The following is a 144,179-nucleotide window of genomic DNA, read 5'->3' as shown; positions in this document are numbered from 1 at the left end:
GTAATTTTAATGTAATTTTTGTTGTCATTGCTCAATCGTGCATGTAGAATATATTTTTTGGGAAGCCGTTTTGTTTGTTTTTTCGGTTTCTGGTAGAGGAAGCAGTTTTGTTATGATCAGTATAATTAGAAGAATATGTCCCTTAGAAATAGTCAGGGTTGTTAGGGAATGATAGGGTAAGAGTAGTACCTAGTCTATAAATATTATGAATAGAGATTGGGGTTAGATTAGCTAGATTGTTGGGTAATTAATGTTTTGCTTTTGATTTTATAGGTTCTCTTTCTGGTTTGATGTTGATTTGCACCGTAAATTCGTGGTTCTAAACCTAATAGGAACCGAATGAAACTGATACCTCCAACTCAAATACTAGCCTATGCATCAATTGGATTAATTAATAACATAATAATTAATTTAATATACAATAATTGCAACATACTTGAAACATAAAATAAGTAAAATGTCTTGGGTTAACTATATATTATATTTGTTCAAGTACAAATTGAAAATGATGGATGATGATAAAATAGATTAACAAAACCCTACTTGCTAATTAAAGAAAGGGAAGCAGTTTTCAATACGGGAGTGTGGCCTACGCCAGCGCTCCCATGTGTCTATCTCTCTCCTCCTTCAAACAAGGGGGCAGAGGTGTCTTTTCACATGGGGAAGAGAGAGATAGACTCATGGGAGTGCTTGCATAGGCCACACTTCCGAACAGAGATCTTTTTCCTTAAAAGAAATAGTTTGTTTATCATGTAAGTGAAGAAGAAAAAAAAAATTAGAAAAAAAAAGAATAGGAAAGGAAAAGAAAGTTGGGTGAAGATGGGAATTTTTATTTTTTTTTTCAATAATATAAGCATGGGAAAATATGATGATTGAGGAAGACCGGGAGAGAATGGGGAAACACAGGAATATAAACGTTTTGAAAATCAAGGTTGTTTTCTTTACTGTTTCCCAAAACTGACACTACACAAACCACATGTAAACTGGTTGTGAGTCGGATAACGAAAACCAAATAGAAACCAGTAAAGCCGGACCGTATGCAAAACAATTTTGCTTTTAGTTGATTCCTATCTAGTTCGATTTTGATTTCACCTTATCAAAATGTAAACCACAATGCAACCGAACTGAATAACCAAAACCGCACCGATTGACACCTTTACTCCCATATGTCTATATCTCTATTCCTTAATACAATGGGGGCAGAGGTGTCTTTTTCATATGTGGGGGAGAGAAATAGACTCATGGGAGTGCTGGCGTAGACCACACTCCTGGACAAAATTCTTTTTCCCATATTCTTTTTAAGGAAGACTGTTCTTTGTGGGGCAGCGTGGCCCCATACAACCTACGCATGCGAGGACCAATGAGAGGAAGCGTAGAAGCTTCATGAGGGAATTTTTGCCTTTCACAGCAGTGGGACAGTCATTTTGCACCCCCCCACTATGTCTGGGTGTGGACAATACACTCCCCCAGAGAACTTTTATCGTTTATTTTTTTGTTTGTTTTAATGTTTCGAAACTACTGCTATGTGCATGTAAAAGTTAAAATGGACATTACTGAAACGATAATGCTAATTGAGCTCACTAAAATAATATTTAACGCCTACAGCTTCAGGTCTGCTATTCAGCTAGAGAATGAATCAATCATGTGCAGGTAAATGTACATCTGAGAGGCAACTACATGTCCCTTTTGTTTCCATAAATACCCCTCCTCCTCATGTAAATGGAAAAAATTAGACATGTGATTACCTCTCACATGTACGTGCATATGCACGTAGGTACAGAGGAACTATTGGAAAGATTGCTCCGGATCTCCTATTCTTGGATGGAGATATCGTCAAATATATTGTAGAATTATTGTTTCCTTCTTTTGTGTGCTCCTTGTTTGGCAACTATTCCACCTTCTCATCTACTTATTTGTATGGTTTTTCCCAACGAAGAAATATGATAAGATTTGGGAGTTCTGATCCGAGGACGAAGGCATCCATGGCCGAACCTCGTTAAATCCTAGTGTGTTTTCTTGTGGTTTGATTCTCTGAAATTTGAACATGGTATTAGAGCGGGTGTAATCTCGTCTGGTTCTCCTGCTGTCTCGCTCAATTCGAAGGTGTTGCTGGATTGGTTGGGGAGACTGTTATTGGTTTCTTTTTCTTGGCTTGCTGAGCGTTTACTTCACCAGATAAGCTTCTTCTTACATCTGTCTTTGATCTCTTATTATTCTATTTTGTCATCATGTCTGATGTCGAAAATGAGAAAGAAAATAATCGTGGAAAAGATGCCAGGAATGGCTCTGGTTCCACCAAGGTTGTGGCGCAAGAAACAAACAGCCAGCGTCTTACTTCCATGGTATTGAATGGAAGAAACTTTCTTCCCTGGTCTAGAGCCGTGACCATTGCCCTTGGAGGGAGATTAAAACTCGGCCATATTAATGGCCAAACTAAGGCCCCGGCTGAGGATGATCCCAAATTTTCTGATTGGCAAGCCAGTGACCATTCGGTCATGACTTGGATTTTTAATTCAATGGAGTCACAAGTTTATGAGATATTTGCATATTCAGATACTGCCCAGAATTGATGGGAATCATTGAATGAAATGTATGGTCAAGCGAACAATGCATCTCGCATCTTTGAGTTGCAGCAAGAACTTGCTCGATCCAAGCAAAGTCCCAATCAATCTTTCACTGAACACCTTGGGAACCTAAAGAAAAAGTGGGACGAACTTCGTCAATATAGACCTGCTACTCAGGTTATTGCTGATTATGTTAAGCATGAAGAACATGACAGAATTTTTCAGTTGTTAGCCAATGTTAAACCTGAGTACCAGGACCTTAAACGTCAAGTTCTCATGAGCACTACTTTGCCATCCTTTGCCTCTGTGTGTTCCATAATCCAGAGAGAAGAAACCAGGCGTCGTGTTATGAAATCTGAGTCCATTGCTGAAAAAGATCCTTCTGAAAACTCGGCTCATAGTGTTACAACTAATAAATAGCAAAGTGACAAAAATGCTAGATTTGGCAAAGGAAAAGGTAAAGGGCAAAACCGATTCCATTGTGATCATTGTGATCGTGATGGCCACACCAAGGACAGGTGTTGGTCACTCTATCCCCATCTTCGCCAAAGCAAAGATAAGAACCAAGAGTCTAAAGTGGCAGCCCAGGCGAATTCCACCGAATTTCAATCAAAGCTCGAAACTTGAGCTCATCAATTCCAACAATTGCTTCAAGCACATGGGACGACTTCTTCTGGCACTGTCAATTCTGCAACCGAATAAGGAAATATGGTCAAGACATCTGGTAATATTCATGCCTTATCTGCACTTTCTAAAAGTGGTTTCATTGCTGATTCTGGTGCTACTGATCACATGTGTGGTTCCTCACACCTATTGCTTAACATTAATACTAGTATTGCATATCCTCCAATTACTGTTGCTAACGGGGTGCAGGTTCCTACTCATGGTGTTAGGCAGCTTAAATTTTTTTCAAAAAATTCTGATGCATTACTTGTTCCTGATTTATCTTCAAATTTTCTATCTGTTAGCAAGTGTACTAAAGAGTGGAATTGCAATGTCATTTTTTCTCCTCAAAAGGTGTTATTTCAGGATCGCGTCACCAAGAAGATGATTGGTGAAGGTCAACTTCAAAATGGTCTCTATACTATAAATCTCCATGAAGATGCTTTTGTTGCAAAGAAAAATATAGCGGAAGCTTCTCAGTTGTGGCATTTGAGCTTGGGTCACCCTTCTGACCAGATTTTACATACTCTTGATATGTCTTTGAATCATGATTCTAGCTCTTGTGATCCTTGTCATTTTGCTAAACAACATAGACTTTCTTTTTCTCACAGTAATCGGTTATCAACTGAGTTGTTTGGTTTAGTTCATTCTGACATTTGGGGAAGTGCTCCTGTTGATGCCAGAAATGGTTACAAATATTTTATCACTTTTATTAAGGACAAATCTCGTTCTACTTGGATCTATTTGCTTAAGTCTAAGAGTGAGGTTCTTCATGTGTTTCAAGTTTTTTGCACCATGATTCGTAACCAATTTAATACTTGCATCAAGATTTTATGGACTGATAATGGGACTGAATACACCAACCGCCCTTTTCAGTCCTTTCTACACAGCTTGGGTATTGTTCATCAGACATCTTGTGTAGGCACCCCGCAACAGAATGGAGTTGCCGAACGTAAAAATCGGCACCTCCTTGAAGTAACCTGGGCTTTGATGTTCTCTAGTCATGTGCCCAAGTCCTATTGGGCTGATGCAGTTCTTACAAGCTGCTACCTTATTAATCGCCTTCCAAGTAAGGTGCTTGGTTATAAGACTCCTATGGAGGTCCTTCATGGTCGAAAGTTTAATATTTCTCACTTGAGGGTATTTGGCTGCATTTGTTATGTCCATTCTCAAACCAGTATTAAGCTCGAGCCCCGTACCCGCAAGTGTGTGTTTGTGGGTTACTCTTCTGTTAAAAAGGGCTACAAATGTTATGAACCCACTACCAGACGCCTTTATATCTCTCGTGATGTTATTTCCAATGAAGCTCATATGTTTTTTCCTGACAGGACTCCAATTCAGGGGGAGTACTACAGTGATTTCTCGGTTGAATTGGCTCCTGTGCTGTTATCGTCAGCTGAAAGTCAGGGTGACAGTTTGGAAAATGACGGTGATAATAATGTTGAGGTTGAGGTTGATGGTAAGGGTGGTGAACCTACCACTGGAAACGAAGACATGGCTGAACCCACACCTGTGATAGAGGCAGAGACTGTGCCTGTGCCCGAAGTTCCCAAAATTTCTGTCCCATCAGAAGTTCCTGTTCCCGCAGGTTCCACCACTGTTCCTGTTAACAAGTCAAACCGGGTTCCTAAGCCTTCAACTCGGCTTCGTGATTTTGCCACTTATCATACGGTTCAACATGCCATCCAAGATTATGTTGGATATGATAGTATCTCTCCAATTTTTTTGAGTTTTTTGTCTGCCATTGTGAGTCATAAAGAGCCCAACGGTTTTGCAGAAGCAAACAGTCATCATGTGTGGGTGAATTCCATGAAGGACGAACTCCAAGCCCTTGATCGGAATCACACTTGGGAAGTGGTCCGTTTACCTGCCGGCAAACGTACGGTTGGTTGTCGTTGGATCTATAAGATCAAATATAACAATGATGGGTCAATCGAGAGGTACAAAGCTCGTCTCATTGCCAAAGGATACACGCAAACCTATGGTGTCGATTATAAGGAAACGTTTGCCCCTGTTGTGAAAATGAACACTGTGCGGGTGCTCATGTCTGTGGCAGTTAATTGCAGATGGTCTCTACTCCAAATGGATGTAAAAAATGTGTTTCTACATGGAGATCTTGAAATAGAGGTTTATATGGATCTCCCCCCTGGCCATACTTTACAAAATGAGGATGGGATGGTTTGCAAGCTCAAAAAGGCTATATATGGACTTAAATAGTCCCCACGTGCTTGGTATGGTAAGCTCAGTACTGCTCTCGTCCGATTTGGTTTTTTAAGAGGTAAATTTGATTCCTCGATGTTCATTAAGAACACTGACAATGACATTCTTGTCATTCTGGTTTATGTGGATGACCTTGTCATCACTGGTAGTAATCATTTTGAAATTGAAGCACTCAAACGACACTTGAGTCAAGAGTTTGATATCAAAGATCTCGGTAAACTGAGATACTTCTTGGGCATTGAAGTGGCTAGCTCACACAAAGGCCTATTCCTGTCACAATGAAAATATGTTCTAGATCTACTGAAAGAAACTGGAAAAATTGGGGCTAAACCTGCGAGTGTTCCTATGAACTACAACGGCAAGTTTAACACTAATAATACTCTTTTGAGTGATCTTGGGCGGTATCAACGATTGGTAGGGCAGCTGATTTACTTGACCATCACCAGACCTAACATCACCTATGCCGTTAGTTATGTGAGCCAGTTTATGCAGGCTCCCACTCAGGGTCACATGGAACTTGTTGATCATTTACTTCGCTATATAAAAACCTCTCCAGGAAGAGGGATCTTGATGAAGAATAATGGGCACACCCAGATCGTTGGGTACTCTGATGCAGATTGAGCTGGGAGCCCTGAGGACAGAAAGTCTACCATCGGATTCTGTACCTTTGTTGGTGGAAATATTGTTACTTGGAAGAGTAAAAAACAAACTGTGGTGGCTCGCTCAAGTGCAGAGGCTAAATACTGGGCCATGACTTCTGCCACTAGTGAAATTGTGTGGCTTCGATTGCTTTTACAGGAATTGGGGTGTGAGGCTATGTCCAAACCTACAAAGCTGTTTTGAGACAATCAAGCTACCACTCATATTGCCTCAAACCCCGTATTTCATGAAAGAACTAAGCACATAGAAGTGGATTGCCACTTTGTGCGTGAAAAGGTCCAAGATAAAACAATTGAGACACCATATGTTCGTAGTGAAGATCAGTTAGCAGATATCTTTACTAAGGCTCTGCCAAAAGGATCATTCCAAGACATGGTGAAAAAGTTGACCTCCGACGATGTCTTCGCCCCAACTTGAGGGGGAGTATTGGAAAGATTGCTCCAGATCTCCTATTCTTGGAAGGAGATATCATCAAATATATTGTAGAATTATTGTTTCCTTCTTTTGTGTGCTCCTTGTTTGGCAACTATTCCACCTTCTCATCTACTTATTTGTATGGTTTTTCCCAACTAAGAAATATGATAAGATTTGGGAGTTCTGATCCAAGGACGTAGGCATCCATGGCCGAACCTCGTTAAATCCTTGTGTGTTTTCTTGTGGTTTGATTCTCTGAAATTTGAACAGGAACTGAACTCATTCAGCTATTGGCAGGAAAAATAACGTTTATTTCCCTCCACGGCTCCACCTCCCTCCCCTTCTAATGTGATTCACAATGCCACAATGACCCACTTGGGAAGGGATTCCTATGCTACCCAATACCAACGTTGTTGTCCCACCATGGATAGATAAAATGGTAATTCTGACAATTGGATAGAGAAGACATGGTTTTGATTAGTCATATTTCAAAATTTTGGAGTAGGATTCAATCAAATACCCTCTTGTTTACTTAGCATGCATCCTCGTGTATGTCCACGCACTTACCATTCACAATCCTGATTTTTGACAGCCCTATCTTGCCACTAGAGAAATTTAATATGTGACAATGAGACATTGGGTTTAATTACCTCTCCACAAACTTTGTATGACTTTGGGTTTACCTTGCCAGATATTTGGGTCACCTACAAAGGTCTTATTAGTTGCATGGATCGTTCAGGAAACAACCTCTAAAAACTTAAGGGCTGTTTTGGTTTGATTTCTATTTAAATTTTATGGGGTTATTTTGATTTCGGATTTTGGTTTGATTTTTACACCTTAATTATTTCAGTGAAATAGAAATCAAATGAAAGAGAAATTCTGAAATAGGTTAGAGGTCCTTTCAATTTTGAAATTGAAATTGCAATGATTATATTTTTGCGCACTCTTTAATGAACACATGTTGTAATGTCCTGATTCTAGGGTTAAGAGTGTAAATCACAAGCTGTTATAACAAATAATCTTTAAGTCTCCGTTAGTTGCACTCTACATCCACCTAATTATGGGTTTTCATAGCATGTCTTGAAGACTTGGACTAAACCAAGGGCCAATTAGAGACGTGTAAATAGGATTTCTGAAGATTTGAGATTGGTGCTACTAAAAAGGAAAAAAAAATAAAAATAAAATAAAACACAAAAGGAACAATATGAATGCAACAAAATTCCAGCAGAGCTATGTGATGTTCAAGAAAAGAAGACAAGAAAGGGTACTAATGCTGTGTGATGGATGGATCTTAAAAAGTAGAAGAAGAAAAAAGAAAGAGAATCCCAACATGATCCCATGGAACAAGGAGTGAGTGTTTGTTTCGTGTTAGAAAATAAAATGGAAATATTTCCCAGTTGCAATTGCCCTTGAGGGTTAGGGCAACCTGCCGCCACCTCTGTTCGCTTTCTCCGCCCTTGTGGTGTGGTTGTATCTCCGTCTGTGTGACGTGTTATCTCTTTGCCTGTGTGGCGTGATCTTTTTTTTGCTGTAACTTCCTTCAGCCATATGACTCTTGGAGGCTCATCGGACGCCGATGCCGATGCTGATGCCAACGACGATGATGATGACCCGTGTGTGCAACTCCGCCCCCCTGTGCCCTTAGTCACCATCACCGCCCTCACCCCTGCTCACCACTATCTCCCTCACCCTCACCGGCATCACCGCCCTCACCATCACTGCCTCCCCTTCCTCACCGGCGTCACTGCCCTCACCATCACCACCTCCCATTCCTCATTGGCGTCACCGCCCTCACCGCCACCCCCTCGATCATCAGTGTCATCTCCCTCACCCTCACCACCACCTCCTGCCCCTCCCCCTCCTTGTTTCCACCTTCTCTTTTCCCCCTCCTCTTTTCCTGTACCATGTCTCTCCCCTTTTCCCCTTCTCCTTTTCCCGCATATTGTCCCCTCCCCTTTAACCTTCCACCTGCCTTCCCTGCCCCCTTTTTCCACATGGTGTGCCTCCCCCCTCCCTTATTTTTTGCAACCCTGCCCCCCCCCCTCCCCTTTTCCCGGCCATGTTATATTTCTTTTTTCCTGTTCTTTTTGTTTTTTAGGTTCTGGTTTTGCAGGTTACGCCAGTTTTGGCGTTGGTGTTGCCATGGAAATCGACAGCTCCGTTACCCCTCTTGCCATATAGATCTTATGGCCCTGTCACCGTTCATCGAAGCTCCTCTTGGCACGACAGCATGCCGACTTGCGTGGGCATGATGGCACAAATCTTTTCAGCACTTATGGGGTCCTTTCTATTGGCACGAAAGTGCATGTGCTTATCAATTGTTGTGTCGACAACACTTTATCTGGGGCAATGGCTTTCACCCATCCCCTTCTCCGGATGACTCAGTCTATGGCATGCGAGACCAGGTTGCTTTTTGCTCCATTGGTCTGGATTCTATATACCCAAACCTTCTGCTGGTCATGCTACCTATCTTTTTTTCAGTATCTTTTTATGTATCCTGTTTTTCTGTTGCCGTTGGGCGCACGTGAATGAATTGCCCTGTTATCTGCCAAAAATTTTAAAAAAAGATGGATCTTACAACATCTTAATTATGAGAACAATTACTTCTTGCCATATTGGGGGGGGGGGGAACACCTAACCTATTATCAAAATATTGGTTTTTAAATTGCCACCTAGATTGGGGTCTGGGACCCACAATAATATGGTTGACCCTTTTTGGAAACTGGTCTGATCGAGAGATTGGTTCAAGTCAGGTTATGGACTTCAAAAGAGTTATGCATGCGGTCCATCCAGTTATTAAATTGATATTCCTATATTTAATTGGTTTTTCATTTAAATAATTACTTTATAAGCTAAAATATGAAAAATTTAAGCTATTATTAAAAAGAAAATAAACTAATGTAAGAAAAAGAATAGACCCTACTTATAGATTTTATATATTTTTTGACAAGAATGGCCTTTCGGCCAAAATCATTAACTAAAGAAGAAAGAACAAGAGAAGTTCTGTTTGAGAGAATAGCAGGGTTTACAACAAAAGAAGGTGGATGCATCCTTCACACAGAAGAAAGACAAAGAAGGGGAGCCCCTTCAGCAAGGATATGAGCATCCCTATTCAGCACTCTAGGAACATACAAAAATATGATAACTAAAAAATAACACTTAAAAGTTAAAATTTTCTCAACTATGGAATTAATAGCTCAATCAACAGAAACAAAAAGAAGAGTTTATTTACTAAAGGCACTAGAGGCTTGTAATCCGAAAAAATAGTAACATGTTTGATCTGAATGCTCCGAGCTAATAATAATCCATCCCTCATAGCTTCTGCCTCCATCACAGTTGCTGAAAGGCTCCAACTATGCTTGCACATCGCTGCAACAAAGGATCCTTTGAAATTTCAAATAATAACTCCCCTGCCACCATGAGAAGAATTAGAAATCTAAGCACCATCACAAAAATATTAAAATGGTCAACAAATTGAGAGGGAAGAGAGGAGCTCAAAGCAACAAGAGCAAAGACAACATTAGTCTTATTCCCATAAAAAAACCCCACTTACCCTCCTCACCTCCTCAACCAAGTGATGAAGAGCCGTATAGTACCAAGAAAGATAGATTTAGTATGATGTTAGGTTCTTGATCGATACGCCAAAAGCTCCGAAGTTGATGGAATGCGTTAAATCAAGCCCTTAGCTTTAACCTATCCCATACTAGGCTGACCCAATCTAGCACCCATACACTAGAGTGTACCCCATTAGGCACATAATAGACCACCACGCTTCCACAGCCGTCGTCCTCGGCGGCGCTCACTCTAGGCAGCTTTCACTCTGGAGGTAGGTAGCCCTTTCCAACCAGCTTCACTCTGCGCTTGGGTTTTTAGCCTGGCAACAGGTAGCCCTCTCTTGATGGTTTTCAGTCTGCTCCAAGTAGCCCTTCTCTTAGGTAGCCCTTTCTGTGACTCGAATCCGTGACGTGATGCCCAGCTCTGATACCAAATATTAGGTTCTTGACCGATACGTTAAAAGCTCTGAAGTTGATGGAACGCGTTAAATCAAGCCCTTTAACATATCCCATACTAGGATGGCCTAATCTAGCACCCATACACTAGAGTGAGCCCCATTAGGCACATAACATATGATTAAACACAAAGGAATTCCTTGTTTTCCAAATTTGCCAAACTAAACATATCCATGGAACAATGGCCTCATCTTTATTAGGAAGGCTGGAAATTTGAGAAAGAAATTGAAAAAATGCTTCATTAAATGTAAGATCTTGAAGGTTTTGGGTGCAGAGCCTAAAAGGTGAAGCCATCCAACAACACGAAGCAAAATGACAATGGAAAAGTGCATGGATAATGGGTTCCCCCTTCTCTGAACATATAGGACACTTAGAATCATTAGACATATGTCATCTCATGAGGAAAGATTTAACAGCTAAAAAATTTGAACTACATCTCCACGTAAAATGTTTGATCTTTGGAAGAACATTTAGAGCCCAAATTTTACTCCAGTATACATCATCCAAAGAATTGGAACTGCTTGGGGGAAGGGGAACAAATTCATTCATCATAAGATGATATGCAGATTTAACGGAAAATCCACCATATATTTATTCATTCCAAATCCACGAATCACCATGTGAGACAATGTTAATGGGAATTCTTAAAATAGCAAGAGCCTCAGCATGCAAAAATGATACGTGCGCAGATAATCTAAAATCAAAAAAGGAAAAAGAGAGAGATAATAGGGAGAGAAAGAGAGAAAATAATTTAAAAAAAAAAATAGAAATTAAGGGTGGGAGAGAAGATATAGGAGAGAAAATAAAGAAGCTTTACGGACGAAGCTGGGTGTCTGACTTGTTGGGAGGTAGCCGGCCTCTCTCAAAATTAACTCAAGAATAGTTTCAATTTTCCAAAGTCTGTTTTCTATTGCACCATTCAAAAATAAACACACATATAATAAGTGGTTATCACAACTACCCAATTCCCACTCCTACAATTTCTCTTTAATTCATTCCATTGCTAATAACTAATTATATACTTTCTACTGCTAATTAATAATTTAATATTAAATAAGATAAACATGAAGTACGTAACAAAAAAAGGATTGAAAAATCAATTGATCATTCCAAATCAATGAGGATGATGAAGAATCAAATCAGAAACTTTATTAATATTAGCAGCCCTAAGACTAGTAACAAGACTATTAGGGACATTAAGAATCCAAGCATCATTGTAAACATCAATCAACAAACCATCACCCACCTTTTTCCTAAGCCCTTTAAGAAGAAGGTTCCTTCCCCTAAGAAGGCTCTGCCAGCCCCAGGATCGATCCATCATTCTTAGAGGGAACATGAAGAAAATCAGTTGAAGGGAAATATTTGCCTTTTAAAACCTTAAACTGAAGAGCGTCACGATTGTTTAATTTAAGATCCTCCAACCTTGCTTTGAAGCACTTAAAATCCCAAACCTCCTCTTCGATCTTTTACACCTTTATTATCATTATCCTTCCAGCAAAATCTATTAACAACTTTACTTAAATCATCACAAATAGAGTTCAGCAAAAGAAACATCGACATTACATAGGAAGGAAGACTAGTAGCCACTGCCTTGATTACAACCTCTTTTCCTGCTATAGACAATAGATTACTTTTCCAACCATCAAGCTTAGACTGAACCTTCTCCACAAAATCAAAAAATGCTAATCTTTTGGATTTTCCAAAGAAAGTTGGAATCCCTAGATAATGATGGTGATGATACAATAAAATGAAAATTAGAGTGATTTCTATCCTGCAAAACATGCATAATTTTTTTTTTTTTTGAGATTAGAAAAGAAAAGAATTTAATTCTAAAATCTATTAATTTCTAAGAATACCACCAATGCATAAAATAACCCCAAATAGTATAAAAGAAAAATAAAATGATATGAACTATTATGAAACTGACTTACTTTTTATAAATAGCTATTCAAATATGAAATATAAATATCAAAATTTGGATTGGAAATGCAAGAACATTATGATAATATAAAATAATTAGGAAATTCTTAACTTAATCCAACAATAATTCAACAAAAAAATTCTCTCCAGCATATTTTATTATCAACAATCAAAAGTATTTCTATACCTTTGATTAATTGTGTCACCGGATATGTGTGCCGTGGATAATGACATTATTTGTCTGGATTTAAATTTTGTACATACACCATCAAAAATCCATTGTTGACCGTTCGAGATCTCATGATAAGGAGAATATATTATTACTTGATTGACTAACTAACTAACTAACTAACTATCTATCTATCTATCTATATATTTATAGGCCAATGAGAGTGTTCAGAGAGGCATCAATACAGATATAATTTTTTATTTTAGAAGGGATGGACAATAATTTTGCTGGCTCGTGTGTCTAGGTGAATGAGCCATCAGCCGCAACCAAACAATGTTTTATTTTTATTTTTTTCCATATATATAGTTCGACACACTTGTTCAACCCAACTCTATGCCAAATGAGTCATATGATATAAATGATTGGTGTGACTAATAAGATGGATAGAGATTGCATTAAATTTGGAATATTTAATACAATTCTAATAATTAATTAAGAGATTGAGTTCCCTCTCCACCTTTGTAGCATAGGCTAACGTCTCCGGTGTCTCTCTCTCTCTTCCTACAAGCTTTAAGGAATTTGGAATGGCAAAAACTCACACTTTTCCAGCACCTTCCTCTAACAATCCAAGTCTTCCGATTGGATATTTCACCATAGCGTTAAGGGGCATTTATGTCATTTCATAGGACAAAAAAGAGATATAGACACAGGTAGACACTAGCATACGCTATGCAGCCTGATAGCGTTATTTTTTCCCCTATTAATTAAGTAGAAATGATACTCATAAGGAAGGTCAAAAACAAGAGTGTCGTGCATGCATGTATACTACATTACTAATTAGTTAAGCAGTAGTATTCCATTAATTGACTAATTAATATCATTTAATATGAGCTGAATAAGGGATTTGAAGGAATAATTAGGATTGGGAGTAGGTAAATGTTTGGAGTGTATTCGTTTGGGTCAAAGGGAATTAATGATCAGATAGTGACTACTTGTGATTGAAAACCCCTGAAGTCTGCCACCAACAAAAAAAACCCTGAAGTCTATCCGTAACGTTGGTATTCTGTTGGTATATATTACCATATATATGTTCATTTCATTTTCTAAGGAAAAAAGAATTAATTTTATTAAATAAGTTCCAATCTCATTTATTAAATAGGCTCCTTTTCTTTTAAAACACTGAACTTTGATTTTTTTGTTTTTTTTTGGTTTTTTGGTAAGAACTTTGATTATTGCCTGATGCTAATAAAGTTTGCATTTCTTAAGATGTTATTAATTAAGGGGGAAGTTTTCCTTCACACCACCAGGTTGTGAAGAAACCGTAGTACCGTACAACACTGACACCATCAATGTCTGCATTTCTTTGCCTTCATATTTACGAATGGTCGAACATACTCTTTGATTGTTATGTGATGCCTTATAGGCATCGAAGGTCTCTCGGGTCAAGGGATTCTTCTTTGACAATGGTTGAAGAAAAACTCGGTTCAATTGTTATTAACAAAAATACCAAATTGTCATACGTGACTACGTAAGATATGTAATCCCAAAGAGAAAAAAGAGTGAACGACCGTCTAGCCTTCCCCCATATGGGGTGGGAGTGTGGGACATCAGAGTCTCTTTTTATATATTTGTCCATCCTCTCCCTTAATTCCTCAGAGAGCAACTATAATATTTAGAGTGATAGAAATCTTTGTTTAATAGAAGGGTCTTAAACATGGTACGTTTGGAATTTTTTTTCCTTTGTTCTTCTACTTCTTGGTTAAGTAAACTTTGCTTTATCCAAACTACATAGTAATTTCTTAAGGTGATGATTTGAATTTAATGTATTAATAATATGGGAGAGGGTTCCCTGAAAGGCAGCGTGACCCCTGTGTCAGTGCAAGGGCCAATGGGAGCGTGCGTAAAAGCATCAACAAGGGTAAAATTTTCGTCTTTCATGTGGACGAGGTGGTCATTTCACATCCCCAATGTCTAGGCGCATGGGCCACAATGCCTTTAAGAATTTTTTCCCCTAATAATATATAGCTAGTTAGTTATTTATGGTTGGTCTTAATTACAATGGAATTAATGGATCTACCACTTATATAAAAACGGTAGAAGTTTTAGTAGTCTCCTAGGTTTTACTAGAGGGTATCTCAAATATAGAGTTTTGCCAACTGGAAAAAGAAAGAATTGAATACGGGAAAAAGCATTTTACAATGCCAACACAAAAATGAAATTGCATCCCTCTCACATATTCTTTTTTTTGGTACAAATCCCCCTCACATATCACTGTTCATGTGAGGGGTAATATGTCATAAATGCCCCTCCCTTTTGTCAGATTCCAAATAGAGTTCCCATATTTATCTGAAACTACACATGAGCAGTGTAGGGAACCCTCTCCCATTGAATAATTAAAAGCTAGTTACTAAAAACAATTTGTAGAGGATACATATGGAAGTGTATGCATTTACATGGGGAAGGTATATGATTAAATGTGCGTGTAAAGTTTGACATTCATGTAGTAAATTCATCAGACTATTACCTAGATATATCCTTATAATTATTATCGAAATTGTTGTATCACCTTCCACTTGATAAACCTCAAGACCCGTTGGTGGTCTAGAAAGCCTCTACAACTCAATTTGAAAGGATATGATATGACATGGGTTGAGGGCGGGTCTTGGTGCAACGGTGAAGATTGCTCCATTGTGACCAAGTGGTCATGGGTTCAAGTCTGAAAACAGCCTCTGTGTGAACAGGGGTAAGGATGTGTACATTAGGGGTGTCAACTGATCAGGTTTGGTCAGATTCGGTTGGGCCTAACTGGGCTTCACGGTGCTTAAAGCCTGCACCATGATCACCCTTTCAAGTATTCAGGCCTGGCTGGTTGGGTTAGATCGGGTTGCGAACTATAATCGAGCCTTAATCGATGCAAAACCGGGCTATGGGCCTTGTTTAAGTATAAACGGGCTTTAAACAGTACAACCCATTAAAATTGAATATTTTAATTTTACAACCACCGAGTCAAACTTATCTAATCTTCCTTCATTATTGATGGAAATACAATTCAAAATCTGACTTTTTTTTATTAATTAATTGTTCAATTTTAAAAATTTTAAAGTTAGATTTCTGAGTTCAGCATAAGAGGAAAGCAGCATTCCTTGAGACATCTATATTTTTTAATAACAGTTTTTAAGTTTCTGTCGCCCATACATTTACCAAAAAATGATTGATCTTTAAGACAATGATTAAGATACCATATTGATAAGAATGAAGGGAGAAAGATGGATTATACATCTTTTGTTCTAATACACACTATCTTTTATGTCCTTCTATGTCTCCCTTCCCCATGTAGATCCTCATACATACAAACCATGTGAAGCACTCCCTCTCATATCACTATTAAATTGGTATGGGAAATTCCAATACCTACCAATAATCAAGCAAGGTTCAAGCCCATAGCAAATTTTACAACCTAAAGGGTCAGGCTAGGTCGGGTTGGGCTCGATCGAGCTAGGTCGGGCCTAGATTCGGTCGGTCCGATCGAGCACCCAACGGGCTAGAACCCCCACGCTAGGACCGCCTGATTACTAAACATGCCAGTCCAATCCGGGCTTTAGTCGGGTGGGCTCGGTCGGATTTTCCAGGTAAACATTATGACCCTCCCTAGATCCCGCAGTAGTGGGAGCCTCCTGCACTAAGAACGCCCTTTTATGATATTATATGGGTTGTTTCTATCACAATGCTGCGGTGGAGTACTGTGATCCATTACAGTACTCTTGTATTTGTGTTGTGCTTGTGCTCCATTATTAATAATATTGTCTCTTGATGATAATGGCCTATACATGTCATCTGGTCCTAAACAACAATCCTAGCAGCTCTCATTGTGGTATGCGATCTAGTTTCTTCATAATATAATAAGAAATGTACTGTTAATGTTGGAGACTTGGGTAAAACTCATTCTTAAAAGATAGGTATTAAGGAGAAGGTGTTCAAGTACCTAGGTTTTCACATCGGTCTACTTACATTTGACATAAGATTATTATTATTATTATTATTTTCTTTTGATTGAATAAAACATTATATTCAACGCATGGAGAAACGTTCCTCCAAAATAATAAAGGGAAAAGAACAAAGAAAAAGAATACGAGGAGGCTCCACAAAAGAACATCGGACACGTAGTCGCTCTCACACAGTGGTCTCTCTCTCTCTCAGGTAGATGATTATTACAAATCTTAAATTAATTCATTTTATTAACGAGAATCATCTCTCGTGATAATGTTCAGATGAGGAAAGTCTCTTACAAATAAGAACAAAGAAAACGATCCATCTCAGGGGGATTGTAGCAGGACTAAGGTGGGTTACGAGCAGAATTCTACCATGTTGGATTCTGGGGGCACTAGCGGCAATCGTTTTATAGCTTTGCAAGGTTTGGATAATGATGAGCCAGGGGAGGAGCGAGATATTTCCAACGGTCCTGTCCGTGAGAGGGAACGAGGTCAGGGTAAGGGCGGCCCTGTGCAACGTCCCACTTCTTCAACCTCCCAATGCTGAAGTTTGGCGCTTGGAATGTCAGGGGTATGAATGACCTGTTAGGGTTAGGGTTTTAAGCACAAGGTTGCTTAAAGCATTACACCCTGAGTATCTAGTTTGGAATACCCAGACTGCTGCCTCCAGCTAGTATATATAGGAAAACTAGGGTTTAGGTCAGATGGGCTAATTACTAGATTGCCCCTCACAGCCTGGGCATTAATACAAGTAGGATTATATTAGAACATATAAAGGGATATTACATAAATACCCTTACAATCTCCTCCTATGTTCTACATATATCCATTACACATGTATAGGAACCATTGTTCAATCGATTGAATCAATATAAATTGAATATCAATAATCCAATAAATCAAATAAGAAATAAGTAAACTTCAAGAAATAAAACTAGGGTTTTAGATCAAAACTAAACCCAACAATAAATCCGAAGTTCCACATGCAAGTGGCTAAACCAAAAGAAATAATCAAAAGAAAAAGTCCTTGCAATCCATGTGACTTTACTCATCAAGTAAGTCATCCTCATCGAGATCCGATTCAACCGTTCTCCTCCATCTTCGCCATTCTCTCGTAATTTGTCAAATATGAATTTCATAAGATATTATGAATTCAATCATTTGCACAATAGTATCTAGTTCAACAATAAGAACTTAGTACATTTCATATATGGCTGAAGGTAAATCAAAAAACAATAAGCATCATCATCAAGTTTCTTTACAAGAACTCGATCCTCTATAGTCTCTATTATAAGGACCATACCATGTTTCCATTTGGAATATCGTATTCGTCATATCAGTCATAGATTTATGTTGTATCATCAAATTTGGAATGGTACACCATACTATGAAAGACATGTCATCAAATTTGGAATGACATAAAGACTAGCACAATATCATTGAAACATATCGACATTTTTCATATTCCTTTGTGGAGTAACAAAGTAAGGAGACTTCACATGAAAATTTGCTACACCATCAAGTTTGGAATGGTTTCACAAACCCCCATACTTAGTAACCTAACTAAGTTATCGAAACATGTAAATCGTCCCGAATGCTTACCAAGGCTAGATGAGATTCGAATAATTCAAAATAATATTGGGTTAGGTTAAGACGACTAAATGGTCTTTAACCCCATCTCCCGTAGTTTTGAATGTTCGATCTTTGTTCAATCCCTTTGTAAGGACATCTCCGTATTATCCTTCGATCTCACATCAATCAAAGTGATAATCCCTTGTTCTGTTCTATAATTCAGCATAGCCTGTTTCAGCTGATGTGTCTCCTCTTACCATTAAAGAGTGAGTTATTCACAATCGTCTTGGTTGCTTGATTATCACAGAATATAGATATAGAGTTTAACTTAAAACTCCTCAATGGAATATCCATGATCGATCCTTTATCCACTGCTTCATCTCCCGAAGCTAGAGCATAAAGTTCCGATTCCATAGATGACGGAGCAATACTAGTCTGTCTTTTGGATTTCCATGCTACGCTGCTCCTCCTAGTGTAAATACATAACCACCGGTGGATCTGCTTGTCTCCCAAATCGAGCACCAAGATGCATCGAATATCCTTCCAAAGTTGGAGGATGTCCATTATAACATAAAGCATAACCTTGAGTACCCTTAAGGTATCTCATCAGCCTCGATAGGGCATCCCAATGCTCTTTTCCAGGATTACTAGTGAAACGACTCAGATGCCTACCGTAAAGGCTATGTCGGCCTAGTGCAACTCATTGCATACATGAGACTACCAATCAGTTTAGCATAATCTAACCGATTCATGGTGTCACCTGTGTTAGGTTTCAACCGTTTGTTATAGTCATAGGGTGTCTCAATCGGTTTACAATCACTGTATCCCCAACTAGAAAGTAGCTTCTCAATGTAATGAGTCCGACTAAGGGTGATCCCTTGCTCACTGAAGCTTACTCTCATCCCAAGAATGGTGTCTACCACACCAAGATCTTTCATGTTGAATTCTTTGGACAAGGTTTCTTTAATGTCACTCACTACAGAGAGATCAGAACCTAGAATTAACATGTCGTCTACATACAAGCAAATAATCGCAACCTTGTTTGACTCAGACAAAAAATAAAGGCACTTATCCGAGTTGCTGGTTTGAAAACCAAAGCTCTTTACTGTCTTGTCAAACTTCTCATGCCACAATTTAGGTGCTTGTTTAAGACCAAACTAGATACTCAGGGTGTAATGCTTTAAGATTGTTAGGGTTAGGGTTTTAAGCACAAGGTTGCTTAAAGCATTACACCCTGAGTATCTAGTTTGGAATACCCAGACTGCTGCCTCCAGCTAGTATATATAGGAAAACTAGGGTTTAGGTCAGATGGGCTAATTACTAGATTGCCCCTCACAGCCTGGGCATTAATACAAGTAGGATTATATTAGAACATATAAAGGGATATTACATAAATACCCTTACATGACCCTGGCAAGCGTAGGGCAGTTCTTGACTGGGCTGGCAAAAATCGCTTAATGTTTTTTGGTCTGATTGAGACTCGTGTGAAGAAGTGTAATTTTGATGTGTCTAATTTTCGAGAAGTTAATGGGTGTGCTGACTATTTGGCAGCCATGGTGGATACCACCATGGAAATTTCTATTTGTATTGACTCTTTTCCTTCGGCTCTTTCTGCTTTAGTACAGGATGATGCTAGGGGAAAGAGATATCTCAGAATGTAATCTCTTTACCACAATAATATAACATAAGCTCCTATTTTAACCCGAAAAAAAAACGATCCATCTCTTCCCGAAATGCTACCAATGTTTCCTTTGGTCTTAGATTAATCACTCATATGTCCCAATTACCACAGAAAACTATATATTAATTAAGACCAAATTAACATACTTAAACAACATGGAGAGAGAGATATGAATTAATCATTAGCCATAAAAGTCAGACAGAGAGAGAGAGATGAACTAATCATTAGACATAAAGTCAGAGCCCCTCTCCCTAGAAAGGAAGACACAAATCTGCAACTACCAACTCCCAAATTCGTTGTCATTTGAAACAAAGTTACTTGTACATAGGGCTGCAACAGGGTCGGGTTGGGCCGGGCTTTATAGAATCCTAGCCCAATCCTAAGTCCCCTTCGTTGTGCCCAGTCCCGACCCGACCCTGACTCAGGGCCAAAAAAATCCAACCCTAACCCGGCCTCAGGGTCGGGTCGGGCCGACCCTGATTGGCCCTGATCATGGGGAGGGGGAAAGAAATGCATGGGCTAGAATGGACTATGAAGAATATTATTAATTTTACATAAAATAAAAATATAATAAATTATATTATAACACTTATTGTCTTCATATATAATATATTATATAAAAAAATGTGGGTGAAATTTAAAGTTTATAATGTATAAATTATATCAATACATGTTTTATAGTATAATCGAAATCAGGGTCGGGCCGGGCCGGGCCGGGCCAAGCTTAGCTCGAGGCCTCAACCCTAACCCAACCCGACCCTAACTCAGGGTCAGAAATTTCCAGCCTTGACCCGCCCTCAGGGCCAAATATCTCAGCCCAAACCCTGTTCGGGTTCAGGGCGGGCCAGGGCAGGTTCGGGTCAACAGGGCCAAACTTGCACCCCTACTTGTACATAGGGGTGCAACACGGTCGGGTTGGGCCAGGTTTTATAAAATTCTAGTCCAACCCTGAGTCTCCTTAGCTGGGCCCAGGTCCGACCCGACCCTGACTTAAGGCTTGAAAAATCTAACTCTGACCCGCCCTCAAGGTCGGGCCAGACTGACCCTGATTGGCCATGATCATGGGAAGGGGAAGGGAGATGCATGGGCTGGACTGGGCCGAGGAGAAAATTATCAATTTTACTTAAAATAACACTATAATAAAATGTTTATATATATCACTTATTATCTTCATATATAATATATCATATAACAAAATGTGGGTAACATTTAAAGTTTATAATATATATACTATATCAATATATATTTTATAATATAACTTAAAACAGGGTCAAGCTGGGCCGAGCTAGGCTTAGGCTAAGGCCTCAACCATGACCCGACTCGACCCTGACTCAGGGTTAGAAATTTCCAGCCCTAACCCGCCCTCAGGGCCAAGATATCTCAGCCCAGGCCCTGTTCGGGCTCAGGGCAGGTTCGACCGACAGGGCCAAATTTGCACCCCTACTTGTATAACTCCAACCCCTTCTCCACTGACAGTATTTATACGGGACCAAATTAGATGCTGAAGTCAAAACTCAGTCTAATCCCAATTAAATGGGACCGGCTACATGAATCCCCAAGGGAATGGGAAATAAGATAAATGAAGATTAAAAATAAAGAAATGAGATAAGAAAAGTGAGAAATAGAAGATGAAAATTGAAAAATGAATGTAAAAGGAAAGAGGCTAGTCTAGGAAAACAGGAAAATCTTAGCTAAATGGTGCCAATAACGTGGATCTTTGCCCTCCAATAGGCTCTATCTGAGGTCATATATGTTTGTTCCTCACTTTAACCTTCCTAGTTTTGGCACATATCCATCTTAGCATCCTCATCTCTTCCGCACATAGCTTCGCTATATGACACTTCTTAACTATCCAACATTCCGCCCCATACATAATAGTTGGTTGGACAACAGTCTTGTAGAACTTTCCTTGAAGTATTAAAGGAATGTGGCGGTCACATAATACTCTGGTCGCCTCTCTCCACTTCATCCATCCCACTTTAATTCTTTGTGAAACATCATCATTTATGTCATCTTCTTTGTTTACAGTAAACCCCAGAAATCTAAAATAGTCACTTGGCGGTATCTTCTCTCCTCAATTTTCACCTTGTCATTATCTATCATAGTGTGACTAAAGTTACAAATCATATACTCCGTTGTTGATCAACTAATCTTAAAGCCTCTTGTTTCCAAGATGCTGAAGTGTACTACTTGTAATTGTAAACCCTTGAAGTCTAGGCAGGGAAGGAACTAAACTATCAATGGCTGTATTTTTTCGCCTCCTTATTTACAAATGGTCGATCATACCATCCTTTGATTATTACATGATATCTTATGGACATCGATCGAAAGTCTCGAATCAAGGGATTCTTCTTTGACCGTGGTTGAAGGAAAACTTGATTCAATTATTATTATAAAAAATAATTATAGTTATCGCAGAGCAGAGGAGATGTTCCTCTTTTTTTTTTTCCTTTCTAATCGATTTGAGGAACCATTGATGGGTCGTTTCAGGACACGATTAGGAGAAGATGACTTGCAGGTCTTCCGTAGAGGAGAAGATTTGGGATTTTTTCCTAATTTCAAACCCTAAACAGTAGAATGCTTTTCAAACCTAAGGTAAGAGCATTTTTGTCACTTTACCCATTGAATTTAATGTTGTTAGTCTTACACTACCAGAATGGGGGAGTGTGTTAACTTTGGAAAATTATCGCCCCCAGTACTACTGGGGGTGCTGTGTGTCGTGCAGTGCAGCACCGCCCATGTGTGCACAATGGGCCCCACCGTGCACACATGGGCGGTGCTGCACCGCATGATGCACACAGCACCCCCAATAGTTCTGGGGGCGATAAAGGTCCGTTAACTTTCTAGAAAAATAGGGAGATGCAAAATTTTCCAAAATTGACAGATGTTTTTGTAATTACATGATACCTCAGGGGAGGTGAGTGAAAATTTTCCAATTATTAATGACAATAAGACCTATTAGTTCATCGTACATGATCCGATAGATAATCGCTCTCACACAGTACCCTCTCGCTCTCTCTCTCTCTCTCTCTCTCTCTCTAGGGTACAAGATGATTACAAATCCGAATTTCATTTTATTTAACGAGAATCACCTGTCGTTATAATGTTGTGACAAGGGATGTCTTTTACAAATAAGAGTAAAGAAAACGATCCATATGTTCCCTAAGGGCTACTCATACTTCCATTCGCCTAGATTCACTGCATATGTCCCAACTACTAGAGAGAGAGAGAGGGAGATATTAATCATTGGTCTTAATAAAAGATTAAAAAAAAAAAAAAAAAAAAAAAAAAAAAAAAAAGGGAAGATTTAATAAATCAGCAGCAACTACCAACTCCCAAATTCGTTGTCATTAAAAAAAGGGACCAAATTCGTTTTCTTGTACGCTTGTATAACTCCAATCTCTTCTTCCTTGACACTATTTAAACAGGACCAACCCATGCACATTTCACAGACAACCCCTCATCTCTCCTACCGACTTCTATCGAGCAATAATCCTTAATGGCTCTTCTTTCTCCTATACTACTCTGTTCCTTCTTCTTCTTTCTTATCAATACTCTCAATTCATCTTCATTCACATCCGCAGCTCCACTAGGCAAATGGAACGTCCTCCTTAAAAGCATTGGGATTTCAGCAATGCACATGCAGCTACTCAACAATGATCGCGTTATCATCTTCGATCGCACCGACTTCGGCCGTTCCAATCTCTCCTTACCCAATGGCAAATGCCGTGATGACCCAAATGACCAAGCCCTCAAGCATGACTGCACCGCTCACTCTGCTGAGTACAACCTACTCACTAATTCCATACGTCCCCTTATGGTCCAAACCGATACTTGGTGCTCTTCCGGTGCCGTCTCCGCCGACGGCAACCTCATCCAAACAGGTGGATTCAACGACGGCGAACGTGTCGTCAGAATTTTCCAACCTTGCTCTACTTGTGACTGGCAAGAAGTTTCTAATGGACTCAGCGCTAGACGTTGGTACGCCACCAATAACATATTACCTGATGGACGGATCATTGTGATCGGTGGTCGCCAGCAATTCAATTACGAGTTCTACCCCAAATCTACTACTTCCACTAATCAGCTCTTCTCCTTACCGTTTCTATCACAAACCAATGACCGTTACGAAGACAATCTCTACCCTTTTGTTTACCTCAATGTGGATGGAAACTTATTCATCTTCGCCAACAACCAATCAATCTTGTTCAACTACACTACTAATTCCATCGTGAAAACTTTCCCAGAAATTCCAGATGGAAATCCCCGGAATTACCCAAGCACGGGCTCTTCGGTTCTGCTTCCACTAAAGCTTAACAACAACTTATTAGTGGAAGCTGAGGTTCTCATCTGTGGTGGAGCTCCAAGAGGGTCAGTCCAGCAAGCCAATTCAGGGAAGTTTATTGGAGCAATCCAGACATGTGGAAGGATCCGAATTACTGACCCGAATCCGACATGGACCATGGAGACAATGCCCTTAGCTAGAGTGATGGGTGACATGACTTTACTCCCTAACGGCCAAGTCTTGATCATTAACGGTGCTGCAAGGGGGATTGCCGGTTGGGAAATGGGTAGAGATCCGGTTTTCTACCCGGTGGTTTACCTACCCGATAACCCGGTCGACACGTCTCGGTTCCAAGTACTAAACCCATCTTCCATTCCACGTATGTACCATTCCACTGCAATCTTACTACGTGATGGAAGAGTTCTAGTGGGAGGAAGTAATCCTCATCAGTATTACAGATTCTCCGGCGTTCTTTATCCGACAGAATTAAACTTAGAGGCATTCTCACCTCCTTATTTGGATTTGGAATATTCGGGATTACGCCCGACGATCACCACTCCGGTGTCATATACTAAGGTAAGGTATGGGCAACGATTGGCAGTGCGGTTCTCGGTTTCAAATTCTACTACTAAGGTGGATAAGAAGAAGGTACAGGTGACCATGGTGTCTCCATCTTTCACCACACACTCCTATTCCATGAACCAGAGGGTGTTGATGCTGAATACCGGGCATGTATTGGCTGTGACAACATCTTCGTATGCCATGGCCGTGTGGGCTCCAAATTCAGCTTTCCTAGCACCTCCTGGGTATTATCTTCTATACGTGGTTCATCAAGATATACCTAGTGAAGGGGTTTGGGTTCAAATCCACTAATATACGTATACCCAACATGTACGTACGTACGTACGGGCAAAGGAATTGGCTGGCCAGATTTGAACTCTGAACTTCGATCGGTGGTTGTCAAGTTGTTTTGTTCCTTTATTGGTGGAATTAATTAACTTTGTAAACACTCACTCACTCTCTCTCTCTCTCTCTCTCTCTCTCCAAAATGTGTTTCTAGCTAGAAAAGTCAACTCTGACCTTTTTCTTTTCAACTTTCAGATTTCTGATGTAAAAAATGCCCTCTTCTTAAATCAATAAATAAATAAGGTTTATTGTTTTTACTTACTGTGGTTTGTTTTTTTGGTAATAACACTTGATTTAGTAACGTGGAAACTCATGGCTAAAGATTATGTAACTCCAGGTTCAATGGATCGAAACTAAGTCATATTATCGTAAATGTCATTGATAGAGCTTTCTTTGTTAGGGAATCGACCAAATCTCCCTTGGAACAAAAAGAAAACAACATGTTTCCAAACAAGAGGAAAGATAAGTAATATCTTACAAAATAAGATGGAGGTTAAGTGATGAAGAAGATAAACTTCCCTGTAGATAAATGATGATGCTCTTATTATCACGCTCCAATTGCACACTATCGAAACCCTCCAAAAGTCCCCAATAGGGATGATCTTATTGCCAAAGCCTCTCCAATTATAGAATTGTTGAAAATCATGGGAATAGACACAACAGAAAGAGGTTTCCCATGACAATCATGACATATAATGCCAAGTCCACCGCCTAATTTGTCTGATGGTATAAACTAGCATCACATTCAATCTTCATCACACCTAATGGAGGAGCAGTCTAGGATGGCACAATTGATCTTCATTTGTATAAGGCAAACGGTTTCAAACATGATCATAAAAGCACTGACCTTAAGTGAAATCTTTTGTCGTTCGATCGGGATCCTCTGTTGCCGCTATCCGTACAGCCGTAGTGCAGCATCACCCCAGGCAGGGCGTGATACCCACTGGTTGAGGTGGGGTCCACACCTTGCTTGTGTGAGGTTGCACACCGCATAGGCAGGCGGCAAAAGATGATCCAAAGGCTTTGTGGTAACGTAAGTTTTGGTTACATAGATTTATTTTCGGTGTTAGATAAAGATGTGGAGATTGGAGAGTACGGATCATGCATGCAAAATAATTTTTTTAAGGGACAATTACTATCACTCCCCTACACACTTAGCCTATATTTACTAAAACTCTCCTACCTAAAACTTCTTTTCTGATATTCCCCTATTTATCCATTCTTAGTGAGTGGCTCACAAGTTGCTTTTACCGAACCAAGAAAGAACCAACCGATTAACAAATTTTTAACCGGTGCAGAATCTGGGTTAGCTGCTCAAATTGAAACCAACTCTTCATTTACTACTAGTAGAATAGGCTGTAGCCCAAAATCAATGAATATCGGATATTCCTGCTCACTTGATCTGTATCTTGGTTCTTCTCCTCAAACCCTCTTCACATCTATCAAAATCAAAGCCAGTTTGAATAAACAAAACCTTAATATCACCTAAGTAATTCCATGTTTTTGCTTTATCATCGGTCAGGAATCAGGATAAGTGGGCTAGAATGAAAGCTCCCGATTTCACACTAATTTATCATCATTGCATTGGATGATCTTGATTGGTTGCCTGGATAGAACCACAAAATATTTCTTCAGTTCTTCGTGGAACTGAGAATTGCTTCCCGGAAAAGAGTGGTACTTGGATTAAAAGCAAAACGCTTAAACACAGCCGGAAGGATAGAGCGGAAGTTCAGCTTTCAAGAGATGGCCGGGGTGCGCATATCTCGTCGTGAATAGCCAGCCGCCCTTTCGGGTCGAACTCGTTAATTTCTTGATGAAAGCCCTCAAATTCTTCAGCACCGTCCATCGACCTCTGTAAGAAATTGGTGCTCATCTTCTTTTATCCAGATGTCTCTGTCCGAATTGGTAAATTGACCCTTTTCTCATATCTTTACCTACTTAAAGATTTGACATTGGACTCTGCAAAGATTTCAAGAGTAGAGTAGAAGGAAAGAAAACAAAGTATACTTATCTTTTTTTATGCATGAATTGAAAATCAGAAGTACCCAAGAGGCCAAATTGCTATTGCAAAAGGTTTAAAAGGCCAGAAAGAATGTTGCACCACTAAATTTACAAGAAAACAGAACTGTCTGTCTGACCATGAATTTGAAAATCATGGGTGTGGTTCTTTCTTGGTTCGGTAAAAACACAACTAGTGACCCATCCACTATGAATGGATAAATAGATTAGCAAGGTACCAGGTGAAAAGGAAGGGCAATCTAGGTATTTAAAAACATGAGGAAAGAAGAAGGTGTAAAAGTTTAAAAGTAGGGGAGTATCAGAAAAGAAGTTTAAGGTAGGGGAGTTTTAATAAATATAGGCTAAGTGTAGGGGAGTGATAATAATAGCCCCTTTTTGTGTAAATGTTTCTTAACTACACCAACGTTAATGTATAAATTAAAATTGGCATTACTGAAACGAAAATGCTAATTAAACTCCCTAAAATAATATAAACAGCTAAAGCTTCAGATACGCCATTCAGCTATTGAAAAAATAACTTTTATTTCCCTTGACGGCTCCTCCTTCCCTCGCTTAATAGGATTCACAATGTCATAGATGACTTACTTGGGAGGGGTTCGTATACTACCCAATATCCACCTCAATTAAATACCCTCATGTGTATTAGCATGCATCCTCATGTATCTCCATAAACGTTCCATCCACAATCCTAATTTTCCAAGCCTTATGGTGCCACTTGAAAATGTCGTTTGAACATTGGGTTTATCTCTTCACAAAATTTGGGCGACCTTGGGTTTTACCTAACCAGATATATGGGTCACCTAGGAAGGCCTTATTGCGTGGTTCGTGCAAAAAACAACCTCCTAAACTTAAGTTTAGATAGAGAAGTCTTATGGGGAAAATGACAAAAAACTTGTTTGGGTTTTTTGTTTCAGGTCAAAGTTTTCCTCCACCCATAGAGGACGGTTCACCCACCATCCTAGGGTTCACAAACCCCTCCTAGGGTTTTAGTAAGTTCCAAAATATCCTCCTGATACCCATTCCCGCCCCTCGGTGAATGGGATCCCTTTCACCGTGGGTGGAGGGAAACTCGATCTTTTATTTATTTATTTTTTTTTTGATAATAAGAAGTTTTATTGATAATCATGTGAGGGGCCTTTGGCTTCAAATAAATCTTGGAGCCAATGAGTGGAAATGGGTCAATCAGTCAAACACATGATAGACAGGGCCCTATCTGCAATAACATTCAGATCCCGTGGAATAAAATAAAACGAAACAGCAGTAAAGGAATTATAAAGGAGTTTACCATCATCTAAGACAACAACTGCTTCTAATGGTGGGTGCATGAGAATTCCTTGGGGGTATTAAACTGCCTCTTTGCAATCAGACTCCACAATAAGATGAGAGATTCCCAAGGTGATTGCTTTAGAAATAGCCATTCTAATGGCAAGAGCTTCACCTTGAAGGGCCGTAGTTAAATGAAGTGGAGCAGATAACACATGCAAGGTTCTCCCTATGCCTGTTTGGAATACCAAGCCAGTGCCTCCCTCTGAGCTACCCTGCTTCAACGCCGCATCACAATTTACGTCTACAAAATCCATTGGTGGTGGGAACCACTAAGTGTCCTGTGAAGGCTGTGGTGGGACTGCAACTATTCCCGTTGAGTGCTGCAAATCATTCCCTGAAGCTTTCTGAAATTCTAGGAATGCACTCTCAAAAACCAAAATGACTTCTTAATGGCTCCATTCCTTTGTATTGAAAACATAGTCCTTATACACTCGTCAGATATACCAACATAAAAAGGCTGCTCTAGATAATGATTCTCTGGCTAACTTCTTGTCCCTCTGGAACAAACCCTCCCAGCTCTGTAGCCATAGTGAAATAGATGGGTCTTGACCCGCTGGTGGAACATAGGACATAGAACTCCCAAACCAGATGGACATTGCAAAGTGGCAACTAAGAAGAATGTGAACCGATGACTCCTTCATGTCACCACATCTTCGATTGTTTGGATCTATTGGGATTCTTCTAGAGTGGAACTCTTCACCTGTTGGTAATCCATCTGCATAGACTCTCCACAAAAAAGGCTTTAATTTTAGGTAAAGCATCAATACTCCAGATATGATTCCATATCTTGACGGTCCTTTTTTTTTGTGCAAAAAAGGTAGGCACAAAACTACGATGTTTGCATCTCTCTCTCTCTCTCTCTCTCTCTCAATATTGTATCACATTTATGTTTTTCATAATTTCTATCTTCCCCCATATCTCTCCCTATAAGAATCTTTAGGTCTCCGTTAGTTGCACTCTAGATTCAACTGATTATTGGGGATTTCATAGCATGTTTTGAAGACTTGGACTAAACCAAATGGGCCAATTAGAGACGCGTAAACAAGATTTGTGGAGATTTGAAATTGGTTATATTAAAAAGAAAAAATATAAAAGAAAAATAAAACACAAAAAGGGACAATATGAGTACAAAGAATTCCAACAGAAATGTGATGTTGAAGAAAAGGCACTAATGTTGTATGATGGATGGATCTCAAAACATCCTAATTATGAGAATAGTTACTTCTTGCCATTTTGAGGGAAATGCCTAACCTATTCTTAAAATATTGGTCTGCAAAATTGTCACGTAGAGTAAGGTCTAAGACCCACAATAATATGGTTGACTCCTTTTTGAAACTAGTCTGACAGAGAGATTGGTTCAAATCAAGTTATGGACTTAGAAAGGAATTAGGCATCCGCTGGTCCACCCACTTAAACTAAAATTCCTATGTTTGATTGATTTTTCATTTAAATAACAAGTACTTATGAGCTAAAATAAGAAATAATTAAGCTATTAATTAAACCTGTAGAAACTAAAGCATGCAATTTAAAAAGAATATACCATACTTATAGCTGATGACGAGCTATACAATAAAATGAAAATTAGAGAAAGGTAGTTTGTATCCTAAAAAACATGCGTAATTTTTTTGAGATTAGAAAATAAAAGAATTTAATTCTAAAATTCATTAGTTTATAATAATACCACCAATGTATAAAATAACCCCTAATAATATAAAAAGAAAAATAAAACGATATGGACTAATATAAAACTGACTTAAATTTTATAAATAAATATTTAAACATGAAATATAAATATCAAAATTGGATTTGAAATGCAGGAATATTATGAAAATAAATTAATTAGGAAACTCTTAATTTAATTCAATAATTCTTAAAAATATTAGTAAAATCTGAAATGCTTACTATATAATGCAGCATATGCATGTCAAAAACTATTCTAATTGGTTATGGTAGTTAGGAAATACATAAAATTTCTATTATGACTAAAAATAAATTAAAATCAAATTGTCAATTATAAAAACAATAAATAGAGTAAGAAAAAATTCCTAATTTACCTAACATGCCATCAGCCCATTATAGATAAAAATTCCTAGTTTTGTATGTTTTAAAAAATAAAAACTAGGACTTTCAGCCTCATGCACAAGAGAAGTCCTTGAAAGCCCAGGCCCAATAGAAGCCTACCATGGAGGCTGGTTCTATGATAGAAGAAGGTGAGATTCAAGATGAAATGGACCCACCTTCTCCCATATTCGATCCACGGTAATCTATCTACCTCATCGTCTCCCCCCCCCCCCCTCCCCGCTGGGGTTAATGTCTAAGAAGCAGTCGATGAACGAAAAGAAAAATGGGTCTAAGTGTTTGCAGAAGAAGCTCGAGGGTGCGTAAGACACCTCCTCCGAGATGGGATCCAGGAACTCCTGAAGCTAATGATCCTTCTCGCCAAAAGAATTTGATGACTTCAGGTTCTGTTTCATCATTTGTTGGTGATAGGGATGTTGACAGTTTGGGCCGAAGTAATCTTCACAATGATTGTGATGTAGGTCCTTAGGATGTTGTTCTGGGCAGTGACTCTCCTATGGGGGACCTTAGGTCTGACCTAGTCATCAATACTCGAGGAGATCCTAGAGCGAATGTCAGTGGTTTTAGTAGGAGATGGGTGGTTCCTAGTTTCCATTCCTCCCTATAATCCAAATGGGAAGAAGAAGGTCAACTTTATGATCACATGATTCGTTGTTTGGGAACGTTTTTGTCCTTTAGTTCCTCTTTGGGTGCTCTCTTTAGCTTGATTTGATTGTAGGTTGTCTGTTGTTCTGTGTTTCTCCTCCTTTTGAGGTTTGGGGTTTGTTTGGCTCATTGTATTTATTTTATTTTTTCTCCTCTCCGTTTCTCAGGCCTTGTTCTTCTCCTTTGGTAATGAATTTCTTCTTCACCAAAAAAAATAAAAATAAAAAAATCATGAAATCATATTCTAAGATTAAGAATAAAACTCATACACATGATTAATCACAAAAAAATATATATATTCAAAATTGTGGATGTCATTGCTACCCAATGAAGGGAAACAGTGATATACCTTATCTTACAAGCTTATAACTAATAAAATTTAAATCAAATAAATATGAAACTTAGCCTCTGTGGCTCAGGTCCTCAATCCGAGGGACTGTGATTGAACGGAGAAGGGCTTGTTTCCTATCAAAAAGGAATCAGATGATGGATTAAATCTTTGGTCTGTAATCAAGATAGTGGATGTAGGATCACGTGGATCCGAACCACACTAAATTGGTTGTGTGCATCATTGTCTCTATGTCTATCTCCCTCCATCTTGTCCTTGTGCACACTTACTTCAAATACTTGACAGTATCTTCCGTGACACTCAATATGTTTATTGTTTGTTTATTTTCTATCATTTTCTATTGTATGATAACTCGATTGTCTTTTGGTGTTTGTTATATTTTGTTTAAAATGGTCACAATCCAATTCACCCCCTCTTGGATTGCATTTGGTCCTACTATCTGTAATAGTGAAATAATCACTTTTCCTATTCTAGCATTCTTCACAACTTTTTTTCAAATTTCGGGCTAATCTTGTAATTTCTGGTAAAATTTTAAGCCTTACAATTTCATAAGACTTCTTGAGAAGACAAAAATCCACATTATTCATTTAGCCGAATTTATGATGGATTACATAATTTAATTCTTAAAGGTAAGAAACCCATTTGGCATGTTTTGAATTGAGTTTCATTTGGATATTAAAAATCTAAGAGCCCCATGATCGATATACAATAAAATTTCTTTGTGAATCAAATAATGATGTCGAAATCTTAGCATTTGCACAATGACATAAAATTAAAGATCATAAGTAGCTTCTTTTTTTTTTCTCATTAATTTTTTCATTAAATAGGTTACAGGACGACCCTTTTGGCTCAAAACAACTCTAATGCCTACATGGAAGGCATCAAATTGTACTTCAAACAATTCATTAAAATTGAGTAAAGTACGGATCGAAACCAAAGTTAACTTTTGCTTAATCAATTCAGAACTCTTCTTTGATCTCTTGAGTCCAAACAAAAGTTTTGGACTTAAGACAATCGGTTACCAGTGCAATAATAGTACTAAAATTTTTAACTACTAGTAAAATGTGCCTGAACCATAAAAACTTCTCATTTTTCTTAGGAGTTGAGGTATTGGCCATTCCACAATTGTCTTCACCTTTTCTAGATCAACCTTTATGCCTGAAAACGAGATAACATACCCCAAGAAGACCACATTGTCAGTCATCAAAAAAACATTTATTGAGATTGACATATAGCTTCTCTTCTTGCAATACTTGCAAACCTAGATGCATGTGACCAGTGTGTTCATCACAAGAAGATTTAAAGTAAGAATATCATCAAAATTTTCAATAAATTATTGTAAGACTTGATTATGAGTCTAAGAAAATACTAGGTGCATTAGACAACCCAAATGGGCATAAGTCATTTATATAAACCTTCTCAATTTTTAGAAGTTGTTTTCCACTAGTCACCCTGTTCGATGCAAATTCGATGGCATGTCCACTTCTAAGCTCAATTTTAGAAGAACACATTAGCACCATAAAACATATGTTGCAAGTCATCAATCCTAGGTATGAGAAACCGATATTTAATTGAAACCTTATTTATAGTACGACTATACACACATCTTCAAGTTTCTTATCTCTTTTAGGGGTAAGAGCTCGGGCAAAGGTGCTTGGGCAGGGATAAGGCGATCAAAACGCACAGCCTGAAGTCTGGCGCTGCACATGCAGCCCGACTGCCCAGATGCACAGGAGCCAGATCCGATTGGGCTCATCATATAATGTAGTAGATTAGGCAAAGTGGTACTCAGCATTAAGTCAAATTGGTGCTGGATGTCACACATTGGAGATTAAGTATTATCCAGAAGCTCTTTCGATGCCACATCAAAAATTCATTTAACTTGACGTCTAATAAAATCTTGACAATTAATTATTCTTTTTGCAAGTTTTTTCAATGAGTTCAAAGATATTTTTTTGTTCTTTGGAGATACCATGAGGAGAAACAATTTTCAATGGTTTCAATATATATATTTTTCCCACTAAAAATAAAACTTTGTTCTCTATTGTGAGTAATTTTCCTTTCAAATCGCCATGGTTTATCAAGTGAAATATGACATGCTTCCTTAGGCAAAACATCACTCTAAACTTCATCACAATATGCACTAATTGAAAATTTCACCAAGATAAGTAACGGGAATTTCACCTCACTTCTTAAACCAAGAGATATTTTTGTGTTTGGAGTGTTTATCACAATTCAATTTCAAATTTCACATTTCACCAACTACTGGAATAAATCGAACCAAACATATTTTACCATCTGTTGTATAATAAATATGAAAATATATATATATATATATATATATATATATATATATATATATATATATATATATATATATATATATATATATATATATATATATATATATATTATTTCAAAGCCATTTGCCATCTTCAAAATATTTAAGAGCTGTCAAAACTCGCCTAATGAGAAGGTTTTCCGCTTTGCTATCGAGATGACAACAGTCTTGTGGAGTTTCATATTCTTGTTTACTTTCATTAACACCGTCATCAACATTATCCTCAATTAAATTTATCCAGTTGTTCTTTTTTTTTTTTCTTTTTTTTTTTAAGACAAGAAAAAGATAAATGACCAAATTCTCTACACTAATAACATTTATTAGAATTTTTCGTTACTTCATTTTTGTCTTTGGAGATATTCTTAGGCCTCTCCCCACCTTGTGGGTTCAAATTCCATTTGTCTTGTAAATATATTTTTATCTTTTAGAGTCCCATTAGTTCAAGCCGTCTAAGAGGATTTCTGAAATCCATCTAATCAAATCCTTCCCAACCTAACTCTTCCCTTTTTGAGGCTGAGTGTAGGAAATACCTGGATCCTTAATTTAGTCGGGAAGAGATTTATTGAGCTCAACATTCCAGGGTTTCCTGGCTTCAACCTGGAGATTTTAATACGATATTTTTTCATACTGTTACCTCTCGTTGGAGAAATTTTAACTTTATTCCGAGCCTAAAAGACAATAATAGAAAGGAAATTAATACTGCCACCCCTGAGGTTTATATAAAATACATAGCAACCCCCTGTGATTCAAAATTATATAGCCACACCCCCTAAGTGGACGGTGTTAAATTATACATTTTAGATACCAACTTTGCCCTCTTCTAATATCTTGTTAATACTCAGTGGGAATTCCAACTTTGCCCTCATCTAAGATTATAAACCAAACCCTATTGCAAGACAAACCCTTTTTACCGTAGTCTTCCCCAAATTTGAAGTTGCCTCCATCGCTGACTTACAACTCCACCGCACAGGTATACATCTATGTCTTGTCTCCCTCATCTATTCTCCCTCTATTCTCTCTCAGATTTTTTTTCCCTGCTCTCATTCATTCGCTATTAACCCTAAAAAATCTGCAAACCCAAACTTTGAAGGTATTCATTTATACATCTGTCTTCTCTCCCTCATCTCTTCCTCCCTTTATTCTCTCTGGGATTTCATATATTTGTTCTCCGTTTTTTTTGCTAATTAGAATGCCAAGATATATGATATTTTTTAGGAAAAATTACACTGCGACCCCCTGAGGTTTGTCCTAAATGCAGAGCGACCCCTTGTGTTTCTAAATTATACAACCGCACCCCCTGAGTGGACTGTATTAAATAATACAATGTAAATACCAACTTTGCCCCCTTCTAATATCATTAACCAAAAACTGTTAAATAATACAATTTAAAATGCCAACTTTGCCCTCTTCAAATCCTCTTATCTCTCTAACCCTTTCTTCTTCTTCTTCTTCCTGATTTTCGTCTCTTCTGGCTTCTTCTCCTCCTTCGTTGCCGTCGTTGCTTTCATCGCCGCCATTCTGGCCAACCCAGCAGCTCCAGGTTTCTTCCAAGTACAGAGAGTGGAGCTGCTTGAACCCAAGAGCAGATCTGAGATGAGCACAGGACGATGATGAAGAAGAAGAATCACTCCTCTTATCTTTCTTAATAATCCCCATATCATATAGAGAGATACAATATTTTCTACATAGAGAAATCACAAATCGCCTTCCTTGATCTGCTGTCGATCTCCTCCAATTCAAACTCTCTACTCGCAGACCCAGAAAACCCCCTTTTCCCTGTCTATCTTTTTCTCTTCCTCTCTCGTTTTTCTCTTAAACCAAAAAACCAAAAACGACAAACCCTTTTTTATTTCCCTCTCTTCAAAGTTTAAACCCCTTTTCCTTTTTGGAAGAATGCTGAAAGATGATGAGGAAGAATGAAGAATTGGGGAATGGTAGGGAACTAAGGACTAGCAGTGCGGTGCAATGAGGGTCTGGGAGGACAAAACTCTATTTCGTTCTTTTTCTTCCTCTTATTTTTTTTTCTACTTATCCCTTCTTTCCTTTCACTAAACCTTCTTCAGTCTCTCTCTTGCACCTGTCTGTGTAACACTCCTCCACTTGGTTTTGGTTGTGTCTTCTTGTTTACTGTCTTTGCTAATTAGGTAAAGTAATGAACACTAAAAGAACATACTCTAAACTGGATCACATTGGGGGGGGGGGGGGGGAAGGGGTTATGATAGAGAGTAGACAGATACAGATCCACCACCGCCGGTGATGAAGCTTCTGTCAATTTTCCATCCCTACCCTTTTTTTTTCTATATATCCCTGCAAAACCTTTTCTTTTGTTGCCCAGAGAAGATAAGAGAAGGAGAGTGTGGTCATCAATTCCCCGCCTGCAATCGTCGATCGGGGAGTTCAAAGAATCCCTTACTGCACTCTCTATTTCGTTCTTTTTCTTCCTTAGATGGAGAAGTAACCAAGGAAGGGGTTGGGAAAGGGTTGTGAAGTTAGGGATGCCCAATGGGCAAAATGGTAAGCTCACAACCCATTAGGGGTATATTAGTCATTTGAAGGTAACTTAACCAACACCGTAACACCTAACTAACAGACTGGGACTGACTATAATAACTAACCTAAAGTCAAGGGGTGCGACTGTATAATTTAGAAACACAGGGGGTCGCTCTGTATTTAGGACAAACCTCAAGGGGTCGCTGTGTAATTTTCCCTATTTTTTATTTGGAGTTCGATCCCATGAATTGTGTTTTGCAGTTCAAATGGTACACGCATACTTTAATTTCTATTTGACTTATGCTAGCTTCTGTGCCTATATGTACTCATGAGAAACCCTGATTTGTCTGTAACCATCATATGGTTCATAGTCTTTTACTTCTTTGTGACCCAAAATGCATACAAGTTGAAAATTTTGGAGTCAAAGAGATGAAAGAAGAAGAAATAAGAAACTCTACCTATAAATGGCATCTTTTGATGTGCATAACATAATAGAACTTGGGTGAGATTGAGATCTCTTTTGGTTTAAATTGGTTTGATTAGCTGATCTGAGAGAATTTTATTTCCTTTAATAAAGCCAAGGGAAAATCACCTTCATACCCATGATTAAGAAACTAATTGACTAATCTCCCTACCTTGAATTTGAAATTATGAGTACTGACAGCTGGCATTCTTTTGCAAATATCTTCGGCTAGTCTAAACAACAGCATCCCAAGAACAACATCAGCCCAAGCATACTTACCTCTCGCAACATATCATGTCGTTGTTCAAAGAGAGCTCTAATCAGAATTTCAGAGTCTGAAAATAACAAGGACAAGCTGTACCATTGCTATCCAGACAACAAATGTGAGTTCTTTGCTTGGTGTTTAGTTGTGGAAGAACCAGATCTGTGTTTACACCAAGTTGCACCAACAAGTGTTTTTTTTTTTTTTGGTAGAAGCACCAACAAGTGTTGATGCAACTGAACGTGTACAGCTGAAAGATGATGTACGTAATTTAAAGACTAGATTGGATGAGTGGGATTAATGTTTTGCAACAATGAAGACTGTGATTCTCACTTCAGGGATTTTGGGTTCAAATTGCTGGTGGCTAAAAGGGGACAAATCAGGGTTGAAAACTTAGGGGTGTTGTATCTAAAACTGAAATATAGGTGTTGTGAGCAGAATTTAACAGAAATCAGGTATGAAACCTGAGAAATTAATCGAACAGAAGTTGGGGTAGAAGTAGAATGGGAAAGGAGATTTGTTGTAACTTAGAAAGTAGGGTTCATATGGGGCTGAAACTTGGGTCAAGTAGGCTTTATGGAAGGATGAACTAATGGTTTTGTAGTATCAAAGAGGAATCCAACAACAATACCCAATCAGTGAACTGTGACCACACATATATCCATGTTATAACCATCGCACTTGAAATCTAAAAAAAGTACTAGAACTTGAATTCTAAAAAATTACTAGCACTAGAATTCTAAAAAAATTTGGCAGCCTCCCTGCTGAAACCATAGCATACATCCATGTTAAGATCATAATATGATATTGCATATTCCCACATCTGAAATAAACATCCAGGTTACATTCCAACATCTGAAAATAAACTTTCAAGTTATACTCCCACATCTGAAAATAAACATCCAACCAAAGTTATCCTACAATTATACATTTCGATCGTAGATCTAATAAACATGGAAATTACATTCCCAAAATCTGAAAATGCCATTCAAAAACTATGAACTTCCTAGTCAAAACTAGAAAGAAAACAAAATATGTCTACAACACCATCACACAGTTCCATGACCATCCTCAGCATTGTTCTTACTGCTCTTCTCTTTCTCTCTTCTTTTGACTTGGTAGGCTGCTCTGGCTGCCTTTTTCCTGGCTTGCAATGAGCTCAGTTTGGCTGCAACAGAAGACTGTGACCTGGTCTGCCTTTGGTTCTAGGAGGTGACTATGTCATCTTGTTCTCTATTCTTCATCTATATACAAAAATAAAGTAATTAGTTAAAAACAGTTGACCCTATTCTGCCTTGTTCTATTCTTTCAAGCCAAGAGTAAGAACTGAGAGAACAGTGTATATGATCAAATTTCAAACCTTTTGGGAAGATGACCCTTTCTCATTAGTTTTCCTCTGACTCTAGGAGAATCTTATAATTAAGAGGTCCCCCTCATGTGTCTTATATGTATTTAGTAAGAACCCGACAGATTAAATAAGAACAAGTTACAAAATTAGTGGTAAAAGAAGAGTTTAGAAAACTTGGTCAAAATACTGAAATACTGTTTCAACAAAAAAGAATGAAATAAGAATGAGTAAAAAGGTCTAATTTGGAAAGGTGTGGACCACTTTAGTTGGAATCCGTCATCTAGAAAGATAATGGCTATTAAACAAAACAAAATAGCAAAGTTGGATCAAACTCCAAGAGGGGTCCAGGGCAAGCCTATAATGTGAATAAGAGAGAGAGAATTTAAAGAGGTCCACCATTAATCATTCATCATAGTCTGCATCAGTTACAGACACCCCAGAAGCCACATTGGTGATTGCAATGGTCCCACTATATGTATTTGTATGCAGCTAGCTGGGGAAACAACAATTTCTATAGTAGGGCCATATAAGGGTAAGGTTTTTTGTCAGGTTCATCAAAGAAGAGAATGAATTCGAATAAAAAAATTGCAATGGTCCCACCATGCTGATATCAGTCCTTTGTATAAAAACTTGATGCAGACTATCCTTTTCTCCTAAGTCTCAACAACAGACACTACACTTCCCTGCTCTGCAAAGGGTGTGCACGAGAGGGACTCCTCTGTTCCGCGATGGAGATAGAGTAATGAGAGGATGGGAAGGGGGGAGAAGTAGTGAGGGACTCCTCTGTTCTGCAAAAAAACCCTAAATCAAGATGGTTGGATGCAACAAATAAGAACCATAATAGAGTTTCTTGTTACCTTGAAGCTTCATAAATAAAAAATAAAAAAAAAAAAGAGGATTACCTCCTTGTCGTCATAGGTCATCGCCGTTGCTCACCGATCTTGGTGATGGTCTCAACAGATCCCATGTCGCAGTTTTCGGTGATAGTCTCAGTAGATATCGCCGGTACGATTGTTGCACTTCTCGGTCCGTATAGCAGGTAGGGGATGGCGCTGAACACTACCTCATAAGATTGCCATCTTGAGAAGTTGCAGAGGACCAGAACCCTAATCTAATTCGAGTAACAGGGGAAGGGGGTGGGAAGCTCACACCCCTAATAGGGGTATATTAGTCATTTTAAGTCATGAATTACCAACACCATACCAGTTAACGAGAATGATATAACGGAATGGGGTTGACTGTAACAACTAACCAAAACTCAGGGGTATGATTATATAATTTTGAAACACAGGGGGTCACTCTGTATTTTATATAAACCTCAGGGGGTGGCAGTGTAATTTTCCCTAATAGAAATTGTCTCCCTACCGGCCCTGGCCTATATAGGCATGTCACAAAATTCTTCCGCACTTTATACTCTTCCTCTTACCCTTCAGATATAGAGGGTATCCTTTAGTGTCTCCCTTCATGCATCTCATCAGCTGAGAATGAGGGGTTTTGTCAGCCATTTACTGATCAAGAAATCAAATCAGCATTATACCAAATTGGTACCTTAAAGGCCCTGAGCTCGATGGTCTACCGGCTAAATTTTTTCAAGTTAATTGGAATATGGTTAGCCTTGATCTTATTATTGCAGTCAATTGTAATTTTTTTTTTTAATAATAGTTGTATATTTAAGGATTTCAATCGAACAACCATTATCTTAATTGTGCTGAAACAATTAGGGTCGGAATTCATTTCCCAATTTCTGCAAATTAGCTTAGATTCAAAGTCTATTTTAGTCTTTGCCTTTGCATTTTTTTTTATTCAGATTTAAAGTCTATTTCAGTCTTTAGTTGTAGAATCAAAAATACATTTCAGTGAGAATCAAAACTACATTTCAGTGAGAATCAAAACTACATTGCAGAGAGAATATAAGAGAATAAAAACCTACATTTCAGAGAATCTATTTCCAATGATGGTAACTAGATAAGTTTCTACAGCTGTATAGTATATTTGTTCAGCTGTGAGAACATCTTCATCCCAATTGTTTCGCATGATGTCTTGTGGCATTCCACTTTTGCATTTGTAGAACCTCCATAGCGAGATCTTCCACATTGCAACACCTAAGATTATACTGCTTAATGCTTAGTTCATCCTCCGTAAGATCATACCTCAATGTTTTCTTGGCTGACAAACCCCAATATCCATTGTACTACGAACGATTACACATAACTCCATGAAAATCTTCCCTAGATCACCCTTTATTCCAACTCTGACAAAAGTGAAGTTAGGGTTTTTTAATAACTTGAAAAGACATTCTTTCATATATCCTCAAATTTCTTCCACATTGTATACTTCTACTCTATATATTAAACAGTGGTAGTCTACACAAAAGACAAGGATTGTGATTGGATTGATAACTCCAAATCCCTTATCTAGGGAGTAATAGATGTCTAATCTGATATTTAAACTGTTGAGCCGATTCTTATACTCATAGCGGATGAACTTCAACCACCCAAATACCTCAAAGAGCTTTTGGGTGACCATAGTGTGTACCACCTGAACAGGAGTTTGGCAGATATAGACAACATTTGCCGCCATAAATGGGAAGACCACACGGTGGTATCAGAGCCTAATTGAGGTTACATTTAGGGTGTCAATTCCAAGCCTAGCCCACCAGGCCCGACCGAGCCTGCCCGGTTAAGGCCCGGCTTGATTACTATAAGCCCGACACGTTTAGTAATCGGGCGATCCCGGTGTGGGGTCCTAGCCCATCGGGCATCCTATCTAGACCGTCCGGTTACAGCCCGACCCTTTAACTTATAAACTTCCCCTCCCCTTCCCTTCAAATTTTCTTTTTTTGTTTGCTTCTTTGCTGGTCTTTGACATTTATTGGTTAGATATACTTAACGTAGGTGAGATGAGGCGTAGTTTTAGTTTTTAGATCTTACTTTGTTAGATGTGCTTTTATTCGTTGTTGTGCTACTATTTTTTTATTCCCCTCTACTTACTTTGTTATATGTGTTCTTATTCGGTGTTGTGCTGCTATTATTTTTTTCTCTACTTACTTTGTAAGATGTGCTTCTATTCGGTGTTGTGCTGCTATTTAGTTGGGATAAACTTTATTTGACTTTAAGTTGAGGTTTATCGTAACGGCCCAATGATGTGATGGTTTAAACTTAAAATTTTGGTTGCATGTCAATTAGTAAGCCCACACCGTTTAGAGATCATTTAAAGTTAAATGGCTCATTAGCCAGTTTTGGACCCGATTTAGGTTCGTTTAGTCCGAATAAGACTGCCCTGATTAAAGATCGAACACTAACCAACTGAAATGAAACCGTACCATGCTCGGCCAAGGCAAGCCTGAATGCCTAAACGGTCGGACATGGTGCAACCTATAAAATTGGTGAGGCCCGGCTAGACCCGAACGAGACTGATCGAGGGCCGACCAATCAACACTCCTAGTTGCATTGTTCAAGTAGCCTAATTGAGGCTGCATCATTTGGTATCAGAGCCATTTCAAGATTTTTTTAATTGGATTGAACGGCTACCTCCACACTTGGGGGCCATGACGAGTGATCCTCTCCTCTTAGTCTCTGATACCAAATAAAAATCATTATCGCTTTGTTGAGTGCACATTTGAATCATGATGAACTACATAAAAATCAAATTGAGTTTCTCTCTTCCTTGAAGAGTTGAGTTTTCATTTAGTCTTAAAGAGTTGTACTTTTCAACCTAGAAGAGTTGAAGTCATTGCCTCAAAGATTCAACCTTAAAGTGTTAAAACTTGAAGGCAATTTTAAATCCTTCCAAATTTGGAGATGTGCAGGAACAGTCCCTTGACGGCCCATTTTGACCATTTTCTGTGTGGAATTGAAGAAAATTTTATTTCAAGAAAGTTATAGCCTCGGTTGTCTCTTAGATTCAAAACCCATTTTGAATCATTCCAATCCAATATTTGAGAAGAGAGATATTCCTAATTTACTGATTGAAGTTCATTCTGTCAAAAATTTTTGTTACTTTTAAAAGTACAAGTACTCTCTCGATTTGAGTTTAACCAATACTGTGAGGGTGATTGCATCATTAGGTATTAGAACTTTGGAGGAGATGAGACATGAACATGGAAGCAAAACTTGACCGAAACCTGTCAAAAATGCCAAGACAACTCGATTTCGCCAAATTATGAGACAAGTTGGGGGGAGAAGTTAAAAAATCCATTAACTCAACCTGGTTTCAATGGAGGGGGAGAAGTTAAAAAATCCACTAACTCAACCCGATTTCGATGGCTCGATTTCAGTCAAAACCTAGTTGAACTAGTCGAAATCAAGGACATAAAGTGAACTTTGGAATGGGCAGAAGGTTAAAACACCTCATTTCTCTTCAAAACTCGACAGAGGCTTCTCCAGTTTGGCGGTTTTCTTGGCACGTTGGTCAAATGCTCACTTGCTGAACTCTTGATCACGGGTTCAAATCCTAGAAATAGCCTCTCTGGAAACAGGGGTAAGGTTGCATACATCTGACCCTCCCTAGACCCTGTTAAACGTGGGAGCCTTGTGCATTGGGTGCGACCTTTTTTTTCATTTTGGCTGAACTTTTCCACAATCTTGCTACATTAAGCTTGGTTTTGCGTCTTCTTCTCCAATATCATCATCTCTTGAAGAAGGTAAATAGTGTTTTAAACCCAAAAACTCATTTATTTTGTACTTTTTAAGTAAATGTATGGTAGAGTACTTTCAATTTATTATATGTGAGTTACAATAGTCTACTATACAACTCTACCAGAGTGAAATTTTTTTTTTATAGTTGATTTTTTTTTTTAATTTTCTGTTCATAAATGTCATTTTCCTACAACATTTATTTAAAATAAATATCTTATATATGTCATGGGATACGTATGTTGTGCATTCGGAGGAACAAATTCGCAATCTTCAGTGGTACATTGCTCGTGGATTAGACCCACCAAGAAACTCCGTATGAAATGGAAGAGGGGCAGCTTAATGTTTTATTTGGATAATGTGTAATCAAAATTCAAGTACTTTAAAATTATGTGAACTAAGTATTTATAATACCACTTTAGTATCTGTGTCAGCGTGTACATTAATAAACTTGGATCAATAACCATAAGTACCATTTTAAGTGATGTTTTGGTGAAAATAATTAATGGATTGTGTTTAAAATATCAAAAATAGTTTACTTGTAAAAAAACAGACCTAAAAAAGCTGTTTTGGTGGTCGAAACCATGGTTCCCCATCAATGGGAAAAAAAATCCCTAGTTTCGATCAAGTTTCGACCAAAACTCGATTTTGGCCAAGTCAAAAGCCGAGTTTTTTTTTCTTGGACATGAATGATAGAGATGGGGATAGATGTTCCCTACAAGTAGATTGGAACAAACCACCGGTGTTCGATTACTACCCAAAAGAGGAGATCAGACTTGACCTTGTTTCAAGTTTTTTGCGATATGATAGTGCGCTAGCAGCCCCTACATCAGGAAATTTGAATTGTGAAATGTCACAACCAATGGTCCATTATCATGATGTCAAGAGCTCTCATTGAATCTTTCTTACAGTATTGCATCTTCGCCATTACTTACAGTAAATGTTAATAAATTGTTTCATGTTCTGTTTCTCATATTAGTGACAAATGGAGTTGCATTGCTTCACATATCTAACAAAATGAAGATTGCAATTCATGACATCATTTTTGTAGCCATCTCCAATTTTGACAGTTGTCTTATCTATGGTGCAATTAAATATGCCTCATTTGATCCCAATAAAACAAGAGTACTTTTAGCTTGGTCGAGAATTAAATGATGAATTATTTTTCAATAAAGGGAGCATGATGCGAACCCAACCCGCATCATGAAGGCCCCATTTCAAAATCATGCCCAAGAGCCAACTCAAATCCCAACATCAACTCTTGGTCTAAAAGGAACCAAATGTTAAGAAACAACGCCTAAAATGACGATTTGCAAAAGAAAAGCGAAAAACAGAGAAGAACAAGCAACACACAACACCAAAAATTTACGTGATTTACCCCCAAGATGGGAAGTTATATCCACGGTCAAGCAATAGAACAAATTTCACTATTATCTGAAAATGTTACAAAACCACTCTTATAACCCTCTCAAAGATAAGAACATTATATAGAGAAGCCCTAACCTGAGGAAGTACAAGAATACCCGTGGATCCAAAAATTGCCAAATCGGACAGGTCGAACCAAAACATAACGAATATCCCATAATATATTGTTTCGAAGATCTCGACGAGCCCAACACAACACCTAGCCTTTAGCGGGGATGTACGCCATTTTTCGACAATCTGACATCGTTTCGAGGCCAAAATGGCCCTCCGAAGATCTCAACCGCACATTTTGGATAAAAAATCAGGTTTTACTGATAACACTAACGACAAGACTAACAAATTGGTTGCCCAAAGTTATCATCAAAATTTTACCTCTGCACATATATTGAATTCAAGGGCATTTTTGGGTTATCTAAAATACGATTTAGAGAAAACTTAAAGAATAAAAGATGTATCCATTTAGGTCTGCTTTTTAATGGATTTTAAATCACGTTAAACAGAGCTATATCGAAGGAGATATATTTTTCTACAATGCATATATAGTCCAATCGACCTACCGAATTCTAGTTCATTTCTTGGACTAAGTCTCACAATAGACCTAGCCCAACCCCCTAAATGGCCTACCTTAGAACTAGACCAATCCTCATAGAAATCCTATATGTGAACCTAATCCTTGACTAAGCATCCCCTCCAAATTGGCCTCTTTTGATTTGATGATTCTTCATCTCCTTGAATTGGCTTTTTAATTTTTTTAGTGCAATATGATGTGGCGGCTCATCATTCAAAGGTACTCTTAGTCTACACAAACTTCAACTACACTCTCAAGGTTCTTTTTGAAGGTTACAAGTATCTCTTGAAGACTACAAAATCTCTCTTTTGAAACATTCTTTAAGGCAAGAAATATCTTTAAATTGTTGACTAAGGTTTTTTTTTTGTGCTTGTAATCAATCTCAGCCATAAAAATCAAGGATTTGGATGTTATAATATCTTTTAGGATTTTTTTTCTTTTCCTATAAAAGGATAACTAATTCTCATTGTAATGGTAGTTATGAGATGATACTTTGTTGAAGGTTACTACAAGAATTTCTCTTGAACCAAGATGTATTTTTTTCCTTGAACCTACAAGTTTTATTCCATCCTAGAAGAGTTGAGATTTTCTACTTCATTCGGATGAAGTCTCACCTTGGATCTAGCCCAACCCCATTGACCTCCTTTGGACCTAGTCCAACCCCCCATACAGAACCTACATGTGAACCTCCTAGTTGGTTTCTTTTGATTGAGTGATTCTTCATATCCTTAAAGTGGCTCTTCAATTATTTAGTGTAAGATGATGTAGTAGCTCATTATTAAAAGGTTCTCTTGATCTATACAACTTCAACTATACTTTTAAGGGCCTTCTTAAAGGCTATAAAGTCCCTCTTGAAGACTACAAGGTCTTCTCATTAAAACAAACATCAAGGTATTAAATCAAAATTAAAACATTAAAACAATAATCAAGACCTTAGAGTTTGCATCAAGGTATTGGTACAAGATACAAGGTCTTAGAATAAGTATTAATGACCAAACATTATTTAATTAGTTCAACCCAATATGTAGTAGATTTTCTCTACCACTTTCTTATTTTTTTTAATCTATGTTATGAATCAATCTAAGCCATAGGATAAAAGGCTTGAGAATCAATGGTTAAGATGTTGTAAAAAAATTTAGAGTTTGAATTGCTTATAAAATGCCACGTATTTGGATTTTTGTGAATGATAGTTGCTATAATCACTCTCTTGAACTTTGAAGAGTTCATCCCCTAGAAAAACATAGAAGTATTTTTTCATCAACCTAGAAGAGTTGGTATTTTTCCTTTTGAAAACCTAAAAGAGTTTCATTTTATCTTAAAAGAGTTGGAGTTTTCATCATTGCATCCTTGAAGATATTACAATCCCTTGTGTAACTGCACATCTATGAAGATAAATATTTTAACCCATATTTATCCTTTTTTTTTTTTTAATTTTGTTCTACATTTTATTATTTTGTCTATATTTGCACACTTTGTGTTTGTGCATTCACTCTCCTAGTCTGACCTTTCCGCTACCTACATCAATTGATATCAAAGTCACTTTAAGGAGATGAAAATATAATTTTTGTGAAATAAGATTCAAAATCCAATCAAAAGAGTAGATAAAAATGGTATCTCTGATACCAAATGATGCAATCCTCAATATAGACTGCTGAATTTGGATTGGAAGAGTAATAGAAATAGGCTCCAATAATATTGAACTCGGATTCAAGATTCTCCAGAATCGCACAAGATTAGTGAACTAGGCATAACTCTTTGGATATAACTTATAATGAGTTAATTCTAAGCTAAAACGAAAGAAGAATCGTGGGTTAAAATTTTAATGAAGAATGTTTTCTTTGATTCTGACTATAGATTGGTGAAAATAAGCTAAGAACACAGACCTTCTGCAAATTCAAATTTTGAAATTAAAAACAACAAAGTATTTTTTTGTGGATTTTTATAAAAAGATAAATATGTGACTGAAACATCTCTCTTCTAGAATGTGAAGTAGTTCCAAGAATGTTGTTGTAACTTTTATAGGATGCAAATAACACTATAAAAGTCACCAACTCTTCAAGGATGGTGAGAAACATCTTCAATGTTTCATTGTTGAATTCTTCTAGATTCAAGAAAATAACACATCTTGGTTCAAGAGAAGTAAGTCACTCTATCCTTCATTCCATCCAAATTACCTTTTCTTTTATCCTTGCAATTGACATCACTTCTAACATAATTTTAGATATCCTTCATTGAGAATATGAAGAAACTTTGTTAACCAAAGTTGTAGCCATATGAATCCTTGTTCAATAGGATTTGGAATCAGGTCATTACGACTTTTATTGAACAAGCAAGTTATCCTCATTTTACTGAGAATATGCCTTTCTAAAAATTCCTGTCTGAATTGTGCTTTCGTTGTTGCTCTGCAGCCGTTAGATGTATCGTCTCGCACTAGAGAGGAGCCAAATCCGATGACCCATGTGTTTTTTAAATGCCTTTTTATAGTTTCTTGTCAGAAAGCTTCTCCCTTCCATTTGGATGCTTCCTTATAGGAATCTTTATGCATGACTTTCCTTTTTATCTTTCACATTACAAGGATGTTCTTGACCAAATGATTGCCATATTCAATGGTCATCTTTATTGTGGCAAATTTGAAAGTCATGAAACAAGGTACTCTTTAATTTTGAGCAATTAAATCTTTATTCGACTATTTCAACTGTTATGTATACCATTGAAGAGAATAGAATATGTATGGTTAGTATTATTTCTAATGGTTTATTTTCGGAAGGCAACTTTCCTATTTTTCAAGTTCATCCCTTAATAATCCTAATTTTGGTTTGTACTCTGCAATCACTTTTACAGATGGAGCTTGTTTCTTCATCAAAGAAAGAGGTGAGATGAGCTATTTTCTTCGATCAAAACAGGCACTTCCTTGGTGTCCGTTGTAAAGCTAGCTGGAGTTTCTCTGTAGTTGTTCAAGAAGATGAAGGAATTAGGGATGTTTTCTTTTTCGGCCCACGCTTTGGAAATCAGGCATATCATGATCTTCTGACTATTTAGGTGTTATCAAAGCCTTAAATGGTGCCTCCTCCCGCACAGATTGGGTGATGACAATTATTATTGAGGATGTTTTGTCTCTTTCTCAGGAGTTTGCTCATGTAGATTTTTGTTTTGTTTCTAGATCGTCTAATAGAGAACCTTACTTCCTCTCCTCAAGCTTTTTGAAGTTCTAGTTGTCAAAAAACTGGTGGCTCTCTCCACCTCATTTTCTTGTAAACTCTGCTTTCCTCGACATGAGGTTCTCCTTGTCCGACTTCTCATAACATAATTCTTAGTTTCATGTCCCAAAAAAAACATTACTTGTTTTTTAGGTAAAAAACATTACTTTTTTTAGTAAGCCCATTTTTTGTTATATTTAAAAAAGAAATTAAGACATGATGTTGAGATTATATGTTGTACATCAAACATAGATCTACACCATTGGTATTAACGTAAATTAACTTTGATTTCTGATCATTTTTTTTTACTAAAAAATCTAGAGAAATATTGTTTTTATGAATTTTATGAGAGAAAGTTCTATGTGGGGGAGTGTGGCCCAATGTCCAAACAAAGAGACATAATGACTGCCCCAACCCCACGAAAGGTGGTAATGATCATCCTGTTGATACCTTTGTGCATGTGCATGGGCCACGTTCTCCTACACGAAACTCTTGCTTAAATTTTATTTAAAAAAAAAAAAATCAAGGAAAGAGATCGCTGTCTAAGCGTGTAGTCTCTGTACTAGCACAAGGCCAAAGAGAATGCAAGCATCAGCACCAATCAATACGGGTGGGATATTTGATTTCATGGAGGGTGGGGGTTACCCCGCTTCTGTGTCAAGGCGTAACCACCACGCGACCAGGTAGCATTATATAATATGATGCAGGAAGATGTGGTTCTGGGAGAGTGCGTGCCTGAGTGTGTGTGTGTGTGTGAGAACTGAGACGTGAAAAGCAAGAGAGGAGCGATGGCGATCAGGAAGGACGAGGCGGTGTGTGTTACAGGAGGAAGCGGCTTCATAGGCTCTTGGCTGGTTCGTCTTCTCCTCGACCGTGGCTACACCGTCCACGCCACCGTCAAAGATCTCAGTACTTGTTCCTTCTACTACTATTCTTTATCTTTAATTAATTATCCTTTTCTATTTCATCATCATTGTTTTCACTTCCCCTCACTCTCTCTCAGTAGAAATTTCATCTTTTCATTTTGAGAATCAGTCATTGGCGCCATTCCTCTCATCCCTAAGTTCTAATTGAAGTTTCAATCTTGAACTGCTGTTCTCTGCTCAACTGACAACGACTCTTCTACTTCAATCAATCAGATGATGATAGAGAAACGAAGCATCTGGAAGCCCTAGAAGGAGCAGACTCGCGTCTCCGTCTCTTCCAGATCGATCTCCTCGACTACGATTCCCTCCTCGCCGCTATCAATGGCACCGTCGGTGTTTTCCACCTGGCTTCCCCCTGTATTGTCGATCGAGTTCTGGATCCCCAGGTCCGTCTTCTCAATCCTACGGCTACTAAATAAATTCTCGTAATTCTTTTATTTTTTAAAGAATAATTGAATAGTACTATACCAGAAAGAGCTTTTGGAGCCGGCGATCAGTGGGACGATAAATGCACTAAAAGCGGCGAAGGAGTGCGGGGTGAGGCGAGTGGTTGTGACCTCATCGATATCTGCCATCGTTCCCAGCCCCAACTGGCCTGCCGATGTCATCAAGAACGAGGATTGCTGGACGGATCTCGACTACTGCAATCATAAAGAGGTGAGAGTTAAAGCTTAATCTTAGATATATGATATTCATATCCTTATTTAATTCCCTTTTCTCTGCTCTTGACATGTTCGAAGTTTGAACTTTGAAAGCCTGAAACAGATTTTTGCAGGCTTTTAGAGATTAGACCTTGTTTGACAGTTCAGAAAGAGATTTTTGGAGGTCGTGCTTGGCGCGTTGGTCAAGTGCTCACTTGTTGAACGCTTGATCACGGGTTCAAGTCCTGGAAACAGCCTTTGGAAATAAGGGTAAGGCTGCATACATCTGACCCTCCCCAAACCCTGCTGAACGTGGGAGCCTAGTGCACTGGGTACAACCTTTTTCTTTGTGCTGCCTCGTCTGGAATTGGGCTGAGCTTGGGCGGATTCGACCCTTGCCAATCCATTCTAGTTCATAACCTGACCTCCCAATCAAACCAAATATATGTGTACAACCTAATTTATTTATCCAATGGTCAAAATTGCCAAATTAGCAGACCACGTGGTCCCTTAGCTTGTGCCCATGTCATTCATCATTCGAATGTTGAGTGTCAACCATGGGAATTGGCATGTGGTAGGAGATGACTTTTGAAATAGGGAAAGTTTTGAACAAAAAGGTAGGATGACTGATAATTCGAGGTCAAGAAAATAGTACTTGGTGGGTCATACTATTAAGTGAGACCATGTAATTTGACACTTAACAATCCAAAGGATCAATTATCTATATGACAGTTGGAATTGCCAGATCAGCCCTCTGTTCTGACTCCCCCTTTTTATATTTCTAAATCGATTCCCATATCTGAACCCAAACCTTGGTTGAAGATGCAACTGTCAACTGTATTTTCTGCTCTTTAATAAATCCTTGGTTGAAGATGCAACAATAATCACCATTTGGACCCTCAAAATTCAAAATTGTCTTTCATCTAGTATCACCCCCCCCCCCCCCAAAAAAAAAATAATAATAATAAAAATAATCCACATTGCATCAAATTGGTACCAAAATTAAACCCAGAGGTGTCTCCTTTTATGTTCAAACCGTACTTGCCTAATGGGAGAACTACTTTGTTACTCTAGACAAAGGGTGAACAGGAAGGGCTTATTGAAAATTACTTGTGCACAGTCTAATCGAACATGTTCTTAAACACCAATGTGCTAGTTATTCTACTGCTGCTCCTATGAAAATTGGCTGATTTGTATGCCTGAGTTATGATTTGTTTCCCTTCTGATTTTACTGTTCATTTCTACTCTCTTATTTTTTTATTATTTTATTGTGGCCTAGATCTGGTATCCCGCTTCTAAAACAATGGCGGAAAAAGCTGCATGGGAGTTTGCTGAGAAGGAAGGCTTGGACGTCGTTGTTGTCAATCCTGGCACTGTGATGGGCCCTGTTCTTCCTCCAACCCTTAATGCAAGCATGACCATGCTTCTTCGCCTTCTTGAAGGTATCACATCATTCTGTGCATTACTTCAGGTGCTTATCATAATTTCTATTACACTGAACTCTGCTGCCCTGTTAATGAAGGATTTTTGGTTATTGAAACACGAATATAAGTTGAAGTTTTGAAGAACTGTAGTATCAGTTTTAAAAAATATATATGAATAAGCTTAAGTATACAATTATCTTTCATCTCATTGTGATGAATGTGTGCTTGCGGTTCTTAAAACACAATCATAATCTTAAGTACTTGTATCCATATGAATTTTTAAAGAACTTGTAAGTTTGACCTTAAGCAGCTTTCAAATAGTGATGCATGTGTCTAAAACTGCATATGGGATTACGAAGCAAACTGAAGGGTGATAGTTTGCATTATGACTACTCCATGTATAAGTAATACAAGTTAATGTTTTCATTGAGTATTTCCTTGGTATCCTTATTTCATCATTCCCCTGACTTTCCTGTCTTCCTTATGTCATGCTATGTGTTGAAGTTGATTAATGCTGAGAGTTGACTTGGTCAAAGTTCGGGCAGTTTGTGCTCAGTAATAATAATTTTGAGAATAATCAACTGCCTCTCTCTCTCTCTCTCTCTTCATATATAATTTTGGTCGTCACCAGTTGCATCAAAATATCTAGTCGGCTAGACTTCATCGTACTGAAGTTGATTCAGACACGATGGACTTCAATTGATTTTTCGATTGACCTTGGGATTTTGGTGCTTTGGAAGGGTTTGTAACTTAATAGATATTAGGGAAAATTACATTACCACCCCCTGAGGTTTGTATTAAATACAGAGCGACCCCCTGTGTTTTTAAATTATACAGCCACACCCCCTGAGTGGACGGTGAGTGAACGGTGTTAAATAATACATTTTAAATACCAACTTTGCCCTCTTCTAATATCTTGTTAATACTTAGCTGGAAATTCCAACTTTGCCCTCTTCTAAGATTATAAACCAAAAACCCTTTTTACCATTGTCTTCATCCCCAAATTTGAAGTTCTCTCCATCGCTGACTTGCAACTCCATCGCTGACCTGCAAGTCCAATGCATAGGTATTCATTTATACATCTATGTCTTCTCTCCCTCAACTCTTCTCCCTCTGTTCTCTCTCGGGTTTTTTTTCCTTGCTCTCATTGAAATGCCACTAGATAGGAAATATAAGCGTGAAACACTTTCCATGGAAGATTGTTGAAATGGGTGAATTATTGGGTTTGTGTCTTCTACTCCCACAAAAGACACAAATCTTCTTGAACCACCAACAACACTTCCTCTCTAAGTGGTGCAAGTCCTTGAATTATGGCCTTGTTCCCAAAATGTGAACTTCAAAACCAACCACCGCATCCACACATATACAGCAACTGAGAATCTTATAGAATTTAGAAAAAAAGAAGTATCAAATTCAGGTATCTTCGAGGATAACGTCAGATTTTTATTCGTAATTATTACAAACCATATCTATGGTTTCCAGGGGATCGTTCTACACTGTAGTTATCCTATTATTCATGATGTACTCGTATACTTTATCAATGTAACCTCCACAGCAAGCCCAAATGACTATCTGGCTACCAACCATCTGTTGCTAAGAAAGGTTCAATAGCTCTTCAGTCATGACTTTGTTGATACCATCAACGGCTGCTAGAAACCCAATGTGAAATGAAGAGGAAAATCGCACCCCCAAATAAAACCCCCAAATAGATTTAACAGAAATGGGAGACTAACCAGATCCGGCCCAAATCCATGTCGTTAACAGAAATTGGAGACAAATCCGGTGAGGAAGCAATTTGACAACAGTAATCAGAGATTCAGTGAGAGAGAGAGAGAGAATGGGGAAGAGACGTACCTACAGGAAGTTCTACGATGTAGTTCAGACCCACCCTTCCAGAGACGCCAAGGATTAAGCACGAAACCTGCAATATAGGAAAAATCAGAACCGGCGTCACTGTGAGAGAGAGAGAGAGAGAGAGTGAGTGGGGGAAGTGCAGAAAGAAAACGAAGAAGAAGAAGGAGAAGGAGAAGGTCGTTGCCGTTCATCGCCGATCTCGGTGATGGTCTCAGCAGATCCCATGTTGTAGTTCTCAGTGATGGTCTCAGTAGATGTCGCCGGTACGGTTGTCGCACTTCTCGGTTCTTGTAGCAGGCAGGGGATGGCGTTGAACATTGCCTCAGAAGATCGCCATCTTCAGAACCATAAACCCTTGTAGTTGCAGAGGAAGAAGATCGCCATCTTCTGATTCGAGTAACAGGGCAGGGGAAGGGGGTGGGAAGGGGTGGTAAGCTCAAACCCCAAATAGGGGTATATTAGTCATTTTAAGTCATGAATTACCAACACCGTACCACTTAACGGGATTGATATAACGGAGTGGGGCTGACTGTAACAACTAACCAAACCTCAGGGGGTGTGGCTGTATAATTTAAAAATACAGGGGGTCGTTCTGTATTTAATACAAACCTCAGGGGGTGGCAGTGTAATTTTCCCTAGATATTATTTTCTCACTTTCTCAGACAAATTTGTAATGTACTGGGAGGCTTTTTGTTTCTTCTTGTTGAATGTGAAATATGAATTTGCATTCTTCCCCATTAATAAATTCTTTCACCCCCCCCCCCCCCCCAAATGAAGGTTATCTTGAATTTGTTTTCTTTCCATTGTTCTTTCAATACTTTGGTGTATCTAAAGATTTGTGATCCACTGAATTAATTCGAAAGTCTGATTTTGGCATGCCATCATGGTGCAGGGTGCACTGAAGAGTATGAGAATTATTTTATGGGATCTGTTCATGTGAAAGATGTAGCTTTAGCTCACATCTTAGTATATGAGAACAAATCAGCTTCAGGAAGACATCTGTGTGTTGAAGCCATATCTCATTATGGTGACTTTGCAGCTACAGTTTCTGAACTTTACCTTGAATACAAGTTGCCCAGGTATGACTCACTCGTAATTATAATACAGAGGATTTTCAATGGTAAGCACTAAATATTTTTACATATGCATTCCTGATAAGTATTCCTTATGATCCTTCTGTTTTGGGGAACCATGGAAGTTTTTTAGTTGAGAACTATCACATAGATAATGTTTTATGCATGGATTAACCTAATTTATAATACATAATCGCCATGCGGTCTCATGATTTTGCAAATCATAGAAACCTTCCCTCCAACCTTAGAATGAACTAAAGGCCATGCTGACCATTTTACTTGGCTGAGAACTTTTATAGGGCTTATGTCAGGGAATAAGTTTTTCATGTTCTGCCATTATCTTGTCTGGAGTTACTGAGTCGCTATCTTGTCTGGAGTTACTGAGTCGCATGAATTCTTTGTTCACATATATATCTCTTCTCCTTGTTCTTGACTTCCTTATGCATGAACCTTTTTCAGATAATATGTTGTTTGACATGTACAGTTATAAAGTCTTGAAGCTGTTGTTTCTTTTATATGTGGTGTAACAAACTTCTGCTTTTTTTTTATTCATGTACAGAGGAGGGGGAAAAGAGGAGGGGAAAAAAAAAGAAAAAAAGAAACTGCTGCTCTTGTCGTTTATGTCATAGCAGGTGCTAGATTTCGTCAACCAGTTTAGACCATAAGAGCAACAATGCATGCCACTCCTACTCAGGCAATGAAGGAATAACAATTTGCCTGTGATCTCCATTGTGGGTCTGTCCAGTATCTAATAATTTACAAGTGAGGGATGTTGGTTCATGGCAACCCAATAGAGGGGGGTGTTGAATTGGATAATCGACTCAAGTGTTAGACAATGAAAATTTCTCTACCCAAAAACTTAACTACTTGAAGGAAAGAAATTGTAAAGCAAAGAGAGAGTGATAAGGTGCAAATGTGAAGGGGGAAGAGATAATGATTGACACAAGTGATTTAGTGTGGTTCGGCCAATGCCTGCATCCACTTCCAAAAGTCACTGCCTTGGACTTTGACTTGAATGATCTCGAACCCCTACAATTACTTTTACGTGTTCAACAACAACCCAAGTGTTTTGCTCACACTCAAACCTAGTTGTTTTTCTAGGTTCACCATTAACAACCTTACACAACTTCAAAAAGTTGAGATGAAGGAAACAAGGCTTAAATAGCCAAGGTACACAAAAGAAAGCTCAAATGAATAACTTCTAGAAAAGTAGATTTGCAAGATAGAAAGTACTTGGTGATTCTCAACAAAGGAGCACCTAAGACCATAGTTGTCAAGGCGTCGCCTAGGCGGTGCCTTGGCGTCCAGGCAGAAATATGGGCACTAAGCAGGGCTACGCTTACCTGGAGTCATGAATGGCGGTCGCTTTGACCATCTAGGCGTCACCAAGGCGGCTAAAGCAACGCCTTGGTGCGCCATATAGTCAAGTCGACCGCCATTCATGACTCATGTTCTGTTTTTTTATTTTTTTAATGCATTTTATTTTATTCTTTTTGTTTGATTTTTATTGGTTTGTGTATAAGAATTTTAGTGTATGCTGCTACATGGGATAAATAAGCTTTAAAACTAAAAGGGGAAGGTATTGGTACACGGTATATTCCGTGCATCAATGCATTCAATAAGGGGGTGGGGGGGCCTTATGGTCATTTTGGATGGGCATTTATGCCCATTTGGCGGTACTTCATACAGGCCGTGTACATGCACGACCGTGTACCAAAACTTTTGCCAAACTAAAAACTTAAAAAGTCTAAACTCTAAAAAGTAAAAAGTAAAATCCCTAAAACAAATTAAAACCCTTGATTTCTCTCTGGCCTCTGCGCAACCGCAAGTTTGCAACCCTCGACTCTTCGTCTCTTCCAGTTCCGGCAAGGCGGCAACAACAACTCGACCCTTCCCGTCTTCCGGCAAGGTAAGTCCCTACTCCGGGCCTCCGGCACTCCCTAGTCGTCTTCTTCTTCTACTTCTCTGTAACTCTGTTTTCCTCTTCTTTTTTTTTTTTATAATTTTAACGCCTGCTACTGCTTCCCCCCAACAGCAACTCGACTCTTCCGGCAAGGTATGTCCCTACTCCGGTACTCCCTAGTCTTCTTCTTCTTCTACTTTTCTGAAACTCTGTTTTCCTTTTTTTTTTTAAATTTTAACGCCTGCATCTCTAATTTTTTTTTCCTGTGACTCTGTTCTTCTCTCTTTTTTTTTTGCTTGGTAAATGTTAACTTCTATGCTTCTTCTGCTTCTTCTTCTCTGAACTCTGTAAGTCTGTAGTCCGTAAAGCCTACTTCTGCTACTTCTTTTTTTTTTTTAACTTGATTAACTGCTGCTTGCTTCTTCTCTGTTTTTTTTTTTTTAACTGCTGCTGCTTCTTTGTTTTTTTTTGCTTGGTTAATGGTTAATGCTGCCTGCTTCTTATCTGTTCTTTTTTTTTTTTTGCTTGGTTACTGCTGCCTGCTTCTTCTCTGATTTTTTTTAACTGCTGCTTCTTCGCTGTTCCTTTTTTTTTTTTTTTGCTTGGTTAATGCTGCCTGCTTCTTCTTTGTAACGCACTAAACTGCTGCTTCTTCTCTGATTTTTTTTTTAACAGCTGCTTCTTCTCCGTTTTTTTTTTTTTTTAAATTCTTCCTCTTCTTCTTCTTTATAGTTTATTAGTTTATGTATTGATTTTTTACTTTTTTGTAGTCATAATTAATTTATGATGTCTGATTATTCTGAATTTTTATGTGTCATGTATGATTTTTTTATTTTGATGACTTGAGGTCTTAAATTTAATTTTTAATGATATAAGGTATGATACTATGATGCAGCATGTCATCATGTATTGAGTTTTTTTTTTTTTTTGGGGGGGGGGGGAGTGGGAAAACTAACACTAGACCACCTTTATTAAGCTCCGCTTAGGCGGCCGCTTTACCGCCTAAGCGCTTAGACAGGCCTCCACCGCCTTGGACCGCCATGCCGCCGTGACAACTATGCCTAAGACACAATAAATGGTATTCAATTGATGGCATAAATGTTGGTGAATTGTCTTCAATAGCCTAGTTGGCTCAAAAGAGTGGTTGAAGACTGGCATTGATGACCATATTTTTACCAACTGGTGAGTTGGTTCTCAGTGATCATTACTGTAGTAGCCGTTTTATTGCTATTGTACAGTAACCGTCTGCACACCGACGAGCTGTTACATTGACTGGTGAAAGGCTATGATTGTCCCTAAGCCGGATGCACAAGTCGGTAATCCTGAGGACCTCTTGGGAGGTTTGCAGCTGGTTGCTATTGGTGAGTCGGTTCAACTGACCAGTTGTCCTTCAAAAACTTGCTAAAAGCGAGAAGAGATTGATGCCCATTTTGATAAAACTTAAGGGATGGTGCGTCAGGAAAAGAGCATCGCAGCGAAAATCTGAGTCATCATTGTCCTTACTTGAGTATGGGTCGTCAAAATCTGTCAAAGCAAGAGCAATAGTCGAAAAGGTTTTCTTTTCAAGAAGGGCTACATTTGCGTTAGGCCATTTAGGGACCCTGATCAGCGTGAGAAAGGAAAGGGCACGTCCAAACCAGTATTGTATTCTAAGGGATTGACGAAAGCTAAAGGTAGAGAGAATGGAGGGTCGGTTGCCTAAGAGCGTAGAGATCCGCGGCTGAAATGGGGACCGATGGGGTGCTTTTGGGGTAGATAAGTTGGTTCCCAACCGGTGAGCCGGTAAATACTCCACTTCGGTTATGTGGCCTCCTGAGACCAGTGTACCAAAAGTCTTTATTGGTTTGCCATTTGGTCTAAAGTTGGATTTTTTGGGGTTAAAAGGTGTCCAGTGTGTCCTAATTGAGATTCACCTTACATGTTTTGGTAGGAATTACAAGTATGCAATAGTACAACCATAAATTCCTAACGGAGATGATCATTTACAATTGATGGAGTCTTATGATGATTTGCCAATGAAGTTCTTGATCTGCTCTTGAGTCTTGACCCAATTGTATGTGCTTGAACGTTGATGAATTTTTCAAAGACTTGAGGTAGGTACTCTTCACATATGCCAATTGTAGTTACACAAACAAGTCAATTTATTGTGGACTCATACAAGGACAAGGATAAATACATAATGGTGTCACTTGATGCCGTATGTGGTCTTATAGAAGTGATTAGCACTTCAAGCCATAAGGTTGGGTTTACACTAAGCTAATGATAACCAATATGGTTATCTCTAGCTGCCACATGATGGAAGGTCAAGATCCCAAGGTGACTTGACCAACCAAGTAGAGGTTACACAAACATTCTGCACACTTACAAAGAGGGTTAGAGAATCCCCTTTCAAAGACAATATTTAGTTATCGTCAAAATAAAATAACCCATGACTCAACAAGGTGAGTTTTGGAAAAAGAAATTATTTATGAAGTCAGAGAACACCTAACTGAAGAGAGGCACAAGAAGGAAGGAGTGTAGGTTGCTTTTTCAGTGATTAGGATTAAAATAGTTTTAAGCAATATACGAGTGCATAAAAATAAAAATGATACAAGTGGACAACATCCTTAATTTTTCTCACCTCAAAGATCTAAAGAACACCAAACCCCCCTTCCAATTCAGTTCATATACCATTGATCATAAGAATGGGGTAGGTCAGATGGCTAGTATCATCCAACAAGATATCATTTTTCAATAGTAGGTGCCATTGATAGAATCAGATGATATAAATAGCCATCTAACAATTGGTAGATTGTTGCGTTTTGATGAATAACTTAGATTTCCTTTCTTTTTTTTCTTTTTTTTATTAATCATAAGATTTAAGTGCTGAACATATCATGTTTATGTTGCTTAGGTTGCCAAAGGATACCCAGCCAGGATTATTGAGGTCGAAGAATGGATCGAAAAAGCTAATGGATCTAGGTCTCCAATTTGCCTCCATGGAGGAAATCATCAAGGATTCCGTAGAGAGTTTAAAGAGCAAAGGGTACATTTCCTGAATGACTTTTGCTGTTCGGTGAATATGCCCTCACCTAATCCATCTACATGTCTCACACGTTTTCATTATTATTCAGTAACTTGTTTTTGGTGGTGGGGGAAGGGAGAGATGTCTCCATGTTTAAGCAGTACCACTTTTTCCCACGATTATGTAACTGATAACCCATATCAGGTATTTGTAGGAAAGTTTCGAACATTACATCCCAATATAACTTCCATTTTAGAAAATTAAGTTCGCGTAATATAAGATGGGAATATGTTCTTTGTTGGGGGAGGGGGAGGGGGGGGGGTGTTCTGCTCCCGAGATGCTCTCCCACAGAGAATGCCTTCCCATATAAGATAAAGGTAAAGAGGCTGGAGTGCTGGACATGCTACCTATGTGCCCAGCAGTGTCTGCCTCTCTCCTCCCCATCCTAGAAAAGTCCTCCTGCCCCTCCCATCCCAGCTGCTCATTGTTGAGCCCCTAGCTCCAGGAAAGCTAATAGTGTGCCCAACCTCCGCGCATAAGATATTTTGTTTGGTGCCGATTATCGTAAACTTTATTATGTACTAAATGGTAATAGATGTCCTCCCAAGTCTCCACACTACAAATTGTCTAACCAATCTGTTTTGTCCATATTGTTTTCTTTTGTTTAAAAACGAAAGGCAGATTATTAGTCATAAAGATCTGTTATTTTTTCAAATGTCACAGCTTCTAATCTGCCATTGATCCATTCCAACTTTTGGATATAAAGAACATGGTCTAGATTAGTCACATGTTAAACTTCAGAGTATAATTCATTTGGTCGCATGGTCTCTACACAAGCATCTGGGTCAATGGGTGAGTACGCGTGGGTACCTACTCAGGGGGCGGAGGCGTCATCTTACGGTGCCTTGGGAGAATGCGTAGGAAACATGACCAAGTAGAAATCTTTTCCCCTTTATTTAAATTCTCCTTTTTATATTGACAGACATCTTATGCATATCTATGCATGTGCATCAGTATTCTAGATATTACTGTGCACTCTCAACTTTGAGTGAATAGGTAATTTAGAAAAAAAATAAAAATAAAAATGAATGGTTCAGATTTGTCTTCTTGTTTTTGGAAACATCGTCTTCCATTGTTCTATGGATAATGATTAAAAAAATAATATTTTAAACGGAAGGGTAGGGAATCATTTCAAAAGGGGAAAAGAGATTGAGATGCAGTGCCTACTAGCATGTAGCTCGTGGGGAACAGTGTGCCTAAGGGTGTCAATTGGGCACTAGAACTGGAAACCCAAAAAAATAGGAACCGAACCCCCAATAGCTTATTGGGCTGGTTCTGGATCTACTGATATGTTATTGGTCATAGGTTTTGGATCTGCTAAGTAAGTTATTGGTCTCCCAACGTTCTAGAACCGATAGACCAATTAGGAATTGACGGAACCGGAACAATTATGTTGTAACCCTATATATTATATAATTCTTAAGACTTAAGGTCATGAGAGCTAAGGTCAAGTCCTTTATATTTTTAGTTTTTCAATTCTAACTAGTATCTCTTGTCTCATATTATTTTACTAAAGATTCGATTGTTAATTTAAAGGTCAATTGGAGAACATGCCTTAAAATAATCATAATTTATGAAAGTGGTACTGTTCCTTCTTATTAATTGAATATATAACAAGAGGTACTATGGACTCATTTCGTGATTTGAGGAACAAATGATGGTAAGTTGCATATCTCATATTAAAATAATGTCTATATATATATAGCATGGTTTACCCAAAAAATGTATTTAAGAACTGATACTGGAACCGGTCTACCCATTAGTTAATGATTCTGAATCCCAGGTTTGGAATTGATTAGTTTATTGGTTTGGTTCTAATCCTAACCCCTTAGGGGCGGAACCGAAGGAACCAGATCAATAGCTCAAAATCGGACCGATTGTCAACCTTAGGCGTGCCCACCCTTTTTCTATTTTTAAATAGTGATTCTCTACATATTTAAGTTTATTTTAATAACAACATTTCTTTTCATTCCCACATTTGTTAAACTTTTTCCTATTTTTATTTTCTTTTCCACTGCCACATTATTTAAGTTTGTTTTCTTAATGTAGCTAGAGTGCAACTAAAGGTAGACCTAAAGATTCTTACAAGGGTTTACCCCCAAAAAAAAAAAAATATATATATATATATATTTAGGCTACCCTTATTTAGGCTACCTTTAGTTTAAACGTTCTTCTCTCCTTTCCTTTTTTACTTTCCGGCAGTCCTCTGGGAGTTGCGGAGTGAGACATAGTTGTCTTTTGGGGCCGTTGGGCAAGAGGTAAGACCCAGATATGCGGTTGATTAGCAACTAAGATCTCCTTCACCCTTTGGTGGATGGAAGTATACCTTAGTTAGGGGGATATGTTCCGATAAACTATGAGTAGACTTAGTAGAACCATGTCTTCGAGACTAGGAGGCGACTTTAGTTCGCCAAGTCAAATAATTAGTAATGAAGTTCTAATAAGTGATCTTGACCAATCCCTTCAAAACTGGACTTTACCCAAGGTCCCAACCAAGGAAGTTTACAAACAAGAATGGTATAGTTTCACTGAAACTATCAAGACTGTAGAACAAACTATCAATTACTCTCCAGACATGGAAGAGATTCAACTCCTAGATCCTTCAAATCTTAACAAATTAAAAAAGGATTTCAACTACCTTCACATAGGACTTATACAAGTAGCCATCAAACCCCTGCACAGGGAAGGACTCAACGTAGCCCTCCTGCTTGCCCTCAGGGACCAAAGGTTTCTGCAATTTGATGATTCCCTCTTAGGGATGATAGAAACAAGTCTTCACAAAGGCCCAGTTTATTTCAATTGTTACCCAGATATAAACTTATCCTTAAATGATGCAAATCTTCTAGATACCCTAAAAGTTAACATCCTAACAAGTGGTTATAAGATGAAACAAGGTTCTATACCAATTGCCATAATCCATAGAATCCAGTACAAGGCCATGAGAACTTTGAGACCTAAGGCTCTGAGAAAAACCATCAAAGGACAAACCACGTTCATAGAGACAGACTTTGTTCATTCAAGAACCGTTCATCCTAAAACTGTCACCTGGAAAGACATTAAGTTTCCAACAAAATGGTGCCTCCAGGCTCCTTGCCCAGAGTCACTGGTCGAACCAAATAGTAATGTTGAATCTATAAACCAAGATCAAGACGGAATGGTTACTATAACATTCCAGAGAAAAGATAAACAAATTAAACCTAGTACTGAAGAATTTGAAAGACTTAGCCAAGTTCCAAGTAGGGCCTCGACTTCGAGTTCTCTAACAAGTCTTCACCTAGAAAACCAAAGGTTACATGAACAGATAAGGTCCTTACATATTTTAGGATTACATACTCCAATTAATAGTAACGTTACCCAAGGAATCTATGAAGAACAATCTAACAAGTCTTCTTCAACAAATGAACCAATTTCACCGACTCAAACTGACATGCAACATGAAGCAAGACTTGCTGTCATAATAGTAGAAGACTATGAGATTGATAAACCCAAACTCAGGGCAGACTTCGGTTCACCCAGAAACACAGAGAAAAGAGATTGGTTTTTTAGCTATTTCTCAAAAGAAAAACAACAAGAAATCAAGAACCTATGGTACGATAAAATGAGGACAATCAAAGTAAATGTTATGTTCTTCACATACCTAGACATTTACACAAGTAATAACAACATCCCTTATCCTTTCTCTAACATCAACGCCAGTAAGAAGGTGTATCACACCTGAAAATTGGATGATGACAAGACCATAGAAACTATACACCCCCCCCAATTCAAATGTTAAATTAAAAATTAACAACACGGAAATCTTGGCAACACCCTTTAGATCTATTGAAGGTGTTTCTGAAGGATCTAAGAAAATTATTGAACAGACAAATTATACAAATCAGTACTTACAAACCATAGGAAGCCAACTGATTAGAATAGAGAACTTAGTTCAAAAAGACACTCCGATTGAACCAACGTCTCTAAGTCAAGCTAGTACTTCTTCAACAATAACCCTATTCAAACCTTTCACAATCTCCAACAAAAGTTTAAAAACCTTAAATAATCAAGAAAACAAAAACTTAATAAGTCAAATTTCTACAAGGTTACAAAATCTGGTGGTCCCAGACACACCTCAAAAGGAAACACAAGGAAGCTCTACTTCCAATGTGGCAAACATCCAACAAATGGCTTTCTCTGAATCATCTAGTGATGATGAGGAACAAGACCAAGTCAATGTAATAACCAGTCCTTATATGAACAATAATTACTATCCAAGGCCAACGTACCCAGATCTTCAAATTGAACAAAGAAGGGAATTTTTCCAGGCAAATTAACAAAGTGGTACCATCTATGAATGGAACATAGATGGTATGTCAGATTATAACTTAGCTAACAAACTTCAAGAAATGACCATGGTGAGCAATGCTCATCGAATCAAGAACATACCTGACCAAGCCATTGCAGAAATTATTATTTCTGGGTTTACAGGTCAATTAAAAGGCTGGTGGGACAATGTTCTCACTCCAACTGAAAAAGAATACATACTAAATGCAGTCCAAACTAATGAACAAGGTTTACCAATAATGATTGAAAACCAACCAGTTGAAGACGCAGTAAACACTTTAATTTTTAGTATAACCAAGTACTTTTTAGGGGATCCCATAAGACTCAAGGACAGATCTTCTGAACAATTATCAAACCTCAAATGTAAAAAACTACATGATTTCAAATGGTATAAAGACACATTCATGACCAAGGTTCTAACTAGGGAAGATGCAAATCTTCCCTGCTGGAAAGAGAAGTTTCTTATTGGATTACCCAGTTTGTCCTCTGAGAAACTCAAACAAAAATTAAGAGAAGAAAACAATGGGGAAATACCCTATCAAACCCTCACCTATGGAGATCTCATAAGTCTTGTTCACAAAGAAGGATTGGCTTTGTGTACAGACATCAAACTCAGGAAACAAATTAGAAAAGAATCAAAATCCTACAAGAAAGAATTAGGAGGATTCTGTAAACAGTTCGGATTTGATTCAAAAATCATATCCCAAAAGAAACATAAAAGCCACAGGCACAACAGAAAAAATAGGTACTCAAGTAAATACAAAACTCAAAAAGAACCAGATAAGAACCTAGATAATAGGTCCAGCCCCAAGAAACATAGACCTTATAAGAGAACCTTCCAAAAATCAAGACCAACCCAAAACACCAAGGCTGGATGTTACAACTGTGGCAAACCAGGCCACATAGGCAAATACTGTAGACTTACAAAAAAGATCAACTCACTTATAATGCCTGATGATACCAAAATCCAACTCTTAGCCGATTTGGGTCAAAATAGTTCCGAAAGTGAAACAGAAACCCAAGAAAATGAGTTAAACCAAATTGAGTCAAACAGTGATAGTGATGAGCAGGTTTCTCCTTGTAATTGTAGCCAAGGAGTTTTCTGTAAAAATTGTGATGATTCTGAATCATCAAAATCTATCAACATGATACGAACAAATCCAGAAATTAGAAACTTTAACAAACCAGAAGAATTTCTCAACTTCGTTGATCAAATCAAAGATAAACATACCAAGACTTTGTATCTTCAACATGCTCAAGAATTATTACAACAAGTATCTTCATCAAGACCTCAAACTAAGGCAACCCCTTATAACATAAAAAATATTTATAAGAAGTTTGATAAGATCCCTACTTCTTCCCAAAATCTAGATCAAATTAAAATTGCCAGTCTAGAAGCTACTACAAACGATCTGAAAACTGAAATAAAAAATATAAAAGCAGACATAGCAAGTTTAAGGAAGTTCCAGCAAAAGATCGAATTAGGGGAAAAAGAAGAAGAAGACAACAGTATACAAACTTTACCAAACAATAATGAAGATTTTATTGATATTGTAAACAGAGTAAAATGTCAACAGTGGTATGTCAATATAACTATTGTCATATCATCAACCCACAAGATTAGTACCATAGCCCTGGTTGACTCAAGGGCTCAAATGAATTGCATACAAGAAGGGTTAGTCCCAACCCAGTATTTTGAAAAGACAACCCAGAAGTTAATAGGGGCAAATGGGTCAAGACTTAATGTTAATTATAAATTGTCAGATGTTCACATCTGCAACCAAGGAGTTTGTTTAAAACAGGAGTTTATTTTAGTAAAAGACCTTAACACTGAAGTTATCCTAGGACAACCTTTCCTAGAACTCATAAAACCTTTCACTGTTTCGGATCAAGGAATTACAACAACCATTTTAGGAAAACAAGTCCATTTTCAGTTTTTTGAACAAGCTAAAACAAAAGAAATAGACCTACTTAAAACAGTTGCCATTTCAGAACAGTCAACTATAAGTCAAATCCAAAATAAACAAAAACACCTGCAATATTTAAAACAAGAAGTTAACCATAGAACCATTGAACAAAAACTCCAAGAAAGAACAATTCAAAAACAAATTTCTAACACCAAGGCCCAAATTGAGAAGGAACTCTGTTCAGAGTTTCCTGATGCCTTTTGGCATAGACATAGGCACATTGTTCATCTTCCCTATGAACCAAGCTTTTCAGATAAGGACATCCCTACAAAAGCCAGGCCTATCCAAATGACCCAAGAACTACAAGAAATATGTAAAAAAGAAATTCAAGATCTTCTTAATAAAAATTTAATCAGAAAGAGCAAGTCACCTTGGAGCTGTGCGGCTTTCTATGTTAATAAGAACGCTGAAATAGAAAGAGGGACACCCAGACTTGTCATAAACTACAAACCTTTAAATGAAGCCTTACAATGGATTAGATATCCTATACCAAATAAAAAAGAGTTACTTCAAAGACTTTACCAAGCCACAATCTTCTCAAAGTTTGACCTCAAGTCTGGATATTGGCAAATCCAAATCCACAAAGAAGACCGTTACAAAACAGCTTTCACCACATCATTTGGGCATTATGAATGGAACGTGATGCCTTTTGGTTTAAAAAATGCCCCTAGTGAATTCCAAAACATTATGAACAACATCCTAAACCCATATGGCCAGTTCATAATAGTTTATATTGATGATGTTCTAGTCTTCTCCAAGTCCATTGAACAACACTTCAAACATCTTAGGAGTTTCTTCCACACCATGAAGAACAGTGGTTTAATTCTTTCCCAAAAAAAGATGGAGTTATTCCAAACCAAGGTTAGATTTTTAGGACATTACATCTACCAGAATCAAGTTATCCCAATAGAAAGATCCATAGCTTTTGCGGATAAATTCCCTGACCAAATCCTAGACAAGAAACAATTACAAAGGTTTCTAGGAAGCCTAAACTATGTCAGAGATTTCATTCCTCAAATTAGCCAGCTGTGTAAAGACCTTTACTCTAGGCTCAAGAAAAAACCCAGTCCTTGGACTTCAAGTCATACCAAAGCTGTTCAAGATATTAAGAAATTAGTTAAAGAAATTCCTTGCTTAAAACTTGCAGATCCTGCACTTTTCAAGATAGTAGAAACTGATGCCTCTGAACTTGGATACGGAGGCATCCTTAAACAAGTCCAAGATGATAAAGAACAATTAGTCCAATTCGCTTCAGGAATCTGGAACCCAGCCCAACAAAATTATAGTACCATTAAAAAGGAAATCCTTTCAGTAGTTCTTTGCATCCAAAAGTTTCAAAGTGATTTACTAAACAAAAAATTTTTGGTAAGAGTTGATTGCAGTGCCGCAAAACAAGTTTTAAAAAATGATGTTCAAAATATTGCTTCAAAACAGATTTTTGCAAGATGGCAAGCCTTTTTATCGAGTTTTGATTTTGACATAACTTGCATAAAAGGAGATATGAATTCAATTCCTGATTTCTTGACCCGTGAATTCTTGCAGGGTCCCAAAACCATTTCTACTATCATGGCTCCAAAGGAGCCCCCCAAACCTAGCATAAAGTCTAAAAGTTCCTATGCCAAGTCAGCCCCTTCAAGTCAATTGGTGAAAGCCTCCCCTTCCAAAACAGTAGTTGCAAGTGTCCCCTTCACCCAAGTCGTGGCTAGCCAGTCCACTCAAATGGTCCCTAACACAAGGTCTTCCCAACAACTCTCTAGGCCTGGTTCTTCCTCAACAGTATCCAAATCAATTCTTTCCCAAAATTTACCCAAAAGTCAGTATATCCTCAAACAGTCCTATCAAGACATCTTTGCCCTTGATGATCAATTTATACCAAAGGCTGCAATACTCCGGTTGAAATAGCTCGTAGAGCTTTCTTCCAAGGATGGAATTACTATTCCCCAAACAGTTCAAAAAATCAAGAGTTCTATGAATTTATCCTTGTTGATACAGATTCCATCCGTATCAAACAAAATTTTGACAAAAATGAACCAAATTTAGTTACCCATACTTCAGTAACTATTCTTCAAATCATCAGTTCAAAGGATTGGGGCACACATCCCCTCACTACAAAAAGATTTTCTCAAACCTTCCGACCTCAAGAATATCATTATTTTGATTATATGGATGCATGGCACCATGCCTTCCTGTTCCAAAATAATAAGAACCAACATTCCTGGTTCTTTTGCTTTGACTTCAAGTTTTCTAGCCCAATTCCAAATTGGTTCACTCGTTGGTGGGCCGCCTATGGACCAATAAATGACATCCTGCCTGATCAAGTGTTCGATGCTCTCAGCATTTTCTGCCACCACACCGAACAAAACTCTGAACAGCCAGATCTCCTAAGATTCTTCATCCACTGTCATCTGGCATGGATCATGTATTGGGAATATGCAGTTGGGCAATCTGAAGGCCCTGATTGCTCTATCCCTCTCCTAGTAAGGAACTTCAGAGTCAAGTGGTGGGACAAGTGTGATCTAAAAAGATGCACCCCTGAGGCCCTTGTCCAATCCCTCACAAAAGCTACCCCTCAAGGGGCCCTAGCAGAAGGATCGGATAAATCCAGTAACAGTAGACGCCTCAAGCTAAAAGCAAAATAAGCAGAAATAGAGGCCCAGCTGGCTGCCCTCGATACTGAAGAAGAAGAAGAAAAAGAAGAAACCAACTCAAGTGTTGGGTCCATTGACCCCCACCTCCATGAAGGCCAATTTGCCCAAGACCCGGACGATGGGCTGGACCTTGCCAGCCAACAACTCTCTTCAACAAGGTCCACCAGAAGGTCCATGAGCCAAACTTCAAGAAAAGTGGGCCGTTAAGCCCATGGGTTAGTCTCCAAACCCTGATGTTGGAGAATCGTCAGCCATGACGACATCATAAGAATGGCTCAGCAACTGACACGTGGCTGTATCAAAAGTCGTGTCCCAGTCACTATCTCTGGTCCTAGATAGTCAAGCCACCACTGGGCCCATTCAAATACAGTGAACCATCTAAACCAAACCAATGAGGAAAACAATGTTTCGACCTCGGTGCGGTTTTTGAAGCATCTTCTCAAAGATTCCAAGTTCTACCGACAAAGTGGTGAATAGTAAAATTGACTTTTTACTGTAGCACTTCGGACCAAGACTACTTTCGGCGCCTCTGCCTCCCAAGTCAAGACTCTGGGCCTACGCCCACATGCTTCTACGCTCTGCCAAAGATTCCTTCAAGATAAGGTTTGCTTTCGGTGGAAAAGTAAAGCGTCCAAAGCCTCCAAAGCTCTATAAGACCCTTCATCTTCTCCAAGAGAAGAAAGGGAATCTCTGAAGAGGAAAATAGAAGCACGCAGCACTGCTGTAGCTCAGCTCTTCAAGTTCTTACATCAAGTGTTCTTCCAGTTTTTAATTTTATTTTATCAAGTGTAATTCATCAAGTATTCTTCAAGTGTTCTTCAAGTGTTCTTCAAGTTGTAACTAAGATTCCACTTCAAGTGTTCGTCCAAGTCTGTAACCTCAAGTTTTAGCCTTTATCGCAGGCTTTCAAGTTTCCGTCAAGTAACCTGTAAGTGAACAGTTATCTTCAAGCTTTCTTCAAAAGTCCTATAATCAAGAGTGTAATTCAAATTCTCCAAGTAATATAATTCAAGTTTTTCTTTCAAACTTTTAAATACATATTTGGCCGGCTCAGCCGCCTACTTTTCACAGCAGAAGACTGCCTGCAAATTGGCAGATCGTTTGGGGTTACCCCTCTTGAGAACGGAGACCGATCCTTATAAGGATTGTAGTTCCTGCTAAGCACACACATAAGTTATATTTCTGCAAATTATTTCAAGTTTTCACTTGCATATTTACTTTCATTACTGCATTTTTTATTTGGTATATATATATATTCTTAGGAGATATGAGAGAGATGGACTGAGTGTGTGGTATGAACATTGTAGACTTCGTAGTTTTGTGCCAGCCTTTTTTTTTTGCATAAAATAAAAAACCAATCTTAGGTGCTCTCTATCTAATAGCTTAGGTTTTGAAAAGTTGTTTCTTGCCCGTTCCACTTGAGTACAGGGGGTGATGAATTTTTATCGTATGCAGTTCCCTGACCAGTGCGGTTCCCTAGTGTCTCTCACAAGAGGAGGTGGATCCCACCCGGATAGAGTGTTCGGTCAGGTGTCCTTGGTGGATCCCACCCCCTCTTGTGAGAGGCACTCGAAAACCGCACTGGTCCAGGAACCGTAAACAATAACAATTCGGGGGGTGACCCAAATATCTGGCGGATAAACCCAAGGTCACCCAAATTTTGTGTAGAGATAATTCCAATGTCTGTTTCCCGCATATTAAATTTCAGTTCAAACGGCATTTGTCAAGTGGCAACATAGGGCTCTCGAAAATCAAGCATTGTGAATCTTATTAGAGGGGAAGGGAAGGGTGGTCAAACCGTGGAGAGAAATAAAAGTTATTTTTTCTTTATATGCGTGTAGCGGTTAAGGATGTAAATGGATCGAATTTGGTCGGATAGTGACATTATCATATTCGTATCCGATTAGTTTTTGGATGGATTCGGATAATATCCTATTAGTTTTTAGATGGATTCAGATAGTTTTCGGATAGTAATTTTTTTAATACAGATTCTCCTAAATGGATATAAACGCGGATCGTATACGAATTTTTTACTATCCATTGACATCTTCACCATTTTTTTACTTTTTTACTTTTTGATTTTATCTTGTATTTATTTCAATTGATATATGATTCCATGTATCACAGTGCATAAGACAATATATATAAACCAATAGGAAATGTAGAAAAAGAATCAAATTATAAAAATAAGAAAACAAAATCCAATAAGGTAATTAACTTAATTGGATAGACAGATACAAAGATATATTTTAGACATTTAATTACTGTCGAATTACTAAATGAATTGGATAATAATCGATCGGATAGGGGTATTAGCATATTTGTGGATTAGTTTTCGAACAGATTTGAATTCTCCTAAATAGGTAGGAACACGGATCAAATACAAATTTTTTGAACCTTGTTGACATCCTTACTAGCAGTACTTTCGAAACATTTTTTTATCCATATCTTTATCCAACACTGAAAATAAATCTATCCACAGTTGTACTTGAAACCATTTGCCTTAAACATAAAATATACATCCAGAATAAGAAACAAAAAAAAAAAAATACACCTTATTTATTTATTGACTTAAGAAGAAGAAGGTACTAGAAAAAAAAAAAAAAAAATCAAAAACCGAAACTAGAAAAGAAAAAGATCAGAGTTGACATTCCTAGCTAGAAACATATTGGATTGAGAACTGAGGAGAGAGAGAGACAGGAGCTATTAAATTGCACCAGGTACGTGTTGGGTATATATCATTGGATATGAACCCAAACTCCCTCGCTAGGTATATCTTGATGAACCACGTATAGAATATAATACCCAGGAGGTGCAAGGAAAGCTGAATTTGGAGTCCACACGGCCATGCCATACGACGATTTCGACACAGGCAACACATGCCCGGTATTAAGCATCAACACCCTCTGGTTCATGGAATAGGAGTGTGTAGTGAAAGATGGTGACACCATGGTCACCTGTACCCTCTTCCTATTCACCTTAGTAGTAGTTGTATTCAACACCGTGAACCGCATTGCCAATCGTTGCCCATACTTTAGCTTAGTATATGACACCGGAGCGGTGATAATCGGCTGTAATCCGGAATATTCCGAATCCAAATAAGGAGGTGAGAATGCCTCTAAGCTTAATTCCGTCGGATAAAGAACGCCAGTGAAGTTGTAATACTGATGAGGATTACTTCCTCCCACTAGAACTCTACCATCACGGAGTAAGATTGCAGTGGAATGGTACATACGTGGAATGGAAGATGGGTTTAGTACTTGGAACCGAGACGAAATGGCCGGGTTATCGGGTAGGTAAAGCACCGGGTAGAAAACTGGATCTCTACCCATTTCCCAACCTGCAATCCCCCTTGCAGCACCGTTGATGATCAAGACTTGACCATTAGGGAGTAAAGTCATGTCACCCATCACTCTAGCTAAGGGCATTGTCTCCATGGTCCATGTCGGATTCGGGTCAGTAATTCGGATCCTTCCACATGTCTGAAGTGCTCCAATAAACTTCCCAGAATTGGCTTGCTGGACTGACCCACGTGGAGCTCCACCACAGATGAGAACCTCAGCTTCCACTAACAAGTTGGTGTTAAGGTTTAGTGGGAGCAGAACTGAAGAGCCCGTGCTTGGGTAATTCCGAGCATTCCCATCTGGTATTTGTGGGAAGGTTTTCACGATGGAATTAGTAGTGTAGTTGAACAAGATTGATTGGTTGTTGGCGAAGATGAATAAGTTGCCATCCACATTGAGGTAAACGAAAGGGTAGAGATTGTCTTCGTAAGTGTCACTGGTTTGTGATAGAAATGGTAAGGAGAAGAGCTGATTATTAGTGGAAGTAGCAGTAGATTTGGGGTAGAACTCGTAATTGAATTCCTGGCGACCACCGATCACTATGATCCGTCCATCAGGTAGAATATTATTGGTGGCGTACCAACGTTTGGCACTGAGTCCATTAGAAACTTCTTGCCAGTCACAAGTAGAGCAAGGTTGGAAAAATCTGACGACACGTTCGCCGTCGTTGAATCCACCTGTTTGGATGAGATAGCCGTCGACGGAGACGGCACCGGAAGAACACCAAGTATCGGTTAGGACCATAAGGGGACGTATGGAATTAGTGAGTACGTTGTACTCAGCAGAGTGAGCGGTGCAGTCATGCTTGAGGGATTGGTCACTTGGATCGTCACGGCATTTGCCATTGGGTAAGGAGAGATTGGAACGACCGAAATCGGTGCGATCGAAGACGATAACTCGATCGTTGTTGAGTAGTTGCATGTGCATTGCTGAAATTCCAATGCTTTTAAGGAGGGTGTTCCATTCTCCCTGTGGGGCTGCTGATGTGAATGATGGTGAATTGAGAAAATTGATAAGAAAGAAGAAGAAGAAGAAGGAACAGAGAAGTATGGGAGAGAGAAGAGCCATGAAAGATTATTGCTCGATCGAATTGAAGTACGTAGGAGAAGATTGAAGAAGGGTGGATGAGAGAGATGAAGGGGTGTGTGTGAAATGTGCATGGGTTGGTCCCGTTTAAATAGTGTCAAGGGAGAAGGCCGGGGTTGTATACATGCGTACAAGAAAACGAGACAGTAGGGAGCATTTTTGTGTTTTTTTTAATAAAAATGACAACGAATTTGGGAGTTGGTAGTTGCAGATTTGTGTCTTCCTTTACCGGGGGCGATAATTTTCAGAGGGGGATTTTTATCGCCCCTAGTACTGGGGGGTCCTGTGCGCATCGTACAGTGTAGGACCACCCATGTGTGTATGGTGTGGTCCACTATACACACATGGGCGGTTCTGCGCCGCACGATGCATACAGGATTACGACAATTTTCCGAGGGAGAGGGGTTCGCTGACTTTATGTCTAATGATTATTAGTTCATCTCTCTCTCTCTATTTGACATTTATAACTAATGATTTATTCATATCTCTCTCACCAAGCTATTTAATTATGTTTGGTCGTAATATATAATTTTCTAATCATCATCTACCTAAGAGAGAGAGAGAGAGAGAGAAAGAAAGAAAAAGAATAACGTGTGAGAGCGACTACGTGATCTTGCATGATGAACTGACAGGTCTTAATGTCTTTAATAATTTAATTTATCTCAGCAGGCCGCAGAGAGTTAGTTTAAACTTTTAATTTGCTGCATAAGCCATATATTAATTGTTGGGTTCCACTTAGAAGATAGAAGTAATAATCTAATAGGCACTTGGGCACTTTCTACTCGATAGCTAACTTTTAAGAATAAATTTTACTTAAATGGAGAAATTGGGTCGTATAGCACATTGAGAGTTGCTTGGATTTGTTGTTTAGGGACCGGATGACATGTATAGGCCATCATCATCAAGAGACAATATTATTAATAACCTTACACAAGCACAACAAAAATACAAAGAGTACTATGGTGGTGCCGGAGCAATTGTTGAAGCTCCTTCTTGCCTTCTTGCTCTGCGGTGGTGCGGTGGTTTTGTTTCGATCACAATACTCTTGAGGTTTATCAAGTGGAAGGTGATATGGCAATTTCGATAATTATAAGCATATGTATAGGTAATGTTCTGATGAATTTACTGCATGTCTGCCAAACTTTACACACACATTTAATCATAGGATCGAGTTTCCCTCCACCCACGATGAATAGGATCCGAGGGGCGAGAGAAGGTGGGAATAAGTATCGAGAGGATATGTTGGAACATAACATACTTAAACCCTAGGAGGGGTTTGTGAACCCTAGGATGGTGGGTGAACCATCCTGTATGGGTGGAGGAAAATTTTGTCCTTTAATCATATATCTTCCTCATATAAATGCATACACTTCCATATGTGTATCCATTAAACCTCTCTACAACTTTTTAGTAGCTAGCCTTAATTATTCAATGAGCTAGAGAGGTTTCTGTACACTGCTTAATTGCAGTTTTAGGTGATTATGGGAACCCCCTTTGGAATTTGACAAAATGGGGAGAATCATTTTTGACATTTCACCCTTTCACATGAATAGTGATATGTAAGTGGGTGTGCAATTTCATTTTTAAGAAGGCGTTGTAAAATCCCACCCCTGTTGATACTTTCACGCATATTTCCATTGGCCCCTGCACTGACACATGGATCGATCACGCTGCCTTTCAAGGAACCCTCTCCTATATTATTAATACATTATATTCAAATCATCACTTTAGGAAATTACTATGTAGTTTGGATAAAGCAAGGTTTACTTAACCAAGAAGTAGAAGAAGAAAGGAAAGATAGATAAAACATAACGTAGGATGTCTAAGACTCTTCCATTAAGAAAAAAAATGATTTCTATCATTCTTCATATACTCACTCGATCTTTTTTCTCTTTGTGGTTACATATCTAACGTATGACGACTCTGTATTTTTGTTAATAATAATTGGACCGAATTTTCCTTCCACCACTGTCAAAAAAAAATCCCCTGACTCGAAAGATCTTCGATTAGTTTCAAACTTTATTAGCATCATCAGTCCAATAATCAAAGTTCTGACCAAAATAAATAAATAATCAAAGTTGAGTATTTTAAAGGAAAAGGGACCTATTTAATAAATGAGCTTGGAGCTTATTTAATAAAATTTTAATTCTTTTTTCCTTAAAAAAAAGAAGAAAAAAAAAAAGAGCATATAAATATATATGCTAATACATCCCCAACCGAATACCTACGTTATGGATAGACTTCAGGGGATTTTGATTTAAAACGGATGGGTAGTTACGTCCGGCCATCATTAATTCCCCTTTGACCCAAACGAATAAACACCAAACTCCAAACATTTACCAACCCCTAATTCTAATTATTCTTTCGAATCAAATTTCTTTTCTTCAAATCCTTTATTCACCTTATAATTAATGATATATAAAAGAATTATATTAATGCCATCTAATGAAATAATACTACTTAATTAATTTGAGGTAGATAATTTACGTGCATGCACGACATGCTTACTTTTTTGGCCCCTTCTTGGAAAACCCTTTCAAATTAAATTAATGGGTTTTTAACAAATGCCCCCTTAAAAATGTCCATTTATTCAAATGCCCCCCTACAATTTTTCTAATTGTAAACTCACCTTTACTGTCAAAACAGTGTAGCATTTTGATGCAGTCCTTTAATTTGGAACGTTAGAGGTTAGTTTTAGAGAATCAAATGATCAAAATGCACTTATGATAAAAACCCATCAAAATTAAAGAGTAAAGTGACTAAATTGCCCTCATCTTTCCAAATCGTCTTAGGGTTTGAAACTGAACCCTAAACCCAAACGATTCCAGAGAAAAATAGAAAAACTCCCTTGGGTTTGCAGGGTATGCCCAGTTCACCCACCGAGAGAGAAAGACAGCAGAACAAATGAAAATATTTGAAATTTTATAACTCTGAGTTGCAGCCAGCAATTAAACGGTCAGATTGTTTTCCTTATTCCCCCTTTTCTGGACATTAGTTTGAATTCATTTTCTCAGACCAGGGAAAAAATAAACAGGCGTTTGTAAACCAACCATTTACTTGATTAACAGGATCGAGATATTCATCTAGAATTGGGGTATGGCCTCGGTTCTTCTCATTCCGCAGGAGCTTCATTTTCTCATTAATTGGTAGATCAAAAATTATTCTGCAGAAACCATCTTTCCAGTAGCTCTGCCTGTTTCAACATAAGAAAATGCTTCAACAGCCTGGGAGAATGGAAATGGCCCCTTGAGATATTAATTTTTCTATACATAAGGCCCTATAACTTTTTAGGGAAATATTTTCACATCTGGAATCCAGAGAAGGCAACAATTATCAAATTGAGAAAAGAAAGTGAAGGGATAAAATTCATTGGTTCAAGGATCTTGACAATTACAAGAGCTGGCTGTTCAGAAATGATTAATAACGACACATTTAGGAGAGATTTTGAATGGCAAAAAGCAGAGAAACCATTGGGAGAGGAAAATCAGAAGCACCTTCTCTACACATTAGTTTGCAGGTCTCACAGAACCCAACACCTTCAAATGGACATGTACATTGTGATTCATGACAAATATTCAATGTTACTATCGAGAAAATTTAGGGACAAAAAATTAGAGGGGTTTGAAGTACAGTAGATAGTAAACCTTCAATCATTTAGCTATGAGGCAATTCAAACCCTAAACGATGTTAATATTCAATGTTTCTATTTTTCTCTGGAATTGTTTAGGTTGAGGGTTCCAATTTCAAACCCTAAAATATTTTGGGAAGATGAGGGCAATTTGGTCACTTTACTCTTTAATTTTGATGGGTTTTTATCATAAGGGCATTTTGATCATTAGATTCCCTAAAACTAACCTCTAACGTCCCAAACTAACGGACTGGACCAAAGTACTATACTGCTTTAAAAGTAAAGGGAGTTTACAATTAGAAAAATTATAAGGGGGCATTTGGACAAATGAGCATTTTTAGAGGGGCATTTGTTAAAAACCCTAAATTAATTAACGAGTTAAAGGCTTAAAGAATGCTTACATGTTGTGTGTTAGTGCCTCATTATGTGTCTCTCTCTTTTTATTCTCCCTTATAAAATTACATAGGGAAAAAGTTCTCTGTCCGAGAGTGTGGCCTACGCCAGCACTCCCATGAATCTATCTCTCTCCTCCTCATATGAAAAGACACCTCTGCCCCATTGTTTTAAGGAGGAGAGAGATAGACACATAGGAGTGCTGGTGTAGGCCACACTCTCGTACAGAAAACTGCTTCCCAATAATATATATGTTTATTGTCAGAGGAGAGAGATAGACATTAGGAGACGTACACTAGTACATTTTTAAGGCAAAACCGTTCGGTGTATATCAAACCATATCAAATTGTTTGTTTTATAGCCAAACCATGGATACCAACTACACATGTATATTCAGCAAAAGTCAAAACCCAAGTCCCAAACACTTAACATCCTAATTAACCATTCTAATCCTATTTGTGAATGATAAATATGACCAAAATTAAATATGGGCTGAGATGCATCTGTGCTTTTGTTGCCTTGTGGGTTGGAACCAGATTAAGAAAACTAAGATATTAAGATAATGCCTATTAAGAAATTGAATAAGGAATTGGATCCAAGACGAATAAGGAACCGTATGAATACCGAATAGAAACCATACGTACAATATTAGTATTGAAAATACAATAATATTTTTAGTACAGTACAGTTTTGATATCTACTTTCGGTCTTTTGCACCCATCTGAAATCATACCAAATAATCGATTGACACCCTTATAAGATGCGCATTGGGAGAGGGAACTCAATAAGGATGTAAATGGATCGAATTCAATCGGATAGTGACATTGACATATTCGTATCCGATTATATTGGACGAATTCAGATAATATCCTAGCCATTGACATTTGTACTGTTTTGTTGATGAGGGTTAGGGTTGAGACTTGAGAGTTCAGCAAGTACTCTTTCTTCTACTCTTCTTAGTTTTTGATTTTCTTACATTTTCTACTTTTGATTTTATCTTGTATTTATTTTAATAGATATTTGATTCTATATATCAGAATGCATAAGACAATATATATAAACCAATAGAAAATCTATAAAAAGAATCACATTATCTTAACTTACAAAATTATAAAAATAAAAAAACTTAATCAGATAGACGGACACATATATATTTCAGACATTTTATTATCGTCAGATTGCTAAACGAATCAGATAATAATCGATCAGATAGGGGAATTATTATATTCGTATTCGATTAGTTTTCGGACGGATTCGGATTCTCCTAAACGGATGCGAACAAGGATCGAATCCAGATTTTCAAATATCCGTTGACATCCGTAATCCCTTAATTAATTATTAGAATTGTATACAATATTCCAGACGTAAAGCAATCACCATCCATCTGATTACTGTCACCAATCAATATTTATATCATTATGACTGATCTAGCATAGAGTTGAGCTGATCCAATATATATGTCACATTCCGAAATCACCCCCTGGGAGGATTCGACGGCTGACCCGAATACCCGACGTATTCGGTGACCACCAAGATCCAGATGTAGTAAGTACACGTCACAAGCACAACACAATTTCAAGATAACAAGTGTTACATTGATCAGAATGCAGGGAAAGTAAAGTGCTATAAGTGTTTTACATATTATTTACATTGAAAGTTCCAACAACTCGATATTCCCAAGTTCACGAACATTGAGCCAACCCACAACTAATCTAAAATATAAATATTGGAAATTCATCCACAAAAAGGACAATACTAAACAAAAGAAAATAAAAAGATAATGCCACATCATCAGTTCCTGTTCTCCAAGTAATCATTTCCGCCACAAACGCATTCACCTGCAGGATCATCTAAAAAGAGAAAATTCCACAAGGGTGAGCTCCACTGAGCCTAGCAAGTAAAGGATAGACCACACACACAAGGATGCGTTCTAAATGCATGGGTTCAATTTTAATATTAAATCCACCTAACAAACAAATGCCTAAGTCGGGTCGGTGCTACGAAAACAACTCGAGAAACGTTCTCGGTTTCTTCTTAACCGCCCCGAGACTTAACATCAACTGTTATATGGAGCCCACAGTGGTCGTTGATATTATATACCTTCTCATGGGTAGACCCCAATAATCATAGCCGGACCCCCATCCCGGCGTCCTCACACTCCTCAGTGACAGGGAGCTATGATCACCCAACACCTGAACCTCTGCTGGTAAGGGTTGTAGCACTAAGGAATGACATTCCTAGTCATATGCTCTAAATGGCATAGTACAAGGTGTACAGTGCTCCCGCATCCCATACTACGGCACACCATACCTCTGGTTTCCAAGCCGACTACGGCATCTAATCTATCACAAGAATTCATATTGCATATTATTCCACGTTACAATATTCACACTCATAAGTCATAAATAATGAATTCAAATAATATCATAAATAAGACAGGAATTTAAATATGCAAATGATTCCTAGCAAATACATCTAAAAATGAAATAAACACTCTTAAAAGAAATCAAAGTCTAACCCAACTTACCTTTTCTCTTTAGTGCAGAGTCTACCAAGTTTGGGCCAGAGATAAGCTTTGGATCTGATCCCGGTGAAATATCTAACTTCCTGTTACAAGGTTTATTTCATTAGAATCCGTAATCGGTATTTTGTTAAATCTTTATTTGTTTCTTGTTCATTTAAATTTTCAGGTGACTTTGTTGTATTGTCGAACCTCAAATGTTAAGTTTCGATTTTGAGCATCTTTATGGAAATGTACTTCTTTCTGTTGTGATTTTAACGGGACTAGAATCGAACTAAAGTCATTTAGGGTGAGGGGCACATGATTGACATAGCCCAACTCTCCAAAATCCATGCCTTTGTCTAAACCTTGACTTCAAGATCAGGTTTGGGGAGTTTCTGTTCGGAATGGGTGTTGGACCAAAACATGGTTTTCGAACATGCTTTTGTTACGAAAATTTTGACGTTGGTTTCGTGAATTTACGATATACCATTGGTGAGTTATTACAGTTTTCATTAGATCAGTTCAGAAATTCTAGTCTGTCGATCGGGTATGTTCACCGGCCAAAAGGGAATCCATAAACTCCAAATCCGGTTTTTGTTCCTGAACGAAAATGTTCGTCGTCAAGTCTAGTTTACACAGGTTTTGGAATCAGTGGATTTGAGGTCATTGAGAGTGAGATATCTCCGTTTTCGTATAGGATGTCCATTCTGGAATTTTGTTGGTTTGTTTTTCTTTTTCTTTTAGGTTACATGTATTAAGTACCGTTTGGTTACTCAATTTATGCATCTGGTTATAATCCCTTTGTTTTGCTGTCCCCCAAACAAATCTTAGACTATCTTTTAAGTTAATGTTTAGGGTCTGTTTGGTTTTTTTATGACTTATGAGCTGGGCCCATAGTTATAATTAAATAGGTTACCAAACAGGTTTTAGTTAGTTAGATAAAACTAACCCAATCCAACCCAACCCAAACCAGACCAGCCCGGGTGAAGAGAGTTCCTCTTCACCCATCTTCAACCTCTGTTTCTCATTTCCGTTTCTTGGAGTATAGCAGGTTTTTTTTTTTTTGTTCTAAACTGAGATTGAACAAAAGCACAACCACCACCATCTGTGGTGGTCGGTTCCGGCGGCCGGAGCCACCATCCCCAATGTCAAGAAGGGAGAAGATGGGGGTTGGGCACCATGGCTAAACCTTCCTCTCCACCGTTTTTTTCTTCTCTCTGCTCCCCTTCTCTTCTTCTCTTCTTCGTTTCCTTTTATAACCCATACCCTCTCTCTTATCCTCTCCTACTCCTTCCATTTGTTTCATTAATCCCTTTTTTTTTTTTTTTCCCTCCTTACCAAATCTGAAATTCAGAGAAAGCTAAAAAAAAAATTCAGAATAGAAAAAAAAACGTTACCTATGGAAAAGAATTGGTCCTCTTCTAATTTGCCCTCTAATCTCTTCCCTTTCCCTCCTCTTTTCTCTTTTCTCTCTTTCTTTCCACTACTCTCTTCTACACTTTCCCAAAATCACAGAAATGAAAGAACGGAATCCATTCTCTGTTCTAGCTTTTTGTGGTTTCAAATCTGAAACCAATTTCTTAAAATTCCATTTTTGCCCCTTCTAAGCCCTCTAGATAAATCCCATTCTTTTAGTGCTAATTGACACCTAGATTCCTAAGCCATGTGTTTGCTTAGGAGAAAGACACTAAACCTACCCCTCCACATGTCAAAGACCCACTTAATATACTAAGCATTTTAAATAAACTAACATAATACAATATACTAATTACTATATACTTAGTATATACCCATGTACATACATGTGTATATATATATATATATATATATATATATATATATATATATATATATATATCCTTAGGGTATTATAAAAATCTCTTATAATATAAAAGATTTATATATACATAAAAAAAAAATACAAATACCAATACTAGTAATAATACAACAAGTCTTGCATTATTATAAAGCAATATTTTATTTTATTTTATTTTATAAAATAGCATAAATAGTATTAAATCGGAGTGTGGTCATGTTAGGGTCACTTACCGAGAGTTGTACATTTGTTTGTGAACTTTACAATTGCACGGGGAAGGTATGCGTCATTTTAACGGCAGGTGACGTATCGATGCCAGAATTCCATCTTCCGTGTCTACTCGCTCAAACATCCAATCCACGTTCCACAGGGTACACGGGGATATGACTTCGGGTTCCGGGTTTATATGCATATTCGGGTCAAATTATTTTTTTTTCAGGCCGTAACAATAAATGTGTATGGTTGGGTTGGAGAAAGGAGCGTGTTTGGGAGCGTGGCTCCTGTGCCCAGACACAGGTACATGCAAATTAACAGCCCTGTCGATGTTTCCCTGCACACCCATTGGCCCCGCATTGGCATAAAGGCCACACTCCTGGATAGAAAACTTCCCTCTATATATATTTATAATTTTTTCAACACCTTAAGGGGTACTCTTACCCAAAACACACACACACACACACACATATATATATATATATATATATATATATATATATATATATATATATATAATGATGATAAATCACTTTTAACTTATTTTGCCAACCCATTTTTACTCATGATTAAAATAACTTATATATATATATATATATATATATATATATATTCATCAAATGGTTATCTATGATTTCTTTTTGTCATGAGACCTCAATCGATCAACAATGGATGTGTGTTGATGTATATGCAAACTTAAAATCCAAATAGATAAGATCATTATCCACTGCACACATATCCGGTACCACAATTAATCAAAGGTAGAGTTATACTTTTTATTACTAATAATAAATTACACTTGGATAACCCTAAAACTGTTTCTACTTTTAATTTCTCTCCTCACCCCAACCCAGCCAACCCAATTTAATTTTTGCACACCTTAATTGATTAATTAGAACATTTTTAAGGTCAACCCACATGTAGCGTCAGTGCGTCACTACAAATTAATGTATTCTCTTGAACTCAAGGTACTAAAACTCGGGTCTCGGTATCAATTCGGCTTTTGGAAAAATCGAGATGAGTCAAGATCTCACCGAGTTGGTGTATTTTATTTTTTTTTCGAACTCGAAGCCTCAATTTTGGGTCAACCTGAGATCCGAGATCTCGCCGAGATATGTCGAGTTTTGTCGAGTTAGGTAAGGTATTTAAGTGGTAGGTGGGTTAAAAAAATAGGTCGAAACCGAGATCCGAGATCTCGTCGAGATATTGTACTTTTGAGACTCGCAAGCAGTCTCGGCTCGGCTTTTCCAAAAACTGAGAAACTCGGCAAGATCTCGGTGAGATCTCGCGAGTTCTCAAACTATGCTTGAACTGAAACTGTTCCTTCTGTGTTTTAATTAGTCTTTTTTTTTTTTTTTGGGTTCAAACCATATCCCTTAACTAATAGAAACATTCTCAAATCTCCTCAGATTCTACACATTTACATAATTGGCCACCTTGGTTAGGTCCTTGTCTTGAAGACATGCTATGAAACCCCACATAATCCGGGAAATGTAGAAGTAATACAGCTAAACAAAGTCAGAGTACCCTTACAAAGGTTGTGAGAGGGAACAAAGAAATTACCAAATAGGGCTTCGTATGCTATCCATTGGGGTGACTCCTCACTCACTCAAGTGAAAGTGAAGAGATATAGGGTAGGTTGCTATTAAGGTAGAATAACAAAAGAGAGACTACTTACATTATGGATTTACATTAACATGAAGGAGACCCTAGCGAGTTCAATATGTAAGCCCCTTTAAAGATAGAGTAGTTAGAGAAGAGCTTTTTCTTCAATTTTGAGATCTTTAGATTCATAAGATCATGATAGAGTCATTGTGCATCAGTGCGCGCTACAACTAGCAAAGCAGCCAGCTGAAAATCTACAACGCAAGTTGTGGGTGCAATATATTAAAAAGTTCGAACGGCATCTCAGGAGGAGTTGATTGTTGTCTAATACGTTACAGTATTACACTCTTGTGTCGTAGGAGAGTGTACCGGGTAAAAAGGGAAGTTGCTGCCTAGATTAGGGTCTAGGACCCATAAATTAATGGTGCTCCTCCTTTAAAGGAGAGGCATTAAGTTAACTCCAATACTCAATGGTTGGTCTGCCCTAGATCATTGGAAGTGTCAGATTACGTTTGGAGAAGGTGTTATGCACCCCATAATGCCCAGCCGAACCGATCTTCCTAGACCATACACTTGTTATACACTAGTTGTTTATATGTGTTATGCATTTAATTAATATAATTTGAAAAACTTAATTTAACTTGATTGAAGTTTGTGAACCTAATTGGGTTAATTAGAGTTAATGTCTTAATCTTAATTACTAATTCTAAGTTAAGTGATTAAATACATTATAAGGCTTAATTGAGTTAATTGGTACATTTTACCCAAGTTAGAAACCCTCTCTGTGGTAAAAGTTCTAAGGTCAACCTTGAAAATTAAATAGAAACCTAAATTAGGTTTGACATATTGGAAAATAACACCACAAAACTCACACTAAAATTAAGTGTCAAGTTGGTCAAGATGACAAGATTGCCCCTAAAGAATCAAAATACAAGAAGGGTGCATAGAACTATATTTAAATGTCCCAAATGACTAAAATGCGACTTAACAACATTACAGACATGCGAATAACCAGCTGAAATTGTTCATGGAATTCAGATAGTGAAAGATGACAAAATTATCGAAATACCCCTACTCGGGCAAAAATGCAAGTATGCATGAGGACAAACCTATGATGCAAGAAAAACATCAGAAATGACTCCTAAGGGTTAAAATTCCAAAATGAAAATTCCTAAGGCCCTAAAACTACAACTAGACCCAATTATTGTGAAGTGACCAAAATGCCCCTATAGGACAAGGATGCATGGAATGTATACGGACCAGAAACCCTATCAAAATGCAATGTTTATATTAAGACATGCTTATGTATGTCAAAAATATGACAATGGAGTGATGGAAACTCTCCCAAGACTTGGTCAAAAAGTTTACGGTTGTGGGTGCGCAGGATGAAAAATCTGCTAACGCCCACATACCTTGGGGATAGAATATGAAAAATAGCAGTTGCCATCTAAATTTAGGGTCTAGGACCCATGAATGGTGCACCTCCTTCATAGAAGAGACTTTAAATTAACTTCAAGATTCAATGGTTGGTCTGCTGCAAATCTCTAGGTAAGTATCAGGTTACGGCCTGGGAAGGTGTCCAGCAACCACCCAACTGACAACCGGTCTTCCTAGACCACACTATTTGCTATACATTGTTGGTTATACGTATTATTTACCTAGTTAAAATAATTTTTGAAAAGTTTAACCTATCTTGTTTGGAGATTTATGAGCCCAATTAGACTATGAAAAATAATGTCTTAATCCTATTTATTAACTTAACGTTAGGTCATTAAGTACATTATTGATCCTATTTTGATCTATGCATTTTTCTATGTTAGAAATCCTAACTCTATGATCAACATCCCTAGGTCAACTATACAAAATGATTAAAAACATAAATTAGACTTACCATGATGAGAGGGAATATTATATGTATGCATGGTAATGGAATCTAAGAACCAAGGTGGTGAAAATTAAGAAATTGCCCTTAGAAGACCAAAATATGTACAAGTGCATGAAATCACATTTAAATATCACAAAAGAGTAACATAAGATTAAACAACACTATAAACATGCATTTGACTTATTGGGAATATTTACAAGACTAAAATGAGAAGGATGGTAAAAATTACATTTTAGACTTGCAGTTTGTAAACTATCAAAATGCCCTCGGAGGGCAAAAAGTATACCTTTTATATGTATGAGTGACATGGGATGAGCATGTATGCACATAAAAGTTTTATAAAAACCATTTGAAATGTCATGGTATATACCTTTTAAATGCATGAATGACATGGGATGAGCATGCATGCAGATAAAAGTTTTATAAAAATCATTTGAAATGTCATGGTATCCGTGAAAAGTTTTTTTCCTTGATTTTTTTTTTATTTACTATGTTTTTTGGGATTTTTCTTTGTAAAATTACCAAAATACCCTTAGAATGGAAAATGCAAAATGGCATGCAACTTTACCTCACCCATAAAACGGGATGGTCTGAAGTCAAGAGGAACAGCTCAGGGGGCATGTATTATTTTTTTCAAACTAATAAAACCTTGAGAAATAATTTTTTGTATTTCTTCAATGAAAATATGCATAAGAGAAAATGAAAATGAATTTTTTTAAAAAATCATGGACATTTTTATGATGCACAAAAATACTCATAATGATCATATATGTTGATATGTCATGTATATATGTTGAGATGGCTGAAATTCACTATGTACATGCCAAGATAAATTTATAATGCATTATACCCTATTTATATTGCTAAGATGGTCGAAATTCACTGGTCTTCTATCTCACTTACATTTACATCATACGTAGCGGAAATAAATCAATTGCATAACTTAGAATTACAGCAGAAACTAAAGCATACATCACCTCAATTCACAGTGGAAGCTAATTATTCTAAGTAATTTATTGTCAATGACTGAAATCTAAGAAAATTTCTTTCATTTAACCGTAGTCTCAAAAACCTCGTACTTAAGTCATCATTTAACATGTATCATCATAAAGTATTACATCCCATTCTATCCTTCAAATTACTTCGATGTTACTGACCATCTACCATCATATTGAAATTAACTAAATGTCTCTAATCATAAAAAGAATGAAATACATCTAAGCGTCATCTAAATCAAAGATCCACTACTTGGGATTTTAGGAGATCATCTACACACATATAAACTCCCCATAATTATTTCAGACCATGAATCAATCCCTATTTATGATAAACAATATGAAAAATATTGGGCTATTGTTCTGTCTAACCCAGAAAATACAGTCATGCATATATATACCCCATTTTCTCTCTCTTCACTTCCAATCCGAGATTGAGATTTTCAAAACTTTAAAATGACATTATGTAACTATAAAATCTCATAACTAACATAGCACAATACTTATTTACCTCCATGAAAATCAAAATAAAAAATGAAAGTGATTGGAAGGCCTATCTTGTTGAAGAATCCCAAGTCTTGATCCTAGCTTAGGCCCTTTACTCCACCATGCTTCAGGCTCCACTCCTCCAAATCAAACTTGAATCCATTCCAAATTGCTCATTGATTTGCACTTTTTTCCCTCTTTTGTCTCTCTTTTTTCTGCCCCTTTTCTTCCTTGCTCTCAAATGAAACAAATCAAAATTGGGAAAAGCATCTTACGTATGGGAATGAAAGAGTTCACTTTTTTTTTGGTGCCAAGTGGGCTCACCATAATGATGGCCTGGAGAGGGAGAGAGCGTCTAGTGGGCCCAAGGGATAGGGATAGCTATATAGTGGTGCATGGCAAGCACCAATACACTTGTGAGGATTTAATCAAGTGACCAAACCTCAGGCATGCCTCGGGCATGCCTTCAACCAGGCAATGCCAAACCGATAGGCCAAAGCCCAGGTGTACAAAAGAGTTCAATTTACTTCATTTTCTTTGGTTTTATCTCCCATGAAATCTCCTTCATGCCCCTTTGGGTAGTACCTTGCCTCTCCTATCAACCAATAGTCTCTCAAGCTACTATTTTGACCAAGGTACCCCTATTTTTTTTTCTTCAAACATAACATTCAGAACCATGGGTTAACTATTTTTTGATAAAGAGTCTTTATATACCCAACCTAAAGACATTAAAGTCCACAGAGGTGTTGCCAAAGGAAAGTTTCATGATATCGTTCTTGCAATTGATAATGACATTGCTAGTGGCAAGGAACGGTCTACTAAGAATGATTGGGATCTGGTCCCGAATGTTGGCAACTAGTTGGGTGTCTAAAGCGATGAAATCTACAAGGAATAGAAATTCTCCAACTTTAAGTAAGACATCCTCAACCATGCTTGTTGAAGCTTGACATTAGTTGGTTTCAGCCTGCCTAAGCCTAAATGTTGGTAGACAGAGAAAGTCAAGAGATTAACACTCGCTCCAAGATCAAGAAGAGCATGGTCAATCTTCGTGTTTCCAATTACACAAGATATGGTTGGGCAACCCGGGTCCTTATATTTAGCTACCATCTGGTGAGACAGAATGGAGCTAACATTTGCAACCAAGAAGACTTTCTTGGGCACATTGGTTATTCGCTTTTGAGTGCATAAGTCTTTGAGGACTTTAGCCTAAGCGGGGACCTGAGAGATTGCATCCAACAAAGGAATGTTGACCTGCATACTTTTGAAGACATTTAGGATTTTGTCTATGGAAGCAATTTTCTTGTTATTCACTAATCTCTTTGGGAATGGAGCAGTAGGCACATAGACTCGCTCAGGCTGCTCATCAATAATGGTTTCAGGTTCCTCAAATGAACCTGGCAGAGGAGATGGAGTACTAACCTTAATAGAAAGGTCATTGGGATTTTCAGGTGATACAAGAATAGTATCTCGTGTATACTCATGGTCACTCCTTAATGCATAGATAGCATTACAATGATTGGAGGGCTCTCCATGTTGTGAATTCCCTTGAACTGAATTCAGCGAATTAGATTGTCCTTGCTAAGTCAAATTCAAGTTCCTGGGATTCAGATCAGGTTGACTTGGCATCTTCCCTTTTTTTCGTTCATGTAAAGCCGTAGCTAGTTGGGAGATTTGTTTCTCCATATTATGTTGGCTTGTCATGAAGGTACTCATAAGAAGTTCCATACTTTTCTCTAAAGAACTGATCCTAGCCGACTCACCTACTTTTGGAAACCCAGGGGGTTGCGAATTTGGAATTGGGGGTGGTGGCTGACCTTTGGGGAACAAACTGACCTTGATTTTGGAAATTGGAGGGTCCAGCTTGGTTATTCCCTTAGGTCCAGGAAAATTTTGGATGATTCTTCCATCCAGGATTGTAAGTGTTACTATATGGATTGTTCGGGTATATGGCACTTACATTCTTATTGCCATTGCTCACCCCAGTAAGATTGGGGCATTCCTCCATGACATAGGTAGGAGCATGGCATTAATTGCACATAGGGACACTCTGGTTTATCTGATGTACTAGAGTTGGTCCCTTGACAACTATGGCTTCTAGTCTTTTAATGAGACTATCTAATTGAGCTTCTTTCGCCACAAAACTGTCAGCAAAGAATCCTTTGGCAGTTATGGCTCTTTCACTCTCCTGAGTTGACTCCCACTCACGAGTCTTTTCGACTAGGTTGACCAAAAAGGTCCAAGCTTCATTGTCGTTCGTAAAAAATGTGAACCTTGTTGGGCACATAGATTCCAACATTTTCTTGGTGTGGTAATCAATGCCCTCATAGATGATCTAGTACAAGTGTCATTGGTCAAGGCCATGGTGAGGGCACTTTTGGAGAAGATTTGTGAATCTTTCCAAGAACTTGGAAAAGGATTCACTGGGCTTTTGCTTAAACTGTAGGATGTTATTCCTAATTTTGTTGGTCTTATGCATTGGGAAGAATTTCTTCACAAATTCAACGGTGAATTCCTCACATGTGGTGATAGAATTAGTGGGCAACCCATATAGCCATTTCTTTGATCTATCTTTGAGCGATAAGGTAATGAATCTCAATTTCACAACATCATCGGTAAGTTGCTACATCTTGATGAGAGCGCACACTTCCTCAAATTCCCTAAAGAAGAGGTAGGCATCCTCAGAAGGCAGTCCATGGAAATGGGGTAACATGGTGATGAACTGAGTTGGAGTTCAAAGTTATTCCCCGTGGCGTTTGGCAAACGTATGCATGAAGGTTGTGCTACCTGGGCGAGATAAAACCTATCCCTAAGAGTCTTAGCCATGATTGGTAATTCTATTCACTCTAAACGGTATTTAGAGTTACGAGTCCAACCAACCATACACAGTCCATAATACCAAATAAAAATAAAAGAAACAAGATAGCAGCAATATCAATTCTTTCTTTGTCCTCTAAATTCGATGTGAATTGTTGGATTTATTTCAAATCGGGGTCAATGCAAAACCTCCTGACGATCAATGGCTTGTAGATTGGTCATACCTAGAACCACCTTAGGAAACAATGTCGTTACCGCCGTAGCTATTGGTCATTATTCCCTTTGGTGATTTGGTAGCCAGCATCCCTCGTCACCACATCATGATCAGGATTGGACTGTCGATTGTACTTTTCCAACAAAATAAATCAAATGTGCAAAGAAAGAAATTCACGATCCACAAATATAGATGAGATAAGATAACTAGCTCAAAGTGAATCAAGATCTAACATAAAATAAAATAAAATAAAATAAAAACTAAATAAGCAACTAAACTAACAATGCAAAGAAGTTCACTTTTTTTTTATTGGGTTTTTTTTCAAAATTAATAAAAGTAAATGAAAAACACTTCGAATCAATTGAAAATGAAAACTAAACAAACGTCGTCCTCCCCGGCAACGGCGCCAAAAACTTGTTTGATAAGAAAAATAACTGCAAGCGCACAATATCAGCTGTAGCTACGGGTCGAACTCAAGGAGGTTGGGTTGCTTAAATCTTTTCAATATAGGCAAAGTGCACTCAACAAAAAATTTCTATCTCTAAACTTAAACTAAGAAAAATACCAAGATCAACTATCAAATTAAGAAACTAGACTAAACTAGGGCAAACAGAATTAACACAAAAGAGAATGAGGTGGGTAGATTCAAATTGAGATGGGCTCTTGGGGATGGAATCCACCACAAGGTTAGGATAAGTCAATGATCAACACATCAAAGCATTGCATATATTATGGTCTAGATCTATAGGAGATACAACGAAAAGGGCTAACATATCCTATGAGTAGTACACATTCAATACACAATTAGATCTTAAAAATCATAAACATGAATGGTGTCAAATGACTAAGATGACATGCATAATGCGGCGGTCAACAATTGTAAGCCCAAATAATGAACATGTCCATTAATACACAAGCATTCAAATCATCAACTCATCCTTCCCTCATGGCTTCATCCTACCTCAAGAGTTGAGGGTTTAGTTGGCCATGGAAAATCGATGGAAGGAGAGGGGGTTGATGAAGAGAACATTAAAAACTAAACTATAAAAATAAAATCAAATAGATTAAAGAACTTAGCTTGTGTAGAACTTGGACTTGAACCATTGAAGAAAAATTTTCAGCCTTAAACTTGAATCAATAATTTGAATTACACCAATGTAAGAAGGGGATGGAGATTAAAAATCCTACATTACATTAAATCTAGGAATTAAAAAGATAAAATTACATCAAAGTTCTAAGCTTAGACAAAGAAACTAGAAAGGAAAAAACAAGAGAAAGAATGCTAAAACAAAAGACTAAAGAGAGAATGAATTTCGAGGGGGAGAAGACCCCCTATTTATAAACACAACCCCCAATCCCCCCTTGCAAAATTTGGCCAGCCTTCCTCTCTCTTTCCTAATTCAACCAGCCAAGGGAGAGATTCCCTTGATCAATTTTTTCCAATCAAGAAATTCTAAATTTGATTTTTTTTCAAAGAAGAAAGAAAGAGAGAGAGAGAGAGAGAGAGAGAGAGAGAGAGAGATTGAGATTTTTATCCAAGAATAGAGAGGGAGGTGGAAATTGGATCCACAACTCCAAAAATAGAAGATCTCAATCAAATCATCAAGAAAATCTTTCCAATCTTCCAAGATTTCAGTAGCTTGCTTTGACTTGGGCTCTACTCCACAGCTGAAAATGCTCGATGTCATCAACAATGCACTTGAACAAAAAATACCGCTTGGAATTTTTTATGGGAATATGGGCTGCCCCTATTGAATTATGAATTTGCTTGTTTGGGTCTTCATGGCCCAATGGTCCAGCCCATATATGAAATTAATTCTTGGGCCTATGGACATAGACTTCTTTAAAACTTGATTCCTTGCATTTCAGCTCCACAAAGGCTTCTTAGCATAATTTGGGTTTCTTTTTCAAGAATGGACCTAAAACCTGAAAACACATAAAAACACCTCGAGTACCTCTATTCAAGCATAAAAATACAAGAATATAAAGGCTTAAATTCACATATAAATATGTTCATTACTCAACATCCCTCCCAACATGCCAGAGAGGCTACTGTACCGGGAGGCGATCTACTATGGTCTAATTAATCATGTTTGAATAGCCAGATAGGGTCAATTCGATGGAAACATGCTGAGGCTTGCCAGCTCTGTCATGGGTTGAGCCCCTAGCGATGGCACTACAATACGGTGAAGAAGGCAATAGTTTATGATAAGCTTTCTCAGTAATCGAGAGAAGCCCTAATGATTCTATTTATAGAAAACTATACAAAGGGTTAAAAATCAATGGTCAAATATAAAGGAGTTAGTTACAAAAGGAATCAAGATGTAGGGTTGTGTCAGCTGAGCCATGTGGAGACTGTTGAGCTGTTTCCTCTTTAGACTCTGATGTAAGCTTTGTAAATGTGTGAGCTATAGTGAAGTGTGATGCTGAGGTGGCATCTCCTTTATTCCCCCGCAAACTGGGCGTGGATTTGGAAGACAAACCCAGTTTGAAACAAAGATTAGCAAAGGCAGCTCGAGGGAGGGGCTTTGTAAACAAATCAACCAGTTGTTGTTGAGAAGGAACAAATTTGGTGACTAAGGATCCAAGGGCTACTTTCTCACGCACAAAATGGTAGTCCAATTTGATGTGCTTGGTTCGTGAGTGAAAAACGGGATTAACTGTGAGGTAGAGAGCACTGATTGTAGACACTGAATTTTGTCACCCCCCCAGTGATGACGACGATCGGACACAGAAGACTGGCAATGTCCCCAAAATCAACACTATATCGAAAAACATCTCCACTCATCCTGTAGAGCGTACATCATGCGAGTAACTTCCCCCCAGACAACCCCAGACTGCCCGCGCAACCCCCACGAGGAAACATCACGGTCGCAATAGTTTATGATAAGCTTTCTCAGTAATTGAGAGAAGCCCTAATGATTCTATTTATAGAGAACTATACAAAGGGTTACAAATCAATGGTCAGATATAAAGGAGTTAGTTACAAAAGGAATCAAGATGTAGGGTTGTGTCAGCTGAGCCATGTGGAGATTGTTGAGTTGTATCCTCTGTAGACTCTAATGTAAGCTCTATAAAGGTGTGAGCTGTAGTGAGGTGTGATGCTGAGGTGGCATCTCCTTTATACGGGCAGGCCCTGATGGTGGTTGTTGTGTTTCCCATAGCAGTATGGTGCATGTATATAATAAATTGATGAGATTGATTAGCTTGAAGTGGTGTTTAGGGCTGGTTAGGTGTAAATTGATTTCCCATATCTGCAACTCATCTTCCCCAATCAATTTTGGGGAAGATGAGTTGCAAGGTTTTTTTTTTTTTTTTTTTTAATTTCTTCTTATAAGGGTAATTATGTCCGTTCATAGCATATTATTAATGTTGTTAGTCATGAACTGACAGAGTGGGTGTATTTGTTAATGTTTGTAAACCTCAGGGGGTACGCAGAATTATCCAAAACTAGGGGGTGAAATTATGCTTTCCTTAAACCTCAGGGTGGTATATGTAAATTACCCTAAAATATTCTTTGAAATGAGAGTCTCAAATAAGCACAAGATGTATTATTTGCAATCCATAAATATAGAGAATATAATGAGCAAACATCACAAGAATTAAAGGATCCTGCTGCTATTGTTGATTTTCTTCTTGAAATTACAAGAAGAAAAAAAAACCAAGTTTTGTTTAAAAAGTGATAATAGTGAATGCATCTGCCACTGGCTACAGCACATCTTGGTTGATTGGTTTTTGCTCTGTCCACATGCTTCGACTAAATCCTAGAGAATAACAGTATACAGCTAAAAGTGTAGACATCACTCTTATGTCATCCAATGTGGCATTGTTCCTCATGCCTCTTCTTCTTTTCCCACCGCTCAAGACCAAAGAGAGAGAAGACCATGATTGAGACCACACATGGTAGTAAGCTGATGAGTTGCGCAACGTCTCTCTCTGTCCATGGGGTCCAACCATGCATGGTGTTGTAGGGACTTTTTATTTTTTTCATTTCAAATTGCAGCCTGACATCATGTCTCATGTCCTCTAAAAGTATCATAATATGTTTTGTTGTTTTGCTCTCTTTGTTCATGTCTAGTTCACTCAAAGGGATATGTTTAGATTGGATCATCAGAATCTTTTTTTTTTTTTTGGCCCTAATCTATTATGGAGTTGTGAATGTGATCGATCCAATAAAACAAAAGCACTCTTTGTTTTATCATGTGAAGTTTTGTACTCTTTGTTTTATCAGTGCCGCACTAACTGCTACTTCTGAAGCAGCCAGGTATAGCTGCAATTTCTATTCTAATTCGGGTCGGACCAACAATGGTGCACACTTGAGATATCTTTTTAATTCTTCGAAAACTTGTTGGCATTTGATCCACCGAAAATCTTTAGGACTTCTCAAATTCTTCAATGTGTTAAAGAACGGGAGACATTTGTCCCTGGCTTGAGCGACAAATCTACTGAGAGCCACGACTCTCCCAGTCAATGTTTGAATTTCTCTAACAGTTCGGGGTGGTTGTATTTCCCAAATCAGCTTGATCTTCTCCAGATTGGCTTCAATTCCTCTCTTCTCCATGAACCCTAGGAATTTTTCTGACGTCATGTCAAAAACACATTTCGAAGGATTCAATTTCATTCTATTCTTCCTTAAACACTGGAAAGTTTCTTACAAGTCGATCAAATGATGCTCGGCTCGAACGCTCTTAACCAGCATATCATCCACATATACCTCCAAGTTTCTACCAATATGAGGCTTGAAGATGTGATTGACTATTCTCTGATAAGTTGTCCCTGCATTCTTCAAGCCGAAGGGTATGACTTTGTAGAAAAAAAAATCTCTGTTCGGTCTGAAAAGCTGTGTATTCCTGATCTACCTCCTCATCAAGATCTGATTATAGCCTGAGTAGGCATCCATGAATGTAAGCATTTCGTGTCCTGCCATTGCATCTATGAATTGATCGATCCACGGCAGAAGAATAGAAGAACAATGGATGCTTGCTTGCTTGCTCTGCCCTACTCACATCTTTTGACCTCCGCCCCACTTCCCTCTCACGGTCTCGGTTCTGCAACTCAGTTTAGGGCTTTGCTCTGCTCGTGAACCTCTGCGTTTTTGGGAAGAATAAGAGAAGAACGACGAATGGAGGAAGAAGAGAAGCTTGCTCTGCTCCCCATTTTTTGGGAAGAAGACGATGGATGGAGCTTTTATTACTCAACATTTTTGGGAAGAAGAAGAGAATAACGAGCCAAATCTATTTGGGGATTTTTGTTTGAATTGTTTAAACCCTAGTTTGGTTTAAGTGTAGGTTGGATTGGGTCTGGTTTGAGTAAGGGTGAATCGGTTTGAGTGGGGGTTTAAGATGGTTCAATCATGACATGGGTGAAATTCAAAAAAATTTGAATTTGGCTGATGTCAACCGTTGGATACTCATAAAGACAAGTGGCGCTCTCATAGGACTTGGAAGTAGGATGGAAGTACCAGTAATGGAAGTAGAGGATGTGAATCCCTTAAAGTGTAAACATCACTCCTTATGTCATCCAATGTGGCATCGTTCCTCATCCAATGTGCCATTCTTCTTTTCCCACCGTTCAAGACCACAGAGAGCGAGAGAGAGAGAGAGAGTAAAGACCATGATTTAGGCCACACATAGTAGTAAGCTGATCAGTTGCTCTACATCTCTCTGTCCAGGGTCTAACCATGCATGGTGCTGCAGGGACTTTTAATCTTTTTATTTAAAATTGCAGCCTGACAGCATGACTCATTTCCTCTAAAAGTATCATAATGTTTTTGTTGTTTTGCTCTCTTTGTTCATGTCTAGTTCACTCAATGGGATATGTTTAGATTGAATCATCAAAATCTTATTTTAATTTTTTTTTTGTCCTAATCGATTGTGGGATTGTGAATATGAACGATCCAGATAAACAAAACTCGTTGTTTTATCATGTGAAGTTTTGTTAGCGTGTTAGGCAGATTCCACAATAGATTTGAATGGTGGACATAGTCTTACAATTGTTCACATTTCATCCATATCCTCTTCACCTACCACAGATTTGAAAATTTTAAACTAAACATATTTGTAGAAGATTAGGTAGGTAAGATATACTATAATTATGTAATTATCTTCCATATCAGTAGGAGATTAGCTAGGTAAGATTCCTTGTGTATATATTATCCTATTGTACACATAATATCAAATATCAAGGTGCTGATTCGTTATCCGCCTATCACACTGTGGTTAAAAGCCACCATGATGAACTGTTGTCCTACCGTACTATGCCCGTTTGCTCTTGTGGAGCTTTGAAACCACTCCAAGAATTTTTGGAAACAGATTTTTTGATGGACTTTCTTCAAGGCTTGGATGACTCCTACGCTGTTGTGCGTAGTCAGATTCATCTAATGGAGCCACTACCCACGGTTAATAAGGCATTTGCCCTCCTACTTCAAGAGTAACACCAGCGTTCCATTCAAATTCAGTGCAATACTATTCCAGATCAGGCTGCAATGGCTGCCAGTCCCGTGATTGAGCCTTCTCGTGCTTCACGATCGGCATAGCCCTCTTCCAAACCATTATACCATTGTACCCATTGTAATAAAGATGGGCATTATGAAAGTCGATGCTTTAAAGAGCACAGCTATCCAGATTGGTGGACCAAACGAGCAAACACCAAGTGTCTTGATGCCGGATCTTCTCGTGGCTCCACCTCTCGATTTGTTGTAGTCCCTGCGGAGGCCACTCCAGCAAATATCCCTTCACTCACAACCGAACAGCTGCAACACCTGCTCTCTCTCATTCCCTCTGGTAACTCTCCTATGGTTAACATGGCAGGTAACTTAAAGCCTTCCGCATCTTCTTGGATTATCGATTCAAGTTCCACCGTGCACATAACATATGATGCATCTCTTTTTACTTATCTTAAACCATGCACTTCTTGTTCACCTATTGTGTTACCTAATGGATCTTTTGCACCCATTACACATTATGGATCCATTTCTTTAATGCCTGGTTTTACTCTTCATCATGTCTTACTTGTCCCTTCTTTCAAGTTCAACCTTTTATCTATTAGCCAAATCACTGCTTCATCTCAATTGCTGTTACTTTCACTAACAATTCATGTCTCTTTCAGGACCTACTTTCGAAGAAGACTATTGCGACGGGTAACAAGCATGGTGGTCTTTACCTCCTTAATTCCAAGGTCCCTTTGGCTTTAGCGTCTGTCCCTGGCAATCATTTTGATCTTTGGCATTGGAGGTTAGGTCACCCGGGTTCTTCATCAGTAACCCTTTTGCATCGCCTTGATCCTTCTATTTCTGTTTCTAATAAGTGCACATGCACTGTTTGTCCTCTCGCAAAACAAACTCGTCTCCCCTTCCCCTCTAGTATTATTTCCACTTCATCATGCTTTGATTTAGTACATTTTGATATTTGGGGACCATACCGGACTATTTTATTATCCGGGGCACGTTTCTTTTTAACTATTGTGGATGATTACTCACACAACACATGGTTTTTCCTTATGTCCTCTAAATCTGAAGTTAATACTTTAATTCCTCAATTTTTGCTATGATCTATAATCAATATAAAGTCACCATTAAAAGTATTCGGTCCGATAATGGACTAGAATTTTTTAATCGTTCCACCACTACTTATCTCCTTTCTTTGGGAGTCTTGCACCAATCCAGCTATGTTGCCACCCCACAATAGAATGGCATTGTGGAGTACAAACGTCGTCATCTTCTTAATGTTGCCCGTGCCATTCGTTTTCAACCCAATCTTCCTATTGAATTTTGGGGAGAATGTGTTTTTACTGCGGCTTATTTAATCAATAGGCTTCCCACAAATGTGTTAAAAGGACGTTGCCCTTATGAAGTCCTCCATAACAAAGCACCACCTCTTTCTCATTTACAGGTATTTGGTTGTCTTTGTTTTGGAAGAAATCATATGGCACTTCAAAAATTTGATCAACGTGCCTCACCCGGTGTGTTCATTGGTTATCCATATGGCCAAAAAGGATACCGTGTACTTGACCTCCAAACAAAAAAGATTTATGTAACCAGGGACATTATTTTCCATGAACACATCTTTCCTTATGCCATTTTACCCACCCCACCACCCCTTGGGTCCCTTGTCCTTCCTTTACCACCCACTCACATTGATGCTTTCCCTAACAACAATCCTCCCACCACCGTAGAAAACCCCTTACAAAAGCCACACACGGATAACCCCACCACAGCTGCAAATTTCATAAATAACCCCCACACAGATACCCCCACCCCAACTGATGAAACCCCCATTGATACCTCAGACATAGATACCCCCCCCACGGTCCTTCCGTCCCTTGATGAAATGCCAACTCCATCACCACCTCATTTACCAAACGCCAACAAACCCCAACGGACTCGCCAGCCCCTTGTTACCTACAAGACTACCAATGCATGTGTAGCCCAACACATCTTCCTTCTTTAAATGCAGGTTCGTCTTCTCCTCATCCTTTACACCATTTCCTTAATTATGATCATTTTACCAACTCCCATAAAGCTTTTCTAGCCTCTATTGCTCTTGAGAGTGAGCCTCGCACATTTACAGAAACTATGAAGCATAAAGAATGGAGAGATGCCATGCAATCCAAAATTCAGGCATTAAACCAAAATCAAACTTGGTCACTTGTACCCCTTCCCCCTAGAAAGAAACCCATTGGCTGCAAATGGGTATACAAAATCAAACGACACTCAAATGGTAGTATTGAGCGATACAAGGCATGCCTTGTTGCCAAGGGATACACCCAGATTGTAGGTGTCGACTTCCATGATACCTATGCTCCAGTGGCGAAGCTCGTTACTGTATGAGTTCTCCTCGCCTTTACTACTGCCCGGGGATGGCCTTTACATCAGATGGATGTGAACAATGCCTTCTTACATGCCGACCTAAATGAGGAGGTCTATATGACCGCTCCTCCTGGTTACCGGTGAAAGGGGGAGTAGTTAGTGTGCCACCTTCAAAATTCATTATATGGTCTTAAACAGGCATCAAGACAATGATATTCAAAATTTTCAACTGCTCTCTGTTCCTATGGTTTTCGGCACTCCACTGCTGATCATTCACTCTTTATACTTTGCCAAGGCGCCGCTATGGTCTTCATCCTCTTATATGTTGACGTTGTGGCCATCACTGGCTCAGATACTACCTTAATCCATGATGTGCAACAGATGCTTCACTAGCAATTCCATATAAAAGATTTGGGTCAACTCAAATATTTTTTGGGAATCGAGGTGGCACGACCTAGATCTGGCTTATATCTATGTCAACAAAAGTATGTGCTTGACATTTTAGACGACTGTGGATACACTGGAGCACGGCCTGCGGACACACCCATGGAGCAAAATTTGAAATTATCAAATGAGAAAGGCGACCTCCTTATTGATCCATCTCCCTATCGCCGTCTGGTTGGCTGCCTCATATACCTGACGATTACCCACCCAGATATCATCCATACGATAAATATTTTGAGTCAATTCAAGCACAACCACGGCAACCCCTCCATGATGCTACTCACCGTCTATTACGGTATCTCAAAACGACCCCTGGACAAGGTCTCCATTTCAGTTCTGACAATACACTTGATCTCAAGGTCTACTGTGATTCAGATTGGGCCAGTTGTCCCATGACTCGCCAATCTATCACTGGCTACTGTGTACTATTGGGCTCTAGTCTTATTTCTTGGAAGACCAAGAAGTAACACACCATCTCTCACTCATCCGCCGAAGCCGAGTATCAATCCATGGATGTTGCAACTTGTGAATTAATCTGGCTTACATATTTATTGCGCGATATTGGTCTCTCCTTCACCTCTCAAGTACCATTGTATTGTGATAATCAAGCCGCTCTGTACATCGCAGCCACCCCTGTTTTTCATGAAGGAACTAAGCACATCGAGATCGATTTCCACCTAGTTCGTGAGCGACAACAACAGGGCCTCATTACTCCCACAAAGATTGCCTCCCGCTCTCAACTGGATGACATTTTTACAAAGGCACTTGGCAATGAGCAGCCCAAATTTCTACTTTCCAAGTTGGGCGTTTGGAATCTCCACGCTCCAACTTGAGGGGGAGTCTTACAATTGTACACATTTCACCCTTATCCTCTTCACCTACCACAGATTTGAAATTCAAACTAAACATATTTGTAGAGGATTAGGTAGGTAAGATATACTATAATTATGTAATTATCTTCCATATCTCCATATCAGTAGGACATTAGGTAGGTAAGATTCCTTGTGTATATATTATCTTACTGTACACATAATATCAGATATACAATTGAGTTTGAAATTCAAACTAAACATATTTGTAGAAGATTAGGTAGGTAAGATATACTATAATTATGTAATTATCTTCCATATCAGTAGGAGATTAGGTAGGTAAGATTCCTTGTGTATATATTATCTTATTGTACACATAATATCAGATATAGAATTGAGTTTGAAATTCAAACTTAACACATAGGGTGCATTTGGGATCCAAGATCAATGTTACAGAACTTGTGCAATAAAAAGGACTAAATACCTTAAAAGGATTATAGGGTTGGTCGATCTATCCCTGAAGATCAGGAATTATCTCAGTTCACCTTAATTATACTATGGCTAATCCCATTCCTCTCCCCCTGCAAGAGAGAATCTCTCGTAAAAACAACCTAAAGAGAGCCATGGAACTCACCATCTTCTTCCTCCTCCTTGCTCTCCTCTCTTATAGACTCCTATCTATTGACAACAACAACAACAAAAATAGTGTGGCTTGGCAACTGGCATTCCTCTGCGAGTCATGGTTCACCTTCTATTGGGTCCTCACCATGAATCTTAAATGGAACCCTTTTGAGTACAGAACATATCCCCAACGCCTCTTAAATCGGTATCTCCTCTTAATTATATGATTTTCTTTTCTTTCACTCTTCTATTACTTACTTCAAGCTTTTCTTCAATTCTCTTTTTTATTTTCATTTTGTTAACAATAGGGGTGTTGATGAGCTTCCCCCAGTGGATTTGTTTGTTACAACAGCAGACCCTGTTCTTGAACCACCAATCATCACAGTGAACACTGTACTCTCTTTGTTAGCTCTTGATTACCCATCTCACATGCTCGCTTGCTATGTCTCCGATGATGGTGCTTCTCCTCTTACCTTCTATTCTCTAGTGGAAGCATCAAAATTTGCAAAGCTATGGGTACCTTTCTGTAAGAAACATGATGTTCAAATCAGAGCACCTTTTATGTATTTCTCCGGCGCCGGCAGCACTGACAACCTCTCATCGGAATTCCAACAGGAATGGAGGAAGATTAAGGTAGTGACTCTGATATTAAAATTTTGATAGGCATCAAAATCAAAACGTGCAACTCACACATGTCTTCCATCTTTTTGTTATTTGTTATGTTAGAACGGATATGAACAACTCTGCCATAGAATTGAAGAGGCGGTTCAGAAAGGAATCCCATGTGAACTGACTGGAGATTTTGCAGCTTTCTCAGGAATTGGAAGTAGAAACCATCCTAGCATAGTTAAGGTAATTAAGAACACAACCCAAAAAAAAAAAATTATTTGATTTGATTGACAAATCCAAAATTTCATATTTGAAAACTTCAAGAATCAGAATTGATTTGCAGGTTTTATGGGAGAACAAGGAAAATATTTCAGATGGGATACCGCATCTAATATACTTGTCAAGAGAGAAGCAGCCCAAGCACCCACATCATTTCAAAGCGGGGGCAATGAATGTCTTGGTTAGAAGTTTACATTAACTTAAAATATATGTTAGGTATTTGACCGATATTCCAAAAGCTCCGGAACTCAAGCCCTTTAACCTATTTCATACTAGGCTGGCCCAATCTGACACTCATACAATAGAATGTGTCCCATTAGGCACATAACAATATACCACTAAGCTTGAGTTTCAATGTGTTGCAGACTAATTATCTCTCTAAAAATTAAAATTGTGTTTTCTATGAACAGAGTAGAGTATCTGGAGTGATGACAAATTCTCCATTCATGCTCAATGTGGACTGCGATATGTTTGTGAACAATCCACAGGTTGTGCTTCATGCGATGTGTCTCCTGCTTGGTTTTGAGAAAGAAACTGAAAGTGGATTCGTTCAGTATCCACAGATGTTCTATGGAGGTCTAAAGGATGACCCTTTTGGAAATCAGTATGTAGTTTTAGCGAAAGTGAGTCACCATAGAAGATTTAATTCCTTTTTCAATACCTACTAACTATTATAACTTATTAACAAATGTAAAAGAATCAGATTCTCTCTCTTTCTGGCTCTCTTATATTTTTGTTCTTTTCAGTACTTCATTCCTGGAATTTTGGGACTGCAAGGACCTTGGTATGCTGGAACAGGATGCTTTCACAGAAGAAAAGCTATATATGGGTTATCAGCAGACGAAGCAGAAAATAAGGGAAGAAATCATGGCGTCATTAATGGTAGGCGTCTCTTGCTCTCATGGTTTGAAGTATCGATATCGTATTGCCCATATCGTATCAGGCCCAATATATACTTTGCCAATATTATTTCGGTTAAACGGTATGGATAAGGGTAAAACAGTAAACAAAAATCTGTTTTTTAAGGAAAGTCAGGGGTAAATTAACTAGTCAGATATGGCCGATCCATGCCGATATCGTATCAGTATTGTCTCGGTTTTGCAAGTAACCAATACCCGTTTTGATACCGTGTACTAAAACCATGCTTGCTCTGTTCTTCTTTGAGTCTGGATCACTGCATGTCCCTGTATGTTGCTTCAGCCGTGGGATTTATGCTGTTATTTTGTTTAACTTTGGTCCCTTAGGCCTCATTGGCCCTCGCACTGGTGTAGGGGCCATCCGACTAGGCAGCATTCTTCATCCCTAAGTGTATTCAGAAGTTGTAATCTTTTTTAAATTGCCCCAGATCTTATTTCCAATAGTTTTTAAGTTAAGGATTAAAAAAAATTCAATAATATTTGAAAGTAACTTATCATTATGACATTATCAAAAGAGAAAATCTTATTCTAATCTTATCCAGACATTACCTCTTGTGTCATTCTTAAAAATTAATTTATTAATGGTAAGAAAAAGAGTTTTCAAAATATGTTGAAGGTGACTTATCATTATGTTATTTTCAAAAGCTAATATTGTTCATGTAATGTGACAAGATTACCCTTCTATAAAATAACTTTTGAAAATAAGATAAAGGGCAAAAAAAGAGAAGATTACAGTCTCTCAGTTCACCTACTTAGTGACAGCAAGATGCATCTTTTTATATTAAACATTGGTAGGTTACAATTTTTTTAAGGTTAAACAAAATATGTTATACTAAAAGGGCAAAAATAAGATTACAATTTTTTTACAGTTTTATTTTATTTTCATTTATTAATTCCTTTATATAAATTTCCTAAAGCTTGGTTTTGAGAATTTCGTTTTGCAAGGAAAATCACTGGAAACACTAAGAACAAAATTTGGAGAGTCAATAGAATTTGCAGAATCAGCAGCTCAAATACTATATGGGACAAATAACAGTATAAATCCTCCCCTCAATCTTTCAAGCTGCATCGAGGCAGCAATTCTTGTTGCTGGTTCAGTTTATGAGTATAAGACTGATTGGGGTACAAAGGTATGAATTTCAATTTTTATAAGGTTTAATTTTCTTTCATGGCAGTGGAGACTGGAGACTGGAGAGAGCATTCTCTTCATGGCCCAACACCTATTTTCCTGCAAATCGGGCATAATCGTAGTCGTCGAAGTGGAATAATCCCCTTCCATTATGGATTCGCAAATACCTCCTTACGTTTTAGTATTTTCTAAAATACCTCTTTTAATTGGAGTGGGAGTGGAATTCCATTTCGACACCTTCGCTTACGGGCAGTAAGTAATTCATGATGTACGTTTTTGCTCACACGTCAAATTTTAGTTTAAGGGAACATATTCTCTGTCCTGAGGAACGTGACCCATGCACCAACATGAGGCCAATGGGAATACACATGAAAGCATCAACAGGGGTGGGATTTCTGACTTTCATGAAGGGTGGGGTGGTCATTTTGCCATATACTGTGTCTGAGCGCAGAAGCCACACTCCCGGATAGGGTTCTTTTTCCCTTAGTTTAAAATTTAAATAAATGTTGTAACTTGCCTAGGCTACCACAAGTAGTTAAAGTTGTTATGGGTATTTTTTCTTAATTTGGACAGGTGGGTTTGGTTTATGGATCAACAACAGAAGATATGCTAACAGGGATCAGAATTCATGCAAAGGGTTGGAGATCCGTATACTCAGATTTGGACTCACCGGCATTTCTTGGGTGTGCACCGACGGGTGGACCCGTAATCATGACCCAAACGACAAGATGGGTCACTGGATTCTTAGAGATCCTCTTCAGCAGTAGAAGTCCCATTCTTGCCACCATCACCGCAAAGCTCCAGTTGAGACAATGCTTAGCCTATGTTTACTTCCTGCTATGGGGACCATGTTCTCTACCTGAGTTATGCTATGCTCTATTGCCCGCATTCAGTATCTTCACCAACATCCATTTCTTACCTACGGTAATTTTTTCAATCCAATCCAATTCCTTTAGTAGGAAACCGGTATGATGACGGGTTTTCTTTCCCGTTACTATGCATAGTGAAGTATAACGTTTTGTTATTTGACATATGGCAGTATAGGGGTTAGTCCATTGCGATAGAGGACCAAGAAAACATCTCATAGGTACAATTTTAGCTTAAAATGAGTAGAGGAAGTAGCTAAAATTAAAAAGTATGTCATTTCGTATTTTATATTTATCTCCATTTGATGGCATTTTGATAATTTTACTAAAATTTTGAATCCTTGCTTACTTTCGATTAAAATTTGACCATTGATATGTATGTGGAGTCCTCTATTTCATTGACCAATCCATGTACTGCCTGCCAACTGGTAAATAGTGAAAAATTATACTTCACTAGACATAGTAAAGCCTAGAAGAACTCATCATTGTGCCGGTTTGGGTGAGCCTCGACTATATAAACTGAGGGAAGCAGTTTTCTATCCAGGAGTGTGGCCTACGTCAGCGCTCCCATGAGCCTATCTCTCTCCTCCCCATAAAAGGGGGCAGAGGTGTCTTTTCATATGGGGAGGAGAGAGATAGACTCATGGGAATATTGGCGTAGGCTACACTCCCGGACTGAGTTCTTTTTCCCATAAACTTAATGCTGGATTAGAGAGACCCTCATAATGACAGGGAAATTACGTGATCAACCGTGTCCGGGTAGGTGTTAGAGAGACCCTCGTGTAAGAGCCTTGACTCTTACATGGGCATACTCTAAGTCCATTCAAATTCGCCACACTTAACCCAAAAAAATAATAATAATAATTTGCTGCTACTTGGGTTGCAGGAACATTTCTACTATTCGGGCTCGCATCCAAAAAAATGGAATATTTCACTTCTCCTTTGGGCTCATAAATGCCTTCCTAGGTTTTTGTATTTTTCAAAATCCCTTGGAGATTCCTAAACTTTGGCTGCGAGCCCGGGTAGCAGCTCAGCTAGAGGACAGAGGAGGGCCTTCTTGTGACAATGATTAACCACTCTTTTTCTGTAAAATGAGGGAGTATCAATCAGAAACAATATAATGAGAGCTTTCATTACCTAAGCCCAAGGGAAAGCCAGGCTACTTCTATTCTCAAAATACCTTTTTGAACACATGAATGAAGATGATGTCCTTACAGGTATCTGAACCAGCTATATTCATTCCGGCTTCCCTTTTCATCATCTATAACCTCTACACTCTTTCGGAGTACATCCAATGTCGCCTCTCAATCAGAACATGGTGGAACAACAGGAGAATGTCATGGATAACTACCTCAACAGCATGCTTGTTTGGATTTCTATGTTTCTTTCCCAAGTTTGTTGGGCTTTCAGAGAATGTTTTCAAAGTTACACCAAAAGATAACCAAGCTGGTTCTGGTACTGAAGACGCCGATCATGGCCGGTTTACCTTCGATGAATCACCAATCTTTGTGCCACCAACAGTCCTTCTGTTTGTAAACTTGACTGCACTCTTCATGGCCTTCCTTGATGGGTCTTCGTGGCTGGGGCTAGGGGAGATCATTTGCTGTGCATGGATGGTGCTCACCTTCTTGCCCTTCCTCAAAGGGCTCTTTCGGAAAGGAACATTTGGTATCCCTTGGCCCACCGTATGGAAATCAGTTGCGTTGGCATCAATCTTCCTGCACTTCTCAAGGCACTGGGCTTCTAAAGGTTAAATAGATAATCTCAGAATTATAGTTATTTACCTTCATGATACAAGCCTAGTCAGTAATTGTTGTTTGTAAAAATAAAAAATAAAAAGTTGAATGAAGGGTTCGAAAATTCTTCATAATTTTTTTTTTTTTTTTTTTTTTTTTTTTTTTTAAGGGAGAGGAGAGATCCTAGTGAGTCAGGCAAAGAGATGGATGATCAGTCAAAAGCAAGAGCCTCCACAATACAAGACAGTGTAGTGCTGGCTAGATTCTATAATTGATGGATTTACCTTCAAGACTGGTATCTCATTTTCAGACCAGTTAAAGATTTTGCCAGCTTGATTTCTTTCCTGATGTCTGAAAGAAGCATTGCTCACTGAAATATATGAAACGCCACCTCAAGAGGGAAAGAAGCAGGCAAAACTCAGATTCACAACTAAAATATACACAGATCCCAAATTCAGTGCATTAAACTTCATTCAAGGTAACAAGGAAAACAAAATCTTATTTTCCATGCGTATGGTTTTAAAAATCAGATCAGATGACAAACTAGAAACACCTCTAATCCGGATCGGCCAGAATCAAGATTACCCTCGATTGATCCGGCCGATCCAATCTCAATTTTTAAAACCCTGATTCTACACAAAGAAAGAGCTGCAGTTACTGTCTTTTGGCCTGGACAATAAAAATTTGGAGCTGTAACCATAATCATAAAATTAGACATTGTAGCTTACTGTACACTCACCCAACACCATCCCTCCCCCCCCCCCAACCCCGCGCCACAAAAAAAACATAACATACTACGAAGTAGATGAAGTCCGGGAATATAAGGCCCTCTCTTCCTCAGCCTTGTTCTCCACAGCTCTTTTCTCCCTAGTAAGGCCCACCTAGACTCGGACACTGCTTGAACTTTCTCCACTAAGTATTTCCTGCAAAGCAAAGTTGAATCAAGATACAAGATACTGATCAGCCAAGGGATCAACTAGAATATGATATATTAGCATGATAGAACACATATAAGAATCATCATCTATAGCAAGCCGACGATGAACAGTGCATGCATGGCTTTTTAAAAATTGAGGCATTTCAAATATTTTTAATAGATCAAAATACCAAGAATATGTTCCAAAATGAAGATATTGCCAATATTTTTAAACTTCAAAAATATTTTTCGAACGTAAGTGGCTATAATCCCTGATTCTGCTGATATTTTTCAGAAAAAAAGGGGGTGGGGAGCTATGAGTCACCCAGGTAGGTAATTTTCACAAGTAGACCCAGAGGAAATAAATTTATCCAATAATTATTTTAGAATTACTCAATATGCAACGTGAGGCTTTAAGGTTCTTCCATATGTGGTTTTTAGTTCCCTGAGAAAATATGCTGACATTTAATGAATGCCCCAAAGGAGCAATCATGTTCTATGAAGCCAATACATAATTTTCAAACATGCAAATTTTCTAGGTCGGATGGGAAATAAAAGAAGCATAGCTGGATGCAACAAGGTGACAAATTGCACCTACTAACACAAACGAAGACATACGCAGGATGTGGAAGCAGAATAGAAAGTTGAGAGTGAGTACCAGCACTAGTTGAGCATTGCCAACAAATACGGCCACTGGAACATTGTAGCTGAAGCAAGAACAGCCCAATTGTGGGTCCACAGTCCGAACATCTGATTGCAATCATTGTTTTCCCCAAAAACAACCAGAAGATGGTCTGAAACAAATACATATGATTCAAGACCCCAGTGAATCAAGTTCTGGAGGTCTTAAATTCAAACTTTGATCAATTCGATTTTCAACCTGTGCTAGTGACTTCTCAAGAATCAAAACCCCAACATGCATATAGCGAATATCAACTTGGGCAACCCTTGCACAAGCACGAAGCAGAATGTAGTAATCAGCATGGGCAGCATAAGTCCTAGTACCTCCATCGTTCTTCCTCACATATCGAAGATAATCAAATCTTTTGAGATTGACCCTTGGAGGGATGTATAAGAACCTGTTATCCTCCATGTTTGCTTTCATCCGTCTAAGGGCTCTATCCTTAAGAGTTCCTGCACAAGTACAACCGCCAGAAACTGAATTTTGTTCTTGTGAACATAGAGAGCAATCAACAGCATTCAGACTTCGCATTCCTTGTTCATCTCTGGGTTTACTGTGACCTATGGATGTACTGTCATTGCATCCTTCACCTCTGGGTTTCTTATTTTCTGCAGACAAGCCATTAACAGAGCCTTCATTCAATCTTTTCTGGTTCAAACCGTTTTTGCATCCAACAGCTGATCCAGCTAATGTTTCAGAATCCTGAAATTTAGAAGGTAGTTTTGAGCAGCTGGTATAAATACATTGATTGGTAATACAAGGATGGTAATTGTGGAATTTCTGTTTAAGTCTTGTGTAATTTTGTGCATATCATATTGAGTAATCACTTTTTATTTGTATTAACTTTCTATATTCAGCATGCACATTGCCTCAAAAAGGAGAAATTCACATATACCTTCCCATAAAGGTGAACATACTCCAAACGACTGAAAACAACAGAAAGACTGAACTGCACCCAACTGAACACAAGAAAAATGCATCCAGAAAAACAAAGCCAGTAATATACATGAAACCAAATATCCATAACAAGAAGAAGACCAAGAAAGTAATAAATTCATCAACTATGAATCATGAACCAATAGAAAGTAATAAACTATGAATCATGAACCAATAAAAAGAGCAAGTAATATACATGAAACCAAATATCCATAACAAGAAGACCAAGAAAGTAATAAATTCATCTCATATATATATAACCCAATCTGACTCACTTAATGCTCCCCTCCACCTTCTCTTTTTTCCCAGTTACACAAATATACTCTCATATATATATATAGACAGATAACCCAATCTGAATCACTTAATGCTCCCTCCCCCCCCCCCCCCCTTTTCTCTTTTTTCTCAGTTACACAAAGATACTCTCATACTCTTCAGTTCACCACTTAGACCCTAAATATTCTCCAATTCCTGAAAAGGGCATACCCAGTGCACAAGGCTCCTGCCACAGCGGGGTCTGGGGAGGGTCATAATGTATGCAGCCTTACCCCTGCTTTCGCAGAGAGGCTGTTTCCAGAATAACATGGACAATACTCATATAAAGTAAAATAGTAATCAAAGAATCATAACAGTATCCTTGGTCAGAATCCATTTTAGAAATGAAGAGTATCTTTAAGCCCACGTTTGGACAGGAGAGATCTAGAAACCAGGTTCTTGTGGAAGTATGGCATGTGACGAATGTTCTAAAAAATATAATCATCTTCCCAGTAGTGGACTTCAGCTTGAGGGTTCCTCTTTCTGCCACTAACCAAACTAACAGTTGGGGGGAAAGGATTTTCAAATCTGTTGAGATTAATTTGTTGCTGCATCACCATCAGTATCTCCTACCGAGATGTCTAGGTTCTTACAGATGCAGGGAAGATAAGAGGTAGGGAGAGGGGGGAATCATTGCTCTAAGCTTCTGAGACAGAACCAGTTGTGTCTGTTGCAAAACGGGGTTGCGGGAAGCTATGCATATCACTTGTGTTGTGTATAGTAGGGTGTCAGGGACTCGGGGTTATGTAGTCCTAGATAGGTAGGAGACCTACTAGGAGCCAAACAACCAGTACCTGTTGAGCTGCTGGTTCGATGAGGCAGAATTGAAGTTTTAGGTCAAGTTTAGGGTTAGGGTTAATGTAATAGGGATGTGTCTTATAAGGTAAAGCTAGGCAGGAGTAGGGGAGCCTAATGAAATAGGTTTTATAAGTTTTGGATGGTTAGAAGTAGGTTAGATGGATTTGGGCAGCAACTAGGGTTAGGGTTTTGGGTTTTTGAAAAGAGGGAAGTGATGGAATCTAGGGTTTAGACGTGGAATTAGGGCAAGGGGTATAGGTCGAGTCCTCTAAGGGTAGAGAGGGTCACTCGGCCAAGGTATAGAGGTCTGATGAGGGCTGGATGTTACTGGACTGTAATTTAGGGTTTGGGGTTTTAATGGGAGTTGAGGGTAATTAGGGTTTAGATGATGGGATGGGTCTGAAGTTAAGATCGAGTGGAGGGAATGCTATGAAGATGCTGTGGTTAAAATATGGATGGATTCTGATGCTGGAATAGTGCTAGACAGAATTGTGAGGGTTTAGGGTTTAGTGGATCGATAACTTTAATGGTGGATGGCAATGGGGATCGATGGGGCTGGGTTTAGAGGATTAGGAAAAGAAGGGGAATGGCTAATAACAGTAACCACTTACTTGGAATTGCAGGTCTTCAATGACAGCAGCTTGAAGACAAATAGCAGGTCCTCCTGATCTACAAGATGCAAAGGAGTCAACTGGAGATCCACCAGTCCCTTCACCTTGATATGACTCACAAGGCAACACTCAACAGAGCAAGGCAGCAGCAGCTATGGCAGCAAGCAAGAGATTGATTTTTTAATTCTGAATTGTAGGGGAACCTCCCACGAATTGTTTTATTTATAATATGGCCCATGGCCTAATTCCTATTCAGCCTAGGAGTTTGAATCACTAGGCTGATTCCTAATACAAGTCACTCCCTCTATAGAAATCGTGGAGGGATGTGGGGATTAAAAAAAAAACTTAAAATAAAGGAATATTCTCTAAACAATAAAAGAATAAAATCACTTAAATTAGACCATGGTTGAACCGGTTCAATTTAAGTTTACAAAATAGACTAAGTATAGAAAATAAACTAAGTACGGAAAAATAAACTAAAACTAAGGCTCCAAACACTTGGCCCTACTCCTAGGGCTGCTTCTTCTTCTACTTCTTGCGGATGTAGGCGCTTGGATCTGCATCACGGGGTATAGCCAAGGTCCTCATCTGAGTCATCACTGACTCTAGAAGAACTACAAATCTAAGCTCATGTATGTCTGGTAGAAATGCAACAGGGTTACACAACAATATAAGGCAATTATTGTGGGTAACATGTGGCTTACTACGAATGTAAGCCCATATTACTATGAAGCACTGACTACAACTCTAGAAGAACTACAAATCTTTGCCTATCTCAAGCTGTTCAACGTCCTTTATTTTTTCCTCAAGCTCAAATGTCCAATTTATCACATGGATATTTTATCTCCTCCAGGTTAGAACATGGAATCGATAAAGGCATATTACTTAGATAATGAATAGATGTCTGCTCTATAGTACTGTTTCCCCATCCCATTCATATAAAGGTGAAACCTAGCATTTCTAAAGGCAAACACCAGATGTTTTCTTAGATTGTCTCTGTGGGATTGCACTCCATTACAGGAACGGGATAGAACTCTCTCCTACCTTAGTTGTTAACAGCCTCTGATCTAAGAGTCCTGGTCAAAGCTGACCTTCAGGATATTTATCTTAGGGATATCACATAGACCCCATGCAAATATCAATCTTAGCTTGCACGTAAATCATAGGTGGAGGGGAACAATCATTGAGTCCAAAGACTGTGAAAATGTTATCCCACTACCCATCATAAGTTTTAGAGGCTGAAAATCCCTCCTACAGAAAACAGGATAACTTTGTTTGGTGCTAGCTTGCTTTTTCTTTAAGTTTCAGCTTGAAAATTAATCCTATCATTACAGCCTACACCCTTTTAAGAGGAACTACATTCTCAATCGACTTGAAATTTTATTATCCCCTAGACAATTGGACTCTAAGAGAGAACTATTATTTTTTTTGCTCCGCTTAATCTGCCACAAATAATGTGCTATTTAAGTTGTCCAATATCATCAAAGAATAATCTGATTCTTATAAGAGTCTTCTTTCTTGCATAAAAAAATTGTGTCCATTTTCAATTTAAATAAATGATTTTACTGACAAATGACTTGGCTGATGGCCTTCTATACATCATGTCTGACAAAAAAGTGAACAAGAAATTCTTTTATTTAGACTCATCCATGGAATATCTTTAATTTCTTATCTAGCAGTAGAAAAGTTAAAAATCACCACATGATACTTAACTATCAATGAGGTTCGTTAGAATGAAAGCTAGCCAAAAAGTCAGAGGCATAATAAAGTTAGAGATAATAACTAGAAAACCTCTTAAATTAGTCAGGATTTAGAGAAACAAATTCATATTGGTTTACTTCATCTTTTTTTATCCTATTTTCAGATTTTCCTAACATACTGCAAGGATTTTGATTCAACAACAACGTAATGCCTAATCTTTACTTCTTTGGAAAGAGGGGGAGGGTATGTGTTTGACAAATTGGGTTGCTTAGAGTGGAACTGGCTTTAACATCGAAATCCTACCATTCTTTACAAGGTGACTTGGCTGAAAGTCAGTGTTATCTTACTTTATCTTATTTGTCATATTATGATTGGCTATCACTTATGAGTGGTTGGCCTTAGTTGAACATGGAAACATCAAAAGGAGGAAATAACTTAATAATCTATGTTCTATATAATTTAATATGTAAAAAAAATGTAGGTTTTTTTTATTACTAATGTACATGAAAATAAAATGCATATCAACATGTCTAATCATATTAGGGGAAAAGGTACATTACCATGGTGTTTGAAAAAACAAGTGTATCAAAACACTGTATCATGATTTCTCATTTTCCTAGTTTAAATTGTTGAAAAAATAATGGATTATTTTAGTCAGTTTAATATCATAAATATTAAAATTATATTTATTGATTACAATATCACCTGCATTGCATTCACATTTTGTTAGTGTGTATATATCCACTATATTTAGGGAATTATCTGGTTTTAACTCGCAGATACTCATGTTTTGTTCTTGCCAGTTGAGTTGAATGGCATAACAGGATTGTGTAGTCAACCCCATTTAGTTGGATAAGGTCTTGTTAAGTTGAGTTCAGGCAACTCTCCTTCCAGCCAGAACATTCAATGGCCTCCACTTTACATGCCCAAAACATCTTAAAAAACTTTTCTCAATTGTTTACCTATTGGTACAACTTCCCCCTAATACAGAGCTCAAACATTATCAGATCAAGAAGAAGAAAACTCAGAACCAGTCCTAGCCCTGGCAATTCTGAGTTCAGATCAATTGCTGGTTCAGACCAGATCTGGACCATTAGTTCACTGGTTCGTTGGCTTAAGGAGGCTGAAGGCTTTCTTCACTTTTCTTAGCTAAATCAGTTAGGAAGTTCATATGCCTGTAGTTTTGATTTCGTTTAGAGTTCTAGAAACCTTAAGTTTCTAGAAGTTTCTAGACAGTTTCTATTTGTTTTTTTAAACTAGGTTGTAAAGAAACCTAGCCACACTTGGGAGAGTTTCTATTTTCTTGTTCTCTGTTGATATTATAAATAAAGGAGAAGGGGACTCAGACTCTCACGTTTGACAGCAATTTAGTTTCCTGCTCTTTGTTCAGTGATGAATCTGAACCAGCCCCTGTGGTGAAGCAGAAGCCTCTCTAGATGGTGAGGCCAAGAGCTGACTGGTGGTGAAGCTCCGGTCTCATCCCTTCTTCCTTTCTTCCTCTGTTCTGGTTTCTAGTTTTGTTTTCTTGCAATCCAATAAGTCTCCTGTGTGAACTGTTTAGTTATTCTGCTGAGTTTGATTCTGAAATTTGGATTGTTTCTTATCTAGAAATTCTGGGTTATATTACTGCTGATATCCCCAACACTAATCCCAACTCTGACACTTATTTCCATCCTGTTAAGATAGCCTGCGATACCCTATTTCCTGGTTTTCTGATTTCAGTAAAAGGCCTGCTATAACAGCGGATTCAACCATCTGATTTGGCTCAAATTTTGATAGTTTGTTCTTCCCCACAGAAGCTCCACTCAACCAGGATTTAAGTCCAATCAACCTTGATTTTAAGTTACAGGATTTTTTCTCACCTGCTTATTTGAGATTTCCTCTAATTTCTATTGTCTGTCCTATACTGTTATCATACATACATCTGTCGGATCCCCTTGGGTCTTGGGGATTTTTTTTTCAGCAGGTTACAAGCATCCTTCGACCAGCTTTAGTAAGAAATAAAGCTGGGTGCTTTCCTACCTAATACCTTCAAAATGGGTATTATTCCAATGTCAACTAAAGTAGCACCACCAAACTACATGCTTTCGAGTAAGAAATAAGGTCACATGAGGTCACAACTTTTGTTAGGTAACTTACGAACCGGTTTGCTCACATAGTTGAGGGCCTGGTATTTTCCCTTATGAAGTGTTTGGTTGTTCTTAAGCCTGTGTGGTATGTTGCAGACCATGAATGATTCAAATTGACAAGTGAAGGTACTACGAAGGTTGTCTGCCCCAAGTAAAAATCTTTTAGGCATAAATGCAAATGAGCACAAGTACAAATTTTACGGAGATTCCAGTCTGGTGGTTGATAACTTGACACCATACTACCATAGAGAGAGTCTTTCTGAACCATTTCACTGATAAATTAATTAATTCCTTTTTTTCTCTTAATAAACAACAAACTTTTACTAGTATGGAGGAATCAAATATTAGTAATGCCCATTTATAACTTATTTTCCCTTCTAAAACTGGGGTATGACACTTGCACCCCTAAAAAAATTATTGGATTGTGCTAGAAACGAATCTAAGAAGATAGTAGGGAAAACATAGACTAACAAATATGAGGATATCCATAACAAATTATGCACAAATGAGGGGGAAAGATATGTATAAACTTAGCTAAAATGAGGGAAAAGAAGAATAGAGATTTCAACCATATTAGATACATTAAAAGGGAGCATGATAATGCATTAATAACTGATGAGGAGATTAAAGAGAGATGGAAAAAATATTTCTACAGCTTACTACATGAAAAAAAAAAATACAAGTAATAGGGTTTTAGAAGGCTGTAATAACCATCAAGAAACCGCAAATCTTAGATATATAAGAAAAATTATAGTGTGATGTAAAAAAAGCTTTAAAGAAGATGAAAATAGGTAAAGCAATAGGTCCAGATGGTATTCCAACAGAGGTGTGGAAGAGGCTTAGAAATTACATGAATATTTTGGCTACTTAAGCTGTTTAATAAGATCACGAGCACAACAAAAAGCCATATGAGTGGAGAAGAAGCATCATGGTACCAATTTATAAGAAAAGTTGATATTCAAAGCTGTAATAATTATAGAAGAATAAAATTTATTAACCATACTATAAAATTATGGGAGAGAGCAATTGAAACCACCTGAGACCAGAAAATAATATTTCAGATAACCAATTTGGTTTTATGCCAGGAAGATCTATTGTGCATGTGTTGTCATTGTTGGCAACCATATTGGTAGACAGTATGTGAGGTGTCTGGAATGCTGGTGACATTGTACAGCTGGCAGTGAGAAAGGGAAGTGAACAGAATGATATGTTTTATGGCAGTTAACTTGGTGGCAGCAGCCTACAGAGGTGTGGTGTGGCCTATGATACTCTAGGGACATGTATACATAGTCCATACAAGCAGGGGTAACTTTGAAGCAAATTTGAGCTGGCAAGATGGCAGATTTGGAAGATGGGATGAGCTGGAAAGTTGTAGAGCTCCAAGTCATCTTCCAAATGCAACTGGAATTGTGTCAATCTGACACTGGACGAGGAAGTTATGCCTCTTGTATGGTCACTAAAAAAGGCCCAAAGTGTTCGATAAAATGTCAAAGTGAAGTGGTACACACTTTTTTAAAGTCAAGTAGGGTCCACTGATGTGTTGACATGGGGGAGAAATGGTTTTGTTGTATTTACTGTCATGGCGCATTGCCACATGACCTGGTGGAGCCAGCCCAGTCAGCCATGCATGCCAGCCCAGCCATCTCACAGGCAGGGCAGCTATGCCTACAGGCCAACAGGGGCCTGTGCGGGCACACCCGCAGCTGGAGAGAAGAAAATTGAAGAGGAATGCTCTCCTTGCATTAATGGCCATCCACCAAACATTTTTTGAAGATTCATTGCTCCATTAATGAAGTTTGAGTCTAGTGGTTGTGCATGGATGTTGATATGATGAATGCAAGGGAGGAAAGGCTGGTGAGCATTGAAAGGTCCCATTAACACTTTGCACTTGAAGATTCAAGTTCTACAGGCAGAGGGGGAGTTGAAGATTCTAGTGAGCAATGGAGGATACCAGATTTACCTCAGGATACTAGGAACAGCGACAGAGCAGGGTTGTAAGCTTTTCTATACATTTTATCTGTTTCAGGTTCATTCTTGTATCCATGTATTTATCTAGCAGTAGGGTTATATGTTGAGTACCTATGCTAGATAGCGTTCAATGTAGGGCAAATTTCTAAGGTCATTTATCCTTTATTTTGGGGTGTTCAGTGGGCGTTGGACACTAGTAGTTATAATAGCTACCTGAACTTGACATAGTTGTGCCCTCCTAGTTGTATGTCGGGTAAAAATTGGGTGTATTGACTCCCACCTGTGGGTGCAGCTGAAACAGTAGTGTATTGAGTAGATACGAAGCCCTAGTGGCACTACTCCGGGGATGTAGGCATCTTATTAAACCTCGTAAAAATACCTGTGCTGTGGTTGTGCTTTCTGTTTGCATTTGTGGAGATAGAAGTGTTTGTTTGCAGAATGGGCATGCACAGCTAGGAATGCCTGGCCACATAATGGTTGCAGTGCGAGTGTGCATGCGACTATCTGTTTATCAGTATTTAGTACCAGAAGTACTGTGACAGTATCAGTTGAGTGGGCAGGAAAGGGAGGAAAATTTGATTCACTGATTCCCCCCTCTCAGTGACAGCCATAGATCAATAAGATCAACCACGGAGGCTATTTATTTACTTAGGAGACTAATGGGAAGACATAGAGAATGTAACAAGGATGATGCATGAACACTTCCTTGGACCGCACCGAACTTGTTTGAGAGCCTCAACTGAGAACTGTGCCCAAATTGGGAATTTGGGATTTGGGTCTAGTAGGATAACTATTTATTTATTTTTAATTATCCAGTAATCTTTTATATCGGAGCTTTAGTTAGAGTTAGATAATTAGGAGATAAAGTAGGATTTTACCTCTATTTCAGTTTTAGACTACAATTAAGAAACTTTCAATTTCCTTTTTAACTCCGTCTTCCTTTATTTCGTATCTCCTCTGTTCTGTCCTATTGTGGCGTAATACTGGTTAGGTAGGCTGTTCGAACTACCAAAGCCTAATTGATTGGCCCTGAGTGTTGGGTTATTGAATCACCTACCTAAGGCAACTCTAACCCTAGGTTCCCATCCCCAAAGCCCTCCTCTTCCGTAAGAGATTCACTGAAGAGCAGATCTGGTCACACCCTTACTGCCAAGTCTGTTTTCAGAGATTCATCTCTCTCGGTTGTTGAATGTTGGAACTACCAGGGGTTGCATTCAGGAGGGTTTTGGAGTAGGATCCTTCGACTGAAATTTCATGGGAATCAGGTTAGTGGTGTAGGAGAAAACTCACCTGGTTCAAGACTTGTTTCTCCGCCCTTTCTGTCGCCGTTGTTCTTCAATCGTTTTGCATATTTGGTTTGCCAATATTACCCCTCCCTTTATTCTTAATCCTATCTTATTTTATGCTAAGGTCAGAATTACCCTTAGTCTTTAATTGCCAATTCCTATCATACCCTTCCTTCTCCATTCTACCTTATTCATCCTTTAAGATTCTGTTTATTACAAGATTGCTACTCCCCCCTTTGCAACTTTTGTTATATTCACCAGAATGCCATTTTCTCTCTACTTTTGGCCACTATACGTTTGGGTGGGCGCATAGGACACCGTGATCGCCATCAAAGGATCTCCATATGGTCTTTTATTGACTTAGAAGAAAACAATGATAGAGTCCCTAGAGAATTAATTTGGCAAGTGTCAGAGAAGAAAAGTGTTTCAAGTCAATATGTGGATATAGTTAAAGATATGTATAATTGTGTAGTATCGTGTAACCTGTTGGGGGGAAGGGTACAGTAGTGAATTCTAATTTGCAATAGGAATACATCACAGATCAGCTGATTCACTTATACATAGGTTAATTAGGGATATTTTTGTAATTTGAAGTTTTATTGTATTTTATTATGTTGAAAAAGATAGATACGTTAGTACAATTAGAGTTTGAGTTAAATTTGTTTCCAGTTTCAAATTACAAGTAGGAGACTTTTCCTCTTTATATACATTACACAAGCATGTAACCAACGTTTAAGCAGAATGGAGAAGGGTACGCGCTGCCTCTCATCTGATGAGGGGGAAAATATATATATATATATATATATATATATATATATATATATATATATATATATATATATATATATATATATATATATAGATATGTCATTCCCCTGCTTTTCTGTTTGTACTCTCCCCCTTTGTGTTGTCGTGTGCACTCTTCTAGTTGACAAAAAATGTTGCAAGCGCCTAGCCAGCACCTTAGGTACAAGATCAAATGGCAGTAATTTTTCATTTTAATTGAGCTGAAAATGCAGAAACCTTTTTATAGGTTATATGACACATTTCAAAACTTTTCTTCCCCAAGAGAAGTAGATAAATTTAATTGGAGCTCCAATGTGATGGTCCAATAAGTTGACATATAAAAGTTGGTCAAATAAAATGACATACTTTTGTAGGCTGTCTTAGATGATGAAAAAATCAGAAAATTAAACAAAATTCCACTTGACGAAAGTACTTAAGTTAAAAAATAAATCAACACTTAAAAAACATAAAATAAATCAATAGCTGTCATACATCACCTCTTGATTCTCATAAAAATCCCATAATTGTTCTATTATCCTCTCTTCCTCGTTATCCTCGAAGGATGGTGCTAGCCCAGCAAAGACAACATCCTTACTATATTTGAGATATGTCTTTAGGTTTTTGGAGTACTCTGTCAAAAAAATAAGGGTAATATTACTAAGAGTCCCTGATAAAATATTACAAACATTAAAAAGAATACCCTTGAAAGCAGCAATGTCCTTTGACATTACTCTAGTTCATACATGTGTTCAAATAAGGCTTCCAATAGTAAAAACTGCACTGCAAGGAGTTACCGTACGAGTCAGAAATACTGTCATATGTTGCTTCAAGGCCACGAAGAAGTGCTTCTGTGTCCAACTCAGATTTCTGAACTGCTGAAGAGCTTCTAAGCTGTTTCATACCATTTTTAAACATATCAGTGGGAAATAAGCTCTCTGCTGTCATTGCCGATCATGTTAACACATGCAAAGTCAGAGGTTCTCACCTGGTCGCAGGAAATAGAAGAGATACTCGAATCAGAAAAACTTTTTTCCCACATCCCAAATCCCTGAACATTATACAGAATCCTAATTGCCACAATTAATATTGACATTACACAAACACGAGTTGGAAGTCTAAATTGATTTGCTGACATCCATAATTCAGGAGGCATCAACCACTCATAAATACGAGATGCATGTGGAAAAATCTTTTCAATTGGAAGGGATAGCTCTTTCAGGTAGCGGTTCGCTATTGCATGGAAGTTCACAGAAGGAAGTTGTAGACCAATAGCCTGAGCAACAGAGGCCGCCAGTGATTCTAATTTGCGGACGCCAACAGCTTTTAAAGGCTTGAACATAAAACTTGAACTTAATGGGCAAGCCGATGAAGGATGTCCAATGCATTTCTCGATGTCCTCAAAAGCAGACAGATACGGAAGCTTCCCTTCAAGAGACCACTTAAATATATCTGTTGGTAGGATAGCCTCCCTAGCAAGATGACAAGCAAGAAAAGAAACTGCAAGAGAATAAGATATTGGGATTGTCCTTTTCAAAGATCTAAACCAAAGGACCACAGCTCTCTGCCCAAGAATATTATGGGGTTCTGCACTATACTTGGCACGAGGCTTGCAAACTTTTAACTCACCTGCAACCAAGAAGAATGGATACCAAATGAAGGACATACATGACAGGAAAAAAAAAAAAGGGCACTTAATGAACTTCTGTTGCAGATTTGATTCTCCAAGTGATCAGGCTATTAATGGTATTCTGACCAATGGTAAATTCTTGATAATGTCTTGATTTGATTCTTTCTAGATTCCTTTGTTCCTAAATCGATTGATCCTTGTTTTTCTTCTTCTAATTGCCAGCAAATCTTATTAAGATGTGCTTATTTCATTGCTGATTGATAACCTTTGTTGATTTGAGACTAATTCTCGATATTCCTGTGCTAGTTTTAAGATGAAATTTGGCCAATGAGATGAATGTGAGTCTCAAGAACAAGAAACACCGATGCTCTTCCACGTTTAGTATTTACCAATGTGTATTAGGTTCCAAAACCAGTGGAAAGCCACCATTATGATGACTACCATTTACTCTTCCCCATTACGCCACGGATACAGAAGATAGTACCAATAAGTAGCTAATATATTCAGGTTCTGTAAAGAGTGCATTCTAGCAGCAACATAAAATTTTGAAAAGTTCATTTGGTAGTTGTGGACAATTCAAATTAAAATAGCAATCAATTGTATAGTCCAAACCCACCTATTTATTTTTCCTAACTCAAGGGCTTTACAGCCTAGACAATTTTTGGAAATTGGGATGCATCAAGGCAGCAAATAGCTAAATATGTAAAGCTAAGGGAATAGACAGAAAGAGATAGAGGAGGTGTACTTGCCTTCTTTTTGAGAAACCTCAGAATCCTCAATGACTTTGTCAGCCCACCCAACGTCGAACACCCGTGATGCTGCAACAAACCGCATCCAAATCACCCCAGCCAAGCCACAAATCAAGGGACTGACACTGAATTGATCAACAAGAGCCTGACACTGGAACTGAATCATGAGCTGAATGCCCATGACGTATCGGATTCTGATCTCAGAGCAGTACTGCTCAGGGCTCGGGGCCAAATCAGTCGGGGTAGAAGCAAAATCATACGGCACAGAAGGTTTCGATTCCTCAACATCAGGTTGCTCCCTCTTGATGGGCTTATTAGAGTACTGATTGTCCGTTTGCGTGAGGGATCTCCAGAAGTGGGACTGGGACTGAGAATGCGAGGATGGGAGGAAATTATCGGAGAAGGGTTCGGTCTTGACAACAGAGTGGTGCTGGTGTTGGCGTTGTGAGGGGCGGCGATTACTGGACAAGTAGATGGCACCACGCGCATCGCTCACATTCATGAAGTCCTCATCAGCAACACCCGTCTCCATGATGTCATCGGCTTGGGAACCACACCTTCGACAGTAATAGAAGCCGTCGGAGTTGTCAAACTCCACATTGCCACAAGCGTGGCACGTCAGTCCCTCCACCATGGTTTGGAGGACAATGTCTGGTAGACTAAACTGTTTCTACCTGCAATCAAAACAGGTAACAATGGGCACACAATTTTGAAAATCAAAAACAAAAATCAAAAATCTCAATCAAAATTGTTACAGTCAATACTAATATATCATCATTGTAGTTGTCACAGCGCCAAGGCGGTGGAGGGTTGCCTAAGTGCTTAGGCGACAAGGCGCCGGTCGTGTATGAGTGGGGGATGCTGATGTATCAAGGAATTGCAAAATCACAGAATCACAAAACAAGTGAATTATATAATCACAGAATTAAAAAATCAGTCAATCACATAATTATAAAATTATAAAATCAGTGAGTCACATAATGATCATAATCACAAAATCAGAGTCATATAATTACATAATTGCAAAACATATACAAACAGATGCATTGCATAACTAATACAAAATTACTAACAATTTACTTTAAATCATAGACTTCCGGCTACCATAGAATTTTGAATCATGGAATTACAGCAGCAGCTGTGGTAGAAGCCAAAGCCACCGGCCAACACTAGCAGAAGCCAGCCAGTGAGCCACCACTACTGCCACAGCCATAGAATAAGGCAGGGGAGGAGGAGAAAAATGGGGGGAAAAACAGGGAGAAAAAATCAACACGGAACAGAGAAGGGAAGAAGAATGATAATAATAATAAAATATAAAAAATGCAGGGAAAAAGAGGGTTTCATGGAGTAGCTACCAAAGGAATAGAGAAGGGAAGAAGACTGATAATAATAATTAAAAAAAAATGCAGGGAAAAAGAGGGTTTCGGGGAGGAGTAGCAGCCAAAGCCACCTACAGAAGGTAGAGGAGAAGAAGAAAAATGACAAGGAGACCGTTCCAAAGAGGGTTTCCTTTTCAGAACAACAAAAAGAAGACAGACACAGGAGGAGGACAGAAGAAATACAAGAAAAATAGAAGCCAGAAGAAGAAGAGGAAGAAGAAAGCAAGAAACATGTAGGAACTTAGAGCCCGCTTGATAACCTTTCTGCTGTTTCTGTGCTGAGAACCAGCAGAAACAGTTTTTTTCGTTTCTGTACTGAGAAACAGCTTTTGCAGCGCTTGGTAAACCTGTTCTCATTTCTGTGCTGAGAAACAGCTTTTGTAGCGCTTGGTAAACCTGTTCTAGAAATATTTCCAGAACACAATTGGAACAGTAATGGTGTTTGATAAAATCTGTTTCCGGGAACATGCAATCTGTTTCCGGAAACATGTTCTTATACTGTTACCAAGCATTGCCCTACTACTTTCCTAAATCAAAAACCAATTTTTGAGATATTACAATCAATATTTATAAAATTTAATAACGCATTTGTCTTTAATAATGTACTTTAGCTAATAAAAATTAAATAAACACATTAATTAAAAGTTTTGTAGTCCAATAAAAGTCCACAACAAAGCAAGATGTCCAAATATGCTCAGATGGGGTTCTAATTTCCTCCTTTGCTTAAATCAACCCATGCATCGTATGTATCAATAACCCTAATATACAAACATAATTAAACAAAGGAAATGGGGAAGGGAGCACAGACTATTTACAATGGTATTTAAACAGTCCACAGAAAAATATTTTACAAATATCACCATTCATTTTTCTTGTCTTCTCAAAGACTCAAACCCAATAAAACCTAGGTGTTGCCTAGGCTCCACATGGCCAACTAGCTGCTCCCATATTCATTTAAATTCATTCAATATACACATATAGACTCTTAATGAAAGACAAAAGAAGAAAACTACACTTGCTTATAAACCACTACATAATTTATGTGGATGGACACATTAGACTTAACAGATAAAAATAAACAATTGCAAAAAAACCCACCATAAAGCTAAAAGAAGGGACCAGTCAGCCCCAAATAAGCTTACAACTACTCAATCATTGGTACCATACTGGCGTGTCTCTCTCCTCTGACTGCAGCCACTGGTTGGTTTTGATCAAGTGAAGAGGACTAAACTGGAGCCATCTTTCAAGTGGTATGGACTGGAAAGATCTTTTCAGTTCTGCAGTTGTTCATCAGATCTGATTTGCTTCAACATACTGAATTCTGTTAAATGCTAATTTTCAACTACCAAAGGGTTCTTTTCCATCATTTTCATGATCTATACATAAAGACCATTCACCAGCTTTCCAGCCAGGAACAACTCCCAACATCAGTCAGCCAGTAGGAACTAGTAGACAAACTAGAATTAAAGGACAGCAAGCAAGAAGAAAGAGAGATAGAGAGAGAGAGAGAAGCACAGGATGAACAACAGAAAATAGAGATCACAGAGTACAAGGACCAGACTGCTCTGCTCTGTTGGCATAGCTAAAATAGGTTTCATCACCGTATCACAAGGCTCTAATGCCATAATTACTACAACATGCATGAAGCATTTCGTCCATCAAGCCCAAAGAGAACAATGTACGTAAATTCCTAAAAAGAAAACAATACTAGCACGAACAGGAACAAACTCTTAATGCAGGGTATGTCCTAACAAGAAAGGTATTTGGGGGTAGTAGGAGCTGCTGACGAAACAGTGAGGCAAAGTTTAACAGATCAATCACAAAATAAAAGTTACATACAAGCATACGCTGCTGCCCATGTGTTTTTGAATTAAAATACACAAAAGCAGCAATCACACAATAGACCTAAAACCTATCCATCGGTCTCTGTATTTGATAAAATTCACTCAAACAAGATAACAAAAAAGAAACTACTGCATCAAACACAATTTCATATCTTAAAGCTGCAAATTTCAGTTTAGAAATAAAACCCATCAAAGAGACCCTATTGAGAAACAAAGTCAAGCGTAGGAAAAGAGTAAAATCAAGATATAAAACAGAAAGGTTCATAGCAAGCAACCAGAATAGAAAGTGTTTAGTTCATTCCCTTTAATAGATTCCTTGGTGTTTGAGCATATATAAATTCGAATGTGTTTGGGGGTTCGACATAAAAAAAATTGAGGATTTCAGGGTTTGGGCATATAAAAATTCCTCAATCTAGGGTTCAACATAAACAAATAACAAACTTCACAAAAACTGGGGATTTGAGGGTTTGGGGTTCGAAACAGAGATGGAAGAGATGGATGTATCAGTTATAGAAAGAATGAGGGACGAAAAGAGGGCGATATAGCATACCTAGGATGAATGTGTTCCATGGAGAAGCGATGGAGGAGCTTCGTTCGAAGAAGCAGGTTGGACCGTCTACAGCAATGGAGGAGCTTTTCCTTGGACGAGTATCACGAAGGACAGTGTGAGCTTGGGACTTGCAGACACCAGGTTCGACTTCGTTGGAGCTTTGTTCGTGAGGCGATGGAGGTTGGAGGAAGATAGAGTGCGTTAGGTCAAATGAAGGCTACCAATACTAGAAAACATCGGGCACAGCGACAGCGGAATCACCATCTTTCGACTTTCCCTTTTTTTGTCTAAAACCTTTCCTTCGTCTTTCTCTTCGTCTTCGATCCCTTATGTTGTATGATATGATAGAGCATTCTGCGATGTATCTTAATATAATATACAATCCAATCCAAATACTAGAAAAGGAATCATTTATTTAATTCTTTTTTGAATTAAAAAAAACTTATAATAATAAAAAATTAACTTAAAAGATTACAATCTATAATATTTATTTCCGCAATAGGCCGGAAAGGGCCTCTGGGGATTTCAATTCTTTTTGCAATGGATCGCCCCGACCTGTGCTACGATCTCGTTCATGAATGGAAACTTGTATCTTTACTAGACTCCACCACACATTCAATAGTTTCCATTCCTTGTAAAGCAACAAATCGATTCTCAACAACAGGAGTTGCTTCGCGAGAAGAAGAAACAGTAAGGTTCCAATTTCCTGAATCAGAGCAACCAACCGCCACCGAAAGAGTTGAGTTGGATCGGTTCTGCACATTTGGACACAAAGGCACAGATCTACGGTCATTTTTTTAATTAAAATGTATTGAAACTATATACACTATCCAATAAAACATTAAAATGAAATCAAATTTTATACCCAAAAAAAATGGAATCAAATTAATATAAGTTTTTGAAAGAAAAAAAAAACAGGATAAGCGACGCTCGGTGGCAGCTGGTTGCGTAATTCCACAGAAATCAATTCCGTGGAATCGTGATTCTCTAATAATAAAACCGTTTGGTTCATGTAACTCCACAGAATCAATAGATTCACATGATTCCACATTTATACCAAGGGTAGTTTCATACCTGAATTCACATATGAAGTAGTCGATTCTACCCCTCATATAAATAGGGCAATTCAAGGTGGACACGAAAATTACCAGGTTGCTGGGAGCTTGAGAACCTTTGGAGCAACGAGCACCTCAACGGAAAACCTTCGCAGCCTGGTCACGCCTTCGTTCTTCGTGGTTCTAAGCTCTCTCTCTCTCTCTCTCTCTCTCTCTGGTTAAGGTTCATACTTGCAGAAATTGGAACATGGTGAAACTTCAATGTTCGGTTTATGGTAGATTCAGGTGAATAATGAGGGTAAGAGAGGTATGGTTTAGCCTCTCTCGCATTTTCTCATTGGTTAGGGTTCAGACTTGCAGAAATTGGAGGACAAGTGAAACTGAAATGCTCGGTTTATGATAGAAGGTGGCTAATTAGTGTTGAAGAGGTATGGCTTTGGCACTAGCTGTAAGAGTAAAATATCATGGGCAGCAAGTATAAGACTAGAAATACAATAAACAAATAGTAAATACAAGACTTATCTGATTGGTATGGCAATAGTATCGCACCGCATCAACAATACACGTCCTCTTGTGTAACCTGAACAATAAATGGTAGAGTTGAGTCACGTCAAACGATGCTCTCCTTAAGGTTTTTAGATGCCCCAATTCTACAATCTAGGTTGATCATGCATCTATACCCCCAAGATAAAACAACTCTCTAATCACATAGGTTGCAGTTCCAAATGTGATTACAAAGGGCGTCCAAAGGCTATATTCACTAATTCATCGACACTGACCGACTACGGTGGGACGGAAAAAATGTATTTCAAAAACAATTGTTAGAGAATGAGCAAGACCTCCTCTCTTTATATAGGAGAGGAAGAGACACCCCTAAGGGATGTCTCCAAGAGATATGTCCTAACTCATGTCTTTTCCCATAAGGCTTGTTTGTTAGCCACTCAAACAAGTCTTCCAATAGGCACCTATTGGCTATTTAGGTGTCTATAAGGAAAGACATAACCCTCTAACACATCCATAAAAAACGTGTTTTGAATCTTTAATTTTAAATACAATTAAAAATCCAACAATCTCCCACAGATTCAAAACACTGATAAAACAAAACACTGGACTAGTGAATATATTAAACATAATAGGATATATCGTTGCAGGTGTCTTTCGGACTTGAACCTACACTAGGTCTGATGAACTTCGCTACAGAGTACGGGTGAAGTCAAACTTCTTGAACCTTTCCTCATTGGCATAGCCGGCAAGCTCACCATCCATATCCTACCAGTTGACCTTACGTGACTTAACCCGTTCATGACAAAATTGGACATTTTTAACCGGCCTTGTCCCCTATCTTGGTCTCATGGATGTTTAAAGAGTCTGCCTTTAAAACTCTCATCGGTAGGCGGCCTCACCTCCTACATCCACTAAGGTCAGCCAATGCGCACCACAGTTAACACACCCCCACATTTCATAGGATTTGGCTTGATTATGAGTATCTAACTCATCCTCATTTCATTGTGGTGGTACTACTTTCCCATGTAATCAGAATGAGTAAATTTTAGTAGTACTAGTCAGGTCATCGGTAACTTCGTTTGTACCCTTTGAACCTAATTCAGGAGTTAAACCTCTTCACATAGGTTGGGTGTCCATCACATGACCTATGACACAGGCTTTAAACTCATTCCTTAAATGTATACCACAATAATGGTCAGATGCTATATATTAGTATTAGTCATTTTCTGTCCCGACTATACTGAGCTGATAATGCTACCTTCCTTAGCCTCACCAGATATATGTAATCAAGACATATTAATCTTTATTTCTCTACTGACCATATCCTTTGTATTTCGTAACACAATTTGGCTTTGATATATCTATCATTTATATTCATAGCCGTATGGCTCCAAATCCGACTTTCTTACGAAGCCATAAAAAATAAAATCATGGTGGAACCTATAACTTAGGCTTATATTATCGATTCCATGAATCACACCCACTAGCACATATTTGTACATGCCACCTTTGAACCAAAGTGTTGTTTCAAATACGTTCCATATGTACTTGACTTCCTTTCCAAGTAGAAATCAAACATTTTACTTGAACTAACTCTTTGAAAAGAGAGAGACTCTGCATACAAATATACGCATTCTCATAATAACCCCCACATTTTGGGTTTATCACTTTTAGAGATATAAGCCAAATTAATATGAGAATATCCTTGTGAGAGAACTGTGACCCCCACACTTCCATACTAATTCAACCATGCAACTTTACTTGCATATCAAATTATAGTTTATCAATAAACAGTCATGAAACCATGCACTTATATATATATATATATACATAATTACATGCACAAATACTTGATAGAACAAGCATTCAACCAACATGTATCATATATTGTCACTTGTCTTAATAGACAAACAATTAAGGTAGTCAATCTAGTACATGGCTTATTAGCCAATACATACATAGACTTTCCATAATCCAATCTAATAATAATATGTATAAACCTGGCCAGTATCAAATATAAGAACCAAGCCTTCAACTTAAACATGCAATTACTGATAACATTTGATGCAACATATTGAAGTACTAAATAAATCAATTTTCGACATATAACGTTGTCCATTAGGCCCATAAGTGTAGAATAAGCACCTGTCCAATATGTATACAATGTCACTTGTCTCTATCAACAACCAATTTGATCAACAAATACAGTCACCTGGCTTTACTTGTCAGTACTTGGATTTATCATAACCCAATCAAAATAAATACCCAAATATTAGACGTGATCAACCAAACATTCAAACATATGATGGTTACATGAAAATATCTTAAACACCTTACATCATAAACATGTGTTTAAAACATGTACCACCATTCATATAAAGTATGAAAATACATAAACCACATATGGACTGAAATAGAATGAACCAACAATAATGGGCTATGATGTCCACTAGTTTCCAAAATAGAATCTGGGAGACATATCCCATTGTAATAATGAATATGACCCAATTCAAGAGGTGGTGTCTCTTGAAAAATACCAAAACAGTAGATAAACAATACAATGTAATGTCATAAAAACAAACTGTGGTGCAACCATCGGCACTAAGAAAGAAAATATCTTTTATTAGCCAAAAATCTTAACTCAACAAAATGAATTAAGAGAAACATTGCAACGATTCACAAGAATGCTTCTTTTGAAAATATCCAACTCTTAGTCCAACCGTTTCATCTTACGGTCAAGCACAACCACTAAAAGTCATACATGCTATTGAAACCACCCAGCTTATTATACAAGATGTCCATGCTATTGAAAGATCTCCTTCGAGGTTCTCATGAACCGAGAGTAACTCAGTCAATCTATTCAAGACCAAGTGTAAAGACACATTGGTTCACATTTCCCAACAATCAAAACCAACATTATATAATATAACTCACCACAACCCATGTAAAACCCATTCAACCAATACAATTGCCTTCTTGAACTTTGTATCCGATTTTTATGAACTAAAAACCATGCCATGTGCCTCTTAAGAGTATAGACCCCTTCTCAAACCGTTTCATAATTCTGAAGCAAACACCATTTGAAGAAAATCATTCGGCTAAATACCTTTGATGCTTCCATCCGAGGGATCTCTTCTCTTGAGATACCTCTAAGGCCAAAGCCCATCTGACCAGATTAATGTAAATAAAACGGTGCCAAAGCCCGTGCCATGAACGGTGAACCAGTGCCACCTCTCTATACGATATATGGCCATCTTCACACAACGGTGGCAGTAAAATATGGAGAGAAGCAACCCACAATGGACCGGTATGACAGAGCTAGCACCTGTCCCTTGCAAAAAGTAAGTTGGCCTGCCGTAGGCGATGGTGAAGCCATCCTTTGATAGGAGCTGGTCCCCCCTCTCATTTTCCAGTCTACCCACTTCAATTAAATGTAAGATAGAATGATGATAAATGAGAAGCAACAATTTCAGAAGTATGAAACGGTTCACAAGATTAGGACAAACATAATCTAGGCGAGTGCAATCGATTGTGGCATTATTAATGAAGTGAGTGCAGCCATCACCCAATTCCCATGAGAAGAGGAGAGCATAGTAAAAAAGTTTTAAAACTATTGTTCCCAATAGCCCATTTCACGGACTCTTCTACATGAACAATATCAAGGAAGACACCCTCTTTCTCTCTGTTCATCATTGATTAAAGCACATGAAATCCTAATTTCATTGTTCAATGGATAAGGCATACCAACACGTATACATGTACAGAGTACGTAAGAGAGACACTTTCTCTTGCAATAACAATAAACCCCATACGGTTCGTCAAATAGGAAATCCGAATTTCAAATAACTATGAAATTCAAGAGTCTTATACCAATCTAAAAACCTTAAGATTGTAAGAGTAAAATATCATGGGCAGCAAGTATAAGACTAGAAATACAATAAACAAATAGTAAATACAAGACTTATCTGATTGGTATGGCAATAGTATCGCACCGCATCAACAATACACGTCCTCTTGTGTAACCTGAACAATAAATGGTAGAGTTGAGTAGCATTAAACGATGCTCTCCTTAAGGTTTTTAGATGCCCCAATTCTGCAATCTGGGTTGACCATGCATCTATACCCCCAAGATAAAACAACTCTCTAATCACATAGGTTGCAGTTCCAAATGTGATTACAAAGGGCGTCCAAAGGCTATATTCACTAATTCATCGACACTGACCGACTACGGTGGGATGGAAAAAATGTATTTCAAAAACAATTGTTAGAGAATGAGCAAGACCTCCTCTCTTTATATAGGAGAGGAAGAGACACCCCTAAGGGATGTCTCCAAGAGATATGTCCCAACTCATGTCTTTTCCCATAAGGCTTGTTTGTTAGCCACTCAAATAAGTCTTCCAATAGGCACCTATTGGCTATTTAGGTGTCTATAAGGAAAGACATAACCCTCTAACACATCCATAAAAAACGTGTTTTGAATATTTAATTTTAAATACAATTAAAAATCCAACACTAGCTCTCTCTCTCTCTCTCATTTTTACCTCACTGATTTAGGGTTTAATATTGCAGAGAATAGCATACGGGTTTGCAAGTTGCAGCATCTTCTTCTTTGGACATTCTATTTCTTCAAATTTCTCTCTCTCTCTCTCTCTCTCTCTCTCTCTGGGTAACGAAGCAGAATCAACTGACAGAATCAAGATAACCAAATAGTTTTTCATGCGAAATCAGGAAACACAATCAAGGTAACCAAACATTTTATCAGTCAATATATGAATTCCACAGAGTTGGTATTCCAGGGAATTAGATCCAGTCTCTGGTCATGCACCCACAGAATTACACAACCAAACACTCCCTTAGGCGTCCCAAGGCAATGCCCAAGGCGCCCGCCTTATTGAGTTAATAAAAGGCGGCCAACAGCCCCGACGCCTTGACAACTATGGTCATCATATATTATCCAAGTTCACAATGGTTTGCCACATAAATACCCATAGTTAATAAGTTTGGGAGTGCACTACAGACATATTCAAGCAATGCACCGACGAAAACTAATTGGAAAGTAGAGGGAGACACAGGTAGGGGAGATTAACCCACCAGGAGGAGGTACAGTAACATACAGAGAAGAGAGAGATTTACTGGTCGAACAAAGACAGAGAAGAAGAAGGGGCACTAGGCAGGGGCTCAACTCAATAACCTCAGATAGAGACTCACTGGAGAAGGGAGCGGTAAGTCGACCTCCCGCCCCTCCAATCGCCTTCGATAGAGTTTTCTGCAATCGATTGGGATTCAAGAAGGTCATGTTATGTTTTGATAAATAACAAACCCTTGTTAGCTTTTACATTAATAATTCACCATAATCAAAAAGCAATCTTAGAAGAAAAGGACCCCGTCTTGTTAAAGGGACAAACCCACACATCATTTTGATTATGAACACTAATAGGAATTCTATTGATAGCTTACACCACTTCTGGAGAAAAAATAGACTGCAAAACATTAACATTCCAACGACCTTGCATTATAAGATCACTAACAGAAGAATAAAACGGGTTCATCCGAACAAGTGTAGGTAATCACTTGGCTAGTTGTTGTTGAACTGATTGAAACTTGGACATATGATCAAGAACCGTTACATAACTAGATGTATCATTTATAGATTCCATAATGGGCAAGCCGTCCAAGGTGTCAAGTTCTAAATACACCAATATAATTTAAGCACTCCCAACTTAAAAGCACGTTTATAATTTGTATATGACCAAGTTCCTCTTGTTGGCCATTTGGTGATGATTTAATAATTGATCTTGGTTATAACTCACTTTTGTCTATAGACGCATCATGATTTTTGGAGTAAAAACAAAATGATCTTGAAAAAGTATGGAGAAAGTTTTCGTACACGGTCGTGTAAACCATGTATGTGAGAGGGTGGGAGTTTCAAGGCAGTAATTAATGGGTGGGTATTTATGCCTTTTCCAACTTTTTGTGAGAGACTCTCTCCTGTACACGGTTTACACGACCGTGTACAAAACCTTTCCCCAAAAGTATTGAATCTTTCAAAAATTACGACTTCAAAATTTGAAAAAAAGTTTCTCAAGAATCCTTTTTTTTTTTTGGTAAACTCACAGATCTAGTTTACTATCATTTTATTACATAGTTTTTTTTTATTGTTTTTTTTTTTTCTATCTTATAATGATTATTTGAACCCTATATAGATAATACCATTCTTTATGTTGCTATTGGTGTGGCATTAGAGATTCCCCAATTGGCGTCCTGAAAACCCTCTCTTGAAAATTATCACTTAGTTGTAAAAATAAGTCTACTTAAATATTAGGGAGAGGTTCTTTGAGCAAACAACAAAGAGGAGTGATTAAGGCATTAGATGTTCGAGGAGCAAACAACAAAGTGGAGTGTAAAAATAAGTCTACTTAAAGATGGGCTCTGTGTTTATGCTAAGAATTTTGTCGAGATTGTTGATGTTATCTATGGCCCTCTGTTCTTTGGCATTAAGGTTTGTGATAGTACTTTGGGTGCTTTTTGGTGTTTTTTCATCTATGCACCACCTCATTCACATTTAAGGGTTAATTTTTGGGGAGACCTTGCTTCGACTCTTAAATCTATTTTTGAACATTTCTGTATTATTGGTGATTTTAATGAGATACTTGCTCAATCCGACAAATTGGGGGGAACTCCGTTTCACCTTACCACTTCTATCTCTGCTCTCAAAGTTCTTCTAGATTTCTTCTCTTTGGATGAAGTTAAACTTTTTGGTTCACCTTTCACTTGGTCTAACCGACATCCTCCTAACCTTATTAAAGAATGTTTGGATCGAGTATTTGGTTCACCTAGTTGGTTTACCCTGTTTCCACTTACTTCTCTGAAAAAACTATCCTCTATTTGTTTTGACCATAACCCTTTGATCCTCAATACCCTCCCTGCTAGACCTTCCTTCAAAAAGTTATTCCATTTCCAACTTGCCTGGACTCACCACCCTGATTTTTCTAATTTCTGTAAGAATTTTTTGAATTCCCCTTCTAGTGATTCCTTTCCCTGTTGTCTTGTATCTTTCTCCAATATGCTCCGGGGTTGGAACAGAAACATTTTTTTGCAATATTTAGGGGGTAAAGAACTGTTTGACCTCCAAGTATAGTGCTCTTGAAAAGCTTGATCAACCATGATGACCTTCTCTTTTTTTTTTTTCCGAATAAATTAAAGTAGATTTTGGATGTGGAGGAAACGTTTTGGCTTCAAAAGTCGAGGCTGAATTTCATTAAGCCTGGAGATAGAAATACTCAATTTTATCATTCTATGGTGAAGCACAACCTTCACAAGAGGAGGATCAATTTCATTTGTCTGGACAATTGGGAAAGGCTGACTAATCCAAACTCTATTGCATTGGCCTTTGCTGACCATTGGAATAAGATTTTCACAACTTCTGATCCCTTGGATGCTAGTTTTATGGAATGCCTTTTCTCTCCTATTATGTCTGCTGACCTTGTTGGTTCTTTATGTGATCCTCCTTCTTTGGATGAGATTAAAAATACTGTGTTTGCGTTGGGTCCCCTTAAAGCCCCTGGTATTGATGGTTTTCAGTCCTATTTTTTCCAAAAAAATTGGGAAGACCTTAAAGATAATCTTCATAACTTTATTTCTAACTGTTTCTCCTCACTTAGCATTCCTGAAGGGATTAACCATGCCCTTATTTGCCTAATCCCTAAATGTGATTCTGCTTGCAAACTTGGTGATTTTAAACCTAGTAGCTTGTGTACTATAACCTATAAGATAATTGCCAAAATTATTGCTAATAGGCTTAAACCCCTTCTTTCCGTGATCATTTCCCTTACCAAGGTGCTTTTGTAAAAGGGAGACAAATTTCTGACAATGTTGTTATTGCTCAAGAAATCTTCCATTTTCTGAAACATAAAAAAGGTAAGGATGGTTTTGTGGTCATTAAGATTGATATGTCTAAGGCTTATGATAAAATTGAGTGGTCTCTCATTATTTCTATCTTTAAATTTCATGGTTTTGGGCATCGCTGGTGTAATTTTATTTCTGTCCTTATGTCTTCTTCCTCTTTCTCCATCAAATTCGAGGGAAACCCTTTTGGCCTTTTTAAGGGCTCCAGGGGTATTAGACAAGGCTGTCCCTTGAGTCCCTACCTCTTTATCACTGGGATGGAGGTGTTGACTTGCCTCTTATGTGCTTATAGGGACCTGAACCTATTCCATGGAATCAAGGTGGCTAAGGGTGCTCCTAAAATTACTCATTTGTTATTTGCTGACGACATTTTTATTATTTGCAGAGCTTCCTCTAAGGATTTATTAACCATTAAGGCCATTTTGGATTTATTCTCTGACCTGTCTGGACAGGAGATTAATTTCTCTAAAAGTGGATTGCATTTCAGCAATAATGTTTCTGAGGCTGAGAAATCTCGACTTAGTTCTTTGTTGGGTAATTCTGATTTGGTTAGGGACACCTCTTACTTAGGCAACTCTTCTATCATAGATCTAAGTATAAGCAACTGACACCTTTGGTGAACATAATTAATGTGAGACTTTCTTCTTGGAAGTTTAATTTTCTTTCTTTTGCAGGGCTTAGTGCTCTCATCAAATCTGTGGTGAGTTCCTTATCTTATGAGCTGCTTTTATTTTTCTAAATCTATTTGTAGAAAAATTGATTCCATTAGTTATCATTTCTGGTGTGGTGGCAATGAGAAAAAAAGAAAAAATCTCTCATTTCTTGGAAAAAACTGTGTGCTCCTACTTCCTTGGGTGGTATTGGATTTCGATCTGCTCGTATTCAAAACAATGCTCTTCTTCTTCGTCTGGATTGGAGGTTATTGACTGAAGGTCACTCTCTGTGGGCTAAGATCTTGAAAGCGAGATATTTCTCCTATACCTCTCTCTTTGATCCCAGTACGAGACAGAAAAAAGGATCCTGGACTTGGAATAGCATCACCTGAATCCTTACGCCCCTTCGATCCTTTTTCTTTAGAAGAATTGGGAATGGCCAAGGAACTTACTTCTGGACTGATCCTTGGATCCCTTTTATTCCAAATTTTACTATCAAACATGATGATTCTCATAGAGTTTATCTTGAAAAAGTCAGTTTGTTTCTTTCTAATTACCATTGGAATGTGGACTTAGTTAGGAATGCTATTCCTTCCTATCTACCAAACATTCTTAACATTCCTTGTTCTATTTCTAGTGATTCGTGGTGGTGCACTCTTGCCAAGGATGACCGCTTTAGCACTAAAAAAGCAGCAAATTTTCTTTCTTGCACCTCTATTTATATTTTTTCTTTTGCCACTTGGTGGAATTTTTTTTGGAAACTCAAACTCCATCGTAAGTTTAAAATGTTTTTCTGGCGTGTATTACATGTAGGGAGTCCAATTAAGGATATTGTTTCGAAATGGACTCAGGTCGACCCCACTTGTGCTCTCTATGGCACTTGTAATGAGACCCTTTGGCATATCTTCTACTCTTGTGACTGGGTTAAACATATCTGGGCAGCTGGTCCTTTGGGTTTGAGGACAGAATTCATTTCATTTCCATCTCTAAGGCATTTCTGCATTTCTACCCTCTTATGTCACAAGCTTGATAAGCCTTATCTCATTTGGTTTTTTTCTATTGTTATTATTTCTGGCAATTTCATTTGGGATACTAGAAACAATTGTGTTTTTAATTCTGTTAAGCCCAATCTTCTTATTGTTTTGAGAAGGATAGAACAATGGATGTTGGATCTTAATATTGCCTCCCTTTTTCTAATTTGGATGTCAATCTCTCTTCTAGTGAGGCTATGTTTGATTTGACTAGGCTTGATTTACCTATTTTAGATTTTCCTGTTTTGTTATCCGCAAAGTTTGATTCATGAGACTTAGGATATGCTGGATGGGCTTTTGGCATTTTGTTAGATGACAAATTCATTTTGTTGACTGCAGGTTCGATTAAAAACAATCATGAATTGGAACCAGAGTTGATTGGAATCATCAACGGTTTTGACAGTGCCGCTTTGAGAGGTTTGAAGCTGAAAGAAGTTTGGTGCTCCAACAAGGCGCTACCTGGACTTCTTCCAACTTCATCCCATTCTCCATGGCCTTTTGAAGTTATAATATATTTTTTACAGATTTTGGATCGAGCCGAAGATGTCTCTTTTTGGCCTTTGGCAAACTCTACCTTACTAACTTGGTTGAGTGCCTTTGCTCAATATACTAGTCATACTCTTCCTTGTGTCTTTGAACATTGTACTAATTTGCCATCTTTTTAGTATATAGTAATCTTTTCTATTAAAAAAAAAGGGAAATTTACGAAACACCCCCTGAAAATGAGTCGAAACTCGGATCACCCCCTGAAATTGAAAATACTCAGATCACCCCCTGAACACTAACACCGTTAGACTGCTGTTAAACTAAAATGTGAAAAGACAAATTTACCCTTTTTGAGGTTTAATCTTTTAAAACTAAAAGATTAAAAGACAAATTTGCCCTTTTCAGGTTTAAACCTTTAAAGTAAAAGAATGAAAAGGAAAAAAACACCAATTTACCGTTGTGGAGCTTAAGCGCAGGACTTCTCTTCGTCCTTCTTCTCCTCTTCATCTCTGCTAGGGCAACTGGGATCATCTACTACAGTAAGTGTTCTTCTTTTCTTCTTCTGCTTCTTCTATTAATAAAATGTGTTGTCCTCTTCGTCTTCTTCTTCTTCTATTGTGTGTTCTCCTCTTCGTCTCTGATATGGCATTCTACTAGGGATCTCTGCTACAGTAAACCCTTTGATAATCATCTTTCATTCTTCACTTATTATTAGATTCAATCTGTTCTTCTTTGCTGAAATACCCATTATCAAATGCAAATGCACTAATAATGTGTAATAGACCTAGGATTTTAGAATCCCTTTAAAATCTTAGGAGCAAAAACATAGGAAAATTTCTGTAGCATATTAAAATAGGATGTGAAAAGGGCATCAATTTTTGTGGCTATTTTCATTGTTCACTGAAGTGCTTGAAATGTACTTGAGAATTAGCAACCCAGGCTGCTTGAAATTTCCTTCAAAAATTCTGTTGTGTGTAACTTACTTTTCTTGATAAATTATGAGCTTCATGTGAGACTGTCTTTGTTCTCTGTATCAGTTAATATCATGGGTTTCAAACACACACACATATGTTACTTGATTTTCCTATGTTTGTCCATGAAATTGTACCATATTTACAGATGTTCATGTTTCTTTTGTAGATATACAATGTCACTAACAAGTGTGAATGAAAGCTACAACAACCAAGGTGATTTGAAGTATCTAAATCGACTATGTAGTTGTAACAAAAGAGCAGCAGTGAGAATATCAGAGTCCCAACAGAACAAGCACAAACTATACTACTGCTGTCAAGATGCACCATCAAATGGATGTCGATACTTCTCATGGTGTGACCCTATTAGTTCTCCTAGAGGATTGTCGTTGACTAGAGAGAATTCCCAGACAGTTGTAGCTGAACCCAGCAGAGAATTGCAGCAGATGAATGAAGAAATTCAAAGTTTGAGGAATATTATGGTTAATAGGATGGAGAAGTCAGATTCAAGAGTAGAACTTTTGAGTTACTTTGTACTTGCGTTGTTTGTTTTGGTGGTAGTAGTGTTGATTGTAAAAAAATGACTATTGGGTTGGTTGTTTTGGTTTTAACAATGTTTAATGTAAGGGAATCACAATGTTTAATGTAAGGAATGACAATGTTTAATATTTCAATGAAAATTTGGAGTCTTCTTTTGTTATGTATTTGCTCAACTTCTTGTTAATTATTTGAGAGAAATTATACCCAATTGAGTTATATATGAGTTATATAACTCATATATTTCGGTGAATGACTATGTGGGAATCAGAAGCCAATCATATGATCCAGCCCAATTTAAGAAATCTTATTGTGGTATGCTGGATCTAAATCCGGTATGCCGGATTCAGGTCCGGTATGCCGGATTCAGATCCGGTATACCTAATTATCTGATTTGCTGCAATTCCTTACAAGGCTTGATATGGGGTGTCCAATTGGCAAGGGCATAAATTATTTTTCAAATATAAATTTCATAAATAATAGATCATTGCATAGATAGTAAAGACTTTCAAGATTACATTTCAACCATGTGTATACCATTTTTCACTTATTATCCCCTTTACATTATCAAAAAGTGTTAAAAACAAAACAACTTATGGGGCTTCAGGATTGGGTTGATCTTGAGGGAAGGGTAGAATGGAGGGAATAGAGCCAGATTCTACAGGGAAGGGTGCCTGAAAAGGTGGTCGAAAACCTTGAGGTGTAAAACCTTGCGGAGTCGCTCCCGGAGTGTCAAGAGATACGAAACCAAGATTTATAGTCAAGTTTTGCACCGCTGTGAGGATCCGGTCTTGTTTAGAGTTTAATGAATCAAAACCGGTTCGAACTTCTTGACGCAAAGACAGCACATCTTCTTGGAGCTTCTCTTGTCCTATTTCAAGATCTTCCACTCTTATGTTGGTCTCCTCCATGTAATCCTCCAAGTTGGAAACCCAAGTTTGAAAAACTTCGGGTGCCCAAGGTTGTTGACGGGATTGCCTCCTTGGTTGGCTCTCACCTTCATTTCCTGAGTCTCCTTCCTCATATTCTTCATCAGAGTCTGGAATATGAATGGTATGGAAAGAATTTCGAGTGATGGGAATGAATGAAGTGGTAGATTCCATCTCACAATCAATGTCAATGTCATATGCCTTGAAGATGCGTGTAAGATGGTGACCATAAGGAAGGTTTGTGGACTTCTTTGGATTTGTAATGGACTCCATGTACCACATAATGAAATAAGGTAGGCATAAGGGAGTAGAGGTGTTGACACAATAGGTAAGGTAAGCTTGAGGGGTCAAGCACTTACTCCGATCTCCTCCTCTAGGAATGAAGTTATGTTGGATGATGTATGAAATGACGTGAGGAATGAGCTTAAGGCGAGAAATAGGAACTGATCCCTCATCTCCATGATATTCTTGAAGGATGTTAGAATATACCTCTTCATGATCGATGAGGTCACGAAAGGAAGTGCTCTTGGGGGTCCAAAAAATACACGGACCTTCACTAGAGATATTAAGATATCTAGCAAGATCATCGATTGAAATGACCATGTGATTGCCCTTTACAAAAGTATTTATCTTCAACTCCCTTTCCGATCCGCTAAATCTGAGATTGTTGTAGAAGTATTTAACAAGATTTGGGTAGCAAGGTTCCGTAAGATGAAGGAAGGAATCCCAACCTAAATTCTTGAATTTTTCTTCAAGTTGTAGACTTTGGAAAGAGGCAACATCCACTTCGCGTCCTTCTTCAATTTTCCTATCACGGAATAGAGGCCAAGACTCCCGACATTCATTGTTGGGGAAGATTCTACTAACACGAGAAGGTGCTCCTGAAGTGGTTCCACAACCTCTTTTAGAAGGTGGGGCATCTTGAGGCAATGGGTCCTTCCCTTTACGACTCATGCTTGAATTGATGGTAAAAGTTTTGAGAGAAATGATTGAGAGTAATTGAGTTGATGTGTTTAGCACAAGGTGAGTAAAAGTGAGTGAAAAAACGTGAAGAACACGACAAAATAGTGCCTTTTATATAGGCAAAACATATCCTCCAATGGCTAGAAAACGGGCAAAAAACTGCCTGAAAATCCCAATCCGGTATACCAAATCATATGAAAAATTGGACAAATTTTGGCTCACAGTACCCCTTCAATGACTAGAAAAATTGAAAAATGAACATAAATCCGGTATACTGAAACCAATCCGGTATACCAAATTCAATATTAACAAACATCCAAGCTAAAATGGTATACCATTTCCAATCTGGAGTGTGCCAATTTGCTCTCTGGAATTTCACATCTGATGGACATTAGGAAACGGTTTACCGGATCCATATCCGGTATACCGAATCGACGTTCTCAGCAATTCTTTAACCCATTAGACAATCCCTGGCCCAATCTCAGCCAATCCCAGCCAATCCCACCCATATTTAAACCCCTATATGCATCCTTTATACATTCCCTTACTCAATCCCAGCAATATTTAAACCCCTTTATTCAATCCCAGCCATTGAACCTTTGTTTATGACTAGCTACAATGCTCAGAGGTTCCATTAGTCTTTATGTTGGCATTGACAGTAACATATCTTTGTTTTCAAATGGAATCATGCATCTCATTAAATTACATGTAGTAATGAAATTAAAACCCAATAAATAAAGAAATTAGAACTTAAAAACCCAATATTCCATTGATCATTAGTTAAAACACAATAGTCATTACAGTTTTTTCAAACCCATCCTAAAAAATAATAAACGTAAAACATCATGTTGCTCCTCTCCCCCTCCTTGTTGCTGGTACTGGAGGATTGCCTCTCCCCCTTGTTGCTGGTACTGATGCACCTCTGCCACCCCTTGCTGCTACTACTGATGCACCTCTGCCACCAACAGCACCAACTCCTCTGCCACTTGCTGCTCCTCTGGTCGTTGCTACTTCAGCACCTCTGCCAGTTGTTGCTCCTCTGCTCCTTGTTACTACTCCTCTGGTCCTTGTTACTGCTGCTCCTCTGACAGTTGCTACTCCTCTGCTCCTTGCTATTGATGCACCTCTCCCCCTTGGTGCTGGTACACTGGCAGTTGTTGGACCACTGACAGTTGTTGGTCCATTGCCAGTTGCTCTCCTTTCCATTCTCCTTGCTTGCTTGGTAGCTCTACATGCTCTTTTCAATTCCTGTGTGGTAAGTTGGCTTTGGGAGCCACTTGCATCATCATTTCTCTTTCTCTACACAATATAAGTTAAGCAGTACAAAAATTAAACAAATATAACATAATGCAACTAAAATAAGTTATTTAAAAGATGTGTTGAAACTAATACCTTCACTGCTCCACCTTGACATGTCCTACTATTATGCCCAATTTGTTTGCATACATCGCACCTAACAGTATTACTTCTCCTTCTAAAATCTGAAGGGTCTGGTTCACCTGGTTCCCTCCTCCTATTTTTCTTTGGTCTTCCTGGTTGTCTTTTCAAAGATGGAGGTAGCACCATATCATCACCAGGGACAACTTCCAGTTCATCCAGACTAGTGAGTGGGTGAATAACTTCCCTGTATGCCAATTTGTATCTCTCAACATAATAATAGGGGTCACAATAGATGTGAATGTCTTCCCTATTATACATGACACATGCTGCTACATGCTTATAAGGGATTCCTGTAGCTTCCCAGACTCTACAAGAACAAGTTCTGTTTTGTAAATGCACAACAAATTGTGTCCTCCCTTCTAGGACTTCAAATTCATAGTCAGATGCTTGCATAGGATTACAATCTCTTGCTTGTTCATTAATTGAACGGATTATCTTCTGCACAGAAGGTGTCACAATCCCCTCCTGTTTCATTGCATGTGAATACCTCTTATAAAACCTTCTCATCAATTTGACTCTAATCTCATCAATTAATGATAGAATTGGCTTACTCCTCACATCTCCTATCCAATTGTTGAAGGACTCTGTCATGTTATTAGTTATGTGATCACTTTTACAAGATAAATCAAATGCATGCCTGTTCCAAGTGGAAGGGTGACTCCTCATCAGCCAATCATGTGCTTCTTTGTCACACAACAATATTTTCTGCATTGCCTTCTGAAAGAGAAACTCATTTGGTGCTTTGGCTGCAGCCCAAAATTATGTCTTTAACCATACATCAGGAAATTTTTCCTTGAAATTACTGTAGATATGTCTACAGCAATTCCTATGGTTGGCATGGGGAAAAACTTCAGCTAGTGCATCTTGAAGGCCCTACAACACAATTTAGAAATTATATTAGGACGATATCATATTAAAAAAATTGTAACTACACAACACAATTTATAAATCATACCTTTTGCTTATCTGACATTAATGTTAGGCCAACTGGTAGGTTGTCCGAACCAAGTGTTTCTTCTAGGTTGTACAAGAACCGCCTCCAACTATCTTTGTTCTCAACTTCAACCACACTGTATGCAATGGGAAACAACCCATTGTTCCCATCCACTGAAATTGCAAATAATAGTATTCCTCCATATCTGCCCTTCAAATGACAACCATCTAAACCTATAAAAGGTCTACATCCATTAATAAAGCCTTTCTTGCATGCATCAAGACAGATAAATATTCTTTTAAATTTTGAAGCCTCAGCAAAGTCATGTCTTTCATGGCGGTTGATTATACACACTGTACCAGGGTTCCTATCTGTCAAAAGTTTTGCATACAGGGGTAATTTTGCATATTGCTGCTTGTGTAATACCTCATTCTCTCCCTTCACAATCAACCTTGCCCTGTAACATTGCATCCGACCTACTTTTATTCCATACAACTCTCTAATGATGTCCACCATAGACTTAATCTTCATACCAGACTCAGTCCTCAACCTGGATTCAAGCTTCTGAGCAATCCATTTCTCAGTGGCATTAGTATTTTTTCCAGGTCTTTTACACATATGTTGTGAGTTGTATGTCTTGATTATGACAGTTTTTTTATCTGAAATCACTGATGCATGCACCCTCCATGGGCAACCATCTACAGCACATTTTTGGTCTTCAATGTATCAAAACCATTTCTTATAGCATACTCACCAAATGCAGCCCTAAAGTGGTGCACATCAGTAAATACTGATTCCAAGCCAAAGTCAACATCTGCATCATCATTTGCATTAAACTCTTTATCAAATTGCCCATGATATTCATCAGAATCATATTCTCCTAAGTTTTCTTCATCCATTTCTACATTTTCTTCTTTTTCATCCACTTCATAATTTTCAAATGCCATCTTCCTTTCCTCTTCCTCTTCATCTGATGAGACATTGAGTTCCCTGTCAAAGTCATCATCTAATTCAGGGTCACTTCCATCATCTTCTTCATTGCCTTGCTATCCATATTCTTCTTGAAGCTAATTATCACTCCCTCTATAATTTTCTTCATTGCCTTGCTGTCCACATTCCTCTTGAAGCTGATTATCACTCCCTCCATAATCTTCTTCATTGCCTTGCTGTCCATACATTTCTTTATTTGGATATGTACTTTCAGTTTTACCAGTTGTACTAATGTTAGCATTGGCACCACCTAAACTGCCACCATTTCCACTAGCAGCTGCATCCATATTACTAGACAATCTTGATCCAGTAAATTCACTCTTACTATTTACACGAGCAGTGGCATTACTCCAACTTCCAGTAGCACTACTGGATGTCCTACCAACAGAATGACTATAAATACTCCCTCTTCTCACAGGTTGCTTTCCGTGCCAGCTTGTCTCAATCCTTGTTTCAATTACTCTAGGAACCAATGAAGCAAGGAAACCATTAATTGTATTTCCCTCAACCATAGACTCAGACACTTGTAAACCATGCACAAAAAAACAGACCTGCTCTTCTTTCTTATGCAAACCAATGCACAGTAACAGAGTTTCATCATTTATAACATCTATCTCTTGAGATTCTTCTGGTAATAAACAACTCACACAGAAATATATTGTATGCCCCACAGGGGCCTCATTTCAGATCACTGAATTGTAAACATCACATACTAAATCCAAATACCCATACCTATCTACATCTATCCATTTCTCAGTTGTTTGCCCATTGTAGTAGTAAAATATTGGTATCTTGGAATCCATTGCTTGTTGTATCTTTGAAAGACAACTATGCAATTCAAAGGCAACTCTGCAATTCAATGATACTATTAATGCATATATCCTCTATTATATAGCAAAAAGTATAGAAATTTACACAAGATAACTGCAAAATTATTGTGCTTGACTGATGAAGTCCAACAATTTAATTGAATAATTCTCAGTAATAAACAAAATATAAAGGGCTGAAACCAAAGGGTGGAGAAGCCCAGCCTTGGCCTAATTCCCAATTATCACAAGCATATCATGGTACCATTTCTATGTTTTTAATTAGGTATCTCAAATATTAGGATTAATATGTAATAACAAAAAGGGAGCCCTAATAACATAAACCCTAACTGTGATCGTCTGAGCAAACCCCAAATTGAGCCAAAAAATTGAAGTTACTACTAGCATTTGAACAAAAGGATGGGGAAATTGAAGGCAATGGTTTAAGATTTACCTTTGATTTACTCTTGCACGGATGTAACTTTCCTCTTTCTTGGCCGAGCAGCGTCTCTGTCAGAAATTAGGAAGAGAGTGAAGAACGAAGGGTGCTTGAATAAGGGCGTGAGTCAAGGCAGTCTCGGCAACCCATTTTTCAAATTCCTTGTCTTTCTTCAGTCCAGCGAAGTTCGCTTTTGGAGCTGCAGGTCATTTGGGAAGAGAATGAAGCTTTGGAGTTGTAGGTCATTTGGGAAGAGAGTGAAGAACGAAGAAGAAAACATTTGACTTAAGAGGGTTTTTCTCTGCATGGGTATTTTTGTAACTTTACAATGCACAAGGGTAGTTTAGGGTTTTAAAAATTATTTAAATGGCTGACTTCATCGTTTAACGGTGGACCACTAACGGCAGGGTTGGATCTGAGTATTGGGCTGTATTTCAGGGGGAGATCTGAGTATTTTCAAATTTCAGGGGGTGATCCGAGTTTCGACTCATTTTTAGGGGGTGTTTCGTAAATTTCCCAAAAAAAAACAAAGAGGAGTGCATCAATAAGATGTGAAGGAATGATTTAGTATATAGGAGGGCAGAAAGGTCATTACATGTTAAGATAAGAGAGAGTGTGTGGTGTTTAGAGAATCTTTTCCTTTGTAAAATTTCTTAATGGGAGAGAGTTCTCTAAGTGATAGCGTGGTTCCTACACCATAACATGAGCCAATCATAGCGCGTACAGAGCATAAACAGGGCGAGATTTTTTGCATTCATGAGACTTGGGGTGTTATTTTGGCATATTCATTTGTCTAGACGTCAAGCTACACAATCAGTGTTCTTTTTTCTTTTTTGTGAAAACGTTCTTTTTCCCTTAACTTCTTAGGGAAGAAGATTCACTATGCTGTTGGATAGGGTGCACTAGCACCTATGTTTATCTCTCCTCCCTTAATATGAATTGACATTGCTACCTTCCAATATACATATTATTTGTAAGAAGAAAAAATGCTAACTGGTGTTGTGCCTCAGCATGTACGTGCGCCTTGACATAGCTGAGC

General features: G+C 38.2%; 5 protein-coding genes and 1 long non-coding RNA gene across 8 annotated transcripts; 3 read left to right on the top strand and 3 right to left on the bottom strand.

Annotated features, from left to right (window-relative positions):
• The first annotated feature begins 23,456 nt into the window (after positions 1-23,456).
• LOC122671995 (aldehyde oxidase GLOX1-like) lies at positions 23,457-32,143 on the top strand. The gene is made up of 2 exons (XM_043869498.1): positions 23,457-25,025; positions 32,134-32,143. Exon 1 carries the CDS (start codon positions 23,497-23,499, stop codon positions 25,018-25,020), a length of 1,524 nt encoding a protein of 507 aa, XP_043725433.1. The 5' UTR covers positions 23,457-23,496; the 3' UTR covers positions 25,021-25,025; positions 32,134-32,143.
• A 16,775-nt stretch (positions 32,144-48,918) lies between these two features.
• Positions 48,919-59,106, top strand: LOC122670823 (cinnamoyl-CoA reductase 1). 2 transcript variants are annotated; one of them, XM_043867825.1, is made up of 6 exons: positions 48,919-49,108; positions 49,339-49,511; positions 49,597-49,782; positions 51,046-51,208; positions 53,937-54,123; positions 58,914-59,106. In XM_043867825.1, the coding sequence occupies exons 1-6, from the start codon at positions 48,988-48,990 to the stop codon at positions 59,056-59,058; spliced, it is 975 nt and encodes a 324-aa protein (XP_043723760.1). In that variant the 5' UTR covers positions 48,919-48,987; the 3' UTR covers positions 59,059-59,106. The 2 variants fall into 2 exon arrangements, with proteins under 2 accessions (XP_043723760.1, XP_043723761.1); XM_043867826.1 differs by lacking the exon at positions 49,597-49,782.
• LOC122670825 lies at positions 58,957-79,339 on the bottom strand. The gene is made up of 3 exons (XR_006334255.1): positions 79,314-79,339; positions 63,307-63,311; positions 58,957-59,068 (listed from the first exon to the last, which is right to left on the bottom strand). It is a non-coding gene; the product is annotated as an uncharacterized LOC122670825 (long non-coding RNA).
• On the bottom strand, positions 70,761-72,329 carry LOC122670824 (aldehyde oxidase GLOX1-like). The gene has a single exon (XM_043867828.1). The coding sequence runs from the start codon at positions 72,291-72,293 to the stop codon at positions 70,761-70,763; it is 1,533 nt and encodes a 510-aa protein (XP_043723763.1). The 5' UTR covers positions 72,294-72,329.
• Positions 79,340-90,155: 10,816 nt separating the features above from the next.
• Positions 90,156-105,294, top strand: LOC122670821 (cellulose synthase-like protein H1). 2 transcript variants are annotated; one of them, XM_043867823.1, is made up of 10 exons: positions 90,156-90,161; positions 99,770-99,889; positions 99,993-100,317; positions 100,411-100,536; positions 100,637-100,753; positions 100,983-101,195; positions 101,319-101,454; positions 102,435-102,619; positions 103,192-103,542; positions 104,702-105,294. In XM_043867823.1, exons 2-10 carry the CDS (start codon positions 99,831-99,833, stop codon positions 105,236-105,238), a joined length of 2,049 nt encoding a protein of 682 aa, XP_043723758.1. In that variant the 5' UTR covers positions 90,156-90,161; positions 99,770-99,830; the 3' UTR covers positions 105,239-105,294. The 2 variants fall into 2 exon arrangements, with proteins under 2 accessions (XP_043723758.1, XP_043723757.1); XM_043867822.1 differs by lacking the exon at positions 90,156-90,161 and having other exon boundaries at positions 99,606-99,889.
• A 1,501-nt stretch (positions 105,295-106,795) lies between these two features.
• Positions 106,796-120,404, bottom strand: LOC122670822 (TATA box-binding protein-associated factor RNA polymerase I subunit B-like). The gene is made up of 5 exons (XM_043867824.1): positions 119,725-120,404; positions 118,334-118,974; positions 118,143-118,239; positions 117,846-117,979; positions 106,796-107,520 (listed from the first exon to the last, which is right to left on the bottom strand). Exons 1-5 carry the CDS (start codon positions 120,356-120,358, stop codon positions 106,951-106,953), a joined length of 2,076 nt encoding a protein of 691 aa, XP_043723759.1. The 5' UTR covers positions 120,359-120,404; the 3' UTR covers positions 106,796-106,950.
• Between the last annotated feature and the right edge of the window lie 23,775 nt (positions 120,405-144,179).

The sequence above is a fragment of the Telopea speciosissima genome, chromosome 8 (assembly GCF_018873765.1).
Source record: "Telopea speciosissima isolate NSW1024214 ecotype Mountain lineage chromosome 8, Tspe_v1, whole genome shotgun sequence".
Lineage (NCBI taxonomy): Eukaryota > Viridiplantae > Streptophyta > Magnoliopsida > Proteales > Proteaceae > Telopea > Telopea speciosissima.
Note: the sequence above shows the minus strand (reverse complement) of the source record. Positions and strands in the feature narration are given on the sequence as shown.

Coding starts and splice junctions, on each gene's coding strand:
- LOC122670822 (XM_043867824.1), bottom strand. CDS start 120,358: ATGGTGGAGGGACTGACGTGCCACGCTTGTGGCAATGTGGAGTTTGAC. Junction 118,975..119,724: donor TGAGGTTTCTCAAAAAGAAG/GCAAGTACACCT, acceptor TCTTGGTTGCAG/GTGAGTTAAAAGTTTGCAAG. Junction 107,521..117,845: donor ATTTTTATGAGAATCAAGAG/GTGATGTATGAC, acceptor TCTAAATTTCAG/GATTCTGAAACATTAGCTGG.
- LOC122670824 (XM_043867828.1), bottom strand. CDS start 72,293: ATGCACATGCAACTACTCAACAACGATCGAGTTATCGTCTTCGATCGC.
- LOC122671995 (XM_043869498.1), top strand. CDS start 23,497: ATGCACATGCAGCTACTCAACAATGATCGCGTTATCATCTTCGATCGC.
- LOC122670823 (XM_043867825.1), top strand. CDS start 48,988: ATGGCGATCAGGAAGGACGAGGCGGTGTGTGTTACAGGAGGAAGCGGC. Junction 49,783..51,045: donor ACTACTGCAATCATAAAGAG/GTGAGAGTTAAA, acceptor ATTGTGGCCTAG/ATCTGGTATCCCGCTTCTAA. Junction 54,124..58,913: donor CTTGAATACAAGTTGCCCAG/GTATGACTCACT, acceptor TATGTTGCTTAG/GTTGCCAAAGGATACCCAGC.
- LOC122670821 (XM_043867822.1), top strand. CDS start 99,621: ATGGCTAATCCCATTCCTCTCCCCCTGCAAGAGAGAATCTCTCGTAAA. Junction 100,754..100,982: donor CGGGGGCAATGAATGTCTTG/GTTAGAAGTTTA, acceptor TTCTATGAACAG/AGTAGAGTATCTGGAGTGAT. Junction 101,196..101,318: donor AGTATGTAGTTTTAGCGAAA/GTGAGTCACCAT, acceptor TGTTCTTTTCAG/TACTTCATTCCTGGAATTTT.